Raw genomic sequence first — 144179 nt, forward strand, 5'->3', positions numbered from 1 at the left:
CATTACATTTTTTAAACACAGGGATTGTTCTTCTCATACAGGTCATTGTAGATTAGAATCATTGCGTGTTTAAAGAGTAATAAACCTGACCCCAGGTTTATTAGCCAGGCAGTGTATGAATCTAAGACCTTGAAGTACAGGCCATGACAGAGACATTAGTTCTTATATAATGGGACAAATTCATGAGCTAGAGTGGCATGTTGTAAAAACATGGAGGGGGGGCGGTGATGGCTTTTTTTTTTGGTGGGGCGAGTGACTCGGAGAAAGCATATATTCCACCTTACTTCAAAGACATCTTTAAAGACCAACCACTTCCAAATAAACAATGAGAAGAATTTGACTGATCAAAGTGAGAAATTGATAAATGACCTCTGCCCTGAATGCAGCTTGGATATTTGTTTTCACTTACTAAAAGTCTGTTTCCCATCAAAGTCATGGTTAAAAATATTTGAAGTTTGAACAGGGATGGGTAATTGTTTGAGACCACTCTTTAATGCAAGGGAAATGTAACGGTCATGTGAGGGAGAGGAAACGGCCACATGTGTCCTGTCCTTAGAACCCCTCATGGTGATGACGATGGTGGTGATATTGATGACGTGATGACAGTGGTGGTGATATTAATGATGACGGTGATGACGATGGTGGTGATTTTAATGATGACGGTGATGAAAATGATGAGGGTGGCAGTGATGGTCATGCTGCTGTTTTGCAGGTGATTGTAGTAATGGGACTATTATTTAACGTGGCTGGTTGATCCTTAAGATTTTAATGGCATCTTTCTCCCAGTTGCCTCCACAGAAGCAGTGTGACTTCCTGAGTTCCATATTATCTCAGTAGCAAAAACGCAGACAAGTCACTTACATTTTGAAAGACTGGAAGAAATGAACCAAAGAGAGAAGCCATGTACCTTATCAGAAGCAGTATTTTTGCTCATAGTAAACCAGAGCCTTAATGTCCAGACAGCTCTCCAGCCCTACAAATTTATGGTGACATTCTGTGGTGTATTTACGTTTTGTTTCTCTCAGGTAAAGGTTATAAAAAGGTTCATTTTGGTGTGCTACTTTGAGTTTCTCTTGAAACACAATTTTTATGAGCACCGGGATTAATACGAACATTCTGGAAGTTAAGTGGATTTTTTTTTTTTTTTGCAGTTTTGGCTGGGGCTGGGTTTGAACCCACCACCTCCGGCATATGGGGCTGGCGCCCTACTCCTTTGAGCCACAGGTGCCGCCCCTAAGTGGATTTTTTTAAAGAGTAAAGGGTGTCATGTTACACAATTAAAATCGGGGGAACTTAGTTCAAATCCCAGTTTTCCCATCCTCATGCTGTCTGAAGTCAAATCCCTCCCAGCCTCAATTTCCTCACCTGTGATGCAAGGGTTATAATTACTTTGTCACATGGTAGTTAAGAGAATTCAATCTCTCTCTTGTTGTCAGACACCTGGGTCTGAGGGCGTGCTCCTTTGGTGGCAATGATTTTACTGTTCCCCCTCCAACATGTACACAGTAACCACTTCCTTTGTGCCAGTCTATGAGCTGGACACTCCCAGGGATGCATAAAAAAGTAGCAGACAGGCTACAGTCGTCCAAACACCTGCACAGAGTTATGTGAGCCCTTAAGGGGACAATTCTTTGCCACAGTAAAAATTTAATCAGCAGAACAGCTGCACATTTATTGTTTAAGTGTGTCAAGTAGCAAGAGTGTCTTGAATGTCAATGGTTAGCCCCCTTCCAGTCAGAGTGTAGAGACCCACTTCGTGTGTTTGTTTGGAGATCAAGGTCGCTGGCACCAAAAAGGGAAATGGAATGCCGTTCTGCCACGCGCTGAACCTAGAGAGCTGGTCAGAGCTGGTGTCTGCCTGGTCTTCCTAAGTGAGCTGTTGTATACACCTTTGCTTAAAAACAATAAAAGAAAAAATAGAAAAACATCTCCACCGCTACACCGGCAGACAAGTGTTTTTCGAATCAAAGTAGACATTTTGTAAGCACTTTACGAATGCTACAAATGTTTGGCAAGCTTCCACCTACACATTTTATGACCTTTGTTATTTTTTAGTGTGGGTTGAAAGCAAAGGTTTTAGGATTGTAAGAACGTAAGTCTTCCAGTTTCACGGAGGATGTCTGAGAGAGAAGTGTGACTGGAGTATGTATGTGTGTGAATGAGCATGTGAGTGTGTGCGCGTGAGCACATGAAGACACAAATTCTAGGGCCTATAAGAAGAGGACAAAAGGGAGGTGTGTCCACTATGGGCTGCCACTAGCTCAAAGTCTTGGAAATACTGTGTGCTCTATTTTTAAGTGCTAGTTTTTTTTCAAATTAGGTACTGAATTTGTTGAGGAAAACTGTAACTTTCGTGGTAGAAAATTTGCAGAAAATAGTTACAGAGCAGGAAAAAACCCTAAGTGTAACCTCTGGGTCCCCAGCTTTATCATACTCCGACCTACGACCTACAACTGAAATTTTACTGGCTTTAGAGTGCGAGGCCTGAATGCATGAGCCCTTCTGATGTAGTACAGAGAATGAGACTTCGTGGGTCCCCTACCCTTTGCGCCCCTACTAATCTGAGGTTTCTTTTCTTTTTCTTTTTTTTTCTTTTTTGTAGTTTTTGGTCGGGGCTGGGCTTGAACCCACCACCTCCAGCATATGGGGCTGGTGCCCTACTCCTTTGAGCCACAGGTGCTGCCCCTAATCTGAGGTTTCTCAAAGTGACATAACACATGTTCTCAGGATACACTTTGAGATTTGCTTACTTGTCTGCGTGTGTGTGCCATTGTTTCAGTCTGTTACCCAGACTAGAGTGCCTTGCTGTCAGCCTAGCTCACAGCAACCTCACATTCTGGGTTCAAGTAATCCTCCTGTCTCAGCCTCCTGAGTAGCTGGGACTACAGGAGCCTGACACAATTTCTGGCTAATTTTTTTTCTCAAACTCCCGAGCTCAAGGGATTTGCCTGCCTCGGCCTCCCAGAGTGTGGTATTACAGGCACGAGCCACCGCTCCCAGCACTGACCTTGACCTTTTGGCCTGCAGCCTTTGCTGCACTGTGTGAGAGTGCTGCTCTTTTGGGCGATGCACCTCCGTCCTCATAGGCACCCCTTTCCTAGCCCTCAGGAGGGACATGGTCCCCCCTACTCTTGACAGCACATCTGAGCCCAGGCTTTTAGTAGGATTTAGCAGAAGACTTGGTCATGAGTTAACTGTACTTCACAACCGCTTTTGTAATGGTACACTGTTAGAGTTTCATGTTTAGACCCAACCTTCACACCCTGACCGAGGTTCCATTGGTGTGCCCAAGCCAGGGGCCTTCCTGGGACAACTCCATACCTCAGTGTCCAAGCGCAGCTCAGTCTTCTATAAAAGGAAATACCTTTCATCCTTCCTGGTCCAAATCCTAATCCCCCACCTCTCCTGGAATAATTGATCATGATTCCTTCCCTTTGGGTGCTCTTTTCCTAGACTGATCCTCAGAGCTTAGGCATGGCAAACACAGGAGACACGGGAGTGTCCTGGTGGCCAATGTCTTTCACCTCTAATAAGCACCAGGGTGGGCAACGCCCACGCTGCATGAGCTCAGCCCACCCTGTCTTCTCTCCTTCCTCCTCCAGCCTGACGTGGACAGAACTTCAGGAAAGCTCATCTCCCTTGAACTGGCCATTGCACCTAATTTCTCAAAAGCAACCGTTTGGACAACAAACTATCTATACCACCCATGAACAAAAATAACATTCTGGAAAGTTTTTTAAAAAGCTTTTTTTCTTATTTCTTTAGACACAGAGCTCTGTTGCTACATTTCATCAACACCATTAAAGCACCTGGTAACATCTTGGCCTGAAGCACCTGCTCTTAGATTCCTTTTCTGGGTTCCAAGTTTCCCCATGAACAAGGGGCAGTTGTTTGCCTTATAATTAAAGTTCCAAAAGGTCTTCCTAACACAAGGTGAGGTTCCACTCCCAAAATACTACCATAGCGTGGCAGTGCTGTATACATCAAAAGATACAGTCTAGTGTTAATTGAATACCCTGTTACTCAATTATAATATAAATGTTAAGATCTTAAGCAAATCTTTCTTAAACTTTTCAGCTCAATCATACAATTCCAGGGTATTGTTCCTAGTTTTTAACCATGTTCGCCTGCTGTGGCAGTAGTAGACACAGCTATCTCCCATTTATGACTCCCTTACACCACAGTGGGGTATGTAGTCATCCTGGGAGTCAGCCAAAGTCAAGGTGGAAAGTATTACAAAGCATTAACATTCTTTTTTTCTTTTTTGGCGGGGGCTGGGTTTGAACCCACCACCTCCAGTATATACATACTATGGGGCCCGCGCCCTTTGAGCTACAGGCGCTGCCCCAGCATTAACATTCTTAAGGAAGATAATCTATTTGTTGATTTGCTGATGCCAGCAATTCCCCTGCTCTCACCCCCAATGATAGAAGCAATAATCAAGGACTGCCTTTCCTTCTTTTAGTGGCAGAATTTTACACGCGCAATTTCATTAGCTGTTTAGATAATGCGGTTTGTGCAACAAATAAACCCATAAAAAAAACAATATCAGAGATCACTTGCAAGTGTAGAGTGGCTAAATTGTTGTTTTCAGCAATCACAGATTGACAAAGAGGGTGATCATTTAAGTTGTGCTGATGGCATCTGTGTTAGACAAAAGGCAGTGTCCACTTTTGTAGTTATTATTCACCCCTGCAATTTAAATTGCCTTTTTACTAGGAGCAAAAGAGAAGAAGGAGAAAAACAATTCTAACCTTATATAAATGCAATTCTCCAGATAGATTATTATTATTACTACTTTTTTTTTTTTTTGGCAGATTACCACTGAGTGAAGTATAGTTATATACTTGGAATTCTAGAAATGTGGCCATAAATATCACAATCTAGTTACCTTAGTCTTTTTTAAGCTGGGGTGCCCATAGCTGGATGGTGTGAGAATGTAAGAGGGGCTGAAAACCTTAATGAAGCCCCCCAACATGAGACTGACACAGGACCTGATTCAAGAAGGCACTTGGGAGTATTTGTTGAATGAACGAATCTCCTGGCACTTGGGAGTATTTTTTTTTTTTTTGTAGAGATAGAGTCTCACTTAATTGCCCTCAGTAGAGTGCCGTGGCGTCACACAGCTCACAGCAACCTCCAACTCCTGGGCTTAGGCGATTCTCCTGCCTCAGCCTCCCGAGTAGCTGGGACTACAGGCGCCCGCCACAATGCCCGGCTATTTTTTTGTTGCAGTTTGGCCGGGGCCGGGTTTGAACCCGCCACCCTTGGTATATGGGGCCGGCGCCCTGCTCACTGAGCCACAGGCGCCGCGGGAGTATTTGTTGAATGAATGAATCTCCTGGCTAATCAGTTTCACCAGATGTTAAGTAACTTAAAACATTATTTTTTTTGTTAAAGCAAATCTGCATCAAAGAGTGAGCAACTTTTTAAAAATCAGTTAGGAGACTAGGGAATTCAAGGATAGGATGCGGAAAGTAAGAAAACAACCTAACCATATTACAAGTTAACTGTATGGTATGAAACAACCTCACTAAAGGGGATAGGGACCTTAGTAACACTGGAAATGAGTGGAGTCTGTAAGACTCAAGGCAAAGAAAGCTGTACATAAATGCTGCACTGTAGCTGATAAAGTAGTTTCTCACGGGGGCATGGGTTAGCAATTCAGATGCTGCTATACATGTATATTGGAAATGAACAGTTAGTCAAATGGGTAGCAGATGGTGGGAGTCAGATTTCTCCCTGTTGAATGAGTTTGCAGATAAGCAAAGAGAGGAAGTTAGGAGGATCTAAATGTTAATAGATTTCAATTGGAAACATAGAAACATATGTTTACCTTAATATAGATACAAATGTATCTGTAGGCACTTTCTTTACAAATAAAAATGTCTATCAGGGCGGTGCCTGTGGCTCAAAGGAGTAGGGCGCCAGCCCCATATGCCGGAGGTGGCGGGTTCAAACCCAGCCCCGGCCAAAAACTGCAAAAAAAAAAAAAAAAAAAAAATGTCTATCAATATGTTTCCTTGCCCTCAGCTAAGAGGGTCTAGAAAAAGGAACACTCCCCCACACACACCCAGCACCGGGATCTTGGTTTCTAATACCATTCTCCAGTAAAAGGAACTAGGGCTCTCTGGAGAAATGGCTGAGTCTAGGACTGGGGTCAGCAATACAGAACCTGAGACTAGAGTATCTTATATGCCAGAAAGTGCTTTAGACCCTCAGGAAATCCCAGGAAAAGAGGTGGGTGTCAAAGACACCCAGGAGTCCAATGAAAGAGCTCCTAATGGACAAAATTGGACCAATTGGGGCAAAAAAATAAAGAAAGCAGAACTGGATTATAACCAAAAGTATAAAATAAGCATTCGTAAGTCTGTACTAATAGAAATGATTGAATAAATAAATACCTGGGGAAGAGACAAATTTCTTGGGCAGAAATTTTTTAAATAATTTGTGGATTCTTCCCTTAACGTGGTAGGAAGTGAAGTGTAATTCCCCACTTCTTAACGTGAGCTGTGTTCAGTGACTTTCTTCCAAAGAGTACGACGTGGAAAGGGGAGAAAAAAGTAACGTTACAGTGGCGGAAACTGACAGATGGCGATTAAGGTCAACATCAGCAATGGTGACTCCTGTGGTCTTCCTCCTGAAAACACACCACCCCAGGCTCAGTATGGGAAAAAGGTGTTCAAGTGCCTACAAAAGACCTGAGAACCTGTCCTCAAAACTGTCAAAGTCATCAAAGAATAAGAAAAGTCCCAGTAACAATTACAGCCAAGGAAGAAATTGAGAAATCTTGACAATTACTTGTAATGTGGTATTCTAGGCAAGATCTTAAACCATAAAATATATATATATATAAAGTAAAAATGAAGAAAATTTGAATAAACTATGGGCTTTTGTTAATCATAGTGGATCACATTGACCCAGAAGTTGTAAGAAGGCCATCATGGGAACATAACATGTTCATCATTGGGAAAATTGGCTACAGGGTATATGGAATCTTTCTACTACCTTTGTAATTTTTCCATAAATCTAAAACTGTTCTGAAATAAAAATCTTTTTAAAAATCTGGATAGGTCATAGGTAAAAGGCCAAATATGTATTAATCTTTAAAGAAATGGGGTGAAAACAGGCGAAGACTAACCCAGAATTTCTCTCTTGTCCGGTGGTAGAGTTTACGGCTCACAGAACACCTCTGAAACTTTGGACTTTACCTAAGATAACTCCAAGGAAACTTCAAGGATTTATGATCTTTCTGCTGTTTAAGTAGTAGAACAAAGAGGAAGACTTGAAGCCCTCTAATGATTAACTAGTATATTTACATTACCCAGGTTAAAAAAAAAAAAAAAAGAACTTCATCTGTAGTACAGAGAATCAAATCAAGCACTTATCAGCAAGACTTATTAAAATATTTTGCTTTCATAACATATAAAGATGATAAGTAAAGCTGCTTAATGAATATTTTAGCAATATTTCCTCATTCACTTTTAAACCCCTTTGGATGTTTATAGTGACTATCATATTTATTCAAATAATTCACTCATTCTAATTTCAGCAAATTTCCTCTTTTTACCTTTTGCTCTTTGCAAAGCTAATATCCCAGGTTGTTCTTAAGGATGAAAAAAAAAATCACCCTCTGTTTAGTTTATATTCCTTTTAAAATGTTTTTGTGCTCATTTTTCATTATATAAGGTCCATAGCATCCATTAAATTAAACTTTTGTTTTAATACTGAGTCATACTTGTTTTTGAAAAAATATCTCGTCTAACTAAACATATATTCTATTTCATTTAATATCTTTATAGACATCAATGGGAATTTTGCCTTTCCGTCCTCCCTCTCCACCTTGTCTTCCTTCCTTCCAAAATGCTTATTGAGCATCTGTTCTGGACAGGATTTAGGAAAACCAATACTGTAATAGATAACACATTGTCAGTATCAAAGAGTTCACAGTCTAGTAAGACGAGCAGAAGAATGGGCAGAAAATTAAACCTCATCATAGTATTAGGATGAAGAGGTGCCAGCAATGCTTATGATGGGATGCAAGACAGAAGGGTCTTAATCAGATGGGGGAGACCTTTCTGGGCAGCCTCTGCCCCTCACTCAAAAGTTGGTTATCACTTTCACAAGACTGCCTCTTCCGCCCTGAATTACATCTGAAATCTGATCGCTCCAATCAATTTCTAAATGCGTCCAATGTAATGCAATCAACCAAACCTTCTTTCTTATCACCTTTTGGTTCCTCTCTGTACTATCCCCCCTGAGTCCAAAATAAGATGTTTGTGATAAATCCTCAAAAGAGGAATGAAGTTCTTTCTGTCCTCTGGCCCTCTCCACATTAAATACAGAAAGCAGAAAGGGTTTAGAAAAGTGATGGGATGTAAGTACTTTGCATATTATTTAGCTAAGTATTTGAATTAAAAAAGCCAGATCTCTTTCAAGCTGAGAAAACTACTATAATAACTTTTAATATTTCTGTAAAATTGTGTTCTCTGATGATATTTTGGTCTTTTAAAGTTGTGAGTGGTTAGAGATGCCTGATTTTTACATCAGTCCGAAGTGATAAATAACTATCAAGCCATAATCTGATAGTGCCATTCTCAACGGCTGTGTTGAAAAAGAATGCTTCCATTGTAGCTCTGCAAGGGACAAAGTGGAAGGCTGTCACAAGGGTCTTAGTGTCACCCTGTCTCCAAAACATGCTGAATATCATGGGCTCATGTCATACTACTGTGTAAGGCAGTGCCTGCGTCAATACACAAAACCATATTATGTAGAATGGATAAGAACTACCGACAAATATTAACATTGACACATGAGCTCTGAAACCATCAGTTTTCCCACCATCAAATTTAGCAGTAGGATTTCATTTCTTTATGTGGAGGTTGTGTCGCTCAGATCCTTGATTATTATTTCATTCAGGAAAGAGAGATTCTAAATTTGTGAACATTAGAGAAAAAAACATGATTTACGTGTAAATTATAAACACTCCACTGTACATCCCACAGAAAGTTTTGCTAAAGCTGGATCTGAAAGCACCAGGCTGATCGTTGAACTCTCTTTTTGTGAGAGCCAACAATTTATGAAAAGAAAGAAGCTGTTGCTTCCACAAAGCCCTGAGTGTATTACCTGACTTGAATAAACTGTGGGTGAGAGTCTGGGTACAGTTTTGGTTTGTCAACAATAGTTTCACTAGATAAGGAAAGCCCCAAAGGCAGTTCTTTGACTACACTGCACCCCTGGCAGATCACGCCTCTAATCTATTCAGATAAAGAGAGTTCTGTGGAGAACCTGTAACCAGCACCACCCAGGGTGAGTGTTCCCTTTCAGGCCTGTGGAGGAAAAAGCTGATGGTGTGTTTTCCACTGAGTAAGGCGCTGTTACCAGGGGGAGAAGCAGAGCGAAGTTGCAGCTTAACAGAGGGCAGCGTTCAGTAGAAGACGCTTGCTCCATCACGGACCTGGGCTTCCTTCATCTCCCTGACATCATCTGCAGAGCAGCGGCGTGGGCTGTGGCAGGACGTCCATCCAGGGAGAGACTGTCCAGAACCTACGGCCAGCTGGCTGCCTGGGACACCCGAGTGTTTGCTACATTGCTGCTTGGCTTCCTCCCCTTCTGTGCTCTTCCCCTTTGGTTTCCTGGGAATAACCATTTCTCATCCTTTATTGTTCTAATCAGATGCCACAATGCCAGAAAATACCTCTTGTAGCCCTGAGATAAGTTAGTTGTCCTCGTGTTCCCAACACACCTCATAGCAGGTATCACCCTCAGGGTGAGTGGATGCCGCTGGGCCCTCCATAGGGGCCGTTGCTGTCACAGTGCTTGCCTGGCCCAGTCGCTTCTTGAACTTGTGTCTAGGCAAAAACTTTAAGGGGAAAGGAGAGCAGAGATAATGAAGGGTGATGAGAAATTGTTGGGTGCAGCAAGCTGGGGTGCAGCCAACTCTGAAATCCCCACTGCAGATTTCAGCACCTAAGGGAAAAGGCCAGGGCAAATGTCATCACTCTTGAATTGAAAGAGAAGAGAAAAGTGAGCGCGGCACTAATTCTATCTCCTCGGCCCAAGAGAGGAGTTACAACAAAGTAAATCTCAACGGGGAAAAGATGGATGTGCCTGAAATACGTATGTGTGCACGTACATACGTGTGTGGGTGTGTATATGTGTGTACGTACAGCACATACGTCGTTTTGTAAACGATTACACCAGACACCTTGGCATGTTTCCCTTTGCTTTTGAGAGAAATTTTCTGGGCCTGCCATGACTGGCACTAATTCAGATGAGATAATCCCAGCAGAATCACTTCTCTTGTCGTTTCCAAGCCCAGATAAGGTTCCAAGTTCCAATTACTTCTGTCCTCTCGAAGGTGATTAGGCTGCACTACTAACTCAACCTTATCAAAAGTAAGATCCTTGAGAAGCCTGTTACTCACGCTGTTGGTATTTTTTAATAGATTGAGAAGGACCCCAGTCAAGAAGATATGAGGGTGACTAATTTTTGTTCGTACATGATAAACTGGGTCGCAGAAATCTAGCGAGAATGCCTGATGCCTCTAAAATCCTCTAAATCTAGTACCAGCAGACCGACTTCAAGATAGGTAGGCAAGAATGTGGTTCCTGATTTAAAAGAACCTTATCTTGCCCAATGACTTGTGAAGTATTAGTCATATTTTTCCCTATCATAGGTCAGAGGTTAGCAAACCTTTTTTTAGGAAGGACCAGATAGTAAATATTTTCAGCTTTGCCACCGGCCACACTTTGTCACAACTACTCGACTGTGCCATTGTAACGGGAGGGCACTTATTGGTGATATGTAAACAAATTTGCATGTTTTCTTTTAAACTGTGTTTTTAATAAAACTATAGTAGTATAAGGAAAGGTTTCTAATTCTTTGGAGTCATTCTGGGTTTTGTTTGTTCGTTTGTTTTTGAGACATAGCTTTACTCTGTTGGCCCTGGCTGGAGTACTATGACCTCAGCCTAGCTCACAGCAACCTTAAACTCCTGGGCTTGTGATCCTTCTGTCTCAGTCTCCTGGGTAGCTAGGACTACAGGAGCCTGCCAAGACACCTAGCTAACTGTTTCTATTTTTAGTAGAGATGGGGGTCTTGCTTTTGCTTTGGCTGGTCTTGAACTCCTGAGCTCAAGCAATCCTCCAGCCTTGGCCTCTCTTGGTTTTTTGTTGTTGTTGTTGTTTTCTAATATACATGTGTTTATTAGGTTTCCACTTTTGCCTTCACAGAATTAAAAAGGCTTAAAATTTAATAACAATAACAATGTTTAAGATAAGGACTAGAAACAGAAACCTCGTAAAGAGTGAACAACAAATACATTCAGAAAAGAAATCAGATGATTGCTGCATCAAAATATTAAGCAATAATAATAGTGCAAAGAAAGTAATAGTCACATTGTCAGATAAGAGTATGTCTGTTATAGAATGCTTTGACTCTGAGGTTCAGTATGGAGTCATTGGTTAACTTTTTCTTATTTTTTTCCCCAAAGTCTCAAAAAATAGACAACTAATATTTATAAAAAGCAAAAGATAAGTTCAAAAGACAGGTCATGCCAAATCTTATAGACAATAGAAAAAGAAGAAATACTTCAAAATCATTCTACTTAATCTGGATACACCTGATATTAAAATTGGAGAAAATATATTATTACAAAGGGGAAATTATAAACATATTTCACTTATAAATGAGGATGCAACATCCTAAACAACATATTAACAAGAATATTGTCATGTCAACATATTAACATGAATTAAAAATTAATGTTTACGTAATGTACTTTAGTCAGAATTAAATCCAATTTATGTGAGAAACCTCTCTGGGGTTTTTAAACCTATTCTGCACATAATATATTATGTGTAAAGGGTTTTGTTCTGGATTTGAATGTTTGCTCTGCCTCTGATTAGCTGTGTGGCACTGGGGGGCATGCCTCTCGACTTTCCAAGCCTTGATTTCCTTATCAATAATACAGGTTAACAATGGTACTTATTTTATCAGGTTGTCGTGAGGATAAAATAACAGGTGTCCAGCACAGAGCACAGTCACTGCTTAATGATGTTACCTGTGACGTGCATTTACAATGTCTTCAAAAATGCCACATTCTTCACCAAGAAGGGCAACCACTGCCTCACCTCCCTGTGAACCTGGGTGATTTAAAACTTTACAGGGTGGTCTCAAATGATACATTTTGGCTCCTTGGAAGTTTCATGCCCAAATCGACCTCTTCAGGGTCTCACCAAATGATTACTTTTAAGGGTAAAAATTCAGGTAACTGCCTTTATGCAGGTCTCCATAGAAAAAGGACTTGCCACCTTTTTCTATCTCTTAAACCAATTTAATGTTACCGTTTAATTCTACTTGCTGGCAATTTTTGCATTCTCTTTCATCTTTTCCCGAGAACTCCCCAGCGGGCTCTCTTGTCTTTGGGTTTTCAATGATTGTCACGGTGCCTATCATAGGGAATGCACTTTGTCAATGTCTTTTGAAGGATAACAAGATCCTGGTAACAGGGTAGAATGGAGACAAAGAACCAATAAAAGATAAAAATACCTGCCTGTGATTTCCAGGGTACTTCCTTAGGATCATGACTTTCCACCCCATGACCCTCCCAGACATACAGCTATTCTCAAAGCAAAGAATCATTTCCTCTGGATTCTTTTCAGTGATGGATAAAAATCAGTGTGAATGTCATTCTGTACACTCAGTTGGGGGGGGGGATGTAGGCATAAATGTAAGAAATATAACTAGATTTTTCCGTAAACTCAACTAAAATTTGTTTCATGCCCTTATTTGGTGGAAGAGACTTAACCCCAACTGATACCAGCTCACCTCTCTCGCTCCAATGTTGTGTCTAAGGCATTGTGGGTTCTGAGGTTCATACAGTCCTTGGACATCACCTGCCCAAGCTGCCTCCCCGAGAGACCCATGGTCCCGCCTGGCCTGGTCCCCAGGCACACAGGTCCACGTGTGCCCTCCTTGTAGCCGGTGGCACAGTTCCTTTCCACGTGTGCTCTGCTCTGACCCTGCTCCTTCCACACACTCGGAATTGACTCTGTCCTCTTCTGTCCCTCCCCTGGGACAGTAGACAAAATCATCCTAGGTGATTTATGGAACAAGGAAAAGGAATATACGGAAATGTGGTGACAAAAACATACAATGAAATTAGTTAATATTTCAGAATTACGGCAGGCCGCCAGCCACATACACAGAAGCTGGGAGGTTCGAATCCAGCCTGGGCCTGCCAAACAACAATGACAACTACAATCGTTGTGGCAGACGCTTGTAGTCCCAGCTCCTTGGGAGGCTGAGGCAAGAGAATCGCTTAAGCCCAAGACCTTGAGGTTGCTGTGAGCTGTGATGCCATAGCACTCTATCCAGGGCGACATAGTGAGACTATCTCAAAACAAAATTTTCTCAGAATTACTCTGTCACACAGATCATTTGAATTAAGATGAATTAGACAAGGACCATGTCTACCTGCACACAAACAGCCTGCGTGACTCCTAGATTAAAAAAAAAAACTGGGCCAAAGGGTAGACGACATTGGGAAACAGATTGCATCTGCTATATGAAGCAAGAAAAATGAAGAAGCACATAAAAACTTGAGGCAATTAGAACTGTCCAAAAATAAAAGTAGCTGCCTCAATGGCCAGAAGGTTACTGGGCAGAAAATATTCAGCTGAGGTTCAATACTTGCAGAGAAGATTTATGGGTAAAGGTTGAATTATCTGTAATAGTTTCTCAAATATGGAAGTTTGACAATTCTTTGGGAAGGGCTGTGTGTGTGTGTGTGTGTGCATATGTGTGTATACACAGAGAGAAAGAAAAAGAAAGAGAAAGAGAAGAATTGGTCCATGGGATTGTGGAGGCTTTGTAAATCCAAAATCTGTACGTGGGGCCAGCAGCCTGGAGACGCAGAGAAGAGCAGCTGTTGAAGTTCAAAGTCAGTCTGCGGGCAGAACTCCTTCTTGCTTGGAGGTGCCAGTCTTTTATCCATTCTGGTCCTCAGCTGACTGCATGAGGCTACCCCACACTGTGGAGGGCTATCTCTAGTCAAAGTAGACCAATTTAAACGTTAATCTTATCAGAAAAACATGTTCCTAGAAACATCTAGAATAATGTTTGGCCAAACATCTGGGTGCCCCATGGCTCAGTCAAGTTGACACATAAAATTAACCAGTGCACTGTGGTTCTCCACAAAACTCCTTCCTGTTCCTACCTAGATTTCCTCATCCTGGAAACCAGGTAACATCAAGGGAGTCTGATTTTGAAAACAACATTAAGGATTCTAAGATAAAATGTGCTGAATAATTACCAAGGTTTCCTATTTCCTTCTTTTCCACTCCTTCCCTCATTTTCTCTCTTTCTTCTTCCTCTCCCCCTTCTTTTCTTTTTTGGGGGGGGGCGGGGAGACAAAGAGTTGAAGCAAGAAAGAGAAGTTTCAAATTCTTGAAAATAGCTCTGCAGTATGACACCGCAGTACATTGCAACACTACCAAGCCTGAGGCAAATGTATTTAAAAGACAAGTCCATTTTTGGGCATGGACTGTATAATAAATCAGCACTTATAGATCTTAAAATTTTGATGTCTTTATGTATATTTCTTTTTTAATTATTTAATTTTTTTTATTAAATCATAGCTGTGTACATTAGTATGATCATGGGGCACCATACACTTGGTTCATAGACCATTTGACACATTTTCATCACACGAGTTAACACAGCTTTCCTGGCATTTTCTTAGTTATTTTGGTAATTTTCAAGATGAAGCAAAGTTTAAAGTTTGCCTTCTAATTTCCTATGGGTAAAGTTTAAAAACTATTCACATGTGATTATTTATAGCATAGCTTTATGCAAAGGGAACTACTGGATCTCAAGTAACTGTGGCTGCTCTTTTCTGGGTCCCTTTAACCAGCAGTGTTTTTGCTGGTTTGAAGAGCAGTATCGTCTTTTCCACCTGGAAAGTCACAGACCTCAAATGACAAGTGCAGAAAAAAGTCACAGACCTCAAATGACAAGTGCAGAAAAAAGTCACAGACCTCAAATGACAAGTGCAGAAAAAAGAGCATCTCTTGGAATGTCTATGACAAGTTTCCATGATCAGCTTTCTCTGGTTATGGTCATATTTTAGACAGCCATTGCTTTTGCTGATAGGGCAAAAGAGAATTCTTTAATTTCAAATTAAACTAAAAGTTCAATTGCTAATTGCTACATGAGTTTAAGTTATGGTAAGTTACCAAAAAACAAACAACAGAAAAAACAAGTTTGACTTAACTTACCCCAAAAACGCACTTTTAAAAATAAATTTTTATTCAAACTTATGAAAATCCAGAAACAGTGTTGATCACTTGATGAACAGATAAATTGTGGTTCATTGCTATAAAGGAATATAGTACTTAGCAACATGAAGGACAAATTACTGCTCTCTGAAACAACCTGGATAAATCTCAAAAGTATTAAGCCAAGTAAAAGAAGTGAAACTCAAAATGCTACATACTACATGACTCTACTTATATAACTTTCTGGAAAAACATAGGAACAGAAACCAGATGAGCAAATGCCAAGACTAGGGAAGTCAGGGAGGGCTGACAATGAAGGAAAATGAGAGAAATATTGGGGGTTATGGAAAATTCTGGTAGTTTGCATAACTTTGTCACAATGCATAGAACTGTAACACCTAAAAAGGGTAACTTTACAGTATATGTATATGAAGCATTCCTTCATAAATGTGACCTCTGAAAAAATAGCATATGATGATGCGAATGTCTGCAAGAGAGAAACAATGATTCCTGGAAAATGGTTTCAGAGGGAAAAAGATGATAGTGATGAGAGCCACATGCTCCGTTCAACCACGGATGGTGCTGAGCAAATGGTGGAGAGACAGGAAGTAGCAGAGGGCAAAGGCTGTTCTCTGTGCAACCCTCCATAGTTCTTCAGAGATCTGCTAGGGCTTTAGTTCCTTTATCAAATCCTGTCCCTATTTGAAGTTTGAAAACATAACCAGTCAATTTAAACCTTCTGGGTGCATGAAGGTTATGGAGAATGATGCTTTGGAAGAGGGCCCTGTTCTGCTTCTGGCTGGTACCTGCACACTCTTCATGAGTGCACTAATGGACTTTAGCTAATCTGGTGTCCTTTCTGTAGGATACCAAGAACACTAAAAAAGACAATGGCATGAAGAACTAACAAAAATGGGTTGAACTGTGCCAGAATAAGTCAGCCCTGTAGTTTCAGGGACAGTATTTTACCACAAAAAGTGCCAGCAAATGTAGAATGATTTTGAAGTATTTCTTCTTTTTCTATTGTCTATAAGATTTGGCATGATCTTTTTTTTTTTTTGAAATTATCTTTTATTTTTATTTGCAAATATTAGTTGTCTATTCTTTGATACTTTGGGAAAAAATCATAAGAAGTTGTTAATTGATGACTCCATACTGCACCTCAGAGTCAAAGCATTCTATAATAGACACACTCTTATTTGACAATGTGAACGTTGCTTTCTTTGCATTACTATTATTATTCTTGCTTAATACTTTGTTGCAGCAATCATCTGATTTCTTTTCTGAATGTATTTGTCTTTGTTCGTTCTTTGCAAGGTTTTTGTTTCTGGTCCCTGTTTTAAACATTGTTATTGTTGCTAAATTTTAAGCTTTTTTCATTTTGTGAAGTCAAAAAGTGGAAGTCTAATGAACACATGTATATGTGAAAATTAAAAAAAAAATAAAAAGTGCCAGCAAATGTTTCATTTGGACTCACACCCGGGAGCCTTAAGCAGAAACAGCCTGCATCCTAACTGTCATCAGAAGGGGAGGGGACTGAATAGGACACTTGACAGGGGTGGGAAGAGGAAGTTAGAAGATAGGGAATGCAGGTCTTTATAGACAGATGTGGACATCTCAAATTGCGTCCACCAGAGACCTGAATGGCTGAACTACCATCAGACTACACCATGTCATTGAAATAGCTCTTTTCCTAGTGCTGACTCTGCCCCTGGTTTTCTGGGATTTTAAATCTGTTTTCTCCTCTGCAAAACAGGAATGCTTGAATGCATTCTGTTGAATGTGTCTCCTGAATGCTTGATCTGCACACTCCCCACAGGGGAATGTGGTGAAGCCATTTGTACAGCCCTGACATACTGCTGACTTGCATTGGAATTACAGTCTGCACCCGAGTTTGAGATCAAGGAAAAATGTGATACATACTGGCATTGTGTAGAAGCTGCACGTCTTTGCCTTTTCTGAGTGATTGTTCTTTTCTTCCCTCACCTGAGACCACTCATTGTATACCCCTGGGTGAATCAGGGAAGGCTCAGTGCTAGAATCTGCAGGAGAGATGGGAAGACTATCTGAGCTGCCTCTAAAGAATAACCAGGGGCAAGGAAGCTGTGGCTTTTTAGGTCCTTAAGTGTGGCCTTTTGACTGAATCCAAATTTTATGGAACAAATTATTTTATTTTTATTAAGACATTTTTTCGTCTTTTAAATTTAAAATTTATTTTTAAATTGAACGTATTCAAAATATCAAAGAATGAGTTTCAATGAAATAATCCTCCCAGATTGACCAGCACAATGAGAACATTATTAGTAAGTCGCAAGGGCTACATTGATGGCTACTTTGCTCATGATTGCTCATGATTTACTTCTAACTTGCCCTGCCTGACTGGCACCACTAACACACAGGCTGGTTGGTGAGAGTTTATGAGTGTCAAGGATGCGAGGCTCTTATCAGCTTTTGACAGTGGTGCACCATGTTTCTGTTTGAAGAGGAACTTGTGAGTAGTTGCAGAGTTTGACAGTACTTTTATTACAGTTTGGCCGGAGTCATATTTGAACCCACCACCCTCAGTATATGGGGCTGGTGCCCTACTCATTGAGCCACTGGCACCACCCTTGACAGTACTTTTAAATTCTATCTGCTTAGCAGCCCATCGTATCAAAGAAGGCTAAGAGAACGCTGAAGTAAGAAAAGAGATTTCTTTGATGAGGACTGGGAATTGCAATATTATCTTGTTTCTGCTAAATATAAGACTATTTGCTTATTTTGTGATATTGCAATGTCAACAGTAAAGAAGTTCATTGTTCATCAGCATTATCATACTAAGAAGGACCACAGATATTTAAATTAGAGAGAGACACGTGTGTTATAGAAATTAAAAGATGAAAAGCAAAGACAATTCTTTCAAGCAGCAATAAGACCTGGAAATAATGCTACTGAAGCAATTTATAAAGTAGCTTATATACTTAGGAAAAAAGGGAAGCCATTGAGTGATGCAGAAATTGCAGACGAATGCATTGTTGATGTTGTAGGACACTTAGACCCGAATAATTTCTCAAAGTACAAACCATTGCTTCTTTCAAGGAGGACTATGACAGATTGGTGGCATGAATTACCCCTTAACAGACAACTGCATGCAACTTCAAAACAAAAATATATATTGTTCAATTGCTTTGAATGAGCCAATTGATACTACTGACTCAACACAATTTTATACTTAATTTGGGTCATAACAGAAGACTTTCTTCACTACAAAGACTTACTTGCTTGGAGGCAGTCCTGTGAACAGATATGGGGAATAGATATCTTCAACAACTTTCAAGATAAATGTTGAACTGAGTTTGTTAAGTTTAGTGAGTATATGTATAGGCGGTGCACCTTCCAGAACAGGAAAACATAAAGGGTTTATTGCACAGATTTTAAAAAAGTATTAACAGATCCAGATGCTTTCATTTATATCACTGTATCTTGTATCAACAAAATTCTTGTGTTAAAAATATTTTAAATGGCACTTCACAGCAAGTTAGGAGTATTGTTAACTATATTTATGCAAATGAAACATAGCATTGTCTGTTTTATAACATGCTAACGTTGATGAAGAGGTTTTCGATGTGGAATTGTGTATCAGTGTGTTGTCTACAGTGTGTTGGCTATCATAGGGACAAAATTTGTCCCTGTGGGAACAAATAATTAAATTTTATGGAGAACAGAACCAGCAATGTGTATTATTGAAAGAAGATCTCTATAACAATGCAGCATTTCTGTGTGATATCATGAAATCAAAATGACCTGAAGATCTTTTTGCAATGTAAAACTAAGTCTATACATGATATGTGTCCAAAAACAAATCCAAGGATTTCAGAAAAGCTATCTTTTTTCAAAACACTTCTTCTTCAAAAGGAATTTTTGGATGAACCTTGTCTCCAGTTAGCAAAGGTCACTGATGAGCAGGATGATATATGCAAATTATTATTATTTTTTTTTTTGAGACGTAGTCTCACTATATCGCCTTCGGTAGAGTGCCGTAGTGTCACAGCTCACAGCAACCTCAAACTCTTGGGCTTAAGCAATTTTCTTGCCTCAGCCTCCCATATAGTTGGGACTATAGGCACCCGCCACAACACCCAGCTATTTATTGTTGCACTTGTCATTGTTGTTTAGCAGGCTCGGGCCAGTTTTGAACCTGCCAGCCTTGGTGTATGTGCTGTAACCACTGTACTGTGCTGTAACCACTGTACTGTAACCACTGTACTACAGGCGCCGAGCCTATGCAAATCATTTGAAGAATACACAGCTGTTATAAACCTATTGACTGGAGAATACGATGAAAGTTTCACTGACTTTGAGAATCATGATATCACACTCAAATTAGCATTTCAGCCTCACCTAGTTGATATCATCAAGGCACCTAAAAACTATAGATGGAATTGACTGAGCTCTCAGCAGATGGCATTTTAAAGTTATTGATGCTAAGAAAGATCCAATGCATATATGGAAAAATGCAGTAGAATACACATACCCTTGGCGACATGCCTGAAAAATGCTTTCTTACTTTTCACTTGCTGTGAATCTACATTCTCCTACCTAACCCCAATCAAGACGCCCTTAAGGTTACAAATGACTGATACCCATCTAGGGGATCAACTGAAGCTGCAGACCTCCATGCTGCAACCAAATATTCAAATGCTTTCCAACAAAAAGCAGACCCAGCTAAGTCATTAACAGGTTAGTTGACTTTAAAATTAACAAATAGTTTTGATATTTTGAAATTATTAAATACATAGTAGTTATATTTTTACAAAATAATGTACATTTTTAAGGACATCTAATTGAAATGTCTTGAATGCGGCCCTATCTGATTACAGCTAAATTAATGCAGACTTCCAGCATGAAAGGTTCCCCATCCCTTCCTAATACAAAGAAGTCCACTGGCGTGAATGAGACTGCTACTGTTATCTGTAAGTCTAGCTTCCAAGGACCGGTCTGCTTGTCCTGCCTCTCGCCTCCTATGGAGCTTTTCCCATAACTTGGCTTTGAATCATGTCTTTTCATCTCCACTAGCGACCTTTAGAGTAGAAAGGTAAAGAAGAATATATGTATTCTTCACAACAGCTAAAACTTACTTTCCATGTTCACACTGTGCTAGATGCTTTTCAAGAATTACTTTATTTACCACTAAAGACAGTCCTATAAGGAAGATAATGTTACAACTCCCATTTTTCAGATAAGACCACAGACACCTAGAAAAGTTAACATATTTGCTGAAGAGCATTCAGCTATGCAGAGGGCAGAGCTTACTACCTAGGCAAAGGGTCCCCAAAGCTGGAGGTCATGTGCGCTAGGCAAAGACCACTCCAAATTTGTAAAGCCAAACCATTTCTTTCCAAAGTGATCAGCATCTCTAAATACCACTTTTTATCTTTCAAAATATGAAGGATACAAGATTAGGGGTCAAGAAACCCTGTGGAGAGGGCTGTGGCATCAGACAGGCCTAGATTCAAATACAGGCTCAATAATTTCATGGTCGTGTAAATTTGGGTAAAGTCATTTACTCTCCCTAACCCTATCACCTGTAAAATTGGAATAATAATGCTTATTTTACAGAATTATTTTAGAGATTAAATATGATAGTGGGTATGGAATTAACTCAATAATGAATTGAGGCTGAGGCAGGTGGATCACCTGAGCTCAGGAGTTTGAGACCAGCCTGAGCAAAGAAAGACCTTGTCTCTACTTAAAAATAGAAAAACTGGGGCAGTACCTGTGGCTCAAAGGGGTAGGGTGCTGGCTCCATATGCCGGAGGTGGCGGGTTCAGACCCAGCCCCAGCCAAAAACTGCAAAAACAAAAAAAAAAAGAAAGAAAGAAAAACAAAAACTAGCTGGGCATAGTGGTGGGTGCCTATGGTCCCAGCTACTTGGGAGGCTGAGACAAGAGGATGGCTTGAACCCAAGAATTTGAAGTTGCTGTGAGCTATGACACTAGGCACTCAACCCCAGGGTGACTGAGTGAAACTGTGTCTAAAAAGAAGAAAAAAGAAAAGAAAAGGTAGGGGACATACATATAAAGCAACCAATATTTTTCAAACTTTTTTTTTTAGAGACAAGACAGTCTCACTTTGTCGCCCTCAGTAGAGGGTAGAGTGCCGTGGTGTCACAGCTCACAGCAACCTCCAGCTCTTGGGTTTAGGCAATTCTCTTGCCTCAGCCTCCTGAGTAGCTGGAACCATAGGCACCCTCCACAACACCCAGCTATTTTTTGTTGCAGTTTGGCCGGGGCTGGGTTTGAACCCGCCACCCTCGGTATATGGGGCCAGTGCCCTACTCACTGAGCCACAGCACCGCCCCTATTTTTCAAACTTTTAAAGGTTGTAGAATTTCTAAAATCCTGGTGTATATGTGGGGTTGTTACTGGATGCGAATGAGGGAATAAAATTACTATTACTTTCTATGTGACTCCCATCTTTTCAACAAAGACTTTCTAGAATGAAGACATGAAGATTGACATTGGACAAACCATCCCTCTTTTCATAAACACTCCCCCAAATTCTGTCCCTGTATAAAACCTTAATTCATCTGTTCATCTGAAGCTAGAATTGACATAAGCGAAGTAGAAATCCTCACAGGTTTGAAGAAATTTGCAGCAGATGGATGGGTATACATTACATATCATCAGGGAGCACTTAATTTTTAGTTCCATGCAATGAGGAATCTCTTCCATAATATCTTGATTAATTATCTGAACTCACATCCTCAAATCTTACCGCTATTGGGAGCTCACTCATCATGGAACAGCACCTCTCCTATTTTTAAACTTACTAAGCCTTCCCATAACTACACTTACCAGCTATAGCTTTCATATAAACAAAGTCCCACTTCTCTATGTGTAGGTGAAAATACGATCCTACATACTTCCTCTCTTTTCCAGATGAGACAGCGTCCAGCCTCTTACTCTTCCTGATCAATCGCAGGCAGGCTATTGTGATGCCCCGTATCCACCATTCCCACGCTTAACACTGCAACGAGACTTAGAATGTATTAACTTATTGTGGTAACCCACCACATTGTTGTTGGGTTAACTACATGAGTTCCTGATGACAAACATTTCATAAGGAAAAGAGGAGCCCCTGGTTCACAAGAACAGCGACGTGAGTACAATGTGTGTGGTGAGTTTGACTAAGACAGAGGACGTAGCCTCTGTCAGCACCCTGGAGGTCAGAAATGCTGGTTGTGGCAGGATGAGCTCTCGAGACTGACATAATCTATGAAATCCAGAAGGCTAGTGGATTAGTAATCAATAAGCAATACCTGCCTCAGAACCCAGAAATGGCTCAGAGTCAACACAATGATTTATTTCCCCTCTTTCATACAAAGTTATCCTGAAATTCTTAGTCAAGGCCAACATGAAATCTGTAGATGGTCTATACACCACGTGGTCCTCATCTACCAGCTCACTCATCCTCTTTCTGGCCACTCTGGGCATCCTTGTGGACACAGCAATACAAGTGACTCGGGCAAAAACGAAACTTGGCGGGAGGAACGAGTGAGACTAAATATTTGTCTTGGCAAAGATTGACAGGGAAACCCTCCAAGACTCTAAAATACAGCCTATGGCCAAGCCTGTGCTCTTAGCCTACAGGTTAAGAGGGAAACAAAAGGAGAAATCAGGATTCTGACCTCTGGGCTCTTATTGTTGAGTCAAGAGCGGAGAGAGAAAAGTGTAAAATGGTTCAGAGCAATAAAAGGAGGCTTGGATGTAAACCTTAAAAGGGACCAATATCAACACTATAGGAGTTCAGAATGGATTAGATTAAGAAGAAAAGGACATGGGGGGCGGGAGGATGGGAAGGAAGGGAGAAATAACCTCAGATGAACTTGAAGGAAGAATAGAATTAAATGAGAGGGTGTTTGTCAAAAAAGGGCTCAATGGTGAGAACTGCTTAAAATTCAAAATATGGAGGAAAAGTTCATCATTGGTAGGGTAAATGCATTCAGTCAAAGATGACAGATGAAATTAAGGGGGCGAGGCATTTGTCTAAGGTGCACTAAGCTTTGGGAAGACAAAGAGATTTGAGGAAAAACTGCAGAGGTGGAGAGAGAACATAGACCCCTCAGGGAATAGGGTTACCCTTGCCAGCAGAAAAGGACGGTATCTGGAGCAAGTAGGTACTCTGCAAAATAGCTAAAAATCTTATAGAATCTCTTAACCTTAAAAGATATAGAATATATATATGCATTTTTTTCCCAAAAGGGATGAGTATGCCCTCATAGTTTACACACACTTGATGGGTTATGAAGAGAAACCAGGGGTGTATCTGCACCCCGACTGGTGTTAGCATCATGTAAGGCAACCATCGCTCTTCTTAAATTATCCCTGGACATTACTATCCAGTGACCAGTCCCAGTGAAGCCATTCTTGTGTCTTCAACTGGGGATTCTGCGGAACACAGATTACATTTCTGAACAGAAAGGGTTTTGAAGGGCCTACTTTCTAAAACGCCATCACGCCTTCAAAAGTGTCCAGTTTTCATTGAAGTAGTTTGTGTCGTTAATAAGAACTGATCTTACTTTCTCTATGAATCGTCTTGCAAATCCATCGCACTCTCTGGTCTGTACATTTCTAGATATTCTGCTGATATTAGAAAAGTCTTAAATAATAAAATTTGAGGTGAATGTTGAAAAGATTCTATTTTACTATAGCTTTGGTTAAAAGCAAGTATACTATGAATATGCTATTTTTATAGTTTTGTTGCTATGTAGAGTCATAGCAGAGTATCTCAGTCTTGATTACTAGCTTTCCTTTCAACACCATAGAAAGTCTAAGAGCTGTTGCCATTTATCACTAATAATAACTTTCTGTGTCACCCCTGAGTCCCTATCTCATAAGGAAGCAGATACTATTTATAAAATGAAGTTTTTTTGGTGGGAAGGGGGATATATGACTCTTACCAACATTTTATGTAAAAAAATTTAAATTCCATTAGAATCTCAAAGTACAGTCTTTATCGTAATTCCTTTCTTGTAATAGAGAAATAGAAACAAAATATCCTGGGCCCTTAATATTATATTTAACTGGCAAAACATTTAAATTTCTCACAAAAATGTAAACAGAAAACTTGAGTCTGGCAGTAAAGCACACACTGGCACCGAGACAGTGTCTTTGGTCGCTGTGGCTTAGGGGTTAAGGAAATGCCAAAGCACTTCAGGAGAAGTATGTTTATCTTATACCTGAAACAGTCAAAAGAAAGTTTGGTACAAGTGGCAAAGGGATAAGGCATTGCCTAGCTGTGAGACCCTAGTTTCAGCTGGGGAATTGAACTTGTCTGTCCTTGGTGCAAAGTAACTGGTTTCTTTGCTGTGTACTTGAAATTCTCACCTTTCGGCTCAGAACAGAGCAGTGGTTAAGGGAACAGAACTCAGCAGAAAGCCTCCAGCTGGGCTGCTTTTGGAACTGTGAGGATATTGGAGCTCATGACTCAGAAAGGGCTTGAACTCTCGGAGAGGTTCACATCTCTGCGGCTCATAATCAAGCATTGGCTGAAATAACCATTAGGATAATAATTTTATCCTAATAAAATACCATTAGAATAATCACTTCTCTCCTAGTGATTGCTCTTACAGTGTGATGGAGGCAGAACATTCACCTGGTGATGGCTCTGACATGGATTTTAATGTTCTAGAAATGATTATTCCAAAGTGGGAAAGACAGAGATGAAATAGATAAAATTTAAGTGTTTTTCTTTTATTTCATCTTTTTCCTCTTTCTTTCTTCCCTTCTCTCTCCTTCTTCTCTTACCTTGGGTTTCCTTCTTTTCTTTTTTACTGTTGATGAAGTTCCATAGAGATCTTCCAGAATATTGTATAATACTTTCTTAAGACCTGGAAGGGACTTTATAGTCTTTTTCCTCAAAACTTTCCATTTTACAGGCCAGCCATGCAGAATAGCCAAGAAATCTAAAATTAAAAAGGCCTGGGTTTTAGTCTAAGCTCCTCCATCTACTAGGTGTGTGTTTCGGACAAATAACAGAAGTTTTTGAAGCCTGGCTTTTTCATCTGTGACATTGGAATGCTGGGCAGGGGTGGGATTCAGCTCCCCTGACTCTTGGCCCAGAGCTCCTTACATTCGCCCCAGTATTCTATCGATACCTTCCTATTTGCCTCCACAATTCTCTCCCAGGTGTCTTCCCTGAAGACTCCTAAACTCCCTGGCCTTGTGACCCCTCCACCCTCATCCCTGTGATGCCACAGGATAGCAACTCATATCCCAGAAAAAAAACACTGGAATTGAGTTCATCTGATCCTCCAAGAGAGTATTGAATTAAATGACAACACAGCAAACACCATTTCCCACACCCTGCCTCTTTCCCATGGCCCACCCTCCTAGTGGCCAACCCTGACCTTTGCCATCTGAAGTCTCATGTTCATGGATAGGGGAAGCCTCCTCCACTCCCTAGACTACAGAGGTCCCCTGCTCTACAACCTTACAGAGCACTGACCTTCAGAGCACCTGTCACAAAGTACCATCAGAGAAGTGTGGTCCTGTTCAGTCTCTGCCCTTACCTCCCACCTTACATTCAGAAAGTCAGAAGCGTATCTCTTGGCCGCATCATTATATCCATGGGCCTTTGCTTAGAACCTGGCACACAGGTGTTTGTGAAGGAATGGATTCCACTTTCTGATGAGTGCTGTGACAACACCAGCATTTAATGAGAGCATGGACTATGCCAGGTTCTGAACTAGACACGCTTTACATGACTTAGCCTATGTAACTTCCAAAACAGCCCTTTGAGGAAGGAATTGCTAGCTGCATTTTATAGAAAAGGAAACTGAAGGTCAAGAAAGCACCAGGAAAAAAAGTCCAGCTTTTCAAAGTAGGTGACAGTCCAGACACCATCACTTAATTCCTTCCAAGAGTCCTGCTGAAATCATATTTAAGGGTTGACCTTATCTGGCAACTTAGCTATCTCAGTAGGAATATAATAATACATATGAACTGATCACACATTTGATATTTACCAAGGCTCTATTAGCTGCAGGAAATATTAATAAGTATGAGGCATGGGCATTTGGAATAGATCTGGGCTATGACTGACCTAGGAAGTATGGGATTTTTGATTCGTTTCTCCACCCAAATATAGATCCTTGGAAACCAAGAACTGTGCCCTCTGGCTCTCCTAAGTTACTGTCAAGCGCAGATTTAGCTGCATTCTGGCCTCAAAGTTGTGGGTCTCTTCATGACCTCTTATAATGCAAGAGCATCGTGATGTCTGTTCTTTAAATGAAGTACAAACAAAGCAACCCTATGCCCGATATGAAAAGTCACATTTATTTTCCTTCCAGACGCTAGCTCTGTGGGATCTCTCACGTGAACGCTGCCGTCATCCCACTCAGACCCAGTCAGCTGAGTGAGAAGAGATTTTGTGTTTGTTTTATTTTTATTTTTTAAAAAGAGATCAGTGAATACATGTCTGTTTGCAAGTAAATCCCATTTTGATCAAAATGTCGGCTCCATGCCCTGGCTAGGAGTCCTCTCTCCATGAATCTTGTGATGCTGACCTAGCGATGATAATATTGGCTAATGAAAGATTTATTTAGAGGAGAACCCCAGCTAAAACTCTCTAATTTCTTCATCTCACGAATGCAGTTTTCTTTGCCTTTCAAGCCTTGCTGCTACATCTTTTTGGAAGCTGTTTTCTCATTCAAACAACCCCTACTGGGTGATCCTGTCTGCAAGAGCTGCAGGTGCCCCTCAGCCCTGCTGACAAAGCCTACTTGTTAATCAGCCCCATCACGTGGTTTTTCGACCCCCTTCCTATCCAGCTTTCTCCGCATCTCTCCCGGACAACCACTACCACTACTTTGAAAAGAGAAGAAACTGAACAGCTAGTCAAAAGAGCTATTATCTTAAAGACTCCTTAACAAGGCCTGGGGCTTTCCAGCAAATCAGTCCAAGCTCATTCTCCCCTCTGCCTTTCTAGACGTGGCACCCTCACTCCCCACTCCCTAGCCCCCTCCATTGGTCACTGCAAAGCTTGTTGACTCTGCAATGTTCCTTGGTCTCTGGACATTCCATTGAGTGTCCCTTTGGAAACTTCTCAACCACCATTATTGCATATCTTCTCCATTACGGCTGGGTAGGAATAAAAATTCGCACGCAGCTAGCTCATCCTCTGACTAAACAAGGTCCAGCCTTGGTAACACCCAGCAGTGATATTAGGGAGTTTCAACACGGAATCTGGAAGACAAATACCTTGCTTTTCTCCAGGCTTTTGTGTTTGATTATTGACCGATCTGACAATGCAAGTCCTCCCCCACTTTCCTGAGATGCAAAAAGGAAATGTTAATTCTATGCCCTTTGACTTGGGGAGAGGCAATTTGCTAATAAGAGCCAGTGTTTGCAGAAGGCTTCCAGTGGGCAGAGGTAGGTTATAGATAATCTGTGGCAGTTACATGCTGTGGGCCTGAAATTGAAGGAAGCATGTAAAGTTTGCAACTCATGGACAGTAGTTTTATTTGTCACTTGTTTCACTCACCCCACTCCACACCTGTCCACCCCTTGCAGAATCGGGCAGTATCTATTTCCTGACTTCAGTCATGAGCCTGCTTATAAATGTGCAAGGAGGAGGCAAGTTCAAGTCTTGTTTTGGTTTTACCAGGTGGTAAATTTGGAGAGAGGAAAACACCCTGCATTATTTGTACATTTTTAAATGGTGCTTCCTCAATGCTGATTATTAGTAAAATGCTCTTTAAGATCAAAAGATTGTCATAAAATCCTCTATGGCTATATTTACTGTAGAAACGGGGAGAGAGAAGTCCACCCCATTTCCAAGATGAATAAGTGAACACATTTTCAACAGGTTTACAAAAGTTTACAACCAATGGGAAATGACATATTCTCTTTAGATAAAGAGAAACCTTTCCCCAGCCACTCAACAGTCCTCAGGAAAGCTTGATTTAGAGCATTTCTTTACCCTTGTTAAGTAAAACGCCATAAGACATGGTTCATGTCAGGACATTTTCATGGCTGGGGTTTGGCAAACGTAACCAGGTCTCAGAGGTAATGTTCCACACAGGTAGAAGTCAACAAAAAACCCCAAGGTCAGAACAGACTGCAGCCTACTGACCTAGTAAAACACACCTGTGGCTGCCCGGGGACGAGAAAGGAAAAGGCAAAGTTCAGGAATGGAACTGCTGAACCACAAAAAAGCGCGTGACGCTTTCTCATCCTAGGAATAGGTCTGGACTTTAGTTTACTGACGGAAATATATTTGGTCTCTCTTTCTCTTTCTTTTGCTCGTTGCATGAAATAAATATAACATGAAGTCTACCAGTTTTAGCCATTTTTAAGTGCACAGTTTATCGGCGTTAAGTATAATATAGCCACATTATTGTACAACCATCACACCACCCATCTTCAGAACTTGTTTCATCTTCCCAAGCTACAACGCTGTATCTGTTAAACACAAACTCCCCTTCAGGTTTGTGTCTATGAATTTGACTCCTCCAGATCCCTCATACAGGTAGAATCATACAGTATTTATCCTTTGGTGAGTGACTCTCTCCCTTGCTATAAAGTCCTCAAGGCTCATCCATGCTGTAGAATTTCCTTCCTTTTAAAGCATGAATAATATTCCATTTTGTCTCTTTTTATAAAAATGTTATTGAGGTCAAATTTACATACGATAAAGTTCAACCATTTTAAGTGTACAAGTCAATAATTTATAGTGCATGCGTCAAGTTGTTCAACCATTGTCACTATCTAGTTTGAGAACATTTTCATTATCTCAAGATCCCTCTGGCCTATTTACAGTTGATCTTCTTGTGTGTATCCTTATGATCCTGGAATTTTGTCTTCAGTCTGTTCTTGGTCTCAGTGATTTGAAGAATGAATCTGTGGACCACAGATCTGTGGTAAGACAGGATTTATTTACAGAAAAGAATACAAAAACACCAAAGCTCCTGGCAGAGAGAGAAAACCCAAATGGGGGAGAAAAGCTCCTTCTCTGGGCTCTTTGTCCAGGGGTATATATAGTTGTACGGGGTTTCTTGTAGTTACATGAGGCCAGGAAATGAATGGATACAGTCCCTTCTGCTGGGGCAAGGTGCATGAGTACATTAATGAATGGACACAGTCCATTCATGGAATTGAGGCCTAGGAAACTTACATGAAATTGACCTCAGTGTAGGAAATGGGGGCTCCCATCCAGTCCTAAGTGCAAGGGGAAGGAGACACCAAGGTGCCCGTGTCTCCCCAGCAGTTGTCCAGCCCCTCTGTGGTTCATCCATGCCATAACATGCATCAGTATTTCACTCTTTTTTAGTACTGAGTAGTATTCCATTGTGTGTGTATTTCACATACTATTTATTCATTAACTAATTGATGGATCTGTGGGTTGTTGCCCCTTTCTGGCCATCGTGCATGAATATTATGGTACGAACATTTGTGTGCAAATCTTTGTGTGGACACACTTTCATTTCCTTTAAGTAGATACCTAGGAGTGGGATTTCTGGGTCACATGACAAATTGATGTTTAACCTTTAAGGAAATTGTCAAACTATTTTCCAAAGTGGCTGTACCTCTGGGAGGTTGTCTTTAGTGTACATGAACAGATCCTTGAAAGAGATGTGCCTTTTCCTCCAGGACCCTTCCTAACGTGAAGTATTTTGCTTCCTTCTGACTCTGACCTCAGCTTAGTTAGAAAACCAAGCAGTAGGAGTCATGAATTAATTCCTCAAATATTTCTCATTTTCATAGACTTAACTCATTGCCAAGTTCACAGTAAAACCAAACAACCTCAAAAGGTCAGAAGAATGGTGTTTTGAAATGTCCTACGAGACCCAAGGACCCCAGAGTCCCCATCTGTAAGTGAAGGGTTAGACCTAGACGTTGCTAGGTCTCCATCCACGGACACATCTCTAGAAGTGTATTTGGATCCAGAACAATCTCTTGATGGGCTTTGAGCTGTGTCTCACTTCACACTGCCTCAAGGCAGAGGCAGTTTCTCCTGACCATGAAACCTGAGGAAGAAAGAGCTATAGGTGAAAGAATGACCTTCATTTTTGAAGCCAGGTCAAAACTCCCACAGAGAGAAGGAAGGGACATCCGACCTTCTAATTACAGCGCACCATCTTGCGTCACACCTATAGCGGGCATTAATGAACATGTCTCCCATACACCACATTTTTATGAGTTGATTTCTTTTCTTCTTCTTCTTCTTCTTCTTTTTTTTTTGAGATAAGAGTCTCACTATGTCACCCTTGGTAGAGTACCATGGCGTCACAGCTCACAGCAACCTCAAACAAACACTCGGGTTTAAGCAATTCTCTTGCCTCAGCCTTCCAAGTAGCTGGGATTACAGGTGCCCGCCACAATGCCCAGCTATTTTTTTGTTGCAGTTGTCATTGTTGTTTAGCAGGCCAGGGCCAGGTTCGAACCCGCCAGCCCTGGTGCATCTGGCCGCACCCTAACAATTGAGCTATGTGGGTGCCGAGCCTGTGAGTTGATTTCTTGAAAGATATTTACCTTCTGCCTAGGAGCAGTAGTGTAGCTCATTCACTGAAACATTTTAGTAATTTTACTAGTTTCCTAGGGCTACTAGAACAAAGTACTAAAAGCTGGTGGCTTAAAACAGCAGAAATTCATTGTCTTGTGGTTCCAGAGAGTAGACATCCAAACGCAAGTTGTCAGTGGGGCCAGGCTCCCTCTGACGACTCTGGAGGAGAACCTGTCCCTGCTGCTTCTGCTGTTTTCTGGCAATCCTTGATGTTTGGGGGTGAGGGATCCGTGACTCCAGCCCAATGGGCTGCTTCTTCCTCTGTGTCTTCCCATGATCCTCCCTCTGTCTGTGTTTGTCAATTTTCCCTTTATAGAAGGACAGCAGTCAGTGAATTAAGGCCTTTGTGATGACCTCATTTTAACTTGATTGCCACTGTAAAGACCCTACTTCTAAATAAAGTCACATTCTGAAGCACTGGAGGTTAGAACTTCAACATATTTTTTTGGTGCAGGAGGGATGGACACACAGTTCAACCCAAAACAATAACATTTTGGGGAAAAAACTAGGTTTGTAAAAACTTAATAATATGTCTGTCACTGAATGACATCTAAGTATAATGATATATAAAAGGGGAAAAAAAGTGTTCTTCTTCAAACCTCACATCTGAGCTCCTTGGTGCTTGGGCACAAAGAAAGATCACAATAATCTTGAGCCTTTGGCTCTCAACCAGCTGTGGTATGAGATTCTGACATCCTGCAGTTATTATTTAAATAATAGCTTTCAGTTTGGGCAAAAGAAAAAAAATCTATTCAAATGTATTCAGTGCTTGGAATAAGATGCTGTAAATTATTTGGAATGTTTTATCTTGTGTAGGGTTACCCAGGACTAATGTCCAGGAGGAATGAGATGGATGTTGGATATGTTTTAAAAAACAACTGGGACACAAGGATGTGATCACATCACAATCCCCAAACAGGGATTAAATGATAAGATAATGTGAATTTCCACACCTCAGAGAAGAAAGAGATAGGTTTGGGCTGGCGACTGAAAGGGCTGATTATCACTGTGGGATCCTCCTCCAGTTCCAGCAGGCAAAGAGAAACAGGAGTGGGGCCATATAGCCTTGCTAGACTGACCTCCAACGAGCCTGCTGAGAATATTATCTTCTAGCAGAACAGAAGAATCCCACAAAGGCTCTTCATAGCAAGTTTTCAAAGGAATTTTTTCTTTCTCTTCCTATCTAGTCCTTTCCATGGTGGTTTTGGAACCACACATGTCACTGATGTAGATTCAGCTTCAAGTTAGTTTTTAGGGAGCACATGCCCGTGGCTTCCAGATGCACTAACCTCTCTCCTCTGCAGTCACCCTCCTATCCTTGTGAAATACTCCTTTTCTCTACTTGCAACCCTACAAGGGTTCCGTTTGTCTTCCTTTCTTCCACAGGCTCTGGAGAACCTCCTGCTGCTATAAACAAAATCTCTAAGAGTTTAAGCCTGTCTCAAACACCCCCTACCTCATGCAATTAAGACCTGGAATTCCCTGCTAACAGCTCTTCCCTGGCCGTCCTCTCCAACAGCCAGCCCTCCCTTAAGACTGCTCTGGATTTTAAAAGGTCTGGAAGAGAAGGGGCCATGTTTATTTCTCTTCTTCATGGCCTCTTTTAAATGGCTGTGTCCCCCAATCCTTCATCTCTTTATGTCATTTTTACTTCTTTTTCACAATTCTCCTCCAACTCTTTTAATTGTCCTGTGGCCTCAACCTCCATTTTGGCAGAACAACTTCATTCACTGAAAGGTTATCAGACACTTCCAACTCTGGAGACCACAGACTGAAACCTATGACTCTCCTATTTGTGCAAATGACATCTTGATTCTACAATCTCTAGGGCAGTGATTTTCAACCGGTGGGTGTGCCATGAGAAGATCTTAGTTACACCATGAAAATTTTTAAAGATCATTAATCAAATTATTTTCTAAAGAAGTTCAAAGCACAATATTTATATTCTATTTTTTATTCTTGTTTTTTGATCAACATAATTTAAGTGTGCCACAGAAGTTTAACTAAAGGTTCAAGTGTACCCCAAGACAAAAAAGGTTGAAAAACACTGCTCTAGGGAGTTCAAACTCTGTTGCTCATCTTTGATTCCTTCTTCCCCCACCTCCTGTGTTTCTGGGAGGTTTAAATGAGAGAAGTCATAAACAGTTTAGCACACAGGCCTGACACAGAGCAAGTCCTCCATAATGTAAGTTGCATTTTATTATTATTTTTTTCTTTTTGTGAGACAGTCTCTCACTCTATCACCTGGGCTAGAGTGCTCTGGCATCAGCCTAGCTCACAGCAACTTCAAAGTCCTGGGTGCAAGCCTCCCAAGTAGCTGGGGCTACAGGCACCCACCACAACACCCAACTAATTTTCTCATTTTTAGTAGAGATTGGGGGGGGTCTCGCTCTTGCTTGGGTTGGTCTGGAACTCCTGACCTTAAGCAATCCTCCCAGCTTGGCCACCTAGAGAGTTAGGAATATAGGCCGGAGCCACCACACCTGGTAAGGTAGTATTAGTTAATGTATCATTGTCTCCAGCGATTCAGTTAAATAGCCAGTCCCCATGTCTCTCTGTTCTTGTCTCAAAACCATCCACACACCATTCATTTTTTCTGCTCTCCTTGCCACCTCCCTTATCAAAGCACATTACCTCCCATCTGTAGGAGGGATAGACATTCCAAGCCAGACTCCTTGTCTCCAATCTCTTCCCCACTTAATACTGCATCTGGGATATCAGATTCAGATAACACAAATGAAAAACTACCTTAGGTGAGGTCATCCTGGTGTTCAGAAATGTCATTGCTTTCTTGACGGCTCACTGGGAAACCACGCCCTTCCCATGAAGGTGCCACACTCAGTTTGCAGGTTTGTCTCCCACAACCACACTCTGGCCAGACTAGAATGGGAAAACTCTGGAAAGTCTTCTGCGTCTTCCAGGCCCATTCTTTTATGGATGCCGTATGGGAAGTCCCCGGTGTCCAGAATTTGACATTTTCCCATTCTTCAAAGCATCCTTCACCCCAAAACCACCTTTTGTTGCTCTCTCTTTTCTCCTGTGACCCTCCACTGCGCTAGAAGTTTATCTTCCTCCCATAGGGCTTACATTTGTCTCTTACTCATCTTTCTTGGTTTTCCTTACAGGAAATTGGACATCTTTCTCACATGAAGGTGAAAAAACACCTCACTATTAGTTGAGATCTATTCTCTGGCTGGGGAGGTATGCGTGAGATTTCTTTGGCCAAATCTTCATGCTGTCTGATCCCTCTCAAATACCTCAGCTTGCATTTTTGCAGAGTAATTAATGCCTACACTACCTGATTTAGTTTTTTGGCCTTTCTGATTCCAAACTACCTTACTTTATTTGCCCCAATGTACTACCTGCTTCAACCTAAGATGTAACTGTTCTCTTACATGGAATGATGCCGTGGACTAAAATGTGAAGGGAATCACTTTTCATCAAGGTCTGGTCTGTATCGAGAGCTCAAACCCTGCAGTTAAAAGTGCCATAGAAATGGATTGATAAGTAGCTGGAAGCAGAATGCTGTGTACACACAAATTGCACTGCTTTGCAGGGTACAGTTTGGAAGTTCAAGCAAGAAATGTTTATGAAAATGTATGAGTTAACAGTAGCTTGACTGAAGAGATCAGATACTTAACAGTCACTGGTGGAGCACTGCGTGAGAGGAAGGGTGTTTATGCCCATTTAAATGACTCTTTCAAAGTAGTTTTTGAATGTTTTCATTAGGCAAGATGAAGCCATCTTTGTAACCATGTTGTTGGCATAAAAAGATGCCCATTATATGTCAGCAGCTACAGACAAAATGCATTTATTTTATGTGAACACAGCAAATCACTTGAGAACACAATTTATTTTGCAGAAATACTGAATTAATCCTTCCATTTCTATACCATGACTTAGAGCCACAAGTTTTGTTACACTACAGCTTTCATTTCTTGTAATTATGTCCTTTTAGCCTATTCAAGTATTAAGAATAAATTAGGTAAAGAAAAGAAAAGAAAGTGCAAAAGTGCTTCCTATGAAGTGCTTCCTCCCAAAGTCACTTCTGCACATCTCCCCATGCAGCCTACTGTGGACTTAACTGCTCATCAACACTTCCTCCTCTTGGGTCTTGATCAATGAGTGGGCTGGATGCTTAGCTCTGTTGGATGCCAGTGGAGGCTAACCAAAGTGTTCCTTCGATATCTTTTCAAATGATTTCAGTTTGGGAAGAAAGAAAACTGAGGCTGGACTCCTCGTATTTGGAGAGGGTGCTATGGCAGAGTGGAACAGCTTATCAGTGGAGCCAGACAACTCTTGGTTCTAATCCCACTACCACCACTTTTCAGTTGAGGGACCCTGGCAAATTATCTGGCTTTCTGAGCCTCAGTTTTTCACTCTGTAAAATGGGGATAATGATACCCTCCTCCTAGTGTTGGTTGGTTGCTTGGCACTTAAGGTACTTAAGGAATGGTAATTGCACGCCCATCCCTGTCCATTTCCCCCAAATTCTACCTACAGGCTTGGGACAAAGTTGTCACTGGAGCATGAGGAAGTATTCCCTACATCCTGTCTACATGTTTTTCCTTTCTCATACAGTAGCCAAACCTCAAAACGCATCTTCTGTCCCCTCCACCTACGCCCTCAACCTCAGTCCAGCTGTGTCTGCGCCACACAGCCAGGGAAAGCACAGGAACCTCCGAGGTCCCCCCTGCTCTCAGCAGCTGGCATACTCCTTCTGGCAAGTGGCTGGCAGAGGACCCTTAGTTGGAGTTACAATAAACTGCCCCTCTGGGAAGGATGGAGGGGCAGAGAGAAGCCACAGGTGTTTGGGGTGGTCTCCCTCCCGTGCCATTGCACCCAATTCCCCTCACCAGGCATTGCACTGGGAGATGAACTCGGAGCCAGCCCCTGAGAAACACCCAGGTCAAGGTGCGAGCTGTCTTAGGCAGAAGGAGAAAGGGAGGGGACTGATCAGGTCATAGGCTGTCATACTTAGCAGGTTAAAAGATTTTTAGCCCGAGGACTATCTCGAACTCGTTCTATCTTGGGGAATGACTCACTTACTGGAAGTGGTGTAAACACAGGTGTAATCCGGGCTGCTGGTCTCAGCCCGGTGGAAGGGCGGCTCTCTCCCCTTTAGCAGTTGCGTTCCTTCTACATCCAGAACAGTAAGTTCAAAGAGGTTAAGCAATTTGCCCCAGGCCGGGAGTCCAGGGACTGGGCAGGACCTGGAACCTGCTGTCGGGATTCCCAGCCCTGCTCCCTCGGGCGCCACCCTCCACCCAGGGGCTGCACGAATTGCCAAGCCGGGCGCTCCTGCTGCTTTCTAGCCATCTCGGAGGACCGCGACCCGGCTATTCCACTCCCGACCCTCACTTCCTCGTTCCCCCCTGCTTCTCGCTCCCGGCCCAGGGTCCTGCAAGGCCGGCTCAGGCAGTGGTGCGAGGCGCCCACTCCTAACATGCATCCTGGAGCTCTCCCCTGCAGGGACGCGCGAAGCCCTCACGGGCAGGGGGTGCAAGCGGGTGCGGGGCAGGGGTCCGCCCGCGCCTGGTCTGGGGCTGGGGGCGGAGCATCGGCGTCGGGAGCAGGAGGGAGGTGGCCGCGGGAGGGGGCAGGGCCGGGGCGTGGAGTTTGGAGGAGCCGGCGGGGGAGCCGGAGCCCGAGGGGAGGGAGCGGCGGCGCGAGGGGCGACCCGGCGGCGCGGGGACTGCGGAGGTGCGGCGGGCGCGGGGCGGGAGGCGTCACCGGAGGCGGAGGGGGCGGAGCCGCGCTCGCAGCTGCCACCCGGCCGCCGGGCCCAGGCAGACGACACCCGCCCGCGGCCGGGCACGCACCGCGCGCAGACACTCTCCGAACAATGCTCGGCGGCGCCCGGCCGGGCGGCGGGCGACTCGGAGACCCACGGCGCGGCTGGAGAAGCGCAGTCCGGAGGTGAGCCGGGGCGCTTTCTCAAATTCCGCCGCTTTTTGTCTGGCAAATGTGGCCGCAGAGGGAAGCCTTGTGGGAGCGCCGCGATCGCCGGGTGGGCGGCCCCCGGGTCGGCGTCCCGGGGGTGACAGGCGGCCGCCCAGGGAGGGTGCAGAGCCCGGACCGCGTGCGCCCCGGGTGCTGCCGGAGGTGGGGGCGCCCAGCCGGGGGGCGCCGGGGCCAGGAGGAGGTTTGCGATTCATTGGAGAATCGCGCTCTCTAAGCCAGGGAAACTTTCCTTTGAGTTCCGGGAGGAGGAAACCGACCGTTGTGTGCGTTTCTCAGGTTTTGCTGCTCTGCTCGCGGGGAGAGGCGGACGCGCTCAGGGCACAGCTTTCCACCAAACAGTATTGTCCAAGGAGCAGAAAGGGGAGGCCGCTTGGCCGCTCGCGCTAGGACCGGGGTGATGATTTGGGGGCCCGAGGTAGCACCCCACCAAGAGGGGAGGTGATAACCCTTTTCCGGAGCCATCGCTGGGATCTGAATTTTATACTGTGGGCACATTCTTAACCTTTGCTGGTGCATTCCTCTCCCCATCCATCCATCCAGACAGACGCACACGCACATACACACCCCTACACACGCACAACACTGGGAATGCAGGCGGCTGGGGATTCGCAGCTCACAGCGGCTGTTTCTCCCAGGTGAAGCGCAGCCGGCCAGCACATGGCTTTGCACAACTATAGCAAAGCCCAAAGGTCTCGCGGCAAGGAGTTTTGCAATGTATTCAGTCCAGAGTCAGTTTCAAAGGCTCCCCTGATCACTGGCCAGAACTATCATTAACAACCCCTCTGCCTGTTCCTCTGGGAGAAGGAAATTTGACAGGAAGCTATAGGGAATGGCTGCTTTTATGTTGCTGTCCTGAGATCCTTTGAAACTTGGGTATCCTGCTTCTTGGTTAGACTGTGTTGGGTGCAAAAGCGCATTCCTTTCTGCTGAGAATAATTATACACTATTGGAGAAAGAAAAAAGAAAAGGAAAAGTTATGTGAATACCATAATTTAGCACACGTCTGTGTGTGTGTGTGTCTGTATTCAGGGAGGTGTTAAGGTTGTCACTTAAGCCTTTCTGCTTGGTCAATCCCAGGCAAAGGAGTGAGTTGAAATCCAGACACTTTTCATACATTTCCTTTTTCTGGTGTTGCATTAATTCAATGACAAGCTATAGAATTTTTTTAGATGAATATTTTCTGGACTTCAGCCATTTCAGGGTGAAGCATAAGGAACTCTAATGCTAGTACGAGGGGCATTTTGAGCCAAAATATTTCATTTTATGGATCTGTCCACCCCGATTCATCAGATTCTTTTTTGAAATCAGGTGGGAGTGTATCTGACAGCTTCAGCCTTGCAAAGGTAGCCACAAATGAAGTGCAGGGGTTTGCAGAAGCAGACACTTCATCATGACTTGGATCAGAAAGAATGCTGAGATCTTTTTCTAATCTGGCACTGCAGCCTCCCACTGAAATGGGGGGATTTACGTAATTCTGGGGGCCGCCTTCCGTTGGAGGTAAGGAATGTGGGCTGGAAAGTGCCATTCGAAGGCGGTGGAGAGCTGGCATTGCTCAGCTGTGCAAAGCCAGGCTTTTGCTTTGTGGGTGTCACTTGTGATTTTCACCATCTTTTACTTAAAACAAATAGGAGATCATTCCAGGCACAGAAGCACAACTGGAAAAGTGGATATCTCTCTCTCTCTCTTTTTTTTGGTTTTACATGGTGATAAATTCTGTTTGCTTTGACTGAAAAACCAGTTTTAACAGGATGTGATGTGTCAGTGACAGTGGGAAGCCCAAGGCTTCATTTTGTTTGCTTATTCAAGGCTGCCCCTTAAAGACCTCGGTGTCCCTGACAATTGGGTGGTGAAAGTTGTGTCTGAGAATTTCAGAGCTGAGGAAGGGAGCAAAGAGAGCACTCATAAATTGGAGAGAGGTTCCCAGAGCCTACCGCACTCTGGGGGCTGTACAAAGATGTGGATCTTAGAAACTAGAGTCTCTGGCACCGAGCAATCCCTCCCTGGCAAGTTTGTATTCCCAGTTGCCTTTTGAGAGAATGACTTGCAGCCACTGAAAACTGCTTCTTTGTGAATCTGTGATGGCCACCCCCCTCCTGAGAAAGTCGCTGGATGCCCACCTCCACAGATAGCCCAGCCTCAGGAGGGGCTAACAGGAATTCGAGGTACCCATACATAGCTCATTTTCCAAGCTGTCTTCCCACGTCCCACTGAGGGGGCAAGGGAGCCTCTGCCTGTGGGAGAGGTAGCCCGGTAGGAAGGGATCCACTCCCCACTTCTGAAGGCCAAAATATATTTCCTCCCCCTGCCTAGAATTTAGCAGCAAGCCTACATCTCTCTGTGGCCCGAGACTGTAAAGAGAAAGACAAAGCCGGGCTGTGCTTCCTTTGCTGAAGCCCAGTGACCCCTTCTGGAGAACTTGGTGAGGGATGAATCTGCTACTTGGGTGAACTCAGAGAAGCACCCAACCTAACAATCGCCTTAAGGGAAGGAGTGTTTAAGACGCTAACAATGACTGCTGAAAGACAAATCCTTTTTTTTTTTTTTTTAAATTTCAGAGGATTCATTTAGTTTAAAGATGCAGCGAGCTTCATCCTTAATTTTGGAGGGAAAAGAGGCCCAGTTAGCTTCAGCACGTGTTGAATAAGCACCCTCGTCTGTCAGTGTAGGCACAGGAAAGAGGCACTTCTCACAAAGACTCCCCTGTCTTCAGGCTGCCCAGCGCACTCTACCTGGCAGCTTAGAGAGCGTCAGGCCAAGCTCATTCTCATAGGAGGAACATGGGAAGCAAACTGTAGAGAAGCTATTCATCTTCGGGTCTTATGGAAGATTTCTTTCTGCACCACTCTTTTTATAAGAAGTCAGTTCTCTTTTTAAAGGGTAAGAAGAGCCGTGGGCAGTAGCAGACATGGCCGTCTACTCAGTTTCATGAACACTGAGGTGAGGGGAGGAGCCACTAGCCAAGTTGGCTTCTCTTTCCAGACCTGGGTGATGCTGTGTGTCTTTGGACAGCTCTCAGTTCCTGACTTTGCCATCGTATCCCCGCCTGTAAATGGGGGTAACAGATTGGATGCTATTCAAGGTAATTGGTCAATGTCTGCATCCCTTTGAGCTCTTTGGTGGTGAATTTGGTGGCAAAATGAATTTCATGGATTTGGTACTCCTTTGGAGTATGGTACATATTGTTTGCCTCTTCGAGAAAGCTAATCACCTTCTCTTTAGAGATGTCATAGGGAAATAATGACTTGATAATCTCTTCTCTCTCTTAGAACCTATCGAGCCACCCTTTGAGGGTGGACCATGGGGACCATGGCTCTCTCTTCTTACTGTTTTCCCCTTTGGCCTGCAGCACCCAGCTTTGTTGACCTCAGGATGGAATAAAGTATATTAGCCGAGGGTAGCAGGAATATTCTGAAGGTGCCAGACCTCTCCACAAGGTTCTGGGCAGGTGGTGCACAGCCCAGCTCCCACTTCTCCTCTTTCTCAGTCATTTCCATCCCCACTTGGTTGAAAGTGTAGGTTGCAAGGCCCATTTTAGGGCCCAGAGCTGTCGCCCATCTAATGTAGGTCTTTGTCAAAACTGTGGAAGCCATTATTTTTCTTTGCTGTATACATATTACTTTGCTGTTCTTGTTTCTCTGGGGATGTGTCCAGGTGCTAGACCCCTAGTGGCAGTGAATACGTGAATGAAAGATAGGCTTTTCATCTCAAGCCCCATGTGCTTTCCTCCTGTAATTCCCCCAAACCTCCCAGCAGCCAGGGTTTTAGGAGGCTGAAATGTCTTTTATTGTTCTTTTCACATAACAGGGCTGTGTTTAGCTATTACACCTTCACATAAGGCCATGTGCCTAGAGAGTGTCTAGGAAAATAATGGCAAGGGCCCCGGGCTAAATGGAATCCTAATCCTTACTTGGTAATTCTCCTCCTTCTCTTCCTTGATTAAATAATCAGGCTCTAATTAAGAATGTGCCCATCCTCCAGTAGGGCAGGTGTCTAATCAGGCAAGTGTCCTCCTGCCTTTCTAGGAAGCCACTCTGTGACCTACCCCTGCCACCCGCAAGACCACGCCAGGAAGCTGGGTGCAAGATGAACCAGCATACCTTCGGCTCAAGATGCACAAGACCCTCCAACTGAACCCCGAGAGCCCAAAAATGTCTGCGTGCAGTGACTTTGTGGAGCACATTTGGAAGCCCGGGTCCTGCAAGAATTGCTTCTGCCTGCGGAGCGACCACCCCCTGGCAGCTGGCCAGCCCCAGCCACGAGCGGGCAACTTGCCTCCACCGCGCCTGCCCCCCCGGCCTGAGCACTGCCGCCTGGAAGATGAGGGCGTGAACAGCTCGCCCTATTCCAAGCCCACCATTGCTGTGAAGCCCACCATGATGAGCTCCGAGTCCTCAGATGTGTGGACAGAGGCCAACCTGAGTGCCGAAGTCTCCAAGGTGAGGCTGACTAACCCCTGGGGTATTTTTATAGGGGCTGTTCCTGTTCTAACACTTGGCAACTGGCTGCCAGCCAGGGAGGGCTGTTCCTACAAGAATCCCATAGGATGGCTTTCCTTCAGCTTGCCCCGAGATGGCTCTTGCCTCCCTGCTGGCATTTGCTATAGCTGCCCTCCTTTCTATCTGTCCCTTTCAGCTAAGGACCATTTATGCAGCCCCTCAGCATTTCCTCCTGTGATTTGGGGACTGCATCGGGTAGACAAAAATGATGCTTTCTTTAAAGAACAGTTTAAAAATAATTTCAATCAGAATTTAAAATGTACACACAGATAGCAATAATTGCAACATGCACTCAGTACCCTTCAACGTGAACTTCAACAATCTCCTTATGTCCAATCTTGTTTCTTCTCTCCCCTAACCTACTCATCCCTTCCCTGTGACTTTACAGCAAACCCCAGTTGTCACATCATTTCAGTGCATATCTTTAAATGATAAAGTCTTTTTTTTTTTCTTTGAGACAGAGTCTCAAGCTCTCACCCTGGGTAGAGTGCCATGGCATCATAGCTCACACCAACCTCCAACTCTTGGTCTCAAGCGATCCTCTTGCTTTAGTTTTTCTATGTTAAGTAGAGATGGGGTCTCGCTTTTGTTCAGGCTGGTCTTGAACTGGTGAGCTCAAGCAGTCCACCCACCTTGGCCTCCCAGAGTGCTAGGATTACAGGAAGATAAAGTCTTTATAAAATATAACCACAGTACCAGTATCATGCTTAAAAATATATATGGTAATTCAAGACCCTATGTCTTGGATTTCTTCAGGAATGCACCGTGACGGGGTCGTTAGAAAACCCACAAACACAAAGCAAAAATTAAACAAAACTCCAAATTCGATTTTCCAAGCTTGTAGGACGGCTGATTCCCCCCAGTAGTTGCAAGGGAAGGAGAAGACAAAATGCTCTCTTTTAGATTTCTTTTTTCTTTTCCTACCTCACAGACTTAAGCCAAAAGCATCACAGGCCGCGGGTGGGAAGCGCAGCTCAGTCTCTGGCAAGACAAAGGCCTCCGCGGGCGCCCCAGCCGCGATCACAGGCCCTGGGATCAGAAGGTGGGCTGGGCGTGGGCGGCGCTGCTCTGTAGGACAGAAGACAGTCCACCGGGACGTCGCTCTGCCCGCTCGCTCTTCCTCCTTTGCTGTTTTTCTCTGACAAAGTCTAACGTAAGTTTTTCACCGACAAAGTCTAACGTAAGTTTTTCACCTTGGGGCTGTGTAGGTCATCTGGCCTGGCAAGCTCCCCCTCCCGAAGCAGGAGGACGTGCCCCTCGTCTACCGGGGCAGTTTCCGCAGCGTGCAGAAACCCGCCGGGCCCTCTGCCTCCGCGAACGGCAACGCTTGCTGTCCCCCTGCTTACGCCATGGTTGGACTCGAGGCCCGGGGGGAAAAGAGCCTGGCTTTCCACCCGGTGAGCTTCCCAGATGAGCAGGGTGGGCGAGAAGACAGACCTTCGGCTCCCTACCAAGACCTGCCCTCTGCTCAGGAGAGCTTCCGCCAGAAACTGGCAGCTTTTGCAGGGGCAGCATCTGGCTGTCACAAGAGCCCCTATCCCTCTCCTCAACCCCTTCGGGAGTCTCTGCCCTCAGAGGATGACAGTGATCAAAGGTGCTCACCCTCTGGGGACAGCGAAGGAGGAGAGTACTGCTCCATCCTGGACTGCTGCCCGGGGAGTCCCGTTGGCAAAGATGGACAGGCAGAGGACCACCGGGGCAGACGCGGCGCTCGGGACTGCTCCCCAAGGAGGTGTTGGGAGCAGGGACCGTGTGCCAGGGCCACTGAAGAGAAGAAGCAGATTCTGAGCTTCTCCAGGGAGTGCTGTAAACAGAGCCTGCCTGCAAACCCCACCCGCCCGGGCCCCAAGAAGTCGTCTCTCACTCCGGAGGCTGCCAGCTCCTCCGATGGCCTCTCCTGTGGCAGTGGCAGTAGCCGCGCCAGCAGCCCCTGTGCCCCGCACCTGGAGAGCGATTATTGCTCTCTCGTGAAGGAAGCAGTGCCAGGGAAGCATCAGGACCCCAGCTGCCATGAGATGACTTCCAGCAGATGCCTTGGGGCAGCCAGTGAGCCCCAACCTCTGGCCCACCCCAGGGAGGCCACTCAGCCTGAACCCATCTATGCTGAGAGCACCAAAAGGAAGAAGGCGGTTCCAGCGTCTTCCAGGCCACAGCCCAAAGCAGAACAGACATCACCTGCCCAGAGCCAGGCCCAGGCCCAGGTACCGACAGGTCACAACACCTGGTCTCAGAAAACAGCATCGGGCTGGGGCCAGAACAGCTCAGACCTGGCTCCCCAGGTGGCAGCCACCATCACCGTCATGGCGGCCCACCCGGAGGAGGACCATCGGACCATTTACCTGAGCAGCCCTGACTCTGCAGTGGGGGTGCAGTGGCCACGTGGACCTGTAAGCCAGGACTCCCAAGCAGGAGAAGGGAAGACTTCAGCCAGGCAGGGGCTGAGCTCCAGGGAAAGCCGTGCTCAGGATGCCAGTGGAAACATGCCCAAGGGCAGACCTGCCATTCCTCCCAAGCTATCCAAGAGCAGCCCTGGAGGGTCCCCAGTGTCACAGTCCCCCGACCTTGGCGAGGGGAGCTCTGGCAGTGGTGGTGGCAGTGGGGCCCAGCCTCCATCCAGAGGCACCGTGGATGCTGCTTCTTTCTGCCGGACCAACAGTGACCCTGCCCGGTACCCCCCGCCAGCTGCTGCCTCCTCCTCTGCCTTGGACCAGAGGCGGCCCAGGTTCCAGACCGGCACCTGGAGCCGTCAGTGCAGAATAGAGGAGGAGGAGGAGGTGGGGCAGGAACTGCTGAGTCAAAGCTGGGGAAGAGGGACAAAAAATAGCACCACCGACCATTCGCACTCCACCACCTGGCACCACCTCAACCCCGCAGACGGCTCCTCTGGGCAGAACAGTAAAGCGGGCACTGGGATGAGCAAGTCAGCCTCTTTCGCCTTTGAGTTCCCCAAGGACAGAAGTGGGGTAGAGGCATTCTCACCTCCACCCCCACCTCCAAAGTCAAGGTGAGTACCATGGTTTGTGTGTGACTCTGTTCCTAGGGCAAAGAGCTCTGACCTGAAACTTTCCCCTTTGCTGCCTCTCCACAAGTCTCCAGGCCCAGAAGTCTCAATCTGCCCCAGGGCCTTGGTGTGTTTATGTAAATTTCTGAGTCACATGTGCAGCAACAAAGGAGTTGTTGCTCATTTGTGCTGGGCAAACAAACCTGCTGTTTGGAATGAATCTTTCCAAGAAGCACTGCTAAGCTGTCTCTCTTTTTTGATGCCTATATTTTTATTATCTGGTTCTTTTTTTTTTTTTTTTTTTTTTAATTTTGCCCCCATCTCCAGTGTCTTCAGCAGGCTTTGAAGGAAACTCTGAACTTTTTCATTTCTTTAAACATGCAAGAGCCAGCTGAAAGAGGGTGTGCTGCAGGATTTGGGGAGACACACAGGCAGTGCCAAATGTGTGCTCAGTAAACAGTTACACATAAATGATGGTGATTAGGCCTTGGGGCCAGAAGCAGAAAAGGAAGCTTTGTGAGTGGTTAGGAACCCTCAGATGTGGGTTTTTAAAGAAAAAAACAGTTTTGTGTGAGAATGCTGAAACTCACAGCTTTCTCTACTGCTTCACTGCTATCTCCTGCCAGTTTAAAGTACCTTTTAAAGGCAAAAAGAAAAAAAAAATGCCTTTTTTTTAAGCTATTGATATGTGCATGGAATTTAAATTCTGGGAAAAAAATTTCTCTGGATTGGAGCAAAACTGATTCCTATTAGGGAAAGGGAAACCTGCTTTTTTTCAAAAAATGACAGCCCTTCCCAACAGACTTTCTCTAGTCATGTCATTTGTAGTTTTTCAGTTTCAGCTAATGTGCCCCTAGGTTGATGTCAGAAACCAGGGAATTGACCACAGAGAAAAAGCAGCCTTGACACTTGACTTTGAATTTTAAGGCTTCTCAGGCTGTGATGTGATCTAACACGGGCTTGTTCTCATGACCACTGTTTTGTTCTGGTGTTGCACTGGCCACCCACCGTGTGGAATAGACATCTTGCAGATCCTCAGGTGACTAGACTCTCTTTGGCTGTAGTCTTAACTCACTGAATGAATAAAGTCTTCAGCAACTAAGACAAGCCCCACCTTCCACAGCACTCACTATGGGACCAGGCATGGGTTTAAAGGCATTAGACATATTAACTCATTTAATCCTCAGAACACTGGAAGGAAGTAGGAGTGACCAGTCCCAATTGACAGATGACAAAACAGAGGTAGAGAGTTGCAGCAACCTGCCTGGGCTTGCAGCTCCTGGGTCTGTGCTCTTGAAGATACAGGACACCTGCAGGAATTGAGCAGGGCCTGGGAGTGAAGCATCAGCATTGCATCTGTTGGCATCTGCCCTGGGGAGCTCAGGAGAAAGTGCAGGCTCTGGTGTTAGAAAACCAAGTTCCTAGTTCATTACTTTGACTTACAGGTTGAGCAACCTTGACAAGACACTTGCTATGACTGAGTCTTAAGATTACTCCTCTCTAAAATGAGATGCTAATAATACCTTGATAACACCCTATAATTGAAAGGCTGTAATGAGACGCCAATGCAGAGGTTAGTTATGATGTAAGCATGCATGGCCTGAGCTGTTGATTGTGACAGTGACACCCAGACCCTCTCTGTGAAATGGAGTGGCTTAATCCCTATAGGAATACCACTTGAACCCTGGAAAAGTAACTAAAACTTAACTTCTTTAAGAATCTAGAGCACCAGCCACATATATCGGAGGTGGCGGGTTCAAATCCAGCCGAGGCCTGCCAAACAACAATGACAACTACAAACAAAAAATAGCCAGGCATTTTGGCAGACGCCTGTAGTCCCAGCTACTTGGGAGGCTGAGGCAAGAGAATCACTTATGCCCAAGAGTTCGAGGTTGCTGTGAGCTGTGATGCCAATGCACTCTACCCAGGGTGATATAGTGAGACTGTCTTAGAAAAACAAACAAACAAAAGAAAAGAATCACAGCGGGGTTTGGAGGAATCCCGCTAACCATAGCAACATGACTCAGGTAGGGTTTTAATTAGCATCTGGGTTGCGACAGAGTTTTTGGGAGCCCAGTTTGTTATGATAAAACCCTGACATTATATACAGCTCAAACTAGTTGGGAATCTTGAAAGTTGTGGTTTTCGGCTCTTCAAAAACAAACAAAACAACAAAACCCCCCAAAGTTCTTATTTTTAGGACTTTGAGGATAAAAATTTAGGAAATATAATTAGCTTAAAGGAACACAGAAAAAAGGAAAGAATGTCTCATAGTATTTAAAATAAATCAAACTAGTATATACTTTCATCTGGGGTTGTATTTTTAGCTTTCAGGTGTTACTGACATTATCTTTTGCATCCTCACCTCTCTCCCCTGTGAGGACATTAAGTGCACAGGCTTGAGACTCTTAGCTGACTTTAATTCTGGAACTCGGTACTTACAGAATTCCTAGCAAGTCAGGGTGTCCATGGAAATGTGGCCCATAGGTGATGCAGAACCAACACCCCAGCACACACTGGTAATTCTGGCGGGCGGATGTCAGTTTCCAAAATGGAAAAATGTGAATCTTTTCTAGCAACCTGCAAGATCAACTTGATTTCCCCGTGTAGACCCATCCACCGCGTGTATCCTGTTTCTAAGGATCAGCTTCATTGTCTGTGTTATACACACTCAAAACTCTGGAGCAGTGTCATTTAACCAATCTATGGCACTCTTGAACCTGTAGTTAACCTTCTCTGGCACACTTAAATCCTATTGATCAAAACAAAAGAGTAAGAAAAAGAATATACTTACAGTGCTTTGAACTTAATTTCAAAAATAATTTCATTCATGATCTTCAAAAATTTTCATGGCACACTTAAGATCCTCTCACTGCACACCAGTTAAAAAATCACTGTTCTAACAACAACACAAAAAATCGCTACTCTAGAGAAAGGGGCTTCTTCATGCAGGGTTGCTGCGCTTTTCACTTACAGTAGTGGTTCTCAACTTCCTCATGCTGCGGCCCTTTAATATAGTTCCTGTGGGTTGGACCCACAGGTTGAGAACCGCTGACTTACAGTGTGGCGAGAGACAGAGCCATCTGCTTTCTTGGACCGTTATGGAAGAATGGAGAATGATTTTCTGGTTTGCCTATTGTTCTGTTTATCATCCTGTTTTACAAATCCAACTGACCTGGAGAAAAAAAAAATAGATGTTAAGAATCACTTGGCTTTCCTGCAGTCCTGTTTTAAATGTTTGGCAGTAACTTATTGGTCTGAGATACTGTCCTCTGGCGTTCTTGAGGTGCCTCTTGCTGTAATGCTGTGCAGGACAGGCTCTCAATGCAAGGCTTGGGTTATATGCTGATCAGTCCCTCCTTGAAGTTTAAGTGTGTGTCCACCCCTCCTCCTGGGCAGGTAAGGCAGAGTCTGGGTCTTTCCTCACCTGTTGCTGCCAAGGCAACATTTTCAACATGTTCTTAGAATGATGGACTCCACAAAGTCTCCAGATCAACCCTGCCCCAATGTAGGGCAGAATTTGTTGTTGTTGTTGTTGAGACAGAGACCCACTGTATACCCTGAGCAGAGTGCAATGATGTCATAGCTCACTGCAACCTCAGACTCGGGCTGTGGGCATCCCGCTGCCTCAGCCTCTGGAAGCCACTGGGATGACAGGTGCTTGCTGTGGCGCCCGGCTGGGTTTTTCCATTTTTTTAGGAGTCGGGGTCTCACTCTCACTCAAGAAGAGGACAAATAAGTACTTCTAGTCAGGAAAAAAATCGCAGTAAAGAAGTGTGGATTCTTAGTTTGAATGTCATGTTCAAGAGTTAAGGCAGTTTGATGAGAAAGGCAGGGCTGGGGGAAGTAATTGAGATGTGAAAGAACCAAATTTCATTCTGCCTTTTATTTCTTTGCAGATGCAAACCCTGTTTTAAATGATGTATGAGTTTTGAATGGCAAAGTCGATTGAAGGAGAATCACTTGGTTAGTGTAGACAAGGGATTCACAAAGAGACTCCAAACTAGGAAGGTGGACCTAATTTGAAGTTAACAGGGCAACTTAATGTGGTTTCAGGGTCCAAATGGTCTGGCCCTTGGTGAGACTCATCAAAAGAAAAGTTTTCCCAAGAAAGTGAGAGATGTTTTTGTTCTAAGGTTATCACTCTTGCTAATTTTAATTTAACCCTTGACTTAGTAAATTCCCTCTTCCTGCGTGGGGTTGGTGGGAAGCAGATGTTAAGTCTAGGGCTTTTTCTCATTAAAATCACCCCTTGTGTTGCATCTCAGAAGACAGGAAATGACAGTGTCATAAATAGGGTTCCTTTCTGTCCACTTGGCCACGTGAACCGACTTCATTGTGTGGTTGGTCCCGTGACATGTTTCTCAGCAGGAGCGCCGAGGATGGTCATAGAGTGAGTGAGCGAGCTGGGCCTTACTCTGCAGACTGCACACCCAATCCAATTAGAGCTCCATAGGCTTTTATTCTGGAAGTGTTTTCTGCTGAAGTGAATTGCAGTTGGGTGGCAGAAATGTACTGGGAAGTCCCATAGTCTTGACGCATCACGGTCTTTTCTGTGTGGCATTTTGAAAAATCTGTTTGTGTTTAGAGAATCTCTACGTTTAGTCTTTTGGACAAAACTCAAGTAGGTTGAAGGTTGAGTGGGTCAACTCTTGAGTGGGGAGAATGCATCCTGGCCATATATCAGTGGGAGAAAGTGCTCTCTACACATAAACAGAGTTTGGCAAACAGAGCAGAGCACATGTATCCATAGTGTAAATTTATATTCGGTCCCCATGCCAGGGAAAAATTCATGGGTGGTCTCTTCCCATGTGTTTGTGGCTGGAACCTGGACACGTGGGATGTCTAGTGATGATGTCAGCAAGAGTTATTGAACTTGATTCTTAGCTTCTTGTTCTGTAATTAAAAAAAAAAAAATCTCTAACTTGCAGCAGTATATGGAAAACATTTAAGACCTTTCTCTAATTCTAAGCGTGCATCCTTGACTAAGCATTAGCAACTCAGTAATTTATCAGTTATTTAAAAATAATCACCTACTTATTTCTGTCTCAGTAGAATGCTGTGGTGTCATAGCTCACAGCAACCTCAGACTCCTGGGCTCAAGCTCTTGCCTCACCCTCCCCAGTAGCTGGGACTACAGGCATCCACCATAATGCCCAGCTATTTTTAGAGACAGAGTCTTGCTCTTGCTCAGGATCATCTCAAATTCCTGAGCTCAAGCAGTCCACAGCCTCGGCCTCTCAGAGTGCTACTATTATAGGCGTGAGCCACTGCACCCGGGCCAATTGCCTACCTTTTATTGGGCTTTGTGCAGTGCTAAAAATCTAGTACTGGACTTCTGTCCCTTCAGGGTCCTCAGGATTGAGTTGGTATGAATTCAGTGTAGATGTGCAGTTTGACCACCGAAGGCTCACCCCTCACTCTTTGTTTCCCTTTGATGAGACTGGTTCTCGTAGGACCTGGATTCTCACCACCTTCTGTGTTACGTTCAGCAACACCAAGGTAAGCTCAGCGCTGGGTCTGATAGTAGTTCTACTAGTAGTCTTCACCTTTCACTGTATTTTGACTTGATCCAAGATCAGGATTTGTGCAGGCTTGTAAATAGCCATTTATTTTATTTTTTAAATAGACCAGATGCTTTGTGAAGGTAAAGAGCATACTTAGCTATCTGTATTTCCATAAGGTCCAGCTTGGTTCCTGGCATATAGTAGATGTCCAAGAAATACTTGTCAGATGGTCATTTGTAGGCAGAGACCAGGGCTTATTTATTCATTTTCCAGAAAATCATCCAACTCTGTGCTTTGCACATAAAAGGAGCTCAAGAAATGTTGAAGAAAGAAACAAGTAGCTTTGACTACAACATTTCCTTCTGAGAGCCAATCTCCAGGCTGTAGCAGGACCCTGCTCATGCCTCTGTTTTGACATTTAACAGCATAGCTTGCATTGCATTAAGCTGGGTTCATGTTTGCATCTCCTCAAGAAATTGTGAACTTCTGGGAGTGTGGGGACCGGGTCTCCTACGTGCCCCAGAGCTTCCCTTAGCACAGAGCCTAGTATGTAGGAGGTATTCAATGAAGAATTATTAAATTAAAAAAAAAAAAGAAAACACGGGCAAGAGTGAATTATAGATCAAACAGTTCTTGGTCTGATTTTTTTACTGGACATCCATTGTAATTCTGTAGCGATTGTCACCTTGAGTTAAAGAAGCGGAGCTTAATAATTATTAGCGCTTCAAGGTGGGCAAACACCATGTGAGCACAATGTATCCTTTCATGATTAATTACTCTCCAATGATTGTACATTTCCCTTTTACAGCCTCTTTCTTCCTTCCTTTCTTTTCTTTCTTTTTTTTAAAGCTGAACAGGTGTGTAGAGCCAGCCCTCTCTTGCCACAAGAATGTTCCTTTCAGGTAATAATCATCTACACACTTTTTTTTTTTTTTTTTGCCCTACCAGTGAGTTGCAAAGAATTCTTGGGTGTGGTTCTCTGAGAATAGATTTTCCATGCTTTCAGAGGTAGGTTGGAAAACACAAGCTTAGGCTGTACAATCAAGCCCTCTCTGTTCCTTAGGCAGGCAGAGGGACTTTGTTTTAGATTGACCAACCTCCTTTGGATTTGTACAATTGATGGTGGAACTCATCAATTGGTGAGAAATGTTCTCTGTTAGTGGCCCAAGGAATATTTTGTTATTGTTGTGGGATTGTTAATGTCTTCGTTAATGGACTTGCCTTTCCTTCTTTCTCTCAGGGCTGACCGACTATATGCTATAAAGAATACTTGATGTCCCTTTCTGCAGCTGATAAGTTTCAGAGTCTTTATCCTCTGTGGTTAAACAGCTCATATATTTCTTTTTTATTGACTTTTGGGCAGTTCCCTAAAAGTGTTGGGTGTCAAGTGTACTCATGCTGTTCCCACACAACCCTGCAAAATTCCCTTCTGCATTTAGCTTTTGTCCAATGCCTTGGATGACTTATTTTCTATGCTTCTATGACAGGCCGATTCATATGAACAGTTGTATGATGACAAGGAGGAACTTCCAGATTGAAGACTGCTTAAAAAAAAAACCCTTCCTTTTTACTCAGATATTTTGTTCTCCAGTTAATTTTAGTATCTATCAAGATCAAATGATTTCTCTGACTTCCTGGTGAATTGGTTTTTAGCTATTTTATACCTATATATATACATGTATTATAAAACTTTTACTAAAGTCTAAAACCCAAGCAAGTCTTTGGTAGTGATATTGCTGTATGTTTTTGAGTTGTAGAAAGCTCTTAAGAATGGTTCATGCTTTGGGAGAGCTCTATATGGTAGTCCAGATTAATGGGATAAAAATATATTGGGTAAATTCAAGAGTAATTGAGTCACATTGACATATTAGTATGTAATATGATCTTGAAGATCAGGAGGAAAAACAAGGAGAGTCTTTAGAATTTTAAAATCAGTCAGCATGGGGGCATCAATTAAAATAATTCATATTAGTATGTGCAGATCAAAAGGAAGGTGAGATCTTATGATGGCATATTCTTGAATCATGAGGGCATTTAGGTTGCACTCTCCATGCCAACTCTGATTAATCTGAGTGGTGGTCTGGAGCTCTGTGTTGGTGCTCTCTCTGCAGGAAAGCTTGCTGTGATTGATTAGTCCTGCCTGCAGGAAATGTCAATTGATTAGTCCTGTCTGCAGGAAATGTCAAATGGGGAGTAGAGACACTTGTGCTAGATATCTGCCAGCCCAGATTTAAGATCTAAAATGTACCGCCTAAACGTGAATTTTCTGGTGGGCAATAACCATTTCCCATATGAATTTAAGAGTTTAAGAATTTCTATACTGGCTCAGTGCCTATAGCACAGTGGTTACAGCGCCAGCTACATATACCAAGTCTGGCAGATTCCAGCCTGGCCTGGGCCAGCTAAACAACAATGACAACTGCAACAAAAAAATAGCTGGTGTCTGTGGCTCAAGGAGTAGGGCGCTGGTCTCATATACCAGGGGTGGCGGGTTCAAACCTGACTCCGGCCAAAACTGCAAAAAAAAAAAAAAAAAATAGCTGGGCATTGTGGCAGGCACCTGTAGTCCCAGCTGCTTGGGAGGCTCAGGCAAGAGCACCACTTAAGCCCAAGAGTTTGAGGTTGCTGTGAGCTGTGATACTACAGCACTCTACCAAGGGTGACATGATGAGATTCTGTCTCAAAAAAAAGAATTCCTATACCTTTTAGTGGCAGAAGGACTCAGTGGTCTTAAGCTGAGTGTTTGACAGAAGTTCACCATCTGCATTTGAATGTAGCCTCCACTTTCAAACTGGAATGCCAAATGTCTTGTTTCCTTTTATTGAGTGATTATGAATATCTCACACATTTTATCCTTTTTGGATCTCTGTATTTTAGTAAACAACACCAGTAAGTTTGTTAGTCATTATTTAAAGTATTATTATCCTTTACATTCTTAAATCTTGTTAAGCAATGTATGTTCACTTAGTATTATCCTTTCGGGGTTGTTGCATTGATTGTCTATGTCCAAGTTTGGAGGGCAGGAAGAGTGAGGTTAGAAGCAGATGTGTCAAATCTTTTGGAGGGATAGTTTGAGATGTTCAGTCAGGGACAGGACATATGCTGCTAGGAGAAAATAGAAGAAAGCCAAGACAGAGGTATTTGCCAATCTGTCATATTTACTTGGTAACCTCCCTTGAAATCTCTCAAAATGCTTTCTCTGTATTCACGTCATCTACAAAACTTGAAACCGTGAAGTGGTCTGTACCGTGAATCCTATACTCAGACCTTTGATGTCAGTGTTCTCAGTGCTTGTCTGTGTTTTTTATAAAAAAACAAAAACAAAAACCAGAAAGCTGACAAAGATAATGAGTGCCTTGCATGTAGAATAGACCAGACCCTTACAGTTCAAGGTCTGGGACTTCCTTTATCTTGAGATTCATTTGATCACTAAACATGGAGAGAGGGCTTGGAGTAGGTGGAGCCATTACCATAGGCTGGTGGGAAAAGTACAGATTGCTTATTAGATAGATGATTCTGGCAAGCTGTAACCATACGGAAAAAATTAAAAACATTGATATCTTATCTTATACCCATAAATGAAAATGGACTCAGATGGAATAATGATCTGAAACAGTCACTGGATTTTTAAGATCCTAAAAGTGTAAACCATACAATGATGGATTTTATTTCATCAAATTAAGGATTTCTGTTGAACTGGGGGTGCCACAGGCAGTTAATAAATGGGTGAGAGGTTGAAGAAAGTGTATAAGATTAACAAGGGATTAATACAGTCTATAAGGTACTCCTGTGAACAGTATAAGGAAATCAATAGCAAAATGGGCAGAAGTCATAGACAGGCAGTTAACAAAAGGGAAAGCCTAAATGGGTGATAAGAATTTGAAGAGCTACCCTGTTTCCCCGAAAATAAGACACCCTCTGAAAATAAGACCTACTTACAGGAAAGATAAGACGTCCCTTGAAAATAAGACCTAGCATATCTTTGGGAGCACACCTTAAAATAAGACACTGTCTTATTTTCAGGGAAACAGGGTACTTAAGTTCATTCATAATCAGAGAAATGTAAATTTAAGGAACAATAAGATAGCTTGTGATATCCATTAGATTGATGAAAATTACAAATACCAAATTTGGACAAAGATACAGGGAAACCCATATTAAATGGCTGTTATATTAAATATAAGAAAGCATCATACTTCCAAAACCTTGATTTCTGAGTACATACCTCAGATAAATACATGTACACACTCAGGATATTAACCCCTTATCCGACGTGTGGTTTACGAACATTTTTACCAAGTTCATAGGTTACGTTTTCACTTGATTGTTCCTTTGCTGTGCAGAAACTTTTTAGTTTGTTGTTGTCATATTTATTTATTTATTTATTTTGGTGGCCTGAGGTTTTGGTTTGATATCTAAAAAATCATTGCCAAGTCTAATATCAAAGAGCTTTTCCCCTATGTTCTGTTCTAGAAGTTTCCCAGTTTCAGGACTTAAATTTAGATCTTTCACCCATTTTGGGTGATTTTTGTGTATGATATCAGATAAGAGTTTAATTTCTTTCTTTTACCTGGGGAAATCCAGTTTTCTGAGCACTTTTTATTGAAGAGAGTGTTCTTGTGTCCTCTTGGTGCTCTTTTCTAAAATAAGTTAACCATGTATGTTTGTATTGGTTTCTGAGCTCTCTATTCTGTTCTGTTGGTCTATGTTTCTCATTTTATGCCACTACCATACTGTTTTTATTAGTATAGCTTTGTAATATAATTTTAAATCAGGAAGTGTGATGACTACAACTTTGTCTTTCTTAGTATTGCTGTGGCTATATATATATATATTTTATGTGTGTGTGTGGTTCTTATATGAATTTTAGGATTGTTTTTTCTATTTTTATAAAGAATGCCATTGGAATTTTGATAGTGATTATTTCAAATTTGTGTACTGCTTTGGGTGGTACAGGCATTATTAATTATTCTGATCCATGGAATATCTTTTTTCCATTTAATTGTATCATCTTCGTGTACAAATCTTTCATCTCCTTGGTTGAATTCATCCCTAATTATTATATTTTTTGAAGCTATTATAAATTGGATTATTTTCTTGATTTCTGTATCAGTTAGGTCATTGTGTTTGCAGCCACTACTGATCTTTGGATGTTGATTTTACATTTTGCACCTTTATTGAATTCATGTATTAGTTCTAACAGGGTTTTGTTTGTTTGTTTTTTTGTTTGTTTATTTTGGTGGAAATTTTGGGGATTTCTACATACAAGATCATGACATCTGTAATAGAGATCATTTTACTTCTTCCTTTTTTATTTAGATGCCTTTTGTTTCTTTTCTTTGTCTCATTGCCTTTACCAGCACTATGTTGAATACAAATAGCAAGAGTGAACATCCTTGCCTCATACTGAATCTCAGTGGAAAAGCTTTCAGTTGTTCCCTGTTCATTATGATATTAGCTGTGGGTTTTTCATAATTGACCTTTATTACGTTGAGGAGCTTTCCTTCTATACCAGACTGTTAAGAGTTTTTATCAAGAAAGGATGCTGAATTCTATCAAATGCTTTTTCTCTGTCAAGACATGGTTTTTATTTTTTATTGTGTTAATGTAATGTATCACAATGATTGATTTGCATATGTTAAACCAGATTTATGTGCCAGGGGTAAATCCCACTTGGTCAGGATGTATAAAAAAATATAATCTTTTTGATGTGTTGTTGAATAGGGTTTGCTAATATGTTATTGAGGATTGCATCCATATTCATCAGAAACAAAGGCCTATACTTTTCATGTGGGGTTATTGTCTGTTATTGTCTAGTATGTAGGTAGCAGGGCAATGCTGGCCTCATAAAACATGTTTGGGAGTATTACCGCTAGCTCTATTTTGGGGAGATTTTAAGATGTATTGGTAATAATTCTTCATTTAATGTTTGGTAGAATTCAGCCATGAAGCCATCTGGTCCTGGGGTTTTCTCTGTTGGAAGGTTTTTAATTACTTCTTCAATCTATTTATTTGTTATTGGTCTTCTCAAGATTTTTATTTCTTTCTGATTCAATATTGAATCTAAGATTTTATCCGTTTTCTATGTATTGTCCAATTTGTTGGCATATAATTATTCATAATAGTCTCTTATGATCATTTTTTTTTTCCTGAAGCGTCTGTTACAATGTCTGTACTTTCATTTCTGATTTTATTTATTTGAGTCTCTTCTCTTTTGTTCTTGGTTAGGCTAGGCAGGGGTGTTGATTTTGCTTATATTTTTAAAGAATCAATTTTTGTTGTTTGTTTTTGTATTTTTCACTTTAGGGCTTTTGTGTTCTTTACTTGATGTATTTCTTCTCTGGTTTTTAGTTATTTCTTTCCTTCTGTCAACCCTGAGTTTGTTATTTTTCTAGTTCCTTTAGACATAACATTAGGCTGTGTATTTGGGATCATTTTAATACAGACACTTATTGCTATAGACTTTCCTCTTAGAATTGCTTTTACTGCATCCCATGCATTTCAATGTGTTGTGTCTATTGTTGTTTTTTTCAAGATATTTTTTGATTTACCTTTTGATTCCTTCTTTGAATTAATGACTGTTCAGAAATATGTTGCTTAATTTCCATATTTGTGAATTTTTTGTTTCCTCTTATTGAGTTCTAGTTTCATACTATTGAGGCTGCAAACATTACTAGTCATTATTTCAACTCATTTTATGGGCTAGTATGGTCTTTCCATGGTCTTTCAAGTGCACATGCACATGAAAAATGTTGCATGCGCACTGGAGAAGAATGTATATTCTGCTGCTATTGCATGGAAAGTTCTGCTTGTGTCTGTTAAATCCATTTGGTCTAGAGTGCAATACAAGTCCAGTATTCCCTTGTTAATTTTCTGTCTGGTTGATCTGTTCATTGTTAAAAAATGTGGTGTTGAAGTCCCCTACTATTATTACATTGCTCTCTATTTCTTCCCTCATGTCCATTATAATTTGCTTTATATATTTAGGTGCTATGATATTGGTTGCATATATACAGGGTTATTTGTAGTTATTATGTCTTTAAATAAATTGATCCCTTTATTGTTAAATAATGAACTTCTTTGTCTCTTGTGATAGTTTTTGATATGGAGTCTATTTTATCTGATACAATTATCAGATAAAACTTCTCTCTCTTTGGGTTACTATTTGCATGGAATATCTTTTTTTATCCTTCAGCCTATGTGTGTCCTTAAAGCTAAAATTGGTCTCTTGTAAGCAGCCATGATATTTTTCTTTAAAGGTAAATTCGACATATGTAACAAATATATAGGAATACCAACTATAGTATGCATACCTTGAAGTGAGATACTGGGAAAGTAGAGAATTAGAATGGAAATAGTGATGAAGGGAAGTAGTGATGAAGGGAAAATAATGCAGACCAAAGTGAAAACGTGTCATTAATTAGGCACATGTAGCTTACCTTTTTGTACTTAAAGTAAGCTCAAACAGGAAGTGAAACTGAATTATGGATGAGATAGAGGACTTATGTGAGAGAGAATGGTGTTTAAGAAGGTAAATAAAGAGGCTGGGTGCAGGCTGGGTGCCTGTAGCCAAGTGGTTAGGGCACTGGCCACATGCACTGGGGATGCTGTGTTTGAACCTGGCCTAGGCCTGCTAAAACAAACAAACAAAACAAACAAACAAAAAAAGAAAATAGCCAGTTGTTGTGGTAGGTGACTGTAGTCCCAGCTGCTAGGGAGGCTGAAGCAAGAATTTCACTTGAGTCCAAGAGTTTGAGGTTGCTGTAAACTATCACACCATGGCATTCTACTAAGGCCAACAAAGTGAGACTCTGTCTCAAAAAAAAAAAAAAAGAGGCTGGGTGCAGTGGCTCCTGCCTATAATCCTAGCACTTTGGAAGCCAACTCGAATGATTGCTTGAGCTCAGGAGTTTGAGACCAGCCTGAGCAAGAATGAGACCCCTGCCTCTACTAAAAATAATAAAAAAAAATTAACCAGGCATTGTGGCAGGCACTTGTAGTCCCAGCTACTCAGAAGGCTAAAGCAGAGAGGATTGCTTGAGCCCAGGAGTTTGAGGTGGCTGTGAACTGTGATGACTCTATAGAACTCTGCCCAGGGTGAGAGAGTGAGATTCTGTCTAAAATTAAATGAAAATAAAATAAAGTAAAAGGTGAATAAAAATGTTGAATATTAGGAACAGCTACCTTGGATCAAGTAGAGGGCTTGCCAAGGAGCTCACTTTGCAGGGTTTATGCTTTCCTAGAGATGCCCTGGGCTGCCTGATGCAGAACTGGCAGACGTTTGAGGATATCCAGGTTGGAGAGGCTTCAGCTAAAACGCTAGACACTAGAAGTGGAGCCGTTGATGTGCAGGTAAGAGAGTGAAGAACTGGCCAAGGAATGTGGAGAGGACATATGAGTGCATCTGCTCCTTACTGGGCAACTGACTGGATCATCACAAGGAATGGGGAAGTAGCTCATCTTGGTAGCTTAGTTCCTAACAGTTTGCCAAGCAAGAAGGGTAGACTTCTACGAAGTCTCATAGAAATACACACTGATTTTCTAAGTCAAATATTTCAGCTCAGAAGCTGAGTCAACAAAATGGATATGAAATACTGAATCAAGAAAAGGAGGGTGTGAGAATTCTGAGAGCAGGGTTGCCAAACCCAATAGTCTAGAAACAACTTGGTGGATGGATTCCAATGAGGAAAGATCAGGACCAGAACTGCAGTGACTCCCAAGTTGATAGCAGCTCACTAAACAGTTTTGGTTTAGCCAATGGGCAGGGGATGTGTGGGCTGGGAGATGAAGAGGTGGTGTGAAGGGAGAGAGTCCTAGGATGCTAAAGGCACATGGGAGATTCTTTTGGCAAGGGGAAGGCAGACTGATGTAATAAAGGGGGGGTTCATATAATGAAAGTGAAGTGATAAAGCTCAGCAATCTGGTTAGCTGAGGAGTGTTTCGCCACTGGATATGAGGCTGTGCTATGAAGTTTCTAGCTCTTGCATGTACACATTCAAAATGTAGTCTGGTTGAGGGACAGATTAGCTCTTTTGGTTATTTTAAAATAATGCGTGTCCTGAGAGCATCATCTTGCTTTCTTTGAGGATGTTTTGAATGTTATAGTAAAAGTAGAGGCATTGAGGTAGGGTGAAATCTTTAGACCATTTGATGGTTTCTGCTTCTGTACCATAGCAAAAAGCATCATAAAATTCCTTTTGAAATTCTATTGGAAGCTGCTGAAGTCGTCTGTTTATCTATCCGTGCATCCGTCTTTCTATTTAACCAGCACTTTCTGTGTATGCAGTGCTGTTTTTAGAATCTTTCTAACAGCCCTGTGAGATCTGCAGTGGAGCTAGGACCTGAACCCAAGCAGTGGAGCCCCCAGTGTTCATGCTCATAAGCAACATATCATTGGCCTTCCTGGGCGGCTGAAATCCAGCAGGAAAGTTATTCAAGTTCTGGCATCTCTGTTCTTTCTAAAGGCTCTAGAGTGCCCTGCCTCACTTCTCATCTGTGCATTATAGCTGTTCTTCTTTTCATCTGCTTCTCTTCCTATCTCCTCTTCTTGTGTGAATAGATGGAAGAGCTTCTTTTTAAATTACAATTCTTTTAGTTCATTAATTAATTTTTTTGTTGTTTGAGATTCATTGAGGGTACAAATAATTTTTTGTTGGGAGTTTTTTTATTGTTTCTTCAACCTCAGTTCTTGAAATCAATCTGTTCAAGAGATCTGTTTCTTCTTGATTAAGTCTAGGGAGAGGGTGTGATTGCAGGTATTGCTCCATGTCCCCCACATTGCGAAATTTTTGGGCATAGAGTTTCTTATAGTACTGAGATGATCTCTTGTATCTCTGTGACATCTGTTGTTATTTCCCCTTTCTAGTTTCTGATTGAGGTTATTAGAGATTTTACTTTTCTGTTTCTAGTTAATCTGGCCAGAAGTTTACTAATTTTATTTATTTATTGGAAAAACCAACATTTTGTTTCATTAATTTTCTGAATGATTCTTTTGTTTTCAATTTCATTAATTTCTGATTTAATTTTGGTTATTTCTTTTCTTCTGACGGGTTTGGGATTAGATTGTTTTTTTCCAGTTCCATAAGATGATTCATAAATTTGTTGATGGACTTGCTTTCTGTTTTTCAAATGTAGGCATCTAATGCAATACATTTCCCTCTTAAGACTGATTTTGCTGTATCCTACAGGTTTTGTGTCTTCATTGTTGTTATGTTTGAGGAATTTAATGATTTCCTCTTTTATCTCTTCCTGAACCCAACTATCATTCAGCATAAGGTTGTTTAATTTCCAAGTCTTTGTGTGGGGATGAACATTTTTGTTGGAGTCGAGTTCTACCTTTTTTGCCTTATGGTCTGAGAAGATACAAGATATAATTTCTATTCTTTTAGTTATGCTGAGGTTTGATTTGTATTCTGGGATGTGGTTGATTTTGGAGTACGTGCATACCATGGGCTGATGATAAAAATGTATATTCCTTAGCTTTGGATTGGTGTGTTCTGTGTATGTCCATTAATCCCATTTGTTCTAGGGTCACATTTAAGTCCTTTGTACCTTTGATTGGTTTCTGGACAGTTTAGAGGATCTGTCCAGTTCTGTCAGAGAGGTGTTAAAGTCCCTGACTATTACTGTGTTATGGGATGTCATATTACTCACCCATTAATGTCTGTTTCATAAATCTGGGAGCATTTAAGTTGGGTGCATAAATATTTAAAATTGAAATGTCTTCTTTTTGTATTGTTCCGTTGCCCAGTATAAAGTGTCCATCTTTGTCTTTCTTACCTTTAGTTGCTTTAAATCCTCTTGTATCTGAAAATAAGATTGCATTGCCTTCTTTCTTCTGATTTCCTTTTGCTTGAAATATTGTTTTCCATCCCTTAACCCTAAGTCTTGACTTGTCCTTCAAGCTAGTTGTGTCTCCTGGAGACGGCATATGGATGGTTCGTGCTTTTTTATCTAATCAGCCAGCCTGTGTCTCTTCAGTGGTGAATTCAGTCCATTGACATTTATTGAGAGAATTGGTAAGTGTGGTGAAGTTCTATTCATCTCATTTTGTGAAAGTCCATTGCGTAGTTTTATCCTTTGCACCTTTGTGGAAGCTAAGTTTTGACTGTTAGCTTCTGGGTGTTTACTTTGCTGATAGTCCATTGTGGTAGTCAGTGCTGAGAATAGGTCTAAGTATTTCCTATAGACCTGGTCTTATTGTGGTGAAGGGCTTCCTTTTTGACTTTCCATGTTATTCACAGGTGATCATATTGGTGACGAAAGCATAGTGGGCAGGGTGATAAAGTGGAGCTCAGAGTTCTTTAGCACTGTCTTACCTGCCCTGCAAAAGCCCCATCTCTCTGCCTGCAGCGTTAGTTGAAACTTCAGACACCTGAATAATCCAAACGTCTGCCATTCTCACTCCTGCACCAGGTGACCCAGTGCTTCTCTGGGAATGTTCACAGCCACACGGGCTGAGGCCTCACATAAAAGTCCTTACTTTGCTGAGACCTGAATGGTCATTTAAAGAAAGAAAATTGTATCTCTTAATGGCAAGGTGGATCTGTATATAGTGAAGGTAAATGCCTGCACATTTCCATGTGACCAATTTAAGCACCTTTATCTTTGACCAAAACCAACTAGTAATCCAAATGTGTGTAGAAGTATGTGTGTGCATCTTTTAACATAACTACGGTTTAAGTTCCTGTATATAAATGGTTTGCACAGTTGAATTTGTAGAGCCCTGGAAGAATCACTGGTGCATTAACTGCAAAGGCAAATTACTAGGCCTGCACTGTGGAGACCACAGAGGTCATCTGACCACAGGTGAAACTGATTTCCTATATTATACATGCTAACAAATCACTAGGGGAAATACTCCCCGGAGCAGACAGGCTCTATCAGTTTTTTCAGGTGGCACTTCAGCATTTACAAAATAATTTCCTTAGTATCTTTATCAAAAAGCACCCAAGATAAAAATAACATAAAAACCTTTCTAGCTTAATGATCTGCCTTTCTTATTGTGTCTTTTGGGGGAGAAACTCCATTTAAAAACTCCAAGACTTGTGCAAATTCAAGATATTTGAGGACCCCTGCATTTTGTGAATATGAGAAAGGTTCATGTATTGAATTGAGTAATCCTGGCGGTTATTGACTGCTCTGTGTCCCTGCCTTTGGCAGATTTTGCTGGGCAAGTGTAATTCTTTCATAAAGGAAACATTTATTTTCCCAGATGCCACGGAGGTATTGAAACAGAAGCAGATAAACTTAATCAAGAAGTATTTAATAATCACTCTCTGTTCCAGCGAGTCCCAACTGTGACACGGTTCCTCCAACCATTTATAGTGTTGGGGGTGGTGACAAGCCTATTTCACAAGAAACAAGTAGAATAATCTAACCAGGATTATAACCAAATGCTCAGCGATATGATTCATGCTCAGTGTGAGTTCCAGAAGGATGAGAAGGGTCAGAGAAGACCTGAAATATTTTGGGAGGAATTTGTAGGTAAGTGAAACTGATGATGGGTTTTGAGGATTAAAAAGATTTGAAGGGAAGAGAGGAGCATTTCCTGTGGGCCAGGTGGGGAGGAGAGAAGGAATGCTTTAGGACCTTGGGGACAGTCAAAACGTAAAATGGTCATGCTTAGAGAAAAGGATTTATGAAGGGAAGTAGTAGTATATTAACCAAAAAGGTTCTCCTTTTATTTCTTCCAAACCAGAAATCTAGACACATGTTCTAATGTATAGATAGTGGAGAAAAATACAGTAGAACCTCTGTAAGTTGACCACGCCAGGGACAATAATAAACTGGTTAACACACGGAGGTGGTCGACATAAGGAGCTAGGCCTACTGTACTGATACGTACATGTGGTGCATGTCTGGTCCATGAAAATTAGGTCAACGTAAGGAGGTAGTCAACTGCAGAGGTTCTAAGTGGAGATTGTCAAAGAAAATCTGAAACAAGTGTTTCCATCACCACTGAGGAACTAAGTTGATCCAATATGGTACCCGATATAGAGCATCCTTGTAGAGGCTCTGTGTTGTTCTTAACCAAGCTCAGTAGTACTTTAGAAAGACTCTGAATCAAGATGGTCTACCCCAAGGTTGCAAATCTTTTCTGAGGATGTGGAACTTGCTATATCTCTCATCCTGGCTGTAGGTTTGTGGAAGCACAGAGACTGTGCAATGCGGCATTGCGCCCCTCACCTAACACAGCTGGGCACTGAGTGGGCATGCGTAATGAACTCTGAAATACCCAGGAATGGTATTCAGACTAGACAAGAGCAGGGCACACTGCAGGTCATAAAGGCATGAGATGAGTTAAAAAGGGGTGTTCTAACTCAGCCAGCGAACGTGAATCATTTAATAGTTTTGACTTTGGAACGGGGCTAACCTAGACAATAAATGGGAGACACTTAATGTACTTTGGAGCTTATCTCAATTGCTTCTAATCATGGAGCCCAGTAAGACAATTGGAGATTGAGAAGTGCACGTCAGAGCGGCAGAGCTGTCCCTGTTTTCCTGTGCTTTTTCAGGAAGTGCATTTTATAGAAAAGGCAGAGAGGAACTGAAGGGAAACAGAGAGCTCTGAGCTGGTGACTTCAGAGCAGCCCGAGGAGCCACTCTGGCTGCCTCCGAAGCTGGCCCTTTCCCCCACAGGCTGCTCCATGGGACCCTGAAGTCATCGGCCCCGCTGGTGGCAGGGCCCTGAGATGAGGACAGCACCACCAGCCAGAATCTAGGATGGTAAGAGGTTCTTGTTCTTCTGCTGAGGCATTTGTGGATAGTTTGAGTCTCAAACAAGTCCTTTCACTTCTACTTTATAACTCAAAAAAGGGGTAGAGAATTTTTTTGAATGTTCGTGCTTTCAGAACGTTCCTTTTCTTCTTTAAAGCTTTTCTTTAGGTCTTCTTCAAACCATCCCTAAACTCTGTAGTAAATCTGACCGATTCCAAGACTTGTGGGTGCGAATGTGTGAGTTTAGAGAGCAGGTCTGAAATTGCACGCTGGCATTAATCGGGGTTCTCAAATATTCAGCTCCAGAGGCAAAAAAGGACGTAGCCAAAAAGGTCTGTGAACTAAGCAAAAGTCAGGGCAGTGAGAATCAAAACTGGTCACATTTTTGAATTGTGCTGTCACATGAGGATTCTAGCAGCCATGTGGAGTCAGAGATATACTCTCTGCTGCACACAGAGACCCAGCATCCGTTAGGGAGTGTGGACACTCTGAAAGCTCTCATTCTGCAAGCTCTGGGGGGGTATTTTTAGATGAAGCTTGTTCTGAACAAATGAGGAAGTGTGGCAGATGGTTCTTCCGGCTGGATTTTTTTTTTTTTTTCAGCTTTCCACCAGCATAGTAGACTGAAGACCACTCTGGCAAGCCCTCCCTGGCTAAGGACAATGGAGGGAAAAGCCATTCTAAAAACACTGGGGAGCAGCTGCAAGTCTGAGTCTCTGGTGACGCTGTGCCACTGGCCCGTGCAATTCACCCTGCCCTCCTGCGACTGTGGGAGGCAGGAGAGGAAGTCTGAGCAAGAACAAGTCGTTTTTTATCACACTGAGTGAGCAGAGACATCTGTGGAGGCCATACCCTCGCTGTAGCTGATAAGCATGTTATTCACCAACCAAAGAGGAAAGACCAGAGTGTGTGGTTTTTGTGCATTGAAGCCACTTCCTTAAATTACGTGACATCAGATTTCATTTTAGATGGTTTGCACCGGTTTTATGAAAGGCAAATCAAATTATCCTTAATGAGGGGAAAGTGCCTTTTATAAAAATAAGTATGGTCTTGCTGTACATTACTGAGTGCACTCATCTTGTCTCTTGACCACACATCTGACAGAATACTCAATTAGGGCTCAGGAAAGTCACCTTGGGAATATTAAGCCTTTTTTTCCAGGGATTCTTAAGAAGTCTATTGCACACACAGATGGAAGACACAAAAACAACTTGATCGTAAGACTCTGCTTTGATGACAAACTTCCCTTTCATTTTGAAATTTGATGTGATTTTGCTCATTCTCTAAAGTAGCAATTCTCAAAGAGCGCGGATCGCACAGCTTTCCAGGGGGTAGGCTTTTTGTTGCAGTTTGCATGAAAGGGTCATCAGTCTTAAGATTTTGCTGTTAAGAAAAAAGGTCACGCAAGTGCACGTAAGAAACCATGTTTTCTTCCCATTTATAACCCAGCATTCTAAATATCTGTTGGGTTTTAGCTACCTGGTGGGAACCTGGCCTTCCTGAGCTTTTCCAGTGGAGAAGCAGCAGTGATATCTCCAGAAGCCATGGCGATTCCACCGGTGGCCTGGATACTAATATTTACTGAAGTCTACTTTTGGAGGCTTCCTGACTTTCAACACACAGACACACACATCATGCAGAGGATTTATCCTGCACTCACAGGGATAGACTGATTTTGTCCACATTCAAATGATAGGAGTCTCCACCACTGGGACTTCCTCTTTATATAGTCAGAAGAATTAACCCAGAAGTCTTGGAAGACTTGTTGGGTCTGTCAGCAACGTTTTCCATCCACAAGGCTATTCTGATCGTGCCTGACTCTGCTGTGGGACCTGATGGAAATCCCACCTTGTTATCCTGTGTGCTCCTCACCTCTCAGAGGCACAACAGTCCAATAGGAGCAGCCACACGTGGGCTCATTCAGGCCCTGGTCATTTTCTTGTCCACTAGCAATGTTCATTTTTCAATGTATCAAGTACTTCAAGTGTGTGACAAAGTGCAAAGGATAACAGACATGCAGGTGTCTGCTGAAGATGTTTTCAAATATTAACATTTGGCATTTGTTTTAGATTTTTAAAAATAAAATATGACTGCTGAGCGGGAGATTCCTCCCTATACTATTCCTATTTCAATTTTCTTTTGCTACCCAGAGTGATCACTATCTTAAAGTTGATGAATATCATTAACATTTTATTATGTGATTTACAAAACAGAGAGTTATGTATTTAAAATGTATATAAGTGCTATCACGCTGTACTTGAGTCTTTTGTAAACTACTTTTAACACTCAACATATAAAAAAATTTCTATACTGGGGCTTGGCATCTGTAGCTCAGCTGGCTATGGTGCCAGCCACATACACCAGAGCTGGCAGGTTTGAATCCAGCCTGGGCCTGCCAAACAAGCATAACTACAACCAAAAATATCTGGCCATTGTGGTGGGCACCTGTAGTCCCAGCTACTTGGGAGGCTGAGGCAAGAGAATCTCTTAAGCCTAAGAGTTTGAGGTTGCTGTGAGCTATGATGCCACAGCACTCTACTGAGGGCGACATAGTGAGACTGTCTCAAAAAAAAATTTTTTTTATTGGTACATTAAAATTCAGTTTATTTTTGACTGTTAGAAAGTATTACATTGTAAGACTGTATCCCAATTTATCCATTCCTTTATTGATGCACATTTGGTTGATTTACAATTTTATTTTTGGTATTCATAACCCTGAGAATACCCTCGTCCATGCATGAGAGTTCTGGTCTGCCCTGTACAGTACAGTAGCTGCTAGCTTGAAGTGTATTTAGTCTGAATTTCAGTACTCTGTAAATGTAAAACACATACGAGATTTTGAAGACTGAGAATAAAACAAATATTTAAAATATCTCATAAATTTTTATATTGATGACACCTCAAAGTGATAATATTTAGAGTATATTCTGTTTAAATATATTACTAAAATGTATTTTATCTATTTATTTTACATTTTTTAATGTGGCTACTAGAAAATTTGTAATTGCATATATGGCTTGCATTATATTTGTACTGGATACATTTGTTCTAGAGCAGGGGTCTATTAACTCACCGCCCACAGGCTGGCCATCCATTTTTGTAAATAAAGTTTTATTGGAAAACAAGCCTGTTCATTTGTATATTATCTATGGCTGCTTTCCTTCTACAACAGTAGGATCGAGTAGTTGTAACAGTCTGGCTTCTTAGCCTAAAATATTTACCATCAGACCTTTTAAGAAAAAGTTTGCCAAACCCTAGTCAACAGCAATGATTTTTAACCTTTTCATTCATGACCTGTGATAAGAAACATATTTAATACCACAATCCAACACACACACATCTGAAACAAAAGTTTTACAAAAGAAAAGTTTCACAAATTCTTACTAGGTATATACTTTCATATTTTCTGGTCTCTTACTGTTTTGTTAAAATAAACTACCAGTGGGGGGTGGAAGGTGGGGGGACAGACACCGTGTGGTTCAATGTATTATTTTTATGCTCCATGAGTGTGTGGGTCAGTGTCTGCATGAAGTGGAATAAACTGTGCCCACTGCCAAAAATAAAAATAAAGTAAAAAAAAATAAAATAAAATACCGGTCAGTAACTGCTGTGACCCAGTCAAGTGACTTAGCCATTCATTCACTACTAGCGATTTGAATGACATTGCTCAAGAATATCTCCCCCAAAATGAAATGAGTGGGTTATAGGAATGTTCATATTTAACGTTATAAAATTCATCAAATTCTTACCAGTTAATTTGTGTATGTACATATGTGTGTTTACCAATCTGCAGTTCCACAAACAGTGCAAGAAAGTTCCCTTTTCCAATATCCTTAACAATACCTGATATTGTCACTCTGATATGATCTGATGGGTGTGAAATGAAATCTTGTTTTATTTATAATTGGATTATTAGTACGTTTGATCATCTTTTCACACGTTGACTGGTCTTTCTTGTTTCTTCTTTGATAAGCTCCCTGTTCCTTTTGGTTGCCCTTTTTTAAAATGGGATCATTGTCTGTTTCTTAGATTTGTAAGTATTTGTTTTATATTCTGGATACCAAACTTTACTAGTAATTGGGTTTTAAAGAAGTGAGTTGCCCACTCCAAGGTTTTTATTTTCTCTTTCTTTATGGTGCCTTTTATTTTATCAGACAGAAAATTTAAATTTTGAAGTAGTGATTTTATCTATCTTTCTCTTTATATTTCTATTTTTTTAAGGTTTTATTTAAGAGATCCTTCCCTACCCCCTCCCATTCATAAGATCTTCCCTAATATTTTCTTCTAACATTTAAAGTTTGGTGTTTCCCCCCACATCAGGGCAAAAAAATAGCATGTGAGATAAAGCTCTATTTTTCTTTCCTTCCTACCATAAATAAGTTGGTGTGAGCACCGTGAGGTGGTGTGGCCACCTTCCATCAGTGTAATGCTGACTTTGTCACGCAGCAACTTCCTATGTGCAGGGGTCTGTTTTTTAGATCTCTGTCCTCAAAATATTGGTCCTACATTTATCACAGCCAAATCTTTACTGATCTCACTTACAAAGCTGGGCCTCAGTAGTTTCACAGGCAAGTTTTCATAATCTTTCAGTGAACACCTAATGCTTTTCTCATAAAAACTGTAAGACAAAGAAAAAAGAAGGAAAGTTAATTCATTTTGTGATTCTGATTTAACCTTTATATCAAAACTGGATAAGGACAGGGCAAGAAAGAGAGATTTTGGGCCAGCCTCCATTTGCATGTAAATACCAACATTTCTAAATTAAATATCAGTCAAACTGAATCTAGCAATGTAGTAAAATAAGTATGCAAAGCGTGCAAGCATGGTTTTAATTTAAGCAAAGTTAGTAACATAACTCATCACATTAATGAATAATACAGGAGAAAAATGGTGTGATTTTCCCATATATAACAGAAAAAGCATTGGATGACTTCTAAAAACTACAGATGATTTTAAAATACAAAACTCTCAGAAACATGGAATAGAAACGAATTTGCGTAAAACCTGACAGAGTCCAGAAAAAGTTACAGCAAACATATACTTCGTATTGAAGCATTCCTTGTACTGCTGTGGAATTAACTTTCCTCTTTGCATTTGGCACCTGAGAATTTTTCTTTCGAGTGTGGCTGTTACTTTAAATGATTGGGTGTGTGTGGGTGGCGGGGTGGAGGGTACACCTATGTGTATGCTGAATTGTCAGAACCGGCTTCTCTCCTAGATGGAGGGGTTGGCGTTATTCATAACTTCATACTCTGGCTTTATCTAAGAAGACTATCAGTGATGCGTCTGATGAGGATAAAAATATTGTATGAAACTTTCTCTGATTGTATTTTGCCAGAGGGTTAAATAAAGATCATCTGCTCCCATAGCGTTCCCTAAGGATTTGATATTCCCAAGATCCCAACAGTGATCATGAAATACAAAGACTACAATTAGGTGACATCACTGCGACTGTCACACTGATCTTTGACAACTTTAAAACATTTTTATAACGTAATTCTAAGGTTTGGGAGTGGGGAAACGTGTTTTCTAAAGAGCACTATTTATGATAGCAGTTTTCTAAACTTTTCTGTTCATAAACAAGGGATTCCGGTGACTAGGAAAACCAACACAGGGCCTAGCAATGCTGAAAAGAAAGAACAATTAATAAATTCTTAACTGTATAACCGTAAGGTCATATGCATTAAATAAGGCAGTTCTGAAGCCAGATCGGTTCTGTACTGTGTATTTCCTATAGCAGATGGTGGGATTTAGATCTGCTGTAGCGGGCATGGGAATACTATGAGGAAATATCAGCTTGGACAAATGCAAGTTGCTACCAACTGGGAAAGAGCTGAATTGATTGGGATCCTTCTCCCTTCCCGGTGAAAATGTCAGGTCGGAAGTGAACGTTCATGCGGTTCTCGGCAAAGGGCGAAGGGAAATCAGTAAGTTAAACACTCCCTAACAATGGAACTGTTTTTTCCAGGGTGAGTTTTTTCTTTCTTGAAGTTGATATTCCTGTTGCTGATATGATGGTAATGCTGTCTCAGAGATGCAACGAAAGATTTCCTAGAAAACAGAAGGGCAGATTCCATAGTTCTGGAGCAAAGGTTAGGTCAACTTGATTTGATCTAAGCATTTCACTGGAAGTCTGCTTACAATGTGAAGAAAGTTTCCTTAATTCCAAGGAACAACCTAGACCCTTAGAAACAAAATAGTACCAGGCCAAAAAAAAAAGAAAAAGAAAAACGAAATCCCACATTTTGGGGCCTACTTTGCAATTCACTAGGAAGTATCTTACCCTTGATTTGGGAGGAATGTAACACAGAAAGATTTTCTTTTTCTGCAGATTTTTCTAGGCTCCTATCTCCTTCCTTTTCCCCTCCCATTGTGCAAAAAATTCAACGAGGCAAATTACTCAGTAGAGGGCTGGATGTCCTGGGATCTTGCAAAACTGCACAATCTCTGTGTACATTGGCTCCTATGCTAATCTTTCAATTTTTCTTGGTAGAAATGTTACACAGGATGTAATAAATGACACAAATGTTTTAGGCAGATGGCAATTCTTTCCAAATGAGGATTTTGGTGCTCATCTAAATTTCATAGGCTCACTTCTCCTAACCACACTTGGGTGTCCCCTGTTATTCAGGTGCCTGATGGTTCAGAAGAGCCTGTATTCATTTCTCTCAAAATATTTTATTTTAAACTTGCTGACATTGGCCAGGTTTCAAGAGCCTAGTAAGTTCATGATCCATCAGCCTGGTTTCTGAATGGAAACCAAATGAATTGCTTCCATTGTTTCTTCCTTTTCCAGGCACCTTTTAAAAATGAACAAGAGCAGCTCTGATTTGGAGAAAGTGAGCCAGGGCTCTGCAGAGAGCCTCAGCCCATCCTTCAGGGGCGTCCACGTCAGCTTCACCACTGGCTCCACGGACAGCCTGGCCTCAGACTCCAGGACCTGCAGTGATGGAGGTAACAGACTTGACTTTGACGGAGAGGCTGAGATCTTCCTGGCCCTGCGAGGCCAGTCCCACTTTTGCCAGGGCGTGAAAGGGCTGTCCCAGTCCTGCTTCCTCCTTGAAGCAGATGTTCCCAAGGATCAGTGGAAGTTCATTCCCTTCTGAAATCGGTAGTCCCTCCATAGATGACTACCTTACATTAACACCTCCTTGCATTGACCTAATTTTCATAGACTGGACACGCACCACATGTACTCAGTGGAACTTCCTTACATTGACCACCTCCATATGTTGACCAGTTTGTTACAGTCCCTTGGGTGGTCAACTTACAGTGGTTCGATGGTATATGACAAACTTCCGGTTCCTTCTTGCCTTTTCCAATTATAAGCACATTAGCATGTGGGAGCAGGGTGGGAAGATGGGGGTGAAAGATGTTGAAAGGCTTCTGATTCCTTGGGTAACCATTTGCGTATAGGTCTGCTCTCCATTTTTTAAACCTGTTTATTTATTTTTTTACTAAATCATAACTGTGTACATTTATGGGGTACAGGTATTGATTTGATATACAATGTGGAATGCTTACATAAACTGATTAACACACTATCACCGCACTTACTTATTTGTTGTGGTAAGACATTTATACTCAACTCTTAGTAGTTTTAAAATGTACCATTGCATTGTGCACAATAGGTGAGTTCCCACCAAATACCCTCCCTGCTCCCATTCTTCTCTCTCCCCTCTCTCCTCTCCCTTCCTTCTTTTTGGACTATAGTTGTGTTTTATCATCTATATAAATGTCTAGTTGATCATATATTGGTTTCATCATAGTATTGAGTACATTGGATACTTTTTTTTTTTCCATTCTTGGGGTAGTTACTAAGAAGAATGTTTCACTTCCATCCAGGTAAACATAAAAGATGTAAAGCCTCCATCCTTGTTTACAGGATTAGTTGTAAGGGGATTGGATGCCTGCTACCCACAAGCCACCTCTGTTTTTCTCTCTCTCTCTCTGCATCTCTCTGTCTCATACACACAAACACAATTACTTGGACATAGCGAGTGTTTACAGAAATGTTGAATCAAAGCATGGAGGCTGCATTAGGTCACCATTCATCCCACTTTCTGGCTCCAGCTCTAAGACGTCGTACGTGGGTACATCCTAATTGGGCATGTCCTTGTAAAGGGACTTTTGTTTTTCTGTGGCTGTGGCCTGGATGAGTGGTATTTAAAACTGCTCACCCTTTCCACACTCTTGGTGTGTGTGTATGTGTGCCCTTGCCTGTGATTCTCTTAGACGTGCATTAGTGTGTTAGGTTTAGACGTGTGCCACCGTGATCTCCTTTCTCATTCCTGTGCACATATTTCTTCTCAGTAGGCAATTTGGTAGTAGAAGGTTCCATCGTAAATTTGCTGTTAGTAACATTCGTTTATCTAAAAGATAGGTAGTGGCTAAGGAAAAAAATATGTGTTGTAAGTCAGTCTCTGGCATGTTCTGATGGGAAGCCTCTGATAGCTCTGGCATAAAAACAGGAAATATCTTAGCCTTGATTTGGGAGGAATGTAACACAAAAGGATTTTCTTTTTCTGAAGATTTTTCTAGGCTCCTATCTCCTTCCTTTTCCCCTCCTGTTGTGCAAAAAATTCAATGAGGCAAATTATTCCATAGAGGGCTGGATGTCCCAACCATTAGCCCATGGTCTGGTCAGCTCTGATGCAGAGTCTTGGGGATTATGACCAGTTCTGAGAATGGACCTCTCCATCAGTCACCAGCCCGTGGGTGTTATGGGAACTGGACTTTATTGCATCAGCACTTTGCCTCTCAGAACCAATGAATTACAACATCTGGTCTCCAGGCTTTTAAGGACTAGCTAGCACATTGGTAGGAAATTGGGTGTGCAGAACATGAACGCTTATAAGTATTTCTAAAGGCTTCCAGAGGAGAGAGAATCGATTGGGGGGGGGGGGGTCAAGGGAAGGCTTTTTTAAGAATGTGGGACTTTAGCTCATTTCTGAAGAGTGGTTAGAACTGGGGAAGTTGGGGTGAGGAGAGGGCTTTCCAGGTTAAGGAAATAATAAGAGGAGCGAGGATGGAGTACACACCAGGAGAAGTTGAGACCAGCCTGACATGCTCCAGCGGGGCACAGGTGAGGGGTAGGAGGCTGGATTGTTTGAGTCTCTCCAGGACAATCTGCAGAGGTGAGAGACATGGGAGGTTTGTGAGTACAGCTGAGGCGCCCAATTCTGACATTTTCTCATGTTACTTTCTGAGTAGCATGAATTAAAAAGGATACATTTTCATGGTATTCTTTTGTCACAAGCCAGTTACTCAGTGGAAATGCACTTCAAAATTTGGATTCCTAGATCAACAAGGAGATATGTACCTTGTCCCTGGACTCTGGACCCGTAGAGACAACCACATTTATCTGTTGCTCCTCCGTGTGGCTCTGGACCCAGAATCAGGTTTTGAAACTGACAAGACACCCGAAGGGGCCTAGTTGCATATACCACATGAATTCTGTCTGTCTCCCTCTCTCCCATTCTCTCTTTCTCTCTCTCTTTTAACATCTCAAGAATTAATCTGGACAATACACTGAGCCACCGGTCCTAGAAGTCCTTCAACTTCTCATCACTTACCAGGGCTGCTTGCTTCCCATCTTTATTGAACAATCATCTTTAGGTTTTATCCTCTCTTTGATCTTGTAGCTGAAATATTTACTCATTGACAACATTAGTTACTAGGTGGGTTTTAGTAATGAAATTGAGACAGTAGATGAGACGAGAAATAGAATCAGTTCAAGCTGAAGTTCTTTGAAACTTGAATGCAATGTCTGCCTCTCTAAATTCATACACTGAGTCAAAAGGTACATTTATTTTGTCAGTAAAAATCCACTAACAAAAACTACACATTTTCTTGATTTTTTGCATCCACAGGACAGACTGGCCTGAGTGAGTTGAGAAAAAAGTCATTCCAGGTCATAGCATAATAAAGTGTATGTAAACTTCTTGGAAACTTGTCACGGTTAATGGTTAAAGTGAGTGATCTACTATGCAGGTTTTAGGGCAAAAAATAACGTTTTAAATTTTATAAGAAAAACATAATTGAAATCTATAGCTATGTTACATATTTTCCAACAGGAGTTTATTCTAAATTGTATGGTGATAAAATGTCATCTTGGTACCGATATTAATTTCATTTCTTTGTGCCTGTGTTACATTTCACATTTCTCCTAGAACATTTGTTCCCCATTTGTCCTTGCAGGCAGTTCGGCTGAACAGTGAGTCAACTCAGTGGAAGGAAAAATTTGTCTGAGCAGTTGTTGGGTTTGTGCTTAGTTTGGGAAGGCCAGACTGCATGTGTTGGGACAGGTTCATGAAGGTTGCCAAGGGGAAGTTTGTCTGTAGGGAATGGATGGGTGGATATTAAAGGGAAATGATCTTCAGAAGTGGTCATCATAATACTCGTGTCCCTTTAAGTGGTTACTTCGAAATAATACAAAGCTAATGCTGCATTGAGATCATTTGTCTCTTGGATTGAGGATAACGTTCAGATTCAGCTCAGCAGTTCAGCAAACATTTTTGCACACAGGGGATTAGAGGGGATTAGAGAGTTCTCTGTTGAACTGAAACCATTGGCACCAGCAATAGATAAGGGGTCTGATGATACGGTGTGCATATAATAGGTATAGACTCACGGGAGTGTAGAGTTATTCTCATTTTTATAGCTAGCAAACCAGAGATACAGAAAGGTAATTAAATATTTTGACAACAGTCACTTTATTTTGCTCAACAATAATGGCAGACAGAGGTTCATGTATATATACAGCAGAACTTCTGTAAGTGGACCACCGAAGGGACTGGAACAAGCTGGCCAACACACAGAGGTGGTCAACGTAAGGAACTAGGCCTGTCGTACGGATACGTACATGTGCCTGTCCCATCTGTGAAAATTAGGTCAACTTAAAGAGGTGCTTGGTGTAGGGAAGTGGTCACCTGTGGAGGTTCTACTATGTATGTCCCTGTGAGTGTGCGCGCATACACACACACACACACACACACACACACACACACAAGACGTCTGTCCAGAAAGTATCCAGCCGTGTAAAATGGGAAACAGACATATGTGGTTGGATACTTTCTGGACTCCCGTCCTTCATTTGCTAGATGTTTGCTGAATGCAGACTCTGTGCTGGGTGCAATTCAACATGCTAGAGACACAGCATCTAGAAAACAAACTGCCAGCCCCTTCTCTCAGGGACTGGCCTTCTGGTGGGGGGAGACAGGCAATGAGAAGATAAAGGAATGAAGCAGCCAGCGTCTCAGGTGGCCGGCAAGTGCTTCCACCAGTGGCACATGGAGCGTCCTTTACACTAATGTTTAGTTTTGCTAACTTGGAAGAAAACCCTTCCCGATTATGTTGTAACAGGAGATTGGAAGATCCCAGCTCCAGAACCGCACTTGGGCTGTAGGCGTGGCCTTCTGCGTGTTAATCACACTCCTGTCTTGATTATTATTTCCTGGGATGGTGAAGTGGCCTGGGGAGACTCCTCCCAGCAGCTACCTTTTTCATCCAGGTGTAAAATGCTAATAATGTACTTCCAATTTCAGACCATGTTTTTCTTCTGGAAACAGCCAAGGCAGGCCTCTTTAGAAGGAATACTTTGCTTTTTTAAATTATTCCACATTGAATGTGGATCTGTTCTGATTGTAGAACAAAACAAGAGGCTGCACAATTTTCCTTTGGAGAAACAGGTTTCCGGTAAAACCAGAGCATCCTTCTGACTACCCTTTAAGGAGCTGGTGACACCGCCAAGGTGCCCATGCAGGTGGCTTCAGTCTTCTCACCTCTAACAGGAGGGGATCCAATGAGACCACAGGGGATGGTCAAGGTTGTCCCCATCTGCTTTTCCACTATGCCTTACGCTTAGTAGACACTCAAGAAACACTGACTAAATGAATGGATAAATCTACATAGTCACTTCCAGCTCTACAATCGATTATCTTCTTTAAAAAAAATCAATCCATAGAATACGCGGAGCTTTTCCAACAAAAAAAATTCACTTCACTTTCCCTTACTCAAAGTTGAAGAACAGTAAAGCATTAAAGCTAAGAGCTTGGGGCCACTTCCTTGGGACTCGGCCCTTTGTCTCTGTATTTGCTCTGACCCCGCTGCTGTCAGACAGGCAGCAGAGCTGTGCGCAGAGAGCACCAGAACAGGACTGACCACTTCCTCTGTAAACTCAGCTCTCATTCTGGCTGCGGAGAACAATGACAAGTACCTATTAAAACCCAGCAAGAAGAGAGGACCCTGTAATAAGGGAAACCTTACAGAACCACGTTTGAACTTTCGGCCTGCATTTCTGCAGAGGAGTTAAGCTCTTCCTCCCAGCCATTGAAATCCTGATTTCTCTTCTAAATATGACACCAAACTAGTATACTTTCCCCTAGGTCTGTTTAAGATTCCACCCAACATGCCATATGTGACGTGGACCTGCCCTCTAGAAACACGATTTTTTTTTTTTCATCTGAAGCACATTTACTAAAGGGATATAGGGTGTTTTACTGGATAGTCAGAAACTTCTTTTTATGCAGAATTAAAAAATTAGAAGGAAACTCTAGGAATGGGGCTTTGGAGCCCTCTGTCCCAATCAGCATGCAAAATCATTAAAAATCTACCAGTGATATAACTAAGACATAAGTAAAGGGCTCAGGAGAAGTGTTTCCCACTCTTACCGCTTTTACACCTTCAGCTGTAAGCCAGACTTCAGAAACACCAGCGTGAAACCAGGATGTGTTTTGAGTTAGTCTCTTGGCCTCTTGGAGCGGAGTCCTGACAATATGGGCTGTGGACCAAAGTTGTTCAGGATTTTTGAAGCAGATTTTTCCGAACTAGTGGTTTGTCCGTGAATTTTGAACTATTTTAGATGGCGAGGCTTTTTTGTTCCCTCTTCTTTCTGGCTCTGCTAAATCCAGAGCGTGACAGCTGCTACAAATGGTAAGAATCTACTTGCTATGTTGCCTAAGGCTGTGTTTATGAAGCGGTGGTTCCCCAAGTTAAGAGTCAAGACAGAGACAGAGCTAGAGTGGGTCTTTAAAGAGTGGCTTCGGGGGGGGGGGGCGCCTGTGGCTCAAAGGAATAGGGTGCTGGCCCCATATGCCAGAGGTGGCGGGTTCAAACCCAGCCCCAGCCAAAAACTGAAAAAAAAAGAGTGGCTTCTGAGCCCATAAAAGACAGCGACTGCTCATCACATGGTGGAGAAATCACTGGTATATCTAGAAAGGCCACAGGTTAGCATCTACTTCAGAGTAGCCCTAAGAATGTTAACAGGTGCAAGGCTATAGGACTCTGAGGGGTCTGGGGGCTCTCAGAGTGAATTCTGGGCTTTCACCAGCTCTCTTCCCATACCTGGAGAGCTTCAAGGAGCCCCAAGTTCAGAAGGATGCATCAGGTTGGAAGGTGGGTCACAGAACCAGGCGTTTTTTCCCCAAATACGAAAATCATAATATGTGTACATAATACGCAAAGTTATCCATGTAAAGTCCACATTGGTTCACCTGGTAAGGTTTGTGAAATTGCTGGTGAACCTTACTTCATCTGGTAAGGTTTGTGAAACTGCAGGCCTTTTGGGGCAAGTTTGTAGCTAAGGAGCATTTGTTTGTGCAGGGCTGTTCTCTGATGAGTAATAAACTCACAATATCTGAGAAATAAAGTAAAATTAACTAGGCTGGGTGCTTTGGCTCATGCCTATAATTCCAGCACTTTGGGAGGCTGAGCAGGAAGGATTGCTTGAGGGCTAGAGTTTCAAACCAACTTGAGCAACATAGTGAGACTCCATCGCTACAAAATATAAAAACAGCCAGATGTGATGACAAGCTCTGTGGGTAATCCCAGCTACTCAGGACACTGAGGCAGGAGGATCACTTGAACACAGGAGTTTGAGGGTGCACTGAGCTATGATTACACCAATGCACTGCAGCCGGGGCAACAGAGCAAGACCGTGTCTCTAAAAAGAAAAAAAAAAATTAACTAGCCTGTGTGCTAATCCTTGGAGCCACACCTCCCTCCAGATTACTAATGTCCCTTGCCAGATTTACCCAAGCACTTGTGGCCTATAGATCTGATAAAAACCACTGACTAACACTCCCACTATAAAGCAAGGGGACCTGGCAGTGGGTGGAGCAAAGAGAAAATCATTTCCTCCCGGCTGCCCCGACACATGAGTTATGCAGTCTAAAACCCAAATAATCTACAGAATAAGAAATGTTACTGTTTCTTTTTTTGAAAGATTCCTGCTGTCCTTATAGATTGGAAAGTTCCTCAGCTGCCAGCTGTTTGAACTGCAGCTAGAGAGAGGAGCTTCTGAGGTGAGATAACTATCCGTCCAGGGGCGTTTGCTTTCAGGGGCAGCTTTGAGACAAAATGCATGTTTGGAAAGGTTGAAAATGGAGAGGGTGGCTAAAATTATAGACGGTTAGTGCTGGGAGGGGCCTCGTCAGTGATGTAATCTGTCATTTTTTCAAGGAGGAAACTCAGCCGGGTAAGGCCAACAGCTGGTGAAGGTTCATTCTGCTGCTCACCTTGACTCAGGGTAGAGGCAGAGAGGGGCATCTTGTAAGCTGTCAAAAAGCCCCCCTAGAGACAAGGAAAATGAAACCAATAAAGATGGGAAATAGCCTAAGGCTTTAAAAAGGGACTAGACTAGCTGTCTCTGTCACTGAGGCATCTGGTCACACCCCACCGGCTGCCCTGTTGATGATAAATTGAGGCTTAGACACCTGGATGGTGTGGAAAGGTCAGGAAATGCTGCTGTGCTCACCATGGCCAGCCCTCTCACTCATCAGGCTGGGGTTTTGGTGGCTGAGACTTTGTGTCCTTTGAGAGCCTCACAGATAGGTGGTGTCACCATCCCTTTTTTTTTTTTTTTTGCCTAGGAGCTAGTGAGTGATCCTCCCCCCACCTTCCTCCTCCTCTCCCAGCCTCTTCTACTAGAAGGAGGAGGGCTAGAAAGAGGAAGTCAGCAGGGCCGTAGCCTCCTTCTGTGGCTTTCCTGTGGCGTGTGGGACGGCAGACCCATGCTGGGTTTCAGAGCCTGCTGAGATCTGCGGGGAGGAGATCTCTCCCGCTGCCTGTTTCTTGTGCAGCCTCCACTCTGACAATGGAGGGGAAATTTCATGGGCGTACAAGCTGGCTGCTGCTGCTTGATTTATTATTAACCTGAGCCCTCCTGGAAAGGGTATAAATCACTCATTCGGCCTCCCCAGTAGGAGCCCCGCCTGTCATTAGCTTAGCAGGGCAAAGTGGGAAGGTTAACCATGATCTTGATAACGCACTGGAAAGAAGGAGGGGTTGCCTACTGCAGGCAGGAAGGAGGGAGAGGGGAGCGTGAGAAACACATGCTCCCTCCTGGGCCCGGTGAGAGAGGGTGCTGTCCAGGACGGTGTTGGTGTGGGGCCCGGCAGCCTTGCTCAGCTGCACAGGGCTTCTCTTTGCTCAAGGCTGGTGGTCCCCAGCTACTGCGTTGAATAGACTGTGCTTTGACTTTGCCTTCCCCGGAGCTTTGCATTTGAGGTTGTGCTGGACTGGAGCCCCTGCCATCATCCACTGATTCTGTCCCAGTCAGTGAGGCTGAGGCATGAAAATCATGAGCGCCCACCCAGCCCAGAGCCGGGGGCCTGGAGAACATGGCCATCCACCTTGCTCCCATGGAGTAGGGCAAGTAAGGAGACCCAGTCTTGATCTGAGGGGCTTGGTGCTGGGGTTAGTGTTGAAGAAAGCAGAAAAGGCTTATTGTGAGTAAAGAAGGTTATTAACTATTCAGGAGGCTCAGCACCCATAGCCCAGTGGTTAGGGCACCAGCCACATTCACCAAGGCTGGCGGGTTCAAACCTGGCCCTGGTCTGCTAAAAAACAACAATGACTGGGCGACGCTTGTGGCTCAGGAGTAGGGCACTGGCCCCATATACTGGGGGTGGCGGGTTCAAACCCAGCCCTGGCCAAAAACTGCGAAAACAACAACAATGACAATTGCAACAAAAAAAATATCCGGGTATTGTAGCAGGCGCCTGTAGTCCCAGCTACTTGGGAGGCTGAGGCAAGAAGATTGCTTGAGCCCAAGAGTTTGAGGTTGCTGTGAGCTGTGACGAAATGGCACTCTACCCTGGGTGGCAGAGTGAGACTCTGTCTAAAAAAAGAAAAACCTATTTAGGAGCAGCCCCAGAAAGGTCAAATTCATCTGTATGAGGTGACACAGGACTCTAGACAAATTTGCTTCCTTAGGGGACTTCCTCCCCTTGCCTCAGGCCTCTGTCTTTCTTTTTCTTTTTTTTTTTTTTTATTTTACACCATTTTAGTTTAGATTTTTTTTTTTAAGACCATCTCACTTTGTCTCCCTCAGTACAGTGTCCTGGCATCACAACTCAAACTCTTGGGTTCAAGTGATTCTCTTGCCTCAGCTTCCCGAGTAGCTAGGACTACAGGCGCCCACCACATTGCCCAGCTAGCTTTTTAGAGACAGGGTCTCATCTTGCTCAGGCTGGTCTTGAATTCCTAAGTTCAAGTGATCCACCCACCGTGGCCTCCCAGAGTGCTGGGATTATAGGTGTGAGCCACAACGCCTGGCCAGGCCTCTGCATTTCTTTTTTCTTTTTTTTGGCCGGGGCTGGGTTTGAACCCGCCTCCTCCGGCATATGGGGCCGGCACCCTACTCTGTTGAGCCACAGGCACCGCCCTCTGCATTTCTTATGCCTTTTTCATTCTGGCCCCACTGCCCAGACAGGAAAGGTGCAGCTCTGCCCTAATGGTGCCGTGACTAAGCTGATGTGACTAAGATGATGTGACTCAGGGAACTCAATGAGAAGGGCACATCCTCTGAACCCAATTCCTTGAATCTAAGACCTATTATTTGTCTCCCATTTTCACCTGCAGGATGATAGGCTATTTTACAAGTTATGACTATAGTTAACGTTTCTTTTATTCTCCTAGAAGCTGTTACTAAAATAGAGGGTGTCCCAAAGGTCACCATACCTAGGAAAAGATTAACAAGCTCATATTATATTTTATATTGTATGATATTTTTAATATTTTTTGTTACTATATCAACACATAGGGAAATTCTTTATAATATTTTGTAATGAATATTTTGTAAATAAAAGTACATTTAGCTGCAGCTCTCCATTGTTCCTCTGTATGTACGTGTGTTTGGCAACTTCTGGGGCACATTATGGAAGATACATCTGAGTGTCAGTTCTTAGAATGAAGGAAATGAGTATTGCTTCAATCTGCCTTTTTTCTCTTGTTTAAACTCTTGTTTCATTGTGAAGCTGCCATTTTATACACTAATAAGAAGGAGGCCCACGGCTCGGCCCCCATATTCCGTGGGTAGAGAGCTGGCCACATACACCGGGGCTGGGGGTTTGAACCCAGCCCAGGCCTGCTAAACAACCATGACAACTGCAACAAAAAAATAGCCAGGTGATGTGGCAGGCACCTGTAGTCCCAGCTACTTGGGAGGCTGAGGCAAGAGAATGCTTAAGCCCGAGAGTTGGAGGTTGCTGTGAGCTGTGACGCCACAGCACTCTACTGAGGGCGACATAGTGAGACTCAGTTTCAAAAAAAAAGGAAGAAGAATTTGGCCCACCCTTTACCTTGCAGGTTCTGGGGGCTCCCTCTCACCCTCTTGTGTGCCGCCTAGACAGGTTTGCTGAATGACCCCACGCTATGTGGGCACCTGTGTCCCTAATTGAACCTTCCCCCAGTATCCCAAGGCACCATTCTGGGAACTGTGGGGCCTTGCAACCACCTGCTTTCTTTTTTTTTTGGCCGGGGCTGGGTTTGAACCCGCCACCTCCGGCATATGGGACCGGCGCCCTACTCCTTGAGCCACAGGCGCCGCCCCACCTGCTTTCTTTTAAAATATGTTTCCACCTTTACAAAATCACATTCTCTTGCTTTCTAAAGTCCCTATGGACCTGTCCCTGCCCCCTAAGCCAGCAAAATGTTTGTGAAACCTCCAAGAACTTCACGCTAAAAGCAAAAATTTTACTATAGGTAAACTATTAATTATACCCTCTACAAACCTGATTTTTTTTTTTAAATCCAGTCAAACCACACATGCTCAAGTTTGTTATTATTGTTGCAGCACTGTTTGTAAAATATTTGAAAAAATATAAGCGTCCACCCAGAGGGGATTGGTTTGATAAATTGTGATACAACATATGACAATATATTATGGTATGGCTGTTTAAAAGAACTAGATAGATCTGTGTATTGAATGTGAACTCTCTTCCAAGGTGGGAAAGAAAATATTCCAATCCTGAAAGCCACCGTTGGCTCTCTTTCCTTAGATGTGTAGATGTGTGTGTGTGCGCGCGTGCGCGCGTGTGCATTTGTTCTGTTCGTTGGAAGAATGCACGAGAAACTACTGGCAGTAGTTTTATTTTTTTTCTGATGAGAGAGGTTGAGTAGTTAGGGAAGAAGGAAGAAGGAAAACTTGTCAGTGCACACCGTTTTTCATTTTGATTTTTGTCCACTGTACACATATAGTCTATGTGAGAAATAGAAAAATGAAATAAAATTAATAGCTTTGATGAAAGAAAGAAAGAGAGAGAGAGAAAGGGAGAAAGGAAGGAAGGGAAGGAGGGAAAGGAAAGGAAAGAAAGCAGGCCTGCAGAATCCTGGAACCAAATGGCCTTGGCCTTGCTCTGATTATTTCTCTTTCTCCTTTCAGGTCCATCGTATGAGCCGGCTCACTCACCCACCATCAGTGGGAAGCAGCTCTTTGCTCCCGTTCCGTTCCCTTCGGGCTCCACCGAGAATGTGTCCCCCAGTGGGCCCCTGCAGCCCCCACCTCTCCCCCAGAAAAAGATAGTGAGCCGGGCAGCTTCTTCTCCAGATGGCTTCTTCTGGACCCAAGGCTCCCCCAAGCCCCGGCCAGCAAGCCCCAAGCTGAGCCTAAGCCACTCAGAAACCAACGTCCACCATGAGTCTCGCTTTAGCTATTTCTTGAACTCTGAGAGCCGCCACCATCCTGGCTTCTCTTCTGAGCCTCTGGAGAAAGCTTTCAAAGGCAATGGCCACTGGATCCCAGCGCCAGGGCTGGCGGGCCACAAAAGTGGCCGTGGGAGTCCTGGCCCCCAGTACAAAGGGGCCCCCTCTGCCTCGTCCTCCCAGCTGAGCGTGTCCAGCCAGGCGTCCACCTGTAGCACCCAGCTTCAGCTCCACAGTCTCCTAAGCAGCATCAGTAGCAAGGAGGGCACTTACACCAAGCTGGGGGGCCTCTACACCCAGTCCCTGGCTCGCCTCGTGGCCAAGTGCGAGGACCTCTTCATGGGTGGTCAGAAGAAGGAGCTCCACTTCAGTGAGAATAACTGGTCGCTCTTCAAGTTGACTTGTAACAAGCCCTGCTGTGACTCGGGAGATGCCATTTATTACTGTGCCACCTGCTCGGAGGATCCCGGCAGCACCTATGCTGTGAAAGTAGGTACCACCCTCTGCTTCCCTTCACGGCACCCCTGACAGGTCCTGGCGTGGGTGGAATTCTGGCTTGAGCAAATCATTTCACCTCTCTGGGCTTTAGGAGGCTTGATCCCTAAGAGTCCTTTTCTCACTTAGAGCCCAGCGATTGCACTCTCTGTCTGGCCTAGGACATGGTACAGTGAGAAATGCAGGTGAATATAGGATGTATTCTGTGTTTTCAGGAATGAGCCCCTGTGATCCAGTTGGGATTGAGGAAACAAGTGCCTTTCAGTGCAACAGAGTCATTCAGCTTGTTGGGTTTTACTGAATGCCTACTATATGCTAGGCATTTTGCCATGATCTCAGTATAGAGAGGGGAACATAAGGTCCGTTATGGAGCTGGTAATCTAGGCAGGGGGATGCACAATTAAGATACTGTTTTTCAAATGTTAGGGCCAGAAGCAGTATTAGACCTAGGTGTTGTCTTAAAAAACAAGAATAACAACATTTATTGAACATATACTATACAACTAACTAGACTCTTGGCTAGGTGTATTAACTACATTACCTGCAATCTTGACCGTAACTCTGTGGGATGGGTAGATTTTCTAGATAGGGAATCTGAGGCTCAAAAGGATCAAGTAAGTTGCCCACAGTAACTTGATTTAGTGATTATGTAAGTTGCCCATTTCAGCTGTGACTGAAGTGGATTTGAACCTTGGTTTGTCTGTGTCCAAAGCCTACATTAAGACCCCACCAGTTGAGATAAGTAAAATTCAGAGAAGGGAAGTGACTAGCCCATGGTGACACAGCTTTTTAACCACAGATCAGGGCTGTTGCTACCCTACCTCATTACTCTCTAAGTGCAGCTTTGCAAGAGCTAATTGAGCCATCTACACCCATTTGAACCACTGTGGTTCCCACCATGGGCTCTAGTTCTTCCCTGTGGCTTCCATTCTCATCTTCCTTGCATATTTCTTGAATACCTGGAGGGTCCATCCCCTTTCTATAAAGGCAGGCTTTTATTGAAGAGTGAGAAAGGGCACCCTGAGCTCTCTTCTGCCTTCAGCTGTTCCAAGACATTCCTTTTCTTTCCAGTTAGAAAAATAAAGAGTGAACTAACTTGGAATGGCCTCAGTGGGCTAGCTCACTTGCCAGAAAAAAAAAAAAAAATTGAGATAAGGTCTCACTTTATTGCCCAGGCTGGATTGCAGTGGCACAATCATAACCCACAACATCCTTGACCTCCTGAACTCAAGTGATCCTCTTGACTTGGCCTCCCAAAGTGCTAAGATTACAGGCATGAGCCACCATGCCTGGCCACCAGCAAAAGTTTTTAAAATGGTATGATTATTAGCTAAAGAAATTATAGGGAATTTTATTTTGAGATTTTTCTTTTAAGAAATTTTTGACACCACCATAAAATAGAGATTGGGATTGATATGTTCAAGGGGCAATAATTACTTGCTGCCTTCCTATGAAAAAGCTACAGCACTGGCGACTAGGAAGACCCAGTTGATTGTACAGAGATGAAGGGCACAGAAGGCTGGACCTTGTGGCCCAGACAGCAGGCACTGATTGGAAAACACACGGACACCCTGGATGAGGTACCACGGTGTTGTTTCTTGAACTGTACTGGCTCTTTATTATCTGGATCCAGCAGCTACTTTCTCAGCAAGCCATCCTTCCCTGCCACTTCTCCAACCAAAATTCAAAGAAAAATAATGTCAGAGTTTTCCTTCCTTTTAGGATGGTGCTATGTCCAGTAGAGGAAAAAGTGACTGGACCCCCTGTGAGCGGAACATGACTCTGCTGGGTTTATCATTGTATGCTCAGATCCAGGGTTCTGTTCTCATTGAAAGCAAGGGACTTAAATTTGAGGCTGGCACAGTGGCTCATGTCCATAGTCCTAGTAGTCTGGGAGTCTAAGGCCGGTGGAATGCTTGAGCTCAGGAGTTTAAGACCAGCCTGAGCAAGAGCGAGACCCTATCTCTACTAAAAATGGAAAAATGAGGTGGGCATGGTGGTGCAGGCCTATAGTCCCAGCTATTCAGGAGGCTGAGACAAGAGGATAGCTTGAGCCCAGGAGTTTGAGGTTGCTGTGAGCTATGATGCCATGGCACTCTACCCAGAGTGACAGAGTGAGCCTCTGTCTTAAAAAAAAAAAAAAAAAAAAGAGAGAGAAAGAAGAGACTTAACATTTGAGTTTCTCTTCTCCAAAGCCAAGGGGATGGAGGTGTGTTTAGGAAGTTCTTGGCTTTCGTTAGCCCCAGTGAACCTGAGAACATGATCTGGGAATCATCCTGCTTCCACCTTGAACCTTTCCTGTGTTCAAGTGCATTGCTGACTCTTGTCTCCTGGGCTGAACCTTGAGACTCATTCAATATCAAGACACAGTTTCTCTCTCCAGTTCGAGGAGGAAAAGCCTGTGATAGAAAGAGAGGTGACTATCATAAGAACTGAGAGACAGTCTCCTGGCACAAGGTATCTTATTCTGCCCCTGAATCCAAACCTCGGGGCAAAGGTTTTTTGTTTCATTTTGTTTAGTTTTGTATATCAATGAGCGATTGGGGTGTGTGTCTTGGATTCTAGAGCCTCATGGGATAAGGTACAATTAGCCGAATTCGCCAATAAATGATGCAGAAGAAATCCACCTTTCCCAGAGGATGTGAAAAGCAAGGATTGTTCCTTATTTCTGTAGAAATTTAAGCTATAAGGAACCAGAAGAAATGCCTTGGTCCTCTAAAGAAGACCATCCCAGGCATTCCCCATCTCCCTTGCCTGGAGACGCAGTAGCTCAAGGACCATCTGTACCGAGTGAAAAAGGAACTTTGGAGAATAGCATCAAATATGGAGAGTATGCTAATTCTTAGAACGAGATTACCAGGAACAACAGCGCCAATTTGCAAATATGCCTGGCCTGGTAATTGGGGGGTGAGGGGTGGGAGTTGCAAAGCATCATTTCCCATGTGCAGCTGTTGGGCTTCATTAGCGCTGCAGTGTAGACGGAGTAGAGTCATCTGAGAGTCTGTGGGGCCTGTGTGTGTGTGTGAAGGGGGGCTGTCTCCTTCCCAGCCAGCCGGCAGCCGCCTGTCAGAGGCCCAGCTTACTTCATCAGTGCATGTTAAACAGGGAGCCGCCTGCAATCAGACATGAGCCATGGTTGCAGAGTCCCAGTTAACAATAATAGGCTCACACCTGCTCGCCCCTGATGCTGGGGCCTCCATCATGGGCTCAGGGCCCTGCAGAACTGAGGAGATGAAGTAATACTCTCCCGTCTTGTTTCAGCTTTTGCAGCTCGACTGCGTGAATATGTGGCAGAAAAAAAAAATTATTAGTTGTGTGTGCGTTTTCCAAGCTGTTTCATTTCTCAGCCATGCAGAACTGCAGTTCAGTAATTAAGGACCTGTGTTAAGCCACTGGGCCTTTTTTATTTAATCGATGTGACTTAGCCCAGATTTTTCACCCAAGCATGAGGCCCTGGTTCCAAAGTTTAAAATGAGTCTTGGCTCAGCAAAAAGTTTGAAATTTGAGCTGAACCAAAAGTGTGTGCAAAGTCTGAGAGCTAAAATCTGAGTGCAGGACCCCCTAAAAATGAAAGGAGGGTGATGATGGGGGGCAGAGTGTTTGGGAAAATGAGGATTGAGAAGAAGCCTCCCGTCTCCCCAAGTTGCCTCACAACCCTCCCCCACCCCCCCACCCCCACACACAACATTCAGCGCTGTAGAATGATCTTGGGCGTCTTGCCCAGGGCTCACGGGGCTGGTTAACATGCGCCCTGCGCAGCCCTTGCCAGAGGCCGAGCATGATGATTTTGCCCAACCTAGTTGCCATTTATTCTTCTCCTATATTTACATCTCTGAAAAAAAGTCAGCGGCTCCACTGGAGCTCTGGGCCCAAAGTGTTTGCAGGATCCAGGCCTTTGATACCCCTGAGAAAAGGGGGGCCTTAAACACTTCCCAGGTCCCTTGGTGGCAGCTGCATGCTCTCTGCGTTTGTACAATACCTGCTAGCCAGCTCTGCGTGGCTGTGCAACACCATCAGGCTACAGTGGACATGGCAAGAGCAGTCACTATAGCAACCTTTCCCATTGTGCTGCTGCGGGCTGGGCCTGGTGCTGAAAGCCGCCCCTACATTATTTCATTTGATCCTCGCAATGACCGTGTGAGGAAAGATCTATCATGGCCCCCATTATTCAGAGGAGAGAACAGGCCTTGGGGTAGGTATTATCAGGCCTCATCGTTTGTGGATTCCGTCTTGTGAAATCATTGACCCACTACAATTTATCTGCAATGCTAACATAAATACTTGCACTTTTCACTCAATTTGAGACATGTGCAGGGCAGGAAAAAGCTTGAGCCTCCCCATGTGCACATTTCCAGCAGAGGTAGAACAAAGCAATACCCTCCCATCTTGTTTCAGTCCTCATACTGGAAGCAGAAGTCCTTTGGGGCAGTCTGTTTCTTTCTTTCAGGCATGATATTTGTACCTATTTATGTGGTATATGTCAAATTTTGTTACATGCATGGATCGTGTAGGGACCAGGTGTAGAACTTCCTTCCAGTTGAGCTGTGTCTTTGCACCCATAAATCAACCTGTCTTCACCCACCACCTCCCACCCGTACACCCTTCCCAGCCTCGGCTATCTGTCTGTCATTCCACTCTCTGTCTCCATGTCATCTACCTACATTTTTAGCTCCCACGTAGGAATGAAAACATGCACTATTTGTCTTTCTGTGCCTAGTTTATTGTACTTAACATCATGACCTCCCGTGTCATCCATATTGCTGCAATATGGAAGATTTCATTCTGATTTTATGGCCAAATAGTATTCTGTTGTGTATAGGTACCACATTTTCTTTTTTTTTAATTTTTTTATTTTATTGTTGGGGATTCATTGAGGGTACAATAAGCCAGGTTACACTGATTGCATTTGTTAGGTAAAGTCCCTCTTGCAATCATGTCTTGCCCCCAGAAGGTGTGACACACACCAAGGCCCCACCCCGCTCCCTCCGTCCCTCTCTCTGCTTTTCCTCCCCCCACAATGACCTTAATTGTCATTAATTGTCCTCATATCAAAATTGAGGACATAGGATTCATGCTTCTCCATTCTTGTGATACTTTACTAAGAATAATGTCTTCCACTTCCATCCAGGTTAATACGAAGGATGTAAAGTCTCCATTTTTTTTAATAGCTGAATAGTATTCCATGGTATGCATATACCACAGCTTGTTAATCCATTCCTGGGTTGGTGGGCATTTAGGCTGTTTCCACATTTTGACGATTGTAAATTGAGCTGCAATAAACAGTCTAGTACAAGTGTCCTTATGATAAAAGGATTTTTTTCCTTCTGGGTAGATGCCCAGTAATGGGATTGCAGGATCAAATGGGAGGTCTAGCTTGAGTGCTTTGAGGTTTCTCCATTCCTCCTTCCAGAAAGGTTGGTACCACATTTTCTTTATCCAAACATCCATTGATGGATAGTGAGGTTGATTTGCTGTCTTTGCTATTGTGAATAGTGCTGGAATAAGCATGAGAGTCTAGGTGTCCCTTTGATATATTGATTCCTTTTCCTTTGGATAAATATCCAGTAGTGGGATTGCTGGATCCGATGGTAGCTCTGCTGTTAGTTTTTTGGGAAATCTCTTTACTGTTTTCCATAGTGGCTGAACTAATTTACATTCTCACCAACAGTATAAAAAAGTTTTTTTCCCTTTCTCCATGTCCTCTCCAACATGTTATTTTTTTCCTTTTTGATAATACCGTTCTAAGTGCAGTGAGAGGTTATCATATTTTTGATTTGCTTTTCCCTGATGATTAGTGATGGTGAGTATTTTTGCATTTACCTGTTGGCCACTTGTATGTATTCTTTCAGGAAATGTTCATTCATGTCTTTGCTAATTTTCAAAGAGAATATTTATCTATTTATACTATTGAGGCTTGGCGCCCGTAGCTCACTGGGACTGGTAGATTTGAACCCAGCCCGGGCCTGCTAAACAACAATGATGACGACAACAACAACAACAATAGCAAAAAATAATCAGGCATTGTGGTGGGCACCTGTAGTCCCTGCTACTTGGGAGGCTGAGGCAAGAGAATCACTTAAGCCTAAGAGTTTCAGCTTGCTGTGAGCTATGATGCCACGGCGCTCTACAAGGGTGACATAGTGAGACTCTATCTCAAAAAAATAAATTAATTAATTAATAAAATAAAAATAAAGATTTTTACTATTGAGTTGAGTCCCTTGGGTATTAGTTCACTGTCAGATTAAGAGTTGCAACTGTTTTCTCTGATTCAAAAAATTGTCTCTTCACTCTGTTGATTGTTTCTCTTGCTGTGCAGAAGCCTTTTCATTTAATATAGCCCTGCTGGTCTATTTTTTCGGCTTTGTTGCCTATGTTTTTTGGGTTTTAGCCAAAGAATCCTTGCCTAGATCAATGTCCTGACAATTTTTCCCTATGTTTTAGTCTAGTAATTTTATAATTTCTGGTCTTATGTTTATATCTTTAACCCATCTTGGGTTGATTGTTGTATATGGTGAGAGACAGGGGTATAATTTCATTCTTCTGCCTATGGCTATCCCATTTTCCCAGCATTGTTTATTGAAGAGGAGGTGAATGAGATTTAATGAAACACTACATGAAAACCACATAGCTGGCACGGTGCCTCTCACATTTAAGAGTCTAGTATCTGTTGGGAGTGAGAAGGTAATGGTGATATCCTTCCCCCCAAGGAAGGGGGGCAGACAGTGGGCAGTGGGCAGACAGTGGCTGGCCAAGCACTGTTTATATGCAAGACTCTTTTTGATGACCTCCCTCTCCCAAATTTCTTTTGGTTTTATAGTGTCCCAGATGACTGTCATTTAAAAATGGAGTACAGTTTGGTAGGTTGGAACAAGAAAGATCCTGTAACAATGTCCTTTAGTCTTGTATTACAAAAATATTTTTCTTAGTGTAATAGGAAGCAATGTCTGAGTAAAACGTATTTATCTTTTATTTCCATTCTCCCTCTATAATAAAGGGATTACTAAATTCATGTGTTACCCACCTTTGCCCTCAATTAGCTTTAAAAGAATTTCCCCAGAGGCTGAACTCTTGTATGCCAGGTTTCAAACTGAGAAGGTTTATATAGAGGCAGTATAAACATATCTCTATGGAAAGGTGCTTGCAAGAGAACTTCTAAAAACATCACTCATAAGCATCGTGTTGCTTCATAATCATTCCAAACTAGCAGCCTGAAGGAAGGGTTCTTTGGGGATTGGTGGGGGATAACATGCCTTTCTTCTTGGGAGTACATACCGATCCCTGCCTCTGTATAATGTATAGATGAGGTTGTATAGTATTTGTCTGAGAAAGGAGGTCATTTGTCATTTTCAGTCCCTTTCAGTGGAATAACAGGGAAACTGGGGCCCGACAGAGGGCCAGGTGGCTGGTGCAAGATTCTCCATTTGAGTGGCTGCTGGGTGAGGGTAAGCATTGCTGGAGATCCTTAGGCGGGAGGTGCTGTCTTTAGTACAAGAAGATAAAGACGTAGTTGTGTGGGTTCCCCAGGCACTCTTCCCACAGAGGTGCTTGAGATCATCTGTTTTTTTTATTTCTATCTTCAGTTCAGAGGGAGCGCTTGGGCAGACGCTCTGGCTACCCTGTTCCCTGGAGAACTTTCTGTTTTCTTTAAGCTGCTGTGACTCACCCTTGAGGGGAAAGTCTGTGCCTACTGCATAGCAGCACCACTAGCATTAGCCTTGCAGGTTACGCCAGCTACTAGGCATTGCAAATGTACCTGCTTCTAGAAACTAGAGTCACCTAAGAGAACTTTGCCAGAACTGGCTTTGCAAAGGCCAGCCCTTTGAGATTCTTTAAGAAGGGAGCAGACCAGCCATCAAACCATCCGCTATCAAGAAGCTGTTGTTCCAGGTGGGATCCCTGCATAGATTCTAATTGGCCTTGTGAGAATTTGCTTAGCCCACCCTATGGACCCAGCAATATCTTCCTTCCAGTACTCCACCTCTCACTGGGTCATACGGTCATTGATGTTTAACTTTTTAAACATTTAAAAAAAATGCCAAATTGTGTTCCAGAGTGGCTGTAGCATTTTACACTCCTAACCAGCAATGGGTGAGGGTCCCATTTGCCACATAGTAAATTAGCCATTCTAGAGGATGTGAAATTACATCTCACTGTGGGTTTAATTTGCATGTCCTAGTGCCTAATGATGTCAAGCATCTTTTCAGGTGCTTATGGCCACTTACATCTTTGGCGAATTGAGTATTCATATGTTTTGCCTACTTTTTGATTCGGCTGTTTCTCTTGGTATTACTGAATTGTAAGAGTTTTTTGTAAATTCTAGATACAGGTCCTTTTGCAGGTATATGGCTGGCAAATATTTCTTCCCAGTCCATCTGTTACTTGTCTTCCCATTTTCTTTTTCTTTTCTTTCTTTCTTTTTTTTGCAGTTTTTGGCCAGGGCCGGGTTTGAACCCGCCACCCCCAGTATCTGGGGTCGGCACCCTACTCCTTGAGCCACAGGCACTGGCCAGTCTTCCAATTTTCATATTGGTGTCTTGAGAAGCACAAAAGTTTTGAATTTTGAAGTTAAGTCTATGAACTTTTTCATTTTAAATTCAATGCTTTGGATGTGGTAGCCAAGATGTATTTGCCCAACCCAAGCTCTCAAAGATTCCCTCCTGTGTTTTCTTCCAAAATGGGTGTATTTTAGCTTTTACCCTTAAGTGGGTGTGGTGACTTTGAGCTGGATTTTGTGTAGGGAAAGGAGTTGAGTGCACCTGCCTTCCTCAGGGAGACTCAACTGTCCCCGCCATATGTTGGACAGAGCCCCAGTTTCTGCTCTGGAGCTCACTTCTCCTTTTCCCTCACAGATCTGCAAGACCCCTGAGCCCAAAACGGCCTCCTACGGCTGCCCGTCCGTGCCCGTGCACTTCAACATCCAGCAGGACTGCGGCCACTTCGTCGCCTCGGTGCCCTCCAGCATGCTCACCTCCCCCGAGGCGCCCAAGGACCCCGCGCCCGCCTCGCCCGCGCAGCCGCCTGCCCCGGAGCAGGACTGCGTGGTGGTCATCACCCGGGAGGTGCCGCACCAGACGGCCTCCGACTTCGTGCGGGACTCGGCGGCCAGCCACCAGGCCGAGCCCGAGGCCTACGAGCGGCGCGTGTGCTTCCTGCTCCTGCAGCTCTGCAACGGGCTGGAGCACCTGAAGGAGCACGGGGTTATCCACCGCGACCTGTGCCTGGAGAATCTGCTGCTGGTGCACTGCGCCCCGCAGGCCGCCACCGCCGCCGCGTCCCCGGCCCCCGCGGCGCCCGCCGAGAAGCAGCTGCCCAGGCTCATCATCAGCAACTTCCTGAAGGCCAAGCAGAAGCCGGGCGGCGCCCCCAACCCGCAGCAGCAGAAGAGCCAGGCCCGCCTGGCCCCCGAGATCGTGTCCGCCTCCCAGTACCGCAAGTTCGATGAGTTCCAGACGGGCATCCTCATCTACGAGCTGCTGCACCAGCCCAACCCGTTCGAGGTGCGCGCGCGGCTGCGGGAGCGCGACTACCGGCCCGAGGACCTGCCGCCGCTGCCCGCGCGCTCGCTCTACTCGCCGGGCCTGCAGCAGCTGGCGCACCTGCTGCTCGAGGCCGACCCCATCAAGCGCGTGCGCATCGGCGAGGCCAAGCGCGTGCTGCAGTGCCTGCTCTGGGGGCCCCGGCGCGAGCTGGTGGAGCAGCCGGGCTCCTCGGAGGAGGCGCTGTGCGCCACCCTGCACAACTGGATCGACGTGAAGCGGGCGCTGGTGATGATGAAGTTCGCAGAGAAGGCGGTAGACCGCAGGCGGGGCGTGGAGCTGGAGGACTGGCTTTGCTGCCAGTACCTGGCGTCTGCGGAGCCCGGGGCCCTCCTGCAGTCCCTAAAGCTCCTGCAGCTTCTGTGAGCCCAGCCCCAGCCTGCGCCCGGCTGCCCTCCCCACTCCGGCGAGCATCCTGTCTTCCTGGGAAATGGTACAAATGACTGGCATACTTGGATGTAGTATATGTACATATATAATGTGTAAATATGAAAGACTCCGGCTTCCCCTCCTTGCCAAGTCCTCCCCGGTTCCCTCCTGTAACTATGTACATTTCTAGCTCCCTGCAAGGGCCTGGGACAGTTCTGCCAACAGAATGAAGCCCGGACTCCGGTCTCACTACCCTGTTATACAATCTTTCCACCCTTTTGTCAAGTTATTTAAAAACAAACAAAAATTTTAAAAATCATTTTAAAAAATTTTAAATCTTACCCCAGTTGCCCACGTGCGTTATTAATGTCTTTGGTGAGTAAAATTGAATGTGAACCTCTGCAACAGTGGACAAGCTCACTGGGCTTTACGTTTCTCCTGAGATAAAACAGCTGTTTATGAAGGCCCAGGCATGTGGGCACCGGCTCATCTTCCCACCTAGCAGCCTCCAGGAATGAATCCAGACACCACTGCTGTGAGCCAGGGAATCCAACCCATTGTTTAGAATTCAACCCATTACTCCAAACTCATTTTCAGTTTGCTGAAGCTGGTCACCATTTGTGTCCGTCAGAGGCCTGGCTGAAAACAGAATCTGCCCCACATGGTTCACGTGAAAAGACCTTGAGGGTATCACTTACACCTAGGGGCATCACTGTCTGGGCAGGGTTAAAAGCAAAGGTTGAGAAGGCTAAGAAGAAGGGCCAGAATGGCAGAATGGGGGCCCCTGCGGGAGGCATCTGCATCAAAGTCTCTACAGCCAGAGATAGCTCGGTTTTCCTGTCTCTCCACTTTTGTGGGACGCCAGATGCAGGGGAGCTTACACAGTGCAGTTTGAAAGGTCAGCCTCTAGGAGCAGGGAGAGAAGTGGAGAATGAATGAGGGGCCCACTGGCAAGCAGCCCCCTGTCCCCACTGTACTAGGTAATGGCCAGGCAAAAAGAGAACTCAGGTGTTCCAAGTGCCCGACCGGTCCTCTCCCTGCTGTCCTAAACTCTTCAGTTATCTTTTTATACATTTATTGGCATCTACTATCTATTGTAGTGAATATCTTCCCCATGCCTTTAAAAACACACAATCTTTCCTCTTCAAAACTCAACACACAGACACAAAGCCAGATGTTGCCTCTTGGAAGAAAAATAGCCCCAAGACCCTTGCATGTCTACCGAACCGGTAATCTTTCAACTAGCAAATTATTAATCTCTAAAACCTTGTTAGCAACTGCAGACAGTTAGAAACAAACACAGAAATCACAATGGATGTCCTAGAAATCTGCAGATGCTGTTAGCAAGCAGGACAGGAACTCTGGCAGGTGCTCTCCTGCATGTTAAGTCCACTCCTTTTACAAGTTCTACCTTCCAGTGTCTGACTACACAGAAACACATCCACATTCCCATCCCAGACATCTGTGGTGAAGGCAGCACCTAGGGGCACGTTTGTAATTTCAGTTGTTTGAGCATTGAGAAAAGAGCGAGCTAAAATCAGCTCCCAACTAGGTTTGCCCAAGAGAAAAGGAGTCTTTGAATATAGAAATCAGAATTCTCCCTAGCACCAATCTGTTTCAGAGGGTAGTATGTTGTCAGTTGTTTGCTCCTTGGAATTTTCCAGACAAACCTTCTGCCCTCAATTTGCTATCTTCTGCTTTCTTGTTATTTTTCACTTCAAATAAATAAATAATGGTGAGGGGAGAGAAAACATTCTGCCAAGAGAACACAGTGCCATTGAAACACTTATTTCAGAGGCACATTTTTAATCCCTGAATTAATTGCACCTTTTTTATATGCCACCCACTTCAGAAAAAAGATGATCGAGGTTGCAAAAACGGTTTTAAGAACCAAAATGAACCATGAAGTAAAGGTGGAAAAAGAAGAATAAATAATCAGAATAAATTCTGATTGAGAAGAATGAGAGCTTCTGAGCCACCCGCTAAACTAGGAAAAGAAAAACTACTGGTTGCAGCATTTTTTTTTTTTTGTATGTGTATAATTTTAGGAAACAGTTCAGTTCATCAGAGGAAACAAAACATCTTTGCCCAGTGTTTGGTTCTGAAGGAAATGTATCAAAGATCTTTTTGTTTGAAGACACTGAATCATGTCCCAATAGCAGTTTTAAAAAAAGTATTTTTTAATGTATTTTTTAAAAGATAGGGCATTTTTTATATCTACCATTGGTGAAATCCAAGCGTGTAGCCTCCCATCCTTGTTCCATCAAGGTGCTTCTGCAGACTAATGGCCGCCCATTCATCTCTGTGGTTTGGCCTTTGCCATAATGATTAGTCATGTGGCTATAAATACTACCCTTGGCAAACAACTTCAGTCACACCAAATTCAGAGGCTCAATACAAATGGGTTTTTGTTACCTCAAAATATACCTGGGATACACAGCTTTATCTCACAGAAACCTCTACCATGACATCAATTAAGTCCAGAAACCATAGTTTGTCCTGCAGGGCTGAGGTTCAGAATTAATCAGAGACCTTTGTATGAGGACAGTTACACAGCGCCTGCTTATTTGATGCTTCTGTTGTCGGTGAGTTCCTCTTTCCCCTTTTTGTTGACTTTGAACCCAACAACTGATATTTAAATCTCTAGTATTTCTCCTTTCCAGCCCTGAGTTAAGCCGCCCCCATATCTTTTCCACATATGTAATTTTTATTGTTAGTGGGCCTTTCTCATTTTCATACCAAGATGTGAAATCTTTTCTCCGAATTTTTTTTTTTTTTTTTTGTTAAATGTAGGCGTTATACAGCCTCACAGCTAAATTATTACATCCTTGCCAGAAGCCAGAGAGGCACTTCTGGGATTATTTATTTATCGTAACATATGGCTCAGATCTAAAAAGACTGGGCTCCAGGGAGCTGTAGTTACCACTTTACATAACACTTCCTGGTTTCCAAGAGCTGGAGAAAACTCTTTTGAGATGTACACATGTACACAAAACCAATTAGGAAGACTTTGAAGAGAGCAGACACATGTTAGTTTGATGAGTTCTCTGAAATTGGCTCTTTAAATACGTAACCAATAAATGAAGCAGCCCTTCCCACTTTGCTGAATTTCTCAAAATCTTTGGATATCTAACGTCGAGCTTGCCAAATCTCTCTAAATGTAGTAGATTTGTAATGAAAATCCATTTGCCATATTCAGTAGAGGCGGATGTGAATGGACTCAATTCATTAGAAACCAAAACTTAACCCAGCTGATGTCATTGCTAAAAATAAAAGACAAGAATAAGTTCTTTGGGCAAGTGCTATGAAGTGAGTGTTTTGACAGATTATTCTTCATTTCTCTTTTCTAGTGCTAATTAATATAGGCAAAGGGGCAGTCCAAATTAACCCCCAAATGATACTGTCAATGAAGGGGATACCCTGGTTAGGCCAGAACTTCTCTGACCAATCTGGACCCTTAACAGCTCCTGGATACTCAGTCTTTTGTCCAGATCTCTCTGTCTCAGAACTTGACTACACCCATTCCGAGTTGATGCGGAGGAAGCAAAATGAAGTTTACTCAGGATTTTTCTTCACGCCAGCAGGCTCACTTGGTATTGGTTTACCTCCATCAGGATTTGAACACATACACTGATCACATATGCTAAATGCTTGTTTCAAATCTTTCCAGCCCCTTTACCAGAGGTGATTGAAGCATCGACTGTCTAGCCCTCTATGTACTATAATCCAAAAAACCCCAAACTTTTTGGCACCGGGTACCAGTTTCATGGAAAATAATTTTCCACCAGCTGGTGATGAGGATGGTTTGGGGATGATTCAAGTACATTATATCTCCAGTTCTGATCATCACGCCTTAGATTCTCCCAAGGAGCACACACCTTAGATCCCTCACAGCCGCAGTGTACAGTAGAGTGAATACTCCTATGAGAATGTGTCACTTACCTGACAGCAGACAGAGCTCAGGCAGTAATACAGGGGAGCAGCTATAATTATAAATGAAGCTTCCCCTCGCCTCCTGCTGTTTGGCCTAGCTCCTAACAGGCCATGGACAGGGGCTGGTCTGCAGACGGATGGACGCGAGCTGGTCTGCAGGCTATAATGGACTCAAAGGTTATTCTTCAAATTCCTGTCTTTCTGCCTTAGCAGAGATTATTAAGCATGGATACAAGCTGAGAGAACAGAATAGGGAGGTATGAGGAGGGAAGAGAAGGCAGGAAATGAGGAAGTAAGATTCAAAGACAAACCACCTGTTCACCACATGGTGCCTGGATCCAGCCTTGATGATGTCTCATAACCTCAAAAGGGTACTCAGGCTCGGCGCCCATAGCATAGTGGTTACGGTGCCAGACACATACACCGAGGCTGGCAGGTTCAAACCCTACCCAGGCCAGCTAAACAACTGCAACAAAAAAATAGCCGGGCACTGTGGCAGTCGCCTGTAGTCCCAGCTACTTGGGAGGCTGAGGCAAGAGAATTGCTTAAGCCCAAGAGTTGGAGGTTGCTGTGAGCTGTGATGCCACGGCACTCTGCCGAGGGTGACATAGTGAGAGTCTGTCTCAAAAAAAAAAAAAAGGGTATTCATGCTTGTTACCTTTTGGGGGGATTATATAGACCTTGTGTGTGTCTATTCTCTTTTCAAAGCCCTCCAAAGTTGAGGAAGCTACATCTACGTTCCTAAATTATAGAGTTCAAGTCTCACCGCTTTGATGTAGACAAGTTTCAGTTGTGTTAGGGAGAAACAGGTACTTTCTGTTCCCTACCTTTTCACTTCGTTGGTTTAATTATTTTGAATATGCAAAACATGATATGGCAATCAAAGGCAAAACTATTCAGAAAGGTGCAGTCAGAGCCATCACTTCCCGATGACTTCTACCCGACTCCTTTCCCCCTCCCCCACCCCATCCCTCTGTGCCCACCCACTCCCTGTAGTCACCAAATTCACCAATTTCTACTCAATTCTTCCTATATTGGTGCCCAGGTGAGCACAGAAATTACCATACCAGAGATGCAAGAGCTCTTTGCATTTCTCATGTAGCAGTAGTTCACAAGAATGTTCTTCAAGAGAAGCAACTCGATTTCTCCTTTGAGTCTGGGAATTGACAAGGTTTCGACCTCCTTTACTCAGGCATTAAAGCATCATCTGCACTGCTTGGAGAGTATTAGTTTGTCAAACTTTTTTATTTTTCTTTTTTTGAGACAGAGTCTCACTATGTTGCCCTCTGTAGAGGCTCACAGCAACCTCCAACCTTAAACTCTTGGGCTTAAGTGATTCTCTTGCCGCAGCCCCCCAAGTAGCTGGGACTACAGGTGTCCGCCACAATGCCCGGCTATTTTTTTGTTGCAGTTGTTTAGCTGGCTCGGGCCGGGTTCGAACCCACCAGCCTCAGTGCACGTGGCTGGCGCCATAACCACTGTGCTACAGGTGCCAAGCCGACTTTGTCAAACTTTTAATGACCCCTTAACTGGTACTGCTCTTTGATTTTATGGCTTAGGACTACCCATTTTGTTTCTGTTGGGAAATACAGACTGCTTTTCTCCCCACATGGAAATCCTGAGGTTTGCCCTAAACTGCAGATGACATTGACAGCAGACCGCTGAGTTAAATGGTAAGTTCATCCTTACTAGTCCCAGGTGTAGCATTGCCAGTCTTTGCCTCTGAAACTCAGCAGTTCTCCACTAAACTCAGCTTCGGTGAATACTTCACAATAAACACAACTTGGGGATTATGGCCAGTTCTCAGAGGGAACTACTTTGGCATGATTTTCAAGAGCTGGTGTCTAAGGAAGAATGGGGCTGTCCTTCTCTGTGCCTTCAGGGTGGTCATTTCTTTCCATGACTCTAGAGAGCTGCGATGTAAGCAACAACAAGGGCCCCCCTCATAGAAATCACTCACAGAGCTTGGACTCAGCTCTCAAACAATGGAAGCCTAATGCTGTTGGTCTTGGCCAAGTCTGCCATGAGTCATGTGCTGTTTCAAGTACCTGATTGAGCGAGGGGAGAATGAAGGAGCTCTCTGGGTGTTGGCCAGTGGAACAGTTCCATGTGGAGACAAGGGCTGGGGGAGGAGCAGGGTGGGAGCTGGGCTCCTAGCACAGAGGCGTAAAGGCACACGAGGGACCCAGGACACAGAGCAGAAGGCGCCTTCTCGGCCAGTGCTGTTGTCCCCTGCAGCTGCAGTTGGCAGCTTCTCCCCGGCTCTGAATCACACATTTGATGGCAGCCTTCATCCTGCAGGCAGGTCTGGCCTGAGCCAGCTGCTGTGCCCTGGCTTTTCACCCAACAGTCCCCTTTGTTTCAAGGCATCAGGTCATTGGAGAAAGCATTGGAATGAAGAAATCTAAGGCTGATGTTAATGGGGATGGTGGCCACACTTGTCCTTTTGGTAGAACAACCATTTTGAACAATACCTGCTCATAAGTGCCCCTGTTAGTGGGCTTTTCACTAGGACAATTGTCACCTTCCAGGGGACAGGCTCTGTGCTGTCTGGAATGTCCCTTCTGTATGGCAACTCTAAGTTACTATACAGGGAAAGAAAGGAGATAGGAGAGAGACACTTGATATTCTTGGAGCGATGCTGAGAGCATCACACAAGCCCTGAGAATGGCCAGAGCTCGGCTCTGTTTGGTTTCTGTGTGTCTGTAAATGGACTCCGTTCAGTTTAGCAAACAGAAACTGGCATCACATCTGGGTCCTTTGTCTGGTTTTCATTCACATACCCTTGTGGTCTGAGCACCAGAAAAGGAATTCGTGAATACCAATGACCTATTGTTCATAGACTCCTGGGGTTATGTGAACACAACTCTTCAGTTTGGTGTCTGATGAAAATATTGGAAAACTATGAATAATATAATAATCTCTTTGTTTACCTGATTTCTCTGTTCCAAAAGATTTAAAGTCCTGGTACTTGAAATATTAGTTTACCTTCTTGCAACATTTCTCTGCTGTATGGATAAATCTAGAAATCTAATGTCTACATCTATAGAGAAAATTAAAGTCTGGAAAAATGAGTTCATAGGTGAAGTGTAAATCCTAGCATAGAACCTAAGCCATATGCCTTCCATTCTGTCCATATTTACAAATATTTACTGGGCACCCATCAGCAACTCAGCCGTCCTTGAAAGTTCAGCTTAAGTCTTACCCTGCCAATGAAAGTTAGCAGCTTTTTCTCTCCCCTCACTCACTACTGAATCATTCTTCACCTTCCAGGTAGGCATCATTTTTTTGTCTTATTTTAAGTATATTCTTTTTCACTAAGTTGACAATAAGCTACTTGAGAGTGGTGGCCACATCTTAGACCACTCTATTTCTCTGTTCTTAGCCCCTGTATCGTACATAGTAGATGATCAATAAAAGTGTTGATGACATTTATGAAGATGCATAAATGGCTATTTTTTAAACATTTTAGTTTTTTTTACAGCTTAAAACACATTTATTACTAAAACAAAATTTCTGTTCTCATAAGCATTTTCTGCTTTCAGAATTGCCTTCAAGATAAAAAAAAAAGTATTCAAGAAAATGCATTATTGGTTAATATACCATATAGTCTAATCTTACAAATTTGTAGGAGAGGTAAATTTGCTACTACTACAATTGGAAGTCAAAAAATTGTCACATGCCCCAGAGTTCATTTCACATTAAGTCTGGAGGGAAACTGAATCCTATTCATTATTAGGCAGTGTCCCATGACTCTCCTTTCTCAAGACCTCATTCATTCTGCCCCCTCTTGGCAATGTCGTGAAATCTGCCAGGAATCTCAAGCAGAGCAGAATGCTAGGAGAGGCTGTGTGAATCTGCAGCTCATACTGGTAACAGTAAATTCTTTACTAGACTAAAGCCTTATGGTTCTGCAGTTTTCAAGGCATCTTGGGACAGGAATCCTCACGAGGTATTGAATTCCATCTTCACACTTCCCAACATCCTAGAAGCATCACACAACTATCCCCTATGTGTCCTGATGACTTTGGACTGTTTGGAATAGGCAAGGGCATCTTGGGTTATTACCTTCTGCTAGATGCACAGACTTCTGCTTCCTTCCCTCTCTTAGTATAATTTCTTTCCCTCTACTTAGTTATGACTCTTCTCTTTGACAGTCACTCATCACTCTCCCCTTTCCACCTTCTCAGGAGAGCCTCCTCCCATAATCTTATTGAGTTTTCACTTTTGAGACAAAAAAGAAGAAAATTATTTGGGGAGGGCGGATGTTCTTTAGGCCATGAAGCAAAAATTACAACCGAGATAGGGGAACAAAAGGGAAACATCTATTTGCCTGAAATGGATGGGTGGGGAAGTAGTGGGAACGCAGAACAGAAATTGCTAATAGTCCTCATTCTATTGCTTATTATATAGCAGGGGATTCAAACCACAAATTAATAAATTTAGGAGTGCAAACTAATACAACCTTTTTGGAAGGAAGTATGGAGAAACCTCAAAGAACTCAACCTAGACCTCCCGTTTGATCCTGCAATACCATTACTGGGCATCTATCCAGAAGGGGAAAAAAAAAACCTTTTATTATAAAGACACTTGTACTAGACTGTTTATTGCAGCTCAATTTATGATCGCTAATATGTGGGAACAACCTAAATACTCCTCAACCCAGGAATGGATTGGCAAGCTGTGGTATATATACACCATGGAATGCCATTCAGCCATTTAAAAAATGGAGATTTTCCAGCCTTTACATTAACCTGGATGAAGGTGGGATGCATTATTCTTAGTGAAGCATCACAGGAATGGAGAAGCATGAACCTTATGTATTCAACTTTGATATGAGGACAATTAATGACAATTGATGACACAGTGGGGGGGTGGGGGAAGGGGAGAGCAGACAGAGAGAAAAGGAGAGAGGGGATGGGGGAAAGGAAAAGAAAAAAAAGAAAAGAAAATAGTGACTAATTCTCACATAAATGGGATTTAATTTTGACCAAAGTACATTATATGAACGATAATTTATAATTCAACTTGTTACTATGTTGTTTAGGATATTGCATACTCATTTATAAGTGAAATATGTTTGTAATTTCCCTTTATAATAAATTTTTTCCAATTAAAAAAAAAAGAAATTTTTTAAAAGCTGTGAGGTTTTCTCTTGTGAGATATCGACATTCTAGTTTTTGTTGTGAGCAGTTGTCTCCCAGAAGCTGCTGAAATTAATTTTTGAACCCTGTCCTTTAGACTGCCACTGCCAAGAAAAAAAATCAAGGCAATAGACAATAGAATTATGCATCATGCCTAATGAGCTAAGAATATCTCCATATTAATAAAGTCATCTAATTAACCATTCCACCGAATAAAATAATATGGCATGGAAAAATGGAAGCATAGAATGTAATTGTATTCTGAAGCTGACATAATATACTAGTAAAATAAATAGCTTCGTGGCAGGATAATTATAGATTTATTAAACATTTTAGTTTTAAATTAAACCTAAAGGGTGGCCAACCTCTTTTTTTTTTCTCTATACATATATGTGTTTATTTGGTTTCCACTTTTTGCCTTCACAAAAGTAAAAAGGCTTAAAATTTAATAATAATAGCAGTGTTTAAGATAAGGACTAGAAACAAAAACCTCGTAAAGAACAAATGAAGATAAATCCATTCTGAAAAGAAATCAGACAATTGCTGCAATAAAATATTGAGCAATAATAATAATGCAAAAAAAGTAACATTCACATTGTCAGATAAAAGTATGTCTATCGTAGAATGCTTGATTCTGTGGTTCAGTATGGAGTTATCAGTTAACTTCTTTTTTTCCCCAAAATCTCAAAAAATAGACAACTAATATTTATAAATAAAAATAGAAGATAATTTAAAAAAAAATAGATCATGCCAAATCTTATAGACAATAGAAAAGGAAGAAATACTTCGAAATCATTCTACTTCATCTGGATACACCTGATATTAAAATAATATATTTTTTTTTCCAATTTTAGTATCAGGTAGATCCAGATGAAGTAGAACGGTTTTGAAGTATTTCTTCTTTTTCTATTGTCTATAACATTTGGGGTGGCCAACCTTTTTCTTCTCTCCCACACATTCGAAGAAGAGTTACCCTGGGCCGCACCTTCAATGTACAAACATTAACAAAAGCTGATGAGCAGATTTGACATCGCAGGTAAGCAAAACAGTCCTTACCTAATCTGCACGCAGCCCACAGGCCCCAGGAGTGATGTCCCACAAATGACATAGATCTTTACATTTGACAAAATACGTTCATATGTCTTATCTCCCAACAACCCGCTAAGTGCACGGTGTCCCCACCTGCACAGCATGACAGTGATCCCCAGAGAGTCCTTATGGCTGGTGAGGGGCAGGACTCAGGCTGGAACCAAGTCTTCTGTATTCAAATCCAGCATTCTATCCAGCCCAGCACAGCCTTGCTGTTGTTTCTGGAGAATGGTGCACGGGCCATCTTTCACACTGAAACTGAAAATTGGGAGAGCTGGTAAATAAAGCTATTTTTCTTCTGTTGAGCAGCCTCCACTGCAAGAGAGATTGGATTGTGCTCTGCTGTTAACACCAAAAATGAATCAAAGGGACATGTAATATTTTCTTAGCCATGTCATGCTACTTCTCTGCAATGTGTAGAGATGAATGAAGCGAGTTGTAGCAAAAATATATTAAAACCATTTTTGTTTGAATTACCCTAAATGCACTCCCAGAGTGCCAGTGCTCTGGAGGGAGAACATTTTGTCTCAGATTATCTGCTCCATCCAAGATTGGGCTCTGCCACACTGCTGCCCCTCACGGCTTTGCAGCCTTGTGGGGCCTATCAGACAGGCATGTGGGGATGTCCAAGGTGCCTGCCTGGTTCAGCCCCTGCAGACCCCACCTGCAAACTGCTGGGCCTCCACAGTCGCCTCCCTCCCTCAGGCTTGTCAATCTGTGCCCAACCACTAGAAAGACAGGTGGACAGAGGCTGCAGTGCAGTTTCTTTGCCAGACTACTATAAAACAGCAAATCCTATTTTCTACACCAAACTGAGGCCACCTGGGCAGAAAGGGAGCCAAAGACTTTAAATGTCCCAAGCTGCTTATTTTGCACTCTGTTCTGTGAGATTTTTCTCCTTAAGGCTGAGGCTGAGTCTTCATAAGACAACAGCTTGCTGAATTATCTCAAGTTCAAGTTGAGTCTGTCCTTATACTCCCAGCACTCAAGCCTCTCAAATGGGGCTTAGGAGAGCAGTGTTTGGTATGGAAGGGTGTGCTGGGTAAATAGAAATCATTCAAGTGTTTGTCAGTGATTTTAAGGAATACTGTCACAATTCCCTGAGCAAAAAATTCCATTTATGGAGGTTATACTCCCTGGGTTTCCTTAAATTTGGATTAGCTTTCAAAGACACACTTCTGCTTCTCGGCAATGGCTCACAAGTGCCTTCTTTTTGAGTTGCTACCCAAGGTTATGTTTTTCCAGTAGGAATTCAGTTTTCCAAAATAATTCCTCAGTCCTTCTGAGAAATTAATGAATCTATCCCAGTGTCTCTAATGGCTACAATTGGCGGAATTCAGACCTGGGCCTGGTTCCTCTCCCATTTCTGGCCAGAAAGGTCTGTCAAAGTGAGCTAAAGCCTAGGCTGACTATTTTGTCAGCTCTAATAAAGGCATGTCAGGGCTCTGCCAGGAAGAATCTGGTTTCAGAAGCAACTTTCCTTTTAAAGTACCAGGGAAATCACTTCTGCCCAGGCTCATGAAGTTCATGTTGCAGGAAGTAAAAATATGATAGCACGGCATTTTGGCAGACAAGCATGTTCCCTCTGCCCCCCAGCCTCCAAACAAATAGCTCTCTGGGGGAGTGATGTCTATATCAAAAGCTACTTGTCACTCAGTGGGCCTCCCAGATGGAGAAGTGTTTGTTTTGTCTGAGAATGACAATATTCAGCCCCTGGAGCTGGGGGCTGTCTGCAGGGGACTCCTCCTGGCTGAAGCAGGGAAGATGGTGTGGTTGCCAGGCTTTTCCCCAGAGCCCATCATCCAGAAAGTTTGGAGGAATTTAAAACAATACAACAGTTGTTCCAAGGCCTGCAGAAAAGAACTGAAGATCTCCCTAAGTGTGGAAAGCCCACTTGGTATGGCAAAGGGGTCATCAAACCTCATCTTAGCCTTCCAGCTAAGTTGGTAAAATCTAGCCAGCTCTTGGTAAAGTCTGGGATCTTCAGGTAGGCTAAAATTCAATTTTTTAAAAATAATCAGAATACATCAGAAGTAGTAATATATAAATCTTACTGTTTAACTTGTTCTTGCATCCGTAGACCTCCTCAGGAGACCTATCTGTATTCAAAAGTAAATGGAACATGTGATGAGCTAGAATCCTCAGGTGAGAAGTCAAGTTTGCTCTTTGTCAATGACTGAACTATAAGGTGACTGCAGTTTGAACTATAAGGTGCCCAGCTATAAACCTTAGTCATTGCTTTTATGATTGCTAGATATAGTAGCTATGATAATCTAGGAATTTTCCCAAGTTACTCATATACTCAGGCGAGACTCACTTTCAGCTGTGTGACACCAGCATCTTTAGTAAGGAACAGGACAGACCGTTTGTCTATTCAAAAGTTGGTGGACATTCGGGTTGTTTCCACTCTTCGGCTGTCATGAATGAAACCATGAAACTGCTTTGAACTTTCATGTACAAAGCAATGACGGTAAGCAAAATTAGAGCCTAAGTGTTTTTGTGAATGTGTTTTCATCTCTCTTAGGTCTATACCTAAGACTGGAACTACTTGGTCACACCTTAGGTTTTTAAAATGTTTTCATGTTGTTATTCAGACTGAGAGTCCTGCTGTCCCCTTTACGAGATAAGGAAACTCAAGTTCAAGAGGTTGACTTACCTGTGGAAGGATAAAGTGGTCTAGTCCTGTCTTTCAACTTATCATTAGTTAGACTGTAGATGAAATAATTGAAAGAGAGTAGGTTAATTGATTTTCTTTTCAAGATCACCCAAGCAAGATTTAATGAAGAAAAAGAACAATCTTAAATTTACAATATGCCTTCTCCACTTAATGAAGAAAAAGAACAATCTTAAATTTACAATATTCCTTCTCCACATCCAAGAAAGTAACAGGGAGTCTGAGTTCCTCTAGCTTTTAGACTACAGTCCAGTCAGAAAATGAAGTGTTTTGTAACTGTCAATTTCTAAATCAATGGTTGAAGTCTAGGAGACCTGGGGAAGGGGAGACATTTTTAAAGATAATCACACAAAACCAAGCACACGACAAGGTCTTCTTATTCCCAGCCTTCACTTCAGTGTCATGTTAATTAAACAGCAAGGTTCCCTCTGGTTCTGCCAGGCATTACCAATTTATGACTGATGAGTCGCTTTTATTTTAGTTAAACAAGAACATTGTGCATTTATTTATGATTTATTTATGATGTCTCTGTAGTACCTTCTGCTTAATTAAGAGCTCAAGATGCTGATCATGTAATCTTTAGGATATTTTTATCATAAACTTTTCTAAGCATCTTAATCTTGGCTGGAATATCAATGGGAATGGTTTCCAGTATTGCTAAAGAGAAAATACAGCACAAATTATATGACATAAATATAAACTATAATCATAAAAGTCAATATGAACTATAACAAAGAAATGACCAAGGTGTAAGGAAGATACACGAGAGGAAAAAGCAAATTTTGGCTCGTGGCATTGTTAAGGAGAGGATCTGGGAAAGGGCAGGGAGAACATGAAATCAGAGGTGGATTTTTTTTTTTTTTTATTAAATCATAGCTGTGTACATTGATATGATCATGGGGCATCATTCACTAGCTTTACAGACCGTTTACCAAGTTTCACATATACCCTTGTAAGATGCACCGCTGGTGTAATCCCACCAACCCCCTTCCCTCTACCCACCTCCCCCCTCCTTCCCCTCCCTTTCCCCCTTCCCCCTATTCTTAGGTTGTAACTGGGTTATAGTTTTCATGTGAAAACCCTAAATTAGTTTCATAGTAGGGCTGAGTACATTGGGTACTTTTTCTTCCATTCTTGAGATACTTTACTAAGAAGAATATGTTCCAGCTCCATCCATGTAAACATGAAAGAGGTAAAGTCTCCATCTTTCTTTAAGGCTGCATAATATTCCATGGTGTACATATACCACAATTTATTAATCCATTCGTGGATGGATGGGCACCTGGGCTTCTTCCATGACTTAGCAATTATGAATTGAGCTGCAATAAACATTCTGGTACAAATATCTTTGTCATGATGTGCTTTTTGGTCTTCTGGTTATATGCCAAGTAGAGGGATTACAGGATTGAATGGCAGATCTATTTTTAGATCTCTAAGTGTTCTCCATATCTCTTTCCAAAAGGAATGTATTAATTTGCATTCCCACCAGCAGTGCAAAAGTGTTTCCCTTTCTCCACATCCGCACCAACATCTCTGGTGTTGGGATTTTGTGATATAGGCTAGTCTCACTGGAGTTAGATGGTATCTCAAAGTAGTTTTGATTTGCATTTCTCTGATGATTAAAGATGATGAGCATTTTTTCATATGTCTGAAGGCCGTGTGCCTGTCTTCTTCAGAGAAGTTTCTCTTCAAATCCCTTGCCCAGCCTGCGATGGGATCCCTTGTGCTATTCTTGCTAATGAGTTCTCTGTGGATTCTGGTTATTAAACCTTTGTCAGAGACATAACCTGCAAATATCTTCTCCCATTCTGAGGGCTGTTTGCTTGCTTTACTTACTGTGTTCTTGGCGTGCAGAAGCTTTTTAGTTTGATCAAGTCCCAGTAGTGTATTTTTGAAGCTGCTTCAATTGCCCGGGGGGTCCTCCTCATAAAATACTCGCCCAGCTCAATTTCTTCAAGGGTTTTCCCTGCACTCTCCTCTAGTATTTTTATAGTTTCATGTCTTAAGTTTAAATCTTTGATCCAGTGAGAGTCTATCTTAGTTAATGGTGAGAGGTGTGGGTCCACTTTCACTCTTCTACACGTTGCCAGCCAGTTCACCCAGCACCATTTGTTAAATAGGGAATCTTTTCCCCACTGAATGTTTTTAATTGGCTTGTCAAAGATCAAATAACACTAAGTAGCTGGATTCATCTCTTGGTTCTCTATTCTGTTCCAGACATCTACTTCTCTGTTTTTGTGCCAATACCATGCTGTTTTGATCACTATTGATTTGTAGTATAGTCTGAGGTCTGGTAGCGTAATTCCTCCTGCTTTGTTTTTATTTCTGAGTAATGTCTTGGCTATTCGAGGTTTTTTCTGATTCCATATAAAACGAAGTATTGTTTTTTCAAGATCTTTAAAGTATGACAGTGGAGCTTTAATAGGGATTGCATTGAAATTATATATTGCTTTGGGTAGTATAGACATTTTAACAATATTGATTCTTCCCAGCCATGAGCATGGTATGTTTTTCCATTTCTTAAAATTTTCAACTATTTCTTTTCTTAGAGTTTCATAGTTCTCTTTATAGAGATCTTTCACGTCCTTTGTTAGATAAATTCCCAAATATTTCATCTTCTTTGGCACTACTGTGAATGGGATAGAGTCCTTAACTGTTTTTTCAACTTGACTGTTGTTGGTATATATAAAGGCTACCGATTTATGAATGTTGATTTTGTAACCTGAGACGCTGCTGTATTCTTTGATCACTTCTAAAAGTTTTGTAGTAGAGTCCCTAGTGTTTTCCAGATATACTATCGTATCATCTGCGAAGAGCGAAAGTTTGATCTCTTCTGACCCTATATGGATACCCTTGGTCGCCTTTTCTTCCCTAATTGCAGTGGCTAAAACTTCCATTACAATGTTAAAAAGCAATGGAGACAATGGGCAGCCTTGTCTGGTTCCTGATCTGAGTGGAAATGATTCCAATTTAACTCCATTCAATATGATATTGGCTGTGGGTTTGCTGTAGATGGCCTCTATCAGTTTAAGAAATGTCCCTTCTATACCGATTTTCTTAAGTGTTCTGATCATGAAGGGATGCTGGATATTATCAAAAGCTTTTTCTGCATCGATTGAGAGAATCATATGGTCTTTGTTTTTTAATTTGTTTATGTGCTGGATTACATTTATAGATTTACGTATATTGAACCAGCCTTGAGATCGTGGGATAAAACCGACTTGGTCATGATGTATAATTTGTTTGATGTGTGCTTGATTCTGTTTGTTAGGATCTTGTTGAATATTTTTGCACCTATATTCATTACTGATATTAGTCTACAATTTTCTTTTTTTGTTGGGTCTTTTCCTGGTTTGGGGATCAGGGTGATGTTTGCTTCATAGAACGTGTTGGGTAGTCTTCCTTCTTTTTCTACCTTTTGGAACCGGTTGAGTAATATAGGTACTAATTCCTCTTTAAAGGTTTGGTAGAATTCAGACGTGAAACCATCTGGTCCCGGGCTTTTCTTTTTAGGGAGGTTTTGTATGGTTGATGCTATTTCTGAACTTGATACGGGCCTGTTCAACATTTCCACTTGATTCAGGCTAAGTCTTGGAAGGTGACATGCTTCCAAGTATTGGTCAATTTCCTTCGGATTTTCATATTTCTGAGAATAAAGTTTCTTGTAATATTCATTAAGGATTTTTTTTATTTCTGAGGAGTCTGTTGTTATTTCGTGTTTGTTGTTTCTGATTGATGAGATTAGAGATTTTACTCTTTTTTTCCTGATTAGGTTGGCCAAAGGTGTATCTATTTTATTGACCTTTTCGAAAAACCAGCTTTTTGATTTATTGATCTGTTGTATTATTCTTTTGTTTTCAATTTCATTTAATTCTGCTCTAATTTTGATTATTTCTTTTCTTCTACTGGGTTTGGGGTTGGAATGTTCTTCCTTTTCCAGTTGCTTGAGATGTCCCATTAAGTTGTTAACTTCCTCTCTTTCCGTTCTCTTGAGGAAGGCTTGCAGTGCTATAAATTTCCCTCTTAGAACTGCCTTTGCAGTGTCCCAGAGGTTCTGATAGTTCGTGTCTTCATTGTTGTTTTGTTCCAAAAAATTGGCGATTTCTTTCTTAATCTCATCTCTGACCCAGCTATCATTCAGCATAAGGTTATTTAACTTCCATGTTTTTGTATGAGTTTGCAGATTCCTGTTGTTACTCAGCTCAAGTTTAATTCCATGGTGGTGTGAGAAGATGCATGGAATAATTTCTATTCCTTTAAATTTACTGAGGTTAGACTTGTGACCTAAGATGTGATCGATTTTGGAGTAAGTTCCATGGGCTGATGAGAAGTATGTGTATTGAGTTTTGTTGGGGTGGAATGTTCTGTAGATGTCTGCTAAATCCAAATGTTGGGTGGTTAGGTTTAAATCTAAGATTTCTTTGCTCAGCTTCTTGTTGGAGGATTCATCCAACACTGCCAAAGGAGTGTTGAAATCTCCGACGATTATGGAGCTGGAGGAAATCAAGTTGCTCATGTCTGTTAGAGTTTCTTTTATAAATTGAGGTGCATTTTGGTTGCGTGCATAGATATTAAAAATTGAGATCTCATCATATTGAGTATTACCCTTAACAAATATGAGGTGACCATTCTTGTCCTTCCTTACTTTTGTTGGTTTAAAGCCTATTGTATCTGCAAATAAAATTGAAACACCTGCTTTTTTTCTGATTACCATTTGCCTGAAATATGGACGACCATCCTTTCACCCTGAGTCTGTATTTGTCTTTTAAGTTAAGATGTGACTCTTGTATGCAACAAATGTCTGGCCTGAGTTTTTGTATCCAATCAGCTAACCTATGCCTCTTTAGAGGACAGTTTAAGCCATTCACATTAATGGAGAATATTGATAAGTCTGGTGAAGTTTAGGGTATCGAGTTTTTCAAAAGTCCAGTGGGCATTTTTAATCCTTTTGCCAGTGTGGAAATTGGAGTTTGATCCGAAGTTTCTGAGTGAGTTTACTTTTGTGCTATAGGATTGGGTTGGTCATTATGGAGGATAGGTCTGAGAATATCCTGAAGAGCTGGTTTGGTTATGGCAAATTTCTTCAACATATGAATGTCATTAAAGTATTTAATTTCTCCATCATAAATGAAACTCAGTTTAGCTGGATACAAGATCTGGGGTTGAAAGTTATTTTGCTTTAGGAGATTAAAAGTCAGTGACCACCCTCTTCTGGCTTGAAAAGTTTCAGCAGAGAGATCTGCAGTCATTCTAATATTCTTCCCTTTGAAGGTAATGGTTTTCTTTCTCCTGGAAGCTTTGAGGATTTTCTCCTTCATATTAACTTTAGTGAAGTTAATTATGATATGCCTGGGAGATGTCTTATTGGGGTTGAGTCGTGCTGGGGTTCTGAAGCTGTTCGCTATCTGAATTTCAGAATCTCTAGGCATGTCTGGAAAATTCTCTTTCATAATTTCATGCAGAAGGGCCTCTGTGCCTAGCGAGGCCACTTCATCTATTTCTGGAACTCCTATGATTTGGATATTCGCCTTCCTGGAATTATCCCAGAGCTCTCTGAGAGAGTGATCCATTTTTGCTCTCCATTTCTCTTCCTCTTTGAGAGTTTGGGAGCATTCAAAGGCTTTATCTTCGATGTCAGAAATCCTTTCTTCTGCTTGCTCCATTCTGTTGCTGAGGGATTCTACTGTATTTTTCATGTCTTTGAGGGCTGCAAATTCTTGCTTCAGTGTGTCTAAATCTTTGGTGGTTTTGTCTTTAAATTCGTTAAATTCTTGAGACAACTTTTGAATTTCTCCTTGAATTCCTAATTCCACTTTGTTAATCTTGTCTGCAATCCAAATTCTTAATTTGATTTCTGACATCTCAGCCAGATGTTTATGAATGGGATCTTCAATTGCATCTGCCATATCTTTCCTTGGGGGGGGGGTTGATCTATTCTGGTTATTCATGTTACCAGAGTTTTTCCACTGATTCTGCCCCATGGTTGTTTTACTCCCTCTGATTTTTTCCCCTGGGGCTTTGTTGAGGGCCTGTACAGTGTTGTGGCCTGAGAAACTGGGGCCCTGTCTGGTGTGGTGGGGCTAAGTTGTCTGTCTTGTTTTCAGCTGGTTTGTGTTCCACCCTAGTGAAACAGATACTTTGGATTGAAGTCTCAGCTGTGGAGAAATATCAGCAATTAAGTCTCCCTCCCCCCACCGGCAAATAATTGGAAAAGAAAAATCAAACCTTCCTACCACCGTGCACCCAGGGCACCACCTGATTTGTCCTCAGGCGATTGGTTCAGTCCAAAAAGGTCCAAATCAATTGTCTCAGTCTGTACCTGTCTCAGGTGAGAGAGTTTAAGAGGTCTCTGGGAAGTGGATCACAGGAGTCTGGTGATTACTCTGGTGTGGCTTGCTCCAGTGCTGCATGGAGTCAGGAGAAGCCACCCAGCCAATAAATCAGTCTGGGAAGGTTGCTGCTTCCTTTCCCACAGAGGTGGATTTTGAATTATCATTAGAAGTCTGAAAGATGGACATGATTGGGAAGGATGTTTTATTTTTAACAGTTGTGTTGAGGTATAATTGATATACATATATTTATAAAATGAACTGTATATATTTAAGTATAAGTAAATTTGATAAGTAATTAAGTTGAACCATTTTTCAGCTTGGCAACATAGCAAGACTCCGTCTTTAGAAAAAAAAATTTTTTTTTTAATTAGCCAGGCATGGGGGTACACACCTAAGTCCCAGCTACTCTGGAAGCTGACACAGGAGAATCACTTGAACTCAAGAATTCAAGACCAGTTTGGCAAGGTTGCATGACCTTGTCTCTAAAAAATGAAAAAAGAAAAGAAAAATTCAGGGACAAATCTCAAAATTTAATGTTTTATTTGGGAAGAAAGAATTGTAGTCAGGGTATACACGCAGATCAGATGGTCTTCAGTACGTTCAAAGAACAAAAAGAAGGTTAGGTATTTTATAAAAATGGAGAAATTGCTTTTTGAGAAAGTTCATTGGCTCTAGTAAAGGTTTGTAGAGCTGGCACACTCCGATTTGATGGCCTCGGTGAACAAAATTAGTGCAAGAGGTGCAGCAAGTTATCTCAGAAACTACAGATAAAACTGATTTCAGGTTACGACAAGCAGTTTCAGCTCCCAGGCTTGAAGAGAATTATACTCTTGGAGCAATGTTCTGTACCCTGAGCACATTTCCCCCATGGCTCCTTCACTCTGTTTTCATTAGGTATGATCCAATTTGTATGATCAATGTTCACATCTGTCGTGGGGATCTGTGATTAGTGACATCTGATGTTACTACTGCAATTGTTTTGTTACAAACTGCACCATATTAGACAGCAAACCTATTCAATAAATGTGGTATGTGTTCTGACAGCTCTGACAGCCATTCCCCCATCTCTGTCCCTCTGCCCCTCTGCCCTGGCCTCCCTATTCCCTGAAACACAGCAGTATTGAAATTAGGCTGATTAATAAATGTACCTCTAAGTGTTCAAGGGAAAGGAAGTGATGCTCAACTCTCTATTTAAATCAAAAGCTAGAAATGACGAAGCTTAGTGAAGAACCCACGTCAAAAAGCAGAGCAGGCCAAAAGTTTGGTTTCTTGTGCCAATAGTTGGCTAACTTGTGAAAGTAGAGGGAAAGTTCTTGATGGAAATTAAAAGTGCTACTCTAGGGAGCACATAAATGATTAGAAAATGAAACAGCCTTATTGCTAATACAGAGAAAGTTTGCGTGGTCTGGATAGAAGATCACACCAGCCATAATATTTTCCTAACTTGAAAGCCTAATTCAGACCATGGCCACAACTCTCTTCAATTCTGTGAAGGCTGAGAGAGGTGAGGAAGCTGCTGAAGAAAAGTTTGAAGCTAACTGAGGTTGGTTTATGAGGTTTAAGGACAGCAGCCATCTTTCCTTAACATAAAAGTGCAAGGTGAAGCATCAAGTGCTGAAGCAGAAGTTCTAGCAAGTTATCCAGAAGCTCTGCGGAGCTTTCTCACTGATGAAAGTGGCTACAATAAACAATAGATTTTCAATGCAGATTAAACAACCTTCTATTGGAAGCCAATGCCATCTAGACCTTTCATAGCTAAAGAAAAGCAGTCAATGACTGACTTCATATCTTCAAAGAACAGGCTGACTCTCTTGTTAGGGGCCAGTGCAGCTGTGACTTTAAGTCGAAGCCAATACTCATTTTCCATTCTAAGAATCCTAGGGCTCTCAAGAATTATGCTAAATGTACTCTCTCTGTGCTCTGTAAGAGGAACAAGAGAGCCTAGATAATAGCACATTTGTTTACAGCATGATGTACTGAATATTTTAAGTCTACTGTTAAGACCTACTGCTCAGAAGAAAGATTCCTTTGAAAATAATGCTGCTCATTGACAATGCTCTTGGTTCCCCAAGAGCTCTGATGAAAACATATTAATGTTAATACTGTTTTCATGCCTGCTAATGAAATATCCATTCTGCAGCCCATGGATCAAGAGGTAATGTTGACTTTCAAGTCTTATTATTTAAGAAATCCATTTTTTTTAAGGCTATAGCTGCCATAGATAGCAATTCTTCTTATATAAGAATTGAAAAATCTTCTGGAAGTATATTCACCATTATAGATGCCATTAAGAACATTCTCAATTCATGGAAACAGATCAAAATATCAACACCAACAGGAGTTTGGAAGAAGTTGACTCCAACCCTCGGGGATGACTTTGAGGGGTTCAAGACTTTGGTGGAGGAAGCCATTGCAGATGTTGTGGAAATAGTGACAGAATTAGAATAAGAAGTGGGGCCTGAAGAGGTGACTGAATTGCCAAAACTTGAACAGATAAGGAAATGCTTCTTATGAATGTACAAAGAAATGGTTTCCTAAGATGAAGTCTATGAGTGAAGATGCTGTGAACACTGCTGAAATAACAACAGAGCATTTAGAATATGACGTAAACTGAGTTAACAAAGCAGCGGCAGGGTTTGAGAAGATTGGCTTCAATTTTGAAAGAAGTTCTACTGTGAGTAAAATGCTATCAAACAGTCTTGCATGGTACTGAGAAATCTTTTGTCAGAGGAAGTAAATCAATGAGGCAAACTTCACTGTTGCATTATTTTAAGAAATTGACACAGCCACCCCAACCTTCAGCAACCACCACCCTGATCAATCAACAGCCATCAACATCGAGGCAAGACCCTCCACCAGCAAAAAAGTTAGGGCTCCCTGAAGGCTCAGATGATCATTAGCACTTTTTATGAATAAAATGTTTGTAATGAAAGCCTGAATGTTTTTTAGATATAATGCCAGTACACATTTAATAAATTACAGCATAATGTGAACATAACTTACATGCACTGTGAAACCAAAAAAATGTGTACGACTCACTTAGTTGAGACATTTGCTTTCGTGAGGTAGTCTGGAGCCTAATCTGCATTAAACTCTGAGTAATGCCCACGTGGACACGTGCTTTCTTTTCTCTTGGGCAAATACACAGGAGAATGACTGGGTCATAGGGTGGGTGTTAATTTACCTTTTCACAACCTGCCAGATTGTTTTCCAGAGTGGTTGTACCATTAGCCGTACTTACCCTCACTCAGTAAGGGCTAAGGTCTCTGAGAAGATGTCACTTGCTGAGTTCCCAGGAAAACTGCCTACTCTTAGAAAGCGGGTGTGGGGGAGGCAGCAATCTGGCCGCAGTTGTGAACCTGTTTCCCGAATGCCCCATGGTGTGGGGCCGTGGTGACTGCTGAGGTCACCCTGATGGAATGCCTCCAGGTGACCCTCCCTCCTTGTCCAGGTTGGTGAGTCAGAGGGCAGAAGAAGCCCGGAGTATACATGAGCAAGTCTGCGTACCAGGGGGCAAGGAAATGGGGGAAATCCAGTTGCCCACCCCACCCCCACCCCACCCACCAGGGCACAGGACAGGACCCCAGGCACATGGCATCCTGCAGGCGAGCCCAGCCCATTTTTTTCCTTCAAACAAATTGCAGCTCCCCGCACTCTGTGCACGCAGGCTCCTTGGGAGCAAGTGAGAGGAAGCCCTTTGCCTCCACCAATAACCTCAGGGAGCAAGCGACAGTCAGTTCAAGGGGAGGTGGTGTCTTGCCTGGGACAATACCGATTGAGTGAGATGAATAGGGGGAGGGCTGCAGGTACACTGCTTTCTGGAGATCTCTCTCTCTCAAACCCTGGCAGAGAATGGGTTGGAACTCAAAAAATGTTTGCTGACTCAGAAATGGCTGAGTGTCTTCAACCTGGGGTAGCTCCAAAGATAAGACTCTGTCAGCTAAGACTATAGTGACTCTCATGGTGGAATACGGTCTGTGACCAAAAAAGGGAGAGGTTTCCAGAGGGGTGACACAGTCCTTGCTGAGAGATCACCATGGAGCTCAGGCCCAGACCAGAGGGAGGCTCGCAGGGCCGTGACCGCAGCTGGGCGGGCAGCTGCTTAGATGCCTGGGTGTGCCCTGGGTTCTACGGCCACTGCTGGGAGCAGGATGGCGCCTGCAGGACCATGTCCAGAGACGGGAACAGAAGCTCCACAGGCAGGGAGGTCGGCGGGGAGGTCAGCAGGGAGGTCAGCCGGGTGTGCTGGCCTTCTACACTCACAGCAGGCCCTGTGCCTGCATCCTGCTCCCTTCTCAGCATCCCTCACTCTTTTCAGAGAAGCCAATTACACAGTCAGAAAGGGACAGTGGAGAGAAGTGAACTTGACCTCAGCATGATCAAGCCATGGGGTCAGGTGTAGGAGTCCCATTTGGGCCCACCAGGCAGACGGAGGTTCTCAGGGTAAGGCCTGGCCAACGGCCTCATTCACAGGAGGGGTGGCACCGAATTCTTCCTTCCCATAGCCTCTGCCCACCCCACTTCTCCCCCAACACGGAGATGTTTTATCATGCTGGGATTTTCACATCAGTAATCTGTCCTCCTGTTAACAAATCTCTATCCTCTTTTTTACATTCAGTCAGTCATGATCACCATTGAGCAATCACCTTGTCCCAAACCTTTTTCTAGGCACAGGCGTACAAAGTCCCAGCTTGTAAAAGGCTCCCAAACAGATTAGAGAAAGAAGCCCTCATTGTCAGGGGGGCCCGTGGAAAGTTCTGTGCTGGTCCCCAAAGAATAGGGACCTTCCAGGGAGGCAGGGAGGGACGGTCACTTCTCAGCTGACTGTAAGGCCCATGCTTTCAGACGAGACTTGAAAAGTGGAGCCTGGTTTTCTCAAAGAGGGAAGTGACATCATCCAGGAAGGGGGGGTGAAGGCACAACAGCTGGGATTGGGGGCAAATGCCCATTTGGAGGGCAACAGCCACTGTGGGTGCCCAGAGCTCACCGAAGCCTGCAGCTGCAGGGACTTGCATTGCGAACACCCTACAGGGTCCTTGGGGGCTCATGGAAGCCCTGAGTGTAAAAGAGGCTGTGGGATCACTGAGAACGCTCTTCTCAGCCCCCTACTGGGGCGTTTATTTCCACATCCTCTCACCTGGCCCTGCACTCACTCCCTGCTTCCCGTGATTTGATTCTCATGCACCACGAAGGATGAAAAAGCTGAATGAGATGAACAGCTACGTGAGCACAGCAACCAGCCGTGTCAGGCATCCTACAGAAGTGTGAAACAAAAGCAGGAAGGAAGTTGCAAAAACAGAAAAAAATCCTCACACAGGAAGTAGGGACATTAAAAACAAAAAGAGAAAAAAGAGAGAGAGAGAGAGAAATGAATTTAGGTCACCTGTGGAAACCACTAAATTATATGCTGAAAATTCAGGATATGACCACATAGGTAAGAAAAGGTCTTAGCAAAATTACTAAGAAAATGCCAGGAAAGCTATGTTAACTAGTGTGATGAAAATGTGTCAAACGGTCTATGAACCAAGTGTATGGTGCCCCATGGTCATACTAATGTACACAGCTATGATTTAATAAAAAAATTTAAAAAAAAAGGTTTGGAAAATAGTAATAATAGCTAACACTTAAATAGCAGTCACCATGTAAGCACTTCCCTTATAAAACATTGATTAACACTTTAAGCCTCACAGAAATCTTATGAATTGAATATTATTATTAGTTCCACTTTATAGATGGGTAAACTGAGGCACAGAGAACAAACTATGGCTCTGTGCCGTGGGTGAGAATGAGTAATCTGCCTATGTCATAGCACAAGTTTACAGTAAGTAAGTTCAGGAATGGAGGTTGGGAATGTTCTCCCCTCATTCTCTTCCTGTATAACTTATCTGCTGTCGTCCACTGCCAGGGTGACATTAGTTGCAGCAGCGTGGCCAGACACCCAGCGTACCCAGTGTGGCATCCCGGAGAGTCATCATGCCTCTCCTGGAGCCTCTGTGCTGACCAAAGGCTGCAGGATATCTGGAAACAGTGAGGGGCCTGGTAATAATTACTGAAGCAGCTAGCACAGCAACGTCCAAATAGAAGAAAAGGAAAAAGGAGAAATTCTGAACTCTTACTCACAAGTAAATATAAGAACAAATCCCATGAACCCCCTGAAACAAAATGTGGGGTAACAGCAATAAACAAAAGTGATTATTGTAAATGGAACATTCCGTTAAAAACAAAGTTATCTAGCCTTACGGAGCAATGTTTGAGTTGCTTCCACTTCAACTTGGACTATAGGCAAAATCTGTGTTTCAACAGAGAAAGAAAAGTGTTCATGAACAGTTCTTTTTCTGAGAAGAAAGAACATAGTTTATGTTAGCCCAGTGTCAGCCTGAAGGAGAATTAGTGTCTAAAAAGCATAGTTTTCCTAGGATTCATGTCCATTTTCATTTCCCCAAAGTTTTGCTAATTACTGATAAATATTTTCTATTTCCTATCATTTGGAAATAGAATATTAATTAATTGCTATTAATATTAATTTCTGTGGACAAAATCCAAGACTCAAAAATATAAAGGAAAAATGTAGAGCATTTAAGTAAAGATTTGCTACTCAATTTATCCCCCTCATTTTAATTCATTGTGATTTTGAAGGCACACCTTATCTGTTCAACTGAATGACATTTTGGTTTACTAAAAGGGGAATACTCTGAATAGCAAATAAGATAACAATATTTAATCCCTTTAGCCCATCTGTATACCCAGATTATTTTACTTTAGAGGGTATGTGTGTAGATAGTGTACCCAACTAACTCTCCCTGGTTATATCAAATACAACAAACACTTTTCAACTTCAACAAAATAAGAATTTTATACTGTCTGGCTTACTCTTAATTCTTCCCTAAGGGCCTATTGGTTTAGCATCAAATACAAGATTAAGAGACTCTAAACTTTAGCTAAACAGCCACTCAAGGGCTTTAGACATGATCTCTTTACACAAAAGAGAGTCAGCACATATCTGCCTTCCCTGCACAGAGAATACATGTTTATATAGAAAATAAATCTCTTTTTTCCAATGTTGATTGTTTATTTGAAAGCGAAGTGAGAAACGACCTTAACCATGCCCTCAAAAATTTCAAGTTCAGTTGTGTAAAATTGTAGGCAAGGTAAGCTTCTATCAATTTACACTGAATGAAGCTTTCAAAGAAGCTAATGAAGATTATTGCGACTAAATAATCCCATAAAATATATGTGTCTATCTACAGGTGTGTTTGCGTATGCACATATGTGTATATTTACACATATCTCAAATTTATAGCACAAATGAAAGGGGTAAGCATGGAAGGCATCTTTACAAGGCTAAACGAGCTGTCAAATTTGGTAATAGGCTTGGCAGTAGTTCAAACTTGTGATCCTCTGAGACCAATTCTAGTCCCCTCTTCAATACTTGATGCTGTGACCCATGTTGTGATAGAAACTTGTAGGGTAGAGAAGGAAAAATATAGGGTCATAGTTCTCAGTTCCACGCACTGGCTAGTGATTAAATATTTCTGCACAGGTGGTGAACCACAGTCTGCACTATTCTCACGTATCTAAAGTTAATAAAATCATTTTTGCTGTTTTAAAGCCGTAGGAAGGGAAGAGAAACAGGCTAGGAGACAGATGGATGCCATCAAGGACAAAGGGAATCTCTCTCTGTGTTTAAAGGAGCTTTTCTCCAAAGAGCTGCAAAATTCCAAAATGTTACACTATGAAGTTAAAAACTGGAGAAACAGGCTTAGACATAGCCTGAAGGGAGAAAGGAAAGTTAGCAGAGAAGGTTCACATGGCAGAGGACCAAGGAACAGCCTGCACCTGGGCCAGACCTGGCTCCTTAGGACGCTTCCACACCGCCAGGACAACCAGAGCAACCTCACTCTGCTTGTTTATTTCCACATAAGAGGAAATGTCTTTTTAAATCTCTGACTATGGCGTCTGCAGGGTAAAGCTCAGATATGTGTATACGTGAACCTGTTCCCATGGAGGTGATGTCATAGTTACATTTCCTAGAATTCATTATTTATTTCCACAAACCGTAGGCCACCCCTTCATTCACAGAGGAGGACAGAGACGTGAACAGCACATACAGTTTACAGATGCACAGCTCATGTCAAGGCGTATTTTTACATGGGAGGGCGTAACTAGCATTCAAAAACTACTTAAGACTTCTTGGCTTTTCCATCTCCGGAGCCCTACATTTCCAAATGGAGTTAAAGGAGCAGACTTCGTTGCAACTTCGTTTTCCCAGAAATGTGTCAGCACTTCCTCTGTGCAGGCCTCTGGCCCTGGTAAGAAACGCTAATGATATAGCAACAGCAACCAAATAAAAGATGAGGTGGTGCTGGGGTGCGAGTATTACTCATGACTCAGCACACATCCTGTCAGTTTTCCCTCCTGATGAATAAACTGTGACCGGAAACAAGGGCGTGACAAAACACCTTGACAACCCATCTCCTTGAAGGAGAAGGTGGGGCAGGTGAGTGATCACATGCCAGACATGTCACATAGGAGGGGGCTGGGTTCATTCCTCATGGCCTCTGCCTCATGCAGCCTCCCCTCTGTGATAAAGGGTGGCTTAAAAGGGTTTGAAAGCCAGTGCCCTTGGCTCTCACATGTAATCCTGCTGCACTGGGAGGCCGAAGCAGCGGATTGCTTGAGCTCAGGAGTTCATGATCAGCCTGAGCAAGAGTGAGACTCCTGTCTTTTCTGCTAAAAATAGAAAAACTAGGCAGACGTCATGTCCAGCACCTATAGTTCCAGCTACTTGGGAGGCTGAGGCAAGAGGATTGCTCAGGCCCAAGAGTTTGAGGTTGCTGTGAGCTATGATGCCAGGGCACTGTACCCAGGGTGACAGAGTAAGACTCTGTCTCAAATGAATAAATAAATAAAAGGGTTTGACTTTCTAAGTTGAGAACCTAGACAGAGCCCAAAAGGAATGCCTTTTCCCAAATCAAAGTATCAGTTAAGATACGAAAACCTAACCATGTCAGTGAAGAGCGTAGCTTGGCTCAAGAAACACATCTGTGGTTCACTCTCTTCTTCCAGTTTATAGATGGCCAATCTAATCAATGTCCCGTGAGTCTATTTTCCACATCTCTAAGTATCACAATGAACAGTAACTTCAGTTTAGAACAGCAGACTCAGAAGTTACAGGTGTCTCTGTGGTCGTCTCATCTGAATTCTCACCCATTGAAAATCCAAATCCAAAGACTCTCAAGACTATCACCGGTATTGTGGGCAAATCATGAGTTAGTGGGGCGTGTCATTCTACCCACAAATAGCTCTAATTATTAGAAAGCCCATACGGGATGGGATAGAGTGAGGTTTGCATCCTTCTACAAGTTTGGATATCTCTCCACCAGTATCTACATGCCGGAAGTGGTATGGTGAGAAGCTTGGCTTTGATCAAAAGGAGGGTGTATAAAGAGGATAGAGGCCACAGAGTCTCCTATCTAGCTTTTTGGCCTGGTTGGGTCAAAGGATGAAGGGTAAACAAAAGATTCTGAGCACAGGCATGTTGCTATGGGGCCTAGTGACAAGGTGTGGCCAACTGAGAGTCTTTCCCTGCAGCTGTCCCTGGACCCCAGCTCTGCGGTAACTCCATCCAGGAAGGCAGCTCTGGAAGCACCGAGCAAGGACACCTTTGCTCAATCATTGGGCCTTCTTGGGGACTCTGAATCAGCTGTAGCAAGAATATGGCTCCTTCAACTACCTGCGGCCATGGCAGACATGAGAAGAGAGAGACAAAATAGGAAATGAAGATGGCGGCTGATGTCTTGGGGATGCTGATGTGGTCAGGCTAGTTGGGCTGCACATGCGTATATTTGGAAATTCCCAGAAATACTTTGGCTGGGAAGGACAGGGACAGAAGGACTTTGTGCAAGGAATGGCCTGTGTTCAGAATAGGCTCCTCGGGTCACTGATGTTAAAGTGTATCCGAGCCATGGAGGCATAGCAGCATCTGGGCCATGTTTATGTCGAACCACAGTTAGTTCCATTGCAATGGAGGCTAATTAAATCCTACCTCATTTCTCCGGAGTATGAGGATCAAATGTGTTACTAAGTCTCGGAACAGTTTTCATTTTTCAAATCACAGATTTTTCTTATTAATAGAAATAACTTGTGGGCCAGGCCCAGTGGCTCATGCCTATAATTCCAGCACTTTGGGAGGCCGAGGCAGGTGGATTGCCTGAGCTCACAGGTTCAAGACCAGCCTGAGCAAAAGCGAGATCCCAGCTCTACTAACAATAGAAAAACTGAGGCAAGAGGATAGCTTGAGCCCCCGAGTAAGAGGTTGCTGTGAGCTATGAGGCCACAGCACTTTACCCAGGGTGACAGGTTTGAGACGCTGTCTCAAAAAAATAAATAAATAAAATAAAAATAAAAAGTAAGAACGATTTGTAAAAAAAGGAGGAACTTGTGACATCCATTTTGTTTTTATAACATACAGCACTATTATCTTAAGCCATATGAACAGTGCAATAGAGGCAAAATTGTCACTTTAAAGGAACATTGACAATATAATCTATCATCCAACCAGGACGCTTCTGAGAGTGAAAAGGGGTTCTATTACTTCTTATGTGGGGACAAGAGACAAAGATTGTTCTGTGTAAACTGCGACATATAATTACCCCCACCTAAAGGCCGTTTGTGGTGGGTCACTGAAATTGAGTGGCAACACTTATCTTTACACAACAATTTGGAACGAGCCTGAATATGGCTGGGTCCTTTTGAAGCCAACCTCTGCTTGTTGACCCCACCTTTCCAACCAACAATAACAAAGAAAAAAAATGCAGACTGTTCCAGAAACTTCCAAGAGTAATGTAGTTATTTCTTAGAGGTTTTCTTTTTTTTTTTTATTTCAAATGAATGTGAGGGTACAAATTTTTAGGTTACGTTGTTCTTACTTTCAGAGTAAAGTTCCAGTTGTAAAAGAGTCCCTCACCCAGGGGGCTTGTTATGCACCCTCACAATGTGCACAGTAGGTGAGATCCCGCCTCATGCCCTCCCTCCTCCTGCCAATCCTCCTCCTCTGCCCCTTCTGCCTCCCCCGCCCCACCCCTGCCCCTGTACTAGACTATATTTGTGTTTTATTGTTCATATAGGCATGTAATTGTTTATATATTGGTTTCATATTAGTATGGAGTACAATGGATATTCATATTTCCATTCTTGCTATACTTTACTAAGAAGAATGTGTTTCAAACTCCATCCAGGTAAATGTAAAAGATGTAAAGTCTTCATCTTCTTCAAAGGCTGAATAGGATTCCGTGGCATACATATACCACAGTTTGTTGATCCATTCATGGGTTGATGGGCACTTAAGTAGCTTCCATGACTTGGCTGTTATGAACTGAGCTGCAACAAACATTCTGGTGCAAATGTCTTTGTGGTAAAATGATTTTTTTTCTTCTGGGTAGATGCCTAGTAATGGGATTGCAGGAGCCAATGGAAGGACTACATTTAGATCTTTGAGGATTCTCTATACTTCTCTCCAAAAGGGCTGTATTCGTTTGCAGTCCCACCAGCAGTGTTAGAAGTGTTTCCTTGTCTCCACATCCACGCCAGCCTCTGGAGTTTTGACACTTTGTGATGTGGGCTGATCTTGCTGGGGTTAGGTGATATCTTAGGGTGGTTTTGATTTGCATTTCTCTGGTGATTAAAAGCGATGAGCCTTTTTTGATGTGTTCGTAGGCTGTGTCTATTGTTTGTTTTTCATGGGTCTCTGATCCCCCAAGTTTCTGTTCAAGTCTCTTGCCCACTCACAGAGGGGGTTGTTTGCACTTTTCTTATTGTTATTTGAGATCTCTTAGAGGTTTTCTTGGAAGGAAGGTTAAGGGGTTGAAATGAGTGCATCATGCATACAGGCAAGCACCCCAAATTCTTCTCTCACTCCCTCCCAAAGTCTTCACACAGCAGTCTCCCTGGGTTCCCCACCCCTAAGCTCTTCCTCCCTCCAAGCAGTTCTCTCTCTTTCTTTCTCAATCCCTCTGGTCTTTCTCTCCTCGAATCTGTCCTCTTTGTTCTTGCCAGCCCCTCTTGTCATTTAAAATATGCAGCCAGGGAAAGAGGGAGATTATGGACATGCATGCATTATTTTGTGGCGTGTGCTTGTCACACCTTTTAGATTCTCATTACAATATAATTGAAAGTCATGTTGGAGAGCTCAATGACCCCGTTGGAGACACACAGGCTGGGAGAGGGCTGTGGGGACCTGATTCCTATGGAGGGAAGAGAAACAAGGGAAATGGCAGTTACAAATCACCGTCCCGCCATGGGTGCTGTACCCACATGGTGGGAAAATGGGGCACTGCCTGTCTTGGTTTCTCTGAAGAGCACAGTCAATAGAAGTTGTGTTCTTATCCCATGGAAATTTGAAAGCAAGTTGAGAGGCTTCCCTACTACACCAAGGGTGAAGAGGGGTCCAATGCTAAAGATTAAGGGGGCTTGTGGAGGTGACCTGGTGGTGGCTGCTGGTATGTTCTGAGCCCCCCCCCATGCCTACCTCTTACCTCAAACAGAGAGAGCAGGAACTTCAAAGGACCACAAAGATAATGCATGTCCCTGAATTCAGATGGACTTGGATTTGGCACAAGTCCCTAAAGCCAGTGTACTTGGATTTGACTTGTGCCTGAGGAAGCTGAGATCCCAAATTGTTTGTGCCCACACCCTCACCTCCAAGATAATCCTCCAGGGCTTTCCAGGTAGGAAGTGTCTTTCTTTTGCACAGGGTGCAAAATGCTGGGCAGGCAGACATTTAGTGTGAGGTTTTCCATTTTCCCGGCTAGAAGTTAGTAAACCGTGTTTACTGTTTGCTATAGCTGTGGTGTCAGAGGCTCAGATTTGCTTGCTTTGGGATTTTTTTTTTTTTTTCAGACAGAGTCTCACTATGTCACCCTGGGTAGAGTGCCGAGGCATCACAGCTCACATCAACCTCAAACTCTTGGGCTTAAGTGATTCTCTTGCCTCAGCCTCCCAAGTATCTAGGACTACAGGCACTCGCCACAACGCCTGGCTGTTTTTTTTTTTTTTTTTAGTTGTTTAGCTGGCTCAGGCCAGGTTTGAACCTGGTACCCTTGGTGTATGTGGCTGGCACCATAACCACTGTGCTATGGGCACCGAGCCAAGATTTCCTTGTTTTTGTCTCCCCTTGTTTTTGTCTTTGGGCCTTTCTGGGGTTTCCTAAATAGGAGCCCGAGGCTTACAGTTCTTTCAGCCACATTCCCCAGTTGAGATGCAGGCAGGAGACCTATTGATGTGATCCCCACCTTCCCAACCAAGAATAACAAAGAGGAAAAAGCGGACACTGTTCCGGAAACCTCCTAGAGCAATGTAGATATTTCTTACAAGTGTGTGTGTCGAGGGAGAGACGTTTATGGCCATGATCAGTCTCTGTTTTTCAGTGACCTCAGTTGGATATTCCCCTTTCTCCCTGGTTGGTTAGGCTTTGGTAAAGCCCTGATAGGTTCAGCTCCAGTAAAAAATGTCTTCTTTGAGGGAAGGTCTTCTTAAGGAGAACAGAGAGAGCTGGGTATGTCTCAAAATGCTTATGCACCTATCTGTCTGCTGGGAGCAGAAGGGATTTTTCTTAGATCTTCATAGTAAGAATCTGCTTGGGCTGCTGTAGATAAAACTCTTGGAAGTGTGGGCTACTCCCAGCCCCCAAGACTGAGCCACCCAAAATTCAACTCTCAAGCTGGTCCACTGAGCATCCAGCAATTTAACAATTAAAGACTTAAGTGTTTTTCCTGATGTCATCTACCACTGTGGGCTTCTACCCCAGAGCTTCTGTTCCCAGGAAGCTGTGACTCTATCTGCCCATCTTTCTCACCAGGTTCAGGGGCAGCAGTTGGCCCTGTGACCTTGGTTCTCTGCAGTATTTAATACTAGTTGTAGCTTTTCACTCTGTTCAGTTGTTTTTCTTGTTGTGAAGACAAGAGTGACAACTTTCAAGTTTTTTATGTGACACAGAAACCAGAAGTCCTCTCATTTACGTACATGAACCGTAAGAAATTATTGACGGTGTACGATTTTTGTCCAACAAAATGGCAACATCTTATGCTTAAGCAAATGAAAGGAAATTAACAGAGTGCTGGGAGATTGCCAAATTTGAGATGCAGAGTGCATTGTTCCAAGTGACTCCGGAATGATTTTTAAAATGTATTGTGCTGTAAAATTCAATTCTGGAAATTCAGTTATATAAAGCTCTAAAGCATTTTTAAACCACGTGGCACGCCGGTACTGTTTTATAGAGATTCTTATCCAAGTCTTTTAAATAATACCTGACATGAACTTTATTTCAAAATAATAATCACTGCAGCGCTTTATGCTCTACACAGATTTTCACATATGTTTTCTCCGAGGTGGGTGGAATTGACAACGTTTCTATGGCAGTGGTGGAGGGTGGTGTGTGCCCACTAAGAGCAATAGATGTTGCGCTCCACAGCAGATACACACAGAGGACTTGCCTTTGCAGTCCTAAGTCCGAGTATAGAAGAAATGCAGACATTTCTTTAAACTAATTGTGCTGCAGGATTCTCATTCAGAAGGACCAGCAAAAAAAATCCATTTCTATCACTGCAAAGGTCTCTTTCCCCCTCTTTGATATACAAAGAACCCGGAAGGTCTGCAAGGTACTCAGAAGGAGAATGGCCCACAAGCTCTTTAGCCTGTCAGAGCTGCCACCATCACCTAATTCTCAGAGCCTGGGGTCCCTAGAAATCAGCTCCTCCTCACCTAACCCAGTTTCCTCCCTCCTTTGCCAAGCAGTCCAGGTGTCTTATTACACCCTACAGAGTATCCCCCTTGAAGTGCTGTCAAAAGAGTGCTGGGTGTGGGTCCCCAGCATACTTGATCCATATCATCTCAAAAAAAGAAAGAAAGAAAGAAAGAAAGAAAGAAAGAAAGAAAGAAAGAAAGAAAGAAAGAAAGAAAGAAAGAAAGAAAGAAAGAAAGAAGCAATACCAAGAACAAATAAAGCCCTGCCCCAAAACACAGAGCATATTGTCCTCAGTGAACTCCAATTTTTGTAAAAGACTGGTAGAAATACTGTACACCCTTATTTTCTGCGCTATGCCCGGCCACAGTGCCTGAGACAGTGAGTCAATATCCATCAGTTATGAAAACCAGGGGCAAGACAGACAGAAACAACATGTTTTAATGTGTCAGTGAATTGTCCCGACACACATTCAAGACAGCAGCTAAGAAACCAAAACCTACCCGGAATAATTACTTAATTTGATCTGAGACAACTTAATTCCTTAACATTCTTGCCTTAATTTCCTAGATTTGAATATTCATTTGTAAAGGCATGTGATGAAATGACTGAACACAAATGAACCCTCGAGAGGATATGGGAATAAAAATTCAAAGAAAGATCCAAACATTTCTCCAAAGGAAAGTCACCCAAAGACAAGCTCTACAACATATGATTTAAGAAAGTGGAAAAGTAGAATAAATGTTTCCTTGAAATGTAGACAGCGCTATACACATAGAATCCTATTTTTAAAAGTAGACAGTACAATTGGCTTGATGAAAAGAAGACTCTGCGGTGGCCTCATATAGAAAGTGACGTGAAAGTTAGAACGTTGGGAAGAAAGGGTAAGGAAATTTAGAGTAAGAAATGAAGCCTTGGGCGGCGCCTGTGGCTCAGTCAGTAAGGTGCCAGCCCCATATACCGAGGGTGGCGGGTTGAAACCCAGCCCTGGGCCAAACTACAACCAAAAAATTGCCGGGCGTTGTGGCAGGCGCCTGTAGTCCCAGCTACTCAGGAGGCTGAGGCAAGAGAATCGCCTAAGCCCAGGAGTTGGACGTTGCTGTGAGCTGTGTGAGGCCACGGCACTCTACCGAGGGCCATAAAGTGAGACACTGTCTCTACAAAAAAAAAAAAGAAACGAAGCCTTAAATTTAACGCAACTACTTTATCAAATAAACTATTGATATTACGTTTTAATTGCCATTGAGGGAGGTCTCTAGAAATTAAAAGATCTTTCCTTAACCAAGGATATAGCACAGGCTGACAGAGTATTCTTTTCATTACTTGGAGTGTATGTCAAGTGACCTTACACTGAGTGTAATTTTAGTTATCCAATAACCATGCGGTCCCCAAAACCTGGGTTGTGGCCTGGTACCAGTCTGTGGCCTGCTAGGAACCAGACTGCACAGAAAGAGGTGGGAGGAGGGCAAGCTGGTGAAGCTTCATCTGTATTTACAGCCACTCCCCGTCAATCACATCACCACCTGAGCTCTACCTCCTGTCATCAGATTCTCATGGGAGCATGAACCCTACTGGAAACTTCTAATTCGACTGATCTAGGTAGGTTGCATGATGCTTATGAGAATCTAATGCCCCACCCCCACCCAGTCCAGGGAAAAATTGTCTTCCACCAAACAGGTCCCTGGTACCAAAAAGGCTGGGGACTGCAGGGGTAATCTATTCATGATGTGCTTTGAACTAGTGCATGTCCTCAAGTATCTTTTTATGTTTTACGTTGCTATAGCAAAATACCTGGCAGTGGATCATTTATAAAGCAAGAGGTTTATTTTGCTCACAGTTCTACAGGCTGGGAAGTTCAAGGGCTTCTGGGGAGGTATTTCCTGCTGAGTCACGACAGGGGCAGAAGGAGAAGCAGACACATGTGAAGAGCAAAGCCTGCAGGTGTCCACTCTCTCGGGAATTAATCATTCCCACCAGAACTAATCCAGCTTCCCCAAAGTGAGAACTTACTCACCCCCACAAGAATGGCACCATGGTGTTCCTGGAGGAGCTGCACTCATGATTCAAACACCTCCCTCTAGGCCCTGCCTTCCACCACCACCACATTGAGGGTCAATGTGGGCACAGACCAGCCACACCCAAACAGTTACGCTTTCTTTCACCTTAACAGATAATCTATATGTGCCTTCTACAGGATTCTAGGGCATTTCTCTCCATTGCTTGGATTTGCAAACCACTATCTCTCAGCTTTCTATGGTACAGATAAGAAGTTCCATGACAGTCTGATTTTTTTCCCCCTTTAAATAATGAAAAACCTAGAAGTATGTTTTACCAGGATATGCCTAAGTGTGTGTTGGCCCCGTCGACTCAGCCAAAGACTCTGAACCTTTCTACTCTGAAAACTTGGGTCTTTGGATTAGGAACATTTCCTCCTAAGTTATTTAAAATAATTTTTTTGACTTCCTATGTTCCTTCCTCCTCTTGCAGAGTGTCTGCTATTTAAATGGCAGGGTTCCTGCATCTGCATTTCCTGGTGATGTCTTCCCCTTTTGTTTTGCTACATGATTTATGATGTTGATTGTATTGAGGTGATTAAATATGAAATGTCCGACTTCCAATCAAAAGTTTGGTTTATGATATCTCAAACAAGGAGTACAAGTAACCTAAGTATGGGCCTGAACTATAGGCACAGTGTTGTCATCGTAAGGGTAGCTCGTGTATGCCAGCAATGAAGAAACCTGGGGGGCACCAGCGAGATAGAAATCATGAAAGGCGTTTTCCACAGCTTGTTGAGAATTGAATATTTTTCCTTGCAAGAAGTGATAGTCAGTTGGTGCAAGGTCTGGGGAATAGGGAGGATGACAGAGAGTTTCCAAGTCCAGCCCTGTAGTTCGAGCTGCGTGGTTTATGTGATATGTGGTCAAACGTCTCGCAAGAGGATTGGCCTGTCCCTATTGACTGATCTTGGCTGTTTAATTGCAAGCATCCTCATTATTTCACACAATTAGTTGCAGTAGCTATTCCGTGTAATTGACTAACTAGGTTTCATGAAGCTGTGTGACTAATACTAGGGCTGGACCACCATACAGACACCACTTTCTTTGATGAATATGCAGTCTTGGGCTGTGTTCTGGCACTTTTATCTTTATTCAGCCATTGTGCCAAACACTTGGGATTGTCCAAAAGAATCCATTTTTTGACCAGGCGCAGTGGCTCACACCTGTAATACTAGCACTCTGGGAGGCCAAGGCAGGTGGATTACTTGAGCTTAGAAGTTCATGACCAGTCTGGGAATGAGTGAGATCCCTGTCTCTACTAAAAATTGAAAAATGAGCCAAATATGGTGGTACAAGTCTGTAGTCTCAACTACTACGGAGGATGAGGCAGGAGGATCGCGTGAGCACAGGAGTTTGAGGTTGCTGTGAGCTATGATGGTGCCAGGCCATTCTACCCAGGGCAACAGAGTGAGACTCTATCTCCGAAAAAAACAAAGAAACAAAGAAACAACCAAGAAAAGCCCCATGATCACAGGTAACAATGTGCTGTAGAAATGGTTCACCTTTATGTCATGACCATAAAGAAAGGCAAGAAGCTTCATGATGGTATCTCTTCTCTCTTCTGGTGCTCATTTAATTTGTGTAGAACCCATCTATCCAGCTTCTTTAATGTTGCCAGTTTGTTTTAAATGGTGCAATATTTTTGGAATAGCAACACCAAACCTTGCTGCTAATTCATTTACGGGTTGAGATGGATTCTCTTCCTCTGCAGCTTTCAGCTCATCATTATCCACTTGGGTCTCAGGTCACCCAGGTGGCTCATTTCAAGATGAAAATCACCAGAATGAAACGTCTCAAGGCATTGTGCTTTCATCAGCCACCTCCTTCCCAAACACTTCATCGACATTTTGAGCCGTCTGTGGTGCATCAGTTCCACGATAAAACTCATGTTGGAAAATAACACAAACTTGTGACTTCTCCATGGTTTCACAAAAATGCTCTAAAACATGGTTGAAAGAGAATCACAAGCCAAAATGGGCCTTGGAAAGAATGAGGACGTAACCATCACAAAAACAAAAAACAAGAAATGTCAAAGTGGAATGTCAGAGATATGAGCTGTCAAACTTAGGACTTAAGGAATTCAGACATTTCACACTTCATCACCCAATACTTAATCTTCTGGGCCACAGATTCAATTCTCACCATCCACTCTTTGAATTCATCTACTAAATTGGTAAGGTTTTACAAAGCTCAACTCTTTTTGTTTGTTGTTCCATAGTTTGGTTTACAAACGCCCTTTTAACTATTTATTTAGGAGCCCGTGTGTCTGCTCTCACAGTTCTGTTCCACTGAATGTGTAATTTGATGGTTGTACCGATTAGTCTTTCCTTTGGCTTCTGAACACTTTTAGATAGACTATTATTTTTCTCTGTTGGCCTAGAGGAGTGCAGGCCTATTTTTTGGTACAACCCTAAAAACTGAGACACTCTTAGGCAGAAGAGTCTCCTTCCTATGATTCTTGGAAATAAGCTGACAGCTCATTCTGATGTACCTGAAGCATCTTGGCTCCCAGATCACCTTGGGCTCTCCCAAGGTTAAAGGCAAGAAAGACTTTGCGTCCTCAGGGAATCCTGGCACACTTGAGAGGGAGAGTGAACATGCTGCACCCAGAGGGCTGCACGCCTAGCTGGACAAGCCTTATTCTTGTCTCCCAGTCAATACCTCTTCTTTTTGCAAAAGAGGGGAGCCCCACTAGCCCCCAGGGCATCCTCTACGCCCACCATGGATCCTGACTCTTGAAAGGCAGATATCTTGGAATTGGAAGGAGAAAAATCTCACTCAAAGCACCATGTTCGGAACATCCCTTGGCCAGGTGTTTCTGCCATAAAAAAAAGAAAATTTAGACTAGTGTTAGATAATACCTAAAGAGCTCTCTTTTAGTTCCAAAAATCTACACGTCTCATGAAATAAATAGTCACAGCTAAGGTAATCTATGGGAATAGAATGTGTCATGAAAGGAACCCTTTAGTGCAGCCATTTTTAAGAGAATAGATTTTTATTGTAATGCTGTTAGAAAAAAATTAAGAGACAGGAGACTGAGCTTGGAACTATATGGTAAATTCCTCTAAATTTTTAAATCTCTTAATTCTGATGATAGAATATGAATTTTTTTCTTCCCATAATCTGGAGAAGTTCCTCTCAATCTTTAATGTACACAAGAATCTCCTGGAATCACATGAATAGAGATTCTGATTCAACAGGTGGGGAGTTAAGGCTGGAGATTGTTTTTCTTGCCAGGGGGGATTTGCTAAGATCCTACCTGTGATCACATTTCACTAGAGGGGCCTGGAGTATTTGTAGAGGCGGTGGCCCTCTAGTGGCCAAAGTGGAAATTGCACAATCATTTTGTCATACACCGAGATAAATTCTTTTTTGAAATGTTAAAAAATAGTATTCACCCACCACTCACCGCCCCCCAATGCCAGCAACTAATATAACTCTAATTGAAATAACATGGGCAAGCCAACATAGTTCGTTAATTTGGACTCTATTAATCTGGAATTTGGCATCATTCCAGACAGACCACATTGCCAGTGATAGTCAAAGGGACATATTTAGCCCACTTAAATGCCAAAGCAAAAGCATTTTTTCCAAAACAATATAGAAAACCAACTAGTAGTATCCTTTATATACAAATAATGAATAAGTTACAAATTATTCAACTTTATTACTTTGTTTTTAATTCTCTAAGTCTTTTGGCAGTGGCTCACACCTATAATACCTAGCACTCTGGAAGGACAAGTCAGGTGTATTTCTTAAGCTCAGGGGTTTGAGACCAGCCTGAGCAAGAGCAAAACACCATCTCTACTAAAAATAGAAAAACTAGCAGGGTGTTGTGGCAGGTGCCTACAGTTCTAGCTATTAGGAGGTTGAGGCAGAAGGATCACTTCAACCCCAGAGTTTGAGGTTGCTGTGAGCTGTGACACCATAGCACTCTATCCAGGGTGACAGTGTGAGACTCTGTCTAAAAAAGAAAATTCTCTAAGGATAGAGTCTCCTATCCCATCAAAGGCTGCCTTAAATTGCATTTATTATAAAGTATTCTCTAATTCAGGCCTGCCTTTGAATCAGAATAACCCACCCTTTAATTTTAAAAAATGAGAGCATTTTTATAGTAATTTAAAACTCAGACTTTGGGTTCCTCTCAGTCTGTTTCTCAAACAGAAAACCCAAAAGGCTGTGCCACTCAACTATTACCAGTGGTTCAAAGTAAACAAAGAATTCACAAACATTTGAAAGGTATTCAGTTTTGGAAACACTACTTTTTAATTTTTTTTCCTAGCTACAAATACACTTTTTATTTGGAAGGTCAATAGACATAGTTCCTAGCTTTGCCATGGTAAATAGATACATGTTCCAGAAATCATCCTATTTTTTGTTTGAGATAAAAGCAAAATGATTAGTATTCTAGGATGAAAAGGAAACATCCTACTCAAACAATGTGCCTGTTCTCAAACTTGAAGCCTGTCTAATTAAAATAAACTTGCAAATTAGTATCAGAGCCAACTTGATATTTATATAAAACTCGCCCCTCAGGTACCACCTGTTCTCTCTATAGTCCTGAGCAGATAGTGGAAAAAGGTTCATTGGCTCATGGAAGTTTTCTTGGGGATGGTCATGCCCCACTGTCCTTGTTGGCACATTGAGACTAACTGGGACCCCAAAACAGGTCTTTTTCTTTTGTTGGCTTTAATATCATTGTATCTATGTGCAACACAAGAGTTACAGAGATCTTAAATATTATGGAAAGTTTTATACATTTATTAAAACCTTTTATTTATCAGCCTCATGAAAACACTTGGCATCATTAGCACTCATCATCTGGCCTTGGCAGTTACTGAGAGAGTTGTCTGTGTAGCTCTGTGGTCCCCAACCTCCGGCTGCAGACCCCTACTGGTTCATACAGCAGGAGGTGAGCTGAGCCGGAAAAGCTTCATCTTTATTTACAGCCTCTCCCCATTGCTGGCATCACAGCCTGAGCGCCACCTCCTGTCACAACAGGGGCAGCATTAGATTCTCACAGAAGCTGAGCCCTCCTGTGAACTGCCCTGTGAGAGATCCAGGTTGCATGCTCTCTATGAGAGTCTAACATTCCCCCGATGCCCATCCATGGAGAAACCTCTTCCACGAAACCTGTCCAAAGGTTCCTGTTTGGGGAATCAGGTGTAGGGGAGGCTTTTTCCATAAGGGCTTGATGGGAGGTACAGATCAGTGGTTATTTACAGACACTGTATTTCTATATCCTTCAAGTCTTCAAAACACACAGACGTTCATGGGCATCTCTGATTCAGGGATCCACATGAGGTTCATGTATACAACCAAACCTCATCAAGTAACGGCCCTAATAGCTAATAGTTTACCAACATTAGCCCTTTCTTCTTTCCATTTTAAAATGGTTCTCCCACAGGTGAGGTGGGTGAATGTTCACCAAGTACGGCAACTGGTTTTGCTTATCTGTAGTTCATAACATTTCATTACACCAAGGTAAAAAGAAGAAACCAAGCCTCATGAGACCCACTACAATTTAAGACATGGGTAATTTTTCATTTAAAAATCTAAATTATCCCCTTCTTAAATCTAGTTGTATTCCCCCACATGCCTTTCATTCTGTGGAGCTCTTCTACCGAGTGAAGTTGAAAATCACTGAGGTGAAATTCAAGCTGGGATTGCCAGCCCCTTGCAACAACTTAAAGAAAACGGCAAAGAAACAATATTGGTTATGGCAACGAAATACCATTGATTACAGCAGGTACATATTGCATTACCAAAACTCCCAAATCGCTCAGCAAAGGGAACACTATGTTCCTCTGTCCCCACTGTGACACCCCAGATGTCATTTGAAAAATGTAAACATGTATGGAATCTGTGAATCCACAGGTCACCCAAGGAAAGGCAAGGAAATGAGGCACAGCTGAGGGTAGACTTGGGGAGGTCCCATCTGCCAGGAAGGAGTGACTCACACAAGCTTGGGACTTCTTACTCCCCAAACGGTAAATATTTTACTTGGTATTATTGCATTTACTGACTTCTAACAACCAGAAATATATTTAAGATGTAACTTGAAACATTAAAGGGGTCCCAGCGATTCCCACGTGAGACAGCATCAACTCAATCAGATGGAAGGAACAGCAGTTTTCACAGGCTGGAGGGAAAGAAGATGTAATTGTCAATTATGGAATCATCTCTGCAGTCTCCCTCCTGGGTCAGGCAAGGCTGCCCCGGCCCACGCTCAACCTAAGGGTTGGGTGGGGCGGAGGAAAGAGACCAACTAAGGCTGGTCATTGTGGTGCACTGTACAGACAGGTGAACACCAAAGGTTGAGTCCCTGAAGAATCCAAAGTCAGAGCCAAAATAAACATTCCGAACTGGGCCAGTAACCCCAGGGGCCAAACAATGAATGGGAACTAAGGTAAGGCGCCAAATGGGTTAGAAAAACAAAAGCAAACAAGACAACTGCTCTCTGGTAGTATCAGGCGAAACCCAAGAGGCAGCTTTTGAGGTTGGGCTGACCACGTTTAGAAGAACTAAAATAATTCAGAACTAACACTGTCCCCACCACCTCCACCACCAGGCTTTCTTTTCTAGGGTTCCCCTAGGTTTTCCAGGAAGAAGGCTCTGGAGAAATCCAGAGCTTGCATTTCAAAGGTCAAAGGAGGTCTCATTGTCACAGTGGGTAAGCTGCTGGAGCTCTTGTGACCCTATATTCTGGGTCAGTCATGGGAGGGTACACCAAGTGCAGAAGGGATGGATGTAACATGACATGGCTGCTTTCAAAGAGGAAAGTGGAAGGCAGAAAGCTTAGAGTTGATGGTCTCCAGTAGCTTGAAGGGCCCAAGCAATCCCCTGGCTTCTGAAATGTCAGGTCTGCTATATTCTGGAGGCGACTCATCTTCCATTGAGACATCCTCCTCCTTGGGGCACTGACAGCTACTAGTTTATGACTTATTTTGACCCTCAGTGCACCACAGAGTTGACTAGAGATCTTCTGAGGGGCCAAAGCCCCCTTCCTTCCCAGTGTTAGTCAACTGCCAGGCCTATTGTTATTAGAATGGGATATCTTTGGAGAAAGAAGGCATATGGTGCATTGTTACAGCAAAGGCCACTGAATCGAGGGGATGGACTGATTATCGTGGTCCCCTTAGAGCTGCAGAAGTTTCACTCCTTTCCCTTTACCAAGCTAATTTTGATAAACTATATAAGCTGAGGGCACTGAACTCCATCGCACCCTCTCCAGCATCCGCAGCCCTGTTCTCTATATCAGAGCCCCAGTTCTGTTTTATTTTATTTCTTTGTCCCCTACCATGTGCCCAACAGAAGATCATCTCAAACTCTGCTCTAGGTGGCCCTGATTTATCTGAGGGTCCTTCCCCTCCTTTGACCTATTTCTCTTTCAGGAATGAGTGTACGATCAAAGTTGGGCTGATGAGACTCTAGAGAACGTGTCCAGAGGTCCAGGAAGCATTTCCTCATTCCTGAGAGAGCCACAGAAGTGGGAGCCTCTCTTCCTCCTCTGCTCCACCCACAGCTTCCTCTGATTTCTGGAACTGCCACCTTGCTACTCGTCTGAGGTTAAAGACTCCTTGAGGTGGAGGTGGCCCAAGAGTCACAGAGAAAAGCATCCGGAGTTCTGATTTATGTTTTCTGTGTTATAATAAAACTCCTTATTGCTTAAGCCATTGCAAACATAGGTTTCTGTTCCTGATGGAAAGGACGCTCCAAGGCAGACATTTTTTCTCCCTGTTCTATAGATGAGGACTTAACAGGAGCACTAAGCAGTGTTTCCAAGGTTACACAGCCTCTTAGGTAGATCAGGATGTGACGACAACATGGCCCAGCTCCCAGGCCTGTTTTCTTAACATACAATTCTGGACACACACAATGTCACCTCCTGGCTGATGATGTTTAATCCAACTCAGAATGGCATAGAGTGTGGACATGGATGCAGAGAGCTTCAATTATCCCAGGGGCCCTCAGTCCAGGGAAGCTGACACCTGGTCAGTGTGCTGGTCCTGGATTTGGCCTGGTGAGGATGGTGCTCGTGAAGGGACAACTGGGACCAGGGATTCATATGCAGATAACAGAGGAGTTCATACAAATGGACAGGAATCTCTCCGTGTTATATAACAACCCCCACTCATCCTTCATGAGTCACCTTAAATGTCACTTTCTCCGTGTGGGTTTCCTCCTACGTGCCAGACTCGGCCGATCCTGCGTCATATGCTCTCAGAGCACCCTGAACTTCATGGAGGTGTCCTAGTTGTAACTGGGTCATTGGTTAATATCTGTCTTCCCTGCAGACTATAAATTCCTTCCTCTCTCTGCTTTCTTTTCTTGAAGCCCACCTTGGTTCAAGCCATGGATGGGGTTTTCACCCCAGATGACAAGGCTACTTCTGTCAAAACGGACAAGATATCTACAGGCAATGGCTGGTCCCAGGTGCAGGGCTCCCTGTGGGTGGCAGAGGAATGGGGTCTACATGCTGGGCTGCAGGAGACAGCTGAATCCCTGGGGGTCTAACAAGATTGTGCCACTGTGACAGAGGACAGAAAGAAAATAGGAGACCCCAATTTTCCACTTGTAGAAAAGAGGGGGAACCATTTCACAACACACACACGCACACGCACACGCACACACACACACACACACATAGAAGGGAACTTGAGTTGCTTCTTTTGTCACCATCACCAAGTTACATGCAATTTTCTGGACTGTTTTGAAAACCTAATTGCCATTTACAATTCAGTTCATATTGGAAAACACTTTGAGAGTTCCTAAAAATACACACTGCATACAGACTTCATTAAAATACGAGTACTGCTTGTGCGGACGGGAATTTTGTTGGTGATTTTGGTCTCCTCTAAAGCCGAGTGTTATGCCTGGATCCTAGTGGGTGCCCGATACATAATTATTAAATAAAAGAAGAAAATTTTTCATTGACTGTGTGTTATTTCTATGCAGGAAATAAACAGAAAGACATAGGTTTACTTCTACAAAGAGTGAACATTACAACAGACATTGCTGCAAATGGAATTGTCTTCAGCCAATAGTGGCTGAAGAAGAAAGAAACTAGCTAAGAAATCTCAAGGTTGTTAGAAGCAGAGAGAAGCTGTAAGAATGGTGTACCCCTGAAGTTAGGCTGGGTCCCTGTGTGTTCTTTCCTTTACCACTAACAGGTGTCTCTGCAGCCAACACCCATAGTAAGGGCTGGGTACTACCAAGTGCACAGAAAGAGGCACAACGCAGGCTTCCATAGGGAAGAAGCATCGGAATCACACTGACATTTTATTTATTTTCATTTTTTTCAGACAGGGTCTCACTTGGTTGCCCTGGGAAGGGTGCCTTGGCATCATGGCTCACAGCAACCTCAAACTCTTGGGCTCAAGCAATCCTCTTGCCTCAGCCTCCCCAGAAGCTGGGACTATAGGTGCCTGCCATGACACCTGGCTAGTTTTCTATTTTTAGTAGAGACACGGTCTTGCTTAGGCTGGTCTTGAACTCCTGAGCTCTTGCTCTCTTGCTCAGGCCGGTCTTGAACTCCTGAGCTTAAGCAATCCACCCACCTTGGCCTCCCACTGTATTAGGTTTACAGGCGTGAACCACTGCACCTGGTCCACACTCACATTTTAAAGTCAGAATATGCTCAATATTAGTCTCCTGTTTAAAGAAATCCCATTTCCCGTGGAATAAAGAGAAGATCTTGAGCCTGATGCTCTACCTAACTCACCAGCCCTTCTCCCATCACTCTACCACACACTTCCTCCCCTTCATCCCTACTTCCCTTTCAAACATTTGGATGCTTCATTCCTTTTTCCACCTATAGCTGTGGAACCCCCAGGCCATTGACTGGTACTGGTGAGTGGCCTGTTGGGAACTGGGCCACACAGCAGGAGGATGAGCAGCAGGCCAGTGATTGAAGCTTCATCAGTGTTTGCAGCCGCTCCCCATCACTCATGCCACTGCCTGAGCTCCGCTTCCTGTCAGAGCAGCAGTGGCGTGAGATTCTCATAAGAGTGGGTACCCCGCTGTAACCAGCACATGTGATCAATCTAGGTTCTGGTCTCCTTATGAGAATTTAATGCCCGATGATCTGAGGGGGAGCTGAGGTGGTGACGCTGGTTCTGGGGAGCAGCTACAAATACAGATGATCATCAGCACAGAGATGATAGTAAATCAGTTGCTTGTAGACTTATACCAAACCTATCCCCCTTGCCCCCCAGGTCCATGGAAAAATAAGTCTTCCGTGAAACCAGTGCTTGGTGCCCAGTGGTTGGGATGGCTGATGTACAGTGCGGTTTTATTTACTTAACATGACAGGCTGGTGTTCCCTCTTCCTAGGTGATGCCTACTCCCGCTTCAGGGGTCAAACTGCACCTCGCTCATGCAGGAAGCCCTCCCCAAATCCCCTAGACTTGGCCCAGCGACCCTGCCATGCCCTCTCACGTGAGCTCAATGCCTCTTGAAGAGGACTTATCCAAATAGTAATTAAGTACATGGGAAAATTATATGTTTAACATTTGTCTCCCCTCTAGAATTCAAACTTGAGGAAAACAGTCATGCTTTTCTTATCCCTTTCAAATTCCCAGGGACTCAAATAGTGCTTTGCACATTTCTGCTGAATGAAAGAAGGAATAAATGCTAAAGACAGTTAACCTCTCATGCCTTCCCACTTGTAGGACCCCCTCTACTCAAGTTTCTCTTGCAGGCTCATACTCTGCCCATCCCATAAAGGTCAGAGTTGTTCAGAGCACTGTGCTAAATCCTCCCGGTTTCTCTCCTTTGCTAGCTTTCCAGGGACATCCCAGGGCTTCAGTCATACCCCTGATGTTCATTACTGCACAATGTGTATCTTTCTCTGAGAACTCTCCAAAATTTCCCACCCTCAAAATAAATGCCTCCAGGACACCTCGCTGTTGGTCTCGCACAAGTTCCTGTATTTTATTTTTGGTGCCAGCACCTTTGCAAGCCTGGTCTTGTGACCTGCTAATTTCATTGTTCACTGTCTCCCCAGCCTTTCTGAACAACTGACGGTTTCCAGAACTCAGCTTCTCCCTTAATCAATGTGTCTTTCCACGGCTGCGCTCAAACACACAGGGAGGAGTTGCAGGGAAGAGACACCCAGGCTTTTTCATAGGTGAGGAGTATAAGGACCATATTTCAGGAAGCTTTATTTCATTTACTTTTGGGATCTTAAGTATCACATTTCCATCAGTGACTTGGGTGATAAAATAGAGTATAATATTCATGGAGTTTGCAGAGACTACTTAATAAGCTTTTTTTTTTTTTTCTTAAGACAGAGTCTCACTATAGTCTCACTAAGCCCTGGGTAGAGTGCTGTGGCATCACAGCTCACAGCAACCCCAAGGTTTTGGGTTTTAGTGATTCTCTTGCCTCAGCCTCCCGAGTAGCTGGGACTACAGGCGCTTGCCAGAATGCTCGACTATTTTTGGTTGCAGTTGTCATTGTTGTTTAGCAGGCCTAGGCCAGGTTCAAACCCGCCCACCTTGGTGCATTTGCATGTGGCCGGCCCCCTAATCACTGAGCTATGGGTGCCGAGCCTTAATAAGCTTTTAACTGAAGAGAAACTTTGTGACTTGGAAATATAACAGAAACATAATTAGATTAAATAAGAATAAGGGTAGAATACTGCAAAAAAAAAAAAAGATGGGAAAAAGAATACTTGTTATAAGCAAAGGTGCTTATTAAACATAAAGAAAGAGAAAATAAAGGCTTTGTGGGATATTCTTGTAATTTAGCATTACAAAATCACATTTTCAAAGTTGGTTTTCTTCTGGTTGCATAAACACTACACAGGGAGGAGCTGATGGGTGCAGTGACATTTTGCTGGGTCGGGAGTCTGAAGACTGAGAGAAATTTAAGTCCCAGTTCTTCTGTGAGTGAAGTCGCAACAGAATCCAAGCTCATTAAGCTTGGGACAGAACTGGAAGATCATCCGATACGAACCTCTCACTAAAGACAGGGGATCTCGGAGCCCACAGACAAGGAGCCTTCAATGCCACTCACCTGGAAGTCAAGGAGAGAGATGAGGACGTCTGACATGACTTCTCTCAAACTCGCTGCCTCGCAGGCTTATCAGGAAAAAGAAACGAGGTGGTATTTGTGAACAGATTCTTAAATATGCAATTGCAAAGGAAGTATTTTTTAAATGGAGCAGCAGTCACAGGTAATCCTCATACAAAGCAACACCGATCAAATTAGGAATAGCTTGTCATCACCAACATAAATTTGATCTACTTCACATCTCAAGAGCTTAGAGGGCCTAAAAGAGAGTCCGGTGATGAAGGAGTGGGACAGAAGGCCAGAGGGACAGTTACGGGTGCCTCTTTTCCTTGGTGGGTACAACAGATCACTCATTAAGGGACTGAGGGAGGTGTCAGGGACTCATAGATGACATAGCTCCGCTTCAGTGGAACTTACAGTCTAGTAGGAAAAGTCAATCATGTAACAAATACATTCACTTACAGATTCTGAGCAGCGCAGAATAGAACTATGTTCTGAGCCCACTGGGGGCATCAAGAAAGAAGGGGCCATGTTACCCATGAAAGGTGAGCGCATGGAAAGTAATCATTAAACCAGGAATGTGTCCAGCATATGGGGCTAGCACCCTACTCCTTGAGTCACAGGTGCTGCCAGTTGTTATTGTTTTTTAATGGACACTCTCACACTTACAAACTTGTAACTTACAATCCATTGCAGGAGCAAAGCTGTTTTTCAGAGCAAAAGGTCCCCACTCTGCCTGCAACCAGCAGATGGCAGTAACAGGTTTAACAAAATTTAACTAAAAGATTTTCCAAGGGAGCAAGGCACCATCACTTGGTGACAAGCCCAGGTGCCCGGGCCTTCCAGCTCCATGCAGTGCAACGCTCAGTGAGGACTTGTCGCATGCAGATGGAGCAGCTGCTGACCTCTGCTGGTAGACTCAGTTCCACACTAGGTACAAGGATCAGGAACTAGACACAGTGGCTCACGCCTCCATGTGCCACCTCAGTTGGATGACCAATCTGCATGAACAAATTGGTCCCTAGAGGGCTCCCCACAACCCATGTGGTGTTCATCCTGGAGAGGGGCCACCTGCCCAACAGAGTCTCTTTATAGTTGAAACTGATCTGGCTTGGAAACTGATTTCAAATAGAACTCACATTATCAGAGGAAAACACTCTATCTGATTTTAAAGCTCTTAGAAGAGTGATTCATTTTCCTATTGGATGAGAATGCATTGGGAGACCACAACCCTAAGTCCCTCTTAGCCATTAGGACTTATGTGGGAGGAAATCGCTTGTTAACCTTTGGGGGATGTGGTGGTTTACATGGAGTGATGGTCGCCAACATTTCGTTCCATCACTGCTTGCACCTGCCACTTCTCCCATTAAGAAATGGAGTCTATTTTCCCTCTCCTTAAATCTGACCTGACCTTATAACTTTCTTTACTTGCCTTAATTGTGGTCCCCAATGGAATGCACAGAAGTGACATTCTGGAACTACTGAGCCCAGGATGTAAGAGATTGGCAGCTTTTGATAATATCCAGCATCCCTTCATGATCAGAACACTCAAGAAAATTGGTCTAGAAGGGACTTTTTTCATAACAAAGATATTTGTACCAGAATGTTTATTGCAGCCCAATTCATAATAGCTAAGTCATGGAAAAAGCCCAAGTGCCCATCGATCCACGAATGGATTAATAAATTGTGGTATATGTACACCATGGAATACTATGCAGCCTTAAAGAAAGATGGAGACTTTACCTCTTTCATGTTTACATGGATGGAGCTGGAACATATTCTTCTTAGTAAAGTATCTCAAGAATGGAAGAAAAAGTACCCAATGTACACAGCCCTACTATGAAACTAATTTGGGACTCTCACATGAAAGCTATAACCCAGCTACAACTTAACAATAGGGGGAAGTGGGAAAGGGGGGGGGTAGAGGGAGGGGGATTGGTGGGATCACACCTGTGGTGCATATTACAGGGGTATTTGCGAAACTTGGTAAATGTAGAATGTAAATGTTTTGGCACAGTAACTGAGATAACGCCGGAAAGGCTATGTTAACCACTTGATAAAAATGTGTCAAATGGTTTATGAAGCGAGTGTATGATGCCCCATGATCATATCAATGTATACAGTTATGATTTAATAAAAAAAAAAAACATAGAGAGGAAGTAACATCTACGACAAGTGTTTATGATCAGTACAAATAATGTTTTAAAGGAAGGAAATGTGCCTAACACCATGCCTGGAAGGGGTGATCTAATTGCTCACTGGAATGGAAGTTTCTGGAAAGGGCTTCCTCTCCCAGCTCCTCCCCAGGCAGTTCATTCCCTCTGACTGAGGGAATGATATTTCTGAAAGGCTCTCAGACTTCTCCGCACCTTGCCCAGCTCAGAGCTTGGGCCTGTCCTGCCTTTCCGTCTGCAATGCTCCTCCTGTGCCCGGCTGCATTTCCTGCTTGTCAAAAATGTTTTCCTTGACTACCCTACCTAAATTAGGTCACTCAGTCCTGGTCTTCTTTGTATCCACATCCCATTTGATTATTTTATAACATTTATCACAATGTGAAATTATTTATTGGGCTGGGCAATGTGCCATATGCCTGTAAGTCCCAGACCCTTGGGAGGCTAAGACAGGAGGATGGCTTGAGCCCAGGAGTTCAAGGCCACATTGAGCTATGATTGTGCCACTGTGCTTCAGCGAGGGTAACAGAGACCCTGTCCCTACAAAAGCAAAAAAATAAAGAACTTAGATGTTCTACCTTTCCAGCTAGATGTTAAAATCCATGAATAGAGACAACATTCAATGTCAAATTCAGCGCCTACAAGGTGCTCAGTAAACATGTGCTGAATGAATATATCTGAATTTAGTTTGGTCAATTAGCTGGATAACTCAGATAATTGCTAATGAGTTCAATTTATGGGAGACATTTAGAGAAAAACTCAACAAGATGAAATTCAGGTGTGGCAATCAAGTAACCAGCTGGCGTTTCTATGCCAGGATATTTATCTATTTACTTTTGTCCTAAAATTATAATTCGAACATCAGAGGTAACCTATCACTGAAATGAAAGTAAACTAGTTTCAGTCTATACCACGTGTGATGGTAATTCCAAATCCCTCCAGTTCTCTCCAGATTTAGGCAGAGGAGGCTGGTTTATAGTGATTTCTGGTCACACACACACACACACACTCCTACGCTTCTAGATCCAGATGTGGAATCTGTTCTGGATCCATAGCCTCATCCAGATGTGGAACCAAATTACACACACACAAACTTCCTTGCCCTTCCTGCCCTTTAAATTCCTGCTTTTTTCTGTTGCGGTTGTTCAGCTACCTTCTACCAAGCTTTACCTTAAGGATATTACCA

The 144179-nt window shown here is 42.9% G+C and overlaps 1 protein-coding gene across 1 annotated transcript; it reads left to right on the plus strand.

The window, feature by feature from the left end:
- Nucleotides 1–36516: 36516 nt before the first annotated feature.
- On the plus strand, nt 36517–96247 carry PRAG1 (PEAK1 related, kinase-activating pseudokinase 1). Its single transcript, XM_053578349.1, has 6 exons — nt 36517–36746; nt 40814–41227; nt 42496–44291; nt 70311–70468; nt 82179–82927; nt 91783–96247. Exons 2-6 carry the CDS (start codon nt 40901–40903, stop codon nt 92833–92835), a joined length of 4083 nt encoding a protein of 1360 aa, XP_053434324.1. The 5' UTR covers nt 36517–36746; nt 40814–40900; the 3' UTR covers nt 92836–96247.
- Nucleotides 96248–144179: the final 47932 nt, after the last annotated feature.

The sequence above is a fragment of the Nycticebus coucang genome, chromosome 24, assembly GCF_027406575.1.
Source record: "Nycticebus coucang isolate mNycCou1 chromosome 24, mNycCou1.pri, whole genome shotgun sequence".
In the NCBI taxonomy this organism is placed as follows: Eukaryota; Metazoa; Chordata; class Mammalia; order Primates; family Lorisidae; genus Nycticebus; species Nycticebus coucang.

Excerpts from the sequence above, each read along its gene's own strand:
- PRAG1 (XM_053578349.1), top strand. The coding sequence starts at position 40,901 with ATGCACAAGACCCTCCAACTGAACCCCGAGAGCCCAAAAATGTCTGCG. Across the intron at positions 44,292-70,310 it reads CCCCCACCTCCAAAGTCAAG|GCACCTTTTAAAAATGAACA; the intron begins GTGAGTACCATG and ends TTCCTTTTCCAG. Across the intron at positions 70,469-82,178 it reads CAGGACCTGCAGTGATGGAG|GTCCATCGTATGAGCCGGCT; the intron begins GTAACAGACTTG and ends TTCTCCTTTCAG.